This window comes from Pleurodeles waltl, chromosome 3_1 (assembly GCF_031143425.1).
Source record: "Pleurodeles waltl isolate 20211129_DDA chromosome 3_1, aPleWal1.hap1.20221129, whole genome shotgun sequence".
Lineage (NCBI taxonomy): Eukaryota > Metazoa > Chordata > Amphibia > Caudata > Salamandridae > Pleurodeles > Pleurodeles waltl.
The window spans coordinates 604,300,549-604,444,727 of record NC_090440.1 but is presented as its reverse complement, the minus strand read 5'-3'; the positions used below and the strand labels follow the sequence as shown (position 1 = coordinate 604,444,727).

Below are 144,179 nucleotides of genomic sequence, written 5' to 3'. Positions count from 1 at the left end.
CAGCCATCCGAGGCTGTAGGGGATGGGCTGGAGCCTCCCCCACCACCAACACCAGCAGCCTCGCCACCAGCACCACCACCAGCAGCAGCAGCCCCAGTGGGCAGCCATCCGAGGCTGTAGGGGATGGGCTGGAGCCTTCCCCCACCACCACCAGCAGCACCATCACCAGCACCGCCATTGGCAGCAGCAGCCCCAGTGGGAAGCCATCCGAGGCTGCAGGGGATGGGCTGGAGCCTCTCTTCACCACCACCAGCAGCACCGCCACTAGCACCACCACCAGCACCACCACCAGCAGCCCCAGTGGGCAGCCGTCCGAGGCTGCAGGGGATGGGATGGAGCCTCTTCCACCACCAGCAGCAGCACCAGTGGGCAGCCGTCTGAGGCTGCAGGGGATGGGCTGGAGCCTCCCCCCACCAGAAGCACCACCACCAGCACCGCCACCAGCAGCCCCAGTGAGCAGTCGCCTGAGGCTTCAGGAGATGGGCTGGAACCTCCCCTCACCACTGCCAGCTCCACCAGCAGCACCACCACTGCCACCATTGAGCCGCTGTCACCTCTGGGGGACAGTGTGTAGTCATGCGTCTATGGGCTGTTGTGCGGCCTGGCCCATGCAAATCCTGTGGGTATGACACCCAGGTGTGAGACTGTGACCCTGCACTGCCCAAGATCTGCATCACAGGCCACAATGCCCTCTCCAGAACCAGTGGAGAAGCCATCCACTCACCCCATCCTCCCCAGGATAAAGCTCACTGGGCACAATGCCCCCTCCGAAACCAGTGGAGCAGCCATCCACTCACCCCATCCTCCCCAGTATGAAGCTCACAGGGCACAATGCCCCCTCCAGAACCAGTGGAGAAGCCATCCCCTCACCCCATCCTCCCCAGGACGATGCTCATTGGGCAAAATGCCCCCTCCAGAATCAGTGAGCAAGACACCCACTCCAGAGACTGTGGTCTTGCACTCCCCAGGACCAAGCACAGGGCATGTTGCCACCTCAAGAGCCAGTGGGGTATTCACTCACTTGAGAGACTGTGGCCTTGCACTCCCCAGGACCAAGCACACAGCATGTTGCCCCCTCCAGAGCATGTTGGGAAATCACCCACTTGAGAGACTGTGGCTTTGCACTCCCCAGGGCAGAGTGATGGGCATGTTGCCCCCTCTAGGACCAGTGGCGTTGTACCATCTTCTGGCTGAGGTGCCCCCCCATTCCCCATCCCTCTGATGTGCCTGGCTATTTTTGACCTGATGCCCCTGCAGTGTTCTCTCCATGTTGTTGCAGGAGTGAGGTGGGGCCTTGGACTTTGTGCTGTGGCCCACGAACATTGAGGACTGGCCAGTGTCCCTTGATTTGTGAATATGTATATACTTTTTGATTTGGATGCATGTATTCCTACTATATTTATTTTATTACACTCTTTTTACTCTATTTTAGTTGTTCTTGCATTATTCCTGAGGAGTGCGGGGTGAATATGTAATGTTACTGCATCTGATTGTGTGTATGGTGTTGTGGGTGTTGCGTGTTGTGTGTGTGTGTCACTGTCTCATTCCTCCCCCCCCCCCCTTTGTGCTAGGCAGCGGTACTCACCGTGGTCGTCTCCGCTGGTGTTGTGTTCGTAATGAAGCAGAACGTAGAAGAGCACGGGGAAGACATGCAACTCGGGCTCCATGGCAGCATGGTTCTTCCTTGAGTCTCCAGAGGTGAGTTGTTTACCTTCTGTGCAGTGTTTCCGCCAGGCTTTTAATGTCATTGGTACCGCCCAGGAAAAGGTGGCGGATTGGTGTCTCATAATATAGTGGGCGGAACATTGTCTTCTGCCTGGCTGCAGGCGGTCACCGCTGTGGTGCCTGTTGATTTCGCCCTGGCAATCGGTGTGTTAAAGTGGCTGTCTGAGCGGTTACCGCTGTGGTCACAATTTCATATGTATTACCGCCGGCCTGTTGGGGGTATTACCACCACTATATCACCGACCGCCAGGGTTGTAATGAGGGCCTAAATGTCCATTGCTAGTAAGGTTGCACCTAGATGTTTTTCTACCGGCACCACCCCCAGGCCAGTACAAAAATAAGGAAAACCACCTAAAGATGCTATTTTTGGCCCTTATCTGTCTATACTTAAAACAGAAAATACAAATAGCAAGCACTTTTAAATGTTTTCTAGAGCAGCGTTAACGATCCCTGGATAATATTTAAGGTAAAGTCCTATTTAGTATCATATTTTTGCAGCCTCTTAAAACAACAACTGCATTTTTCTTTTGGAAAGATGACAGTCCTAACTTCTAGATTTGATTTGACTTGGACACTACCACTACCTTCTGCAAATTGTAGTATGATCATTTTATGGATCTGGAAATTGTGCTACTGCAAATCGTGTACATATATATATATATATATATATATATATATATATATATATATCATAAATATATATCACGAACCGCGAACTCGACCCAAAGGTATTGGAGAGCTTTACAGGGCCATCAGTTTATTCATTTTTAAAATGATTTGCCCCAACGCTGTGGCTGTTGAGCCAACGCTGAGACTCAAGCTTGCTTCACTAGTTCTAAAGTCGGCACATCTGGTCGTTATGCCATATCCTCACCAGATTTGTTTCTGTAATTACTAAAAAACATGGATTTACGAATCAGCCGTAAGGTCGAGACAGGGTCGGATTGGGATCACAATTTGGTCAAGGCACCCCCAAAAAAAGTAGCCCACATTCCCAGATCATGCTTGTTCATGAAACACCATTTGGCTAGTCTCACTGGGCTAATTTTTAGAGAAATGTTTGATAATTTACATATCTGAAAGTTCATAGAGCCAGAAAAATTGGTGAAAACTGGAAGCACTAAGGCCCATGTTTATACTTTTTGAGCGCTGCATTTGCGTCATTTATTGACACGAGAGTGCCGCATTGTATTTTGTAAGTTTGCGCTGCTTTTGATTAAAAAGCAGCGTAAATGCGGCACTAAAAAAGTATAAATATGGGCCTAAATTTTTGTTGGATGTGCAAGTGAAATAAAATCGCCCAAACACCACAACTCCTGACCTGGCTATTTTTGCCACCTGGCCATTTTTTTAACCACCAATACTGGTATTTTACTGTCCTGGCTGGTACAAAAATAAAGAAAATCACCTAAAGTTGGTATTTTCTCCTCTGAACGATATGTACTTTAAACAGTAAACATAAGGTAAAAGCAGTTTAAAATGTAGTCTAAAGCTGCTGTAATGATCTGTCACAGATAGTTAAACTAAAAAGAGACAGAAAAAACATGTTAAAAAGGAATATAGATGTTTTCTAATTGCATAAAGGATCCTATTCTATTAATATGTTCCAGCCTTTGCAGACTCTTAAAACATGAGCAAACAGAAGGTTATTTGTTTATTGTAGTTTTATATAGTGTGCAGTTGGCCCAAGGGCATTGGAGCGATTATATGAGCGCCAGTTACATTACAGAAGGTCAGATTCATTTTGGTTTTAGGCTTTGGGCAATTAAGTCATTTGCCCAGAATCACAGGATGTTGAGCTGACAGTGGGACTTCAACCTATTTCCATAGTACTAAATTCAGACATTCTGACCCAAACATTACATCCTGACAAATTTCTCCTCTGGGAAAGGTGTCTCACAGCAAGGTGATGAAGGCCCACGGCCACATTACCTGCGCCCAGACAGGCTTGCTGCACTCTCAATATCCCACCTCAATTTAACAGCAGGGCAAGGAAGTGAGACTCTGCATCTGGAAGTCTCCGCCCAAGCTACGCCCTCAGAGCCTCCCCACTCATGATGCTGGTCCCACATTACAATGGCCTAGCGGGAAAGACAGAGAGCCTCTGTCAACCGGCTTCTAACAAAACCGTTCCACAGGTGACATCTAAGCACCAGTCCATCGCCCAATGCATGACTGCCCACCTTCCCAATCCAATGCTCGGTCGAGAGTGTAGTGAGTCCCCTGGCCTCTAAGATACATTGGGGCATATTTAAGATCCCTTAGCACCACCAGAGCGTCACACTGCTCCATATTTGCAAGGAGGTGTAACGCCACTTGTTTGTGGCGTTACGCCTCCTTGTAAATATGGGCCCCTGCGACGCAGTTTTCTACATCAGAGGGGCGCGCAATGGGTATTGCTCTGGGCGTTCCACCTCAACACCCATTGCTTTTGACGCTGCCTCAGATTTACGAGTTGTCATAAACCTGAGACAGCGCCAAAAACTAATGCCACCCCTGGGGTGCATGGCAAAACAAGGAGGAATGCTTTTATTCCTCCTCGGTTTTTGCTTTTTCTATGTGTGTTTCTATGAAGCAAAATGCCATGGGCGATTGTAGCATTTTGCAGCACCCTTAGAAGTGCCAAATCTCCATTATAAATTGTTTATGTTCAGGAAGGGACACCTTCCTGCACATAAACAATCTATCCCCTCAACGCAGAAACACTTGCACTGTGATGCAAGGATGCCTGCGTTGTCACTAGGCAGCTTCATTCAGTGCCAGCGCCGGGGGAAATGCAGGGGTGCACTCTATCCCTCTAAATATGGCGCACCCCTGAGTTCCAAAAGTGGCGCAGAGAGGCACTGCTATTTTTGGCACAGCAATGTGCTTCGCCACTTCAACATAAATCTGGGCCATAGTATTCTGCATTCATCCCAAGGGCCAGGCACAGCCTGAGGGTTTAAAAAAGGTGCACTAGCCGTTTGGGGCTAATAGATGCTTGCACTCATTTCACGGTGCCTGTGCCCTCGTTATTTATCGTATCTAGAGGCCTAGTGACCGTTGCCCCCACAACATTGGCGATGAGGTGGGACCCCCGATGCATGCAAACAGAAGAGGTGCGTCTACCTCTCCTGCTCATGTCCCTGAGGCAGCCGATGAGAAGCAGCATCAGGGTGCGGCTCCTAAGAGGCAGCAGCCGTGCTGGAAGCACAGTGCGGCACCACCCAGTGGCCCCATTGGGAGAGTGTGTTTTCACCCTGTCAGGAACATCACAAGTGCAGGCCTGCAAGGTATGGTGCAACATACAGCATATTTATGAGGCGAGACAAGACGTGTGAACCACAGTGCACAGGAAAATAAGCACAAGAGTAATTACAGGAGCGTGGCTCATTAGAGATGTGCTTCGCCTATCTGAGCCACGTGGCAGCCATGTGCTCAACAGCACAAAGAGAAGAATGAAAGGAGGAGAAACTCTGTTGAGTGGGGGGCCACAAGAGTGCATCTGAGAGGGCGGAGAGGACATAAAATATGCCCTAATCCAACAGAAAGGCTCCAGAAACAAGTACAGTACAGAGAGGAGGGCCAGCCCAACAGAGAAAACAGAGAGAGTGAAGACAGCAAGGACAAGCAAGTGCAACCACAGTGAGGTGACATATCAGGACCAATACAAGGAGCTGCACCTCATGTGCAACGGCAACATTGCACACACACTACAGTTTCAGCTTCACTGCCACTCAGCCAGTTGGCTGACCCAGCAGCGGCCACACCACGATGGCGCCAGTGGGTTGGGCTTCTGCACATTACTTTTGCACCACATACGAAATGGATGGAGTGGTCAAACGATCTATGATGTTACATATGAGAGGTGACAAACTGTATGAGTTGTTCAAAAATTTACCAAACACCTGAGCTGACGATGATTGCGATGCAGCCATAGCCACCCTGAAGTGGCCTTTTGATCACCAACTGAATACAGACTATGAGAGATTTAAGCTTTGACAAGCACGTCAGGTGGACAGTGGATGGCAAGCACATGCACTGGAATAGACAAATAGGACCAGATCTGAGCACAGCTAATTCATGGATGCAGGTCATCCAACTTCTGGAAACTGATCCTGAGGCAGCCTGGCATCATGTTGGACAACATATTGATTCTGGGCAGATCCCATAAGCTGGCAAACATTCCAGCATGAGAAATGGAATCTGCCCTAGCACACAGTCAATAGGTCCAGTGACATCTAGCAAGGTCAAAATCAAAGAAGATTGAATCCAGGTACCCAGTGAGGTCACGTGAAGCTGCTAGTGCCAAGTCGAGCGAAAAGATGTGTGGCAACTGTTGATTAACTCAACACCCTTCTTGAGGATGACCGGCACATGGCAAGCCATGCCTGAAGTGTGGCCGCCCGAGCCACTTTGCGAAGGTCTGTTGGAGTTCCAGCATGATTGTCAACCCAATTCCAAAAGGGAAAAGGAGTGCAAACATCACACAGTTGTTGCTGGAAGAAGGTGGGGATGAAATTAAGTCAGCAAACGAAACAGTAGAAAACCGATTGTAAGATGAAGACGAGGAGGAAGTATTGACCATATCTTTCGCAGGGAGAAGCAATCAGAAGGGAAGACCACCCACCATGTGGCAGGTAAATGTTGACGGAGCAAAGATTACCACCCTCATCAATAGTGGGGCATCGGTAAATGTCATCAACGTGAAGCAATTCCTCAAGCTGTACCCCAAGCCATAGACCATCCCCAGCAAGGCTAAAATTTACACGTATCGGGGTACAGACCCTATTCCAAAAAGGGCAGTCATCAAAGTAGAGGTGGCCAATGGAAACACCAAAACACAAGCCAGGTTTCATGTGACCAAAGAAAACGCTGGATTCCTCCTAGGCTACCACCCGCAGAGGATCTCAGGCTCATTTTATTTTGCAAGGCAGATTCATCGATCCCATGCGGATGACATTCTGAAAGACATTCCAGAGCTGTTTAAGGGGATGGGATGTCTGAAAAGTGTTCAGGTGAAGCTCCACATCTATGACACTGCAAAGCCAGTAGCTCTGTGTCACCGAAGAGTGCCCTTTCATCTTCACCCACTGGTTGAAAAGGAGTTGGAGCAGTTGGAGCAATCTGAGAAGGTGACAGGCCCCACTTTGTGTGTTCTGCCACTGGTCATATCACCGAAGCCCAAACAGCCAGGCGCTATAGCAGTCAATTAATCAATCAATCAATCAATCAATTTGTATAGTGCAGCACTATAACCCTTAAGGGTATCTGGGTGCTCAGGGTGCTGTGTCTCTGTTGAAAAGCCATGTCTTGACTCTCCCTTTGAAACCGACCAGGGAGGAAGCTGCTCGGAGGTCGAGGGGCAGGCTGTTCCAGGACTTGTAGGAGAAGGAGCGGCCACCACTGCGGCTGCGATGGATGCGGGAGGTGTGCAAGGTTGAGTGAGATGGAACGCAGGTGTCTTGCAAGAATGTGGAAGCTCAGTTGATGGTTGATGTAGGACGGTCCTTGGTTGTGTAGAGCTATGTACGTGAGTGTGAGGATCTTGAACTGGCATCTTTTCTGGATGGGGAGCCAGTGGAGGTTCCTGAGGTGGGGGAGATGCTAGTACACTTCGGGAGGTTCAGGATGAGTCTGACTGTGGTGTTCTGTAAAGTCTGAAGTCTCTTGAGTAGCTAGGTGGAAACTCCGGCATAGACAGCGTTGCCGTAGTTGAGGTGGCTGGTGATAAGGGCGTGCATGACGGTCTTTTTGGTGTTGGTTGGGATCCACCTGAAAGTTCTGCAGGGCATGCGGATGATCTAGAAGCAGGAGGAGTCAACTGAAGTTACTTGATGATTCATGGACAGCTGGCTATCGAGGATGATGCCCAAGGTTTTGTGCATGTCTGATGGAGCAGGTGTTGGTCCAAATTCTGCTTGCCACCAGTTATGGTCCCATGCAGATGTGTTCTTCCGTAAGATCAGGACTTCGGTTGTGTAGGTGTTTCGTTTAAGACAGTTGTCTCTCATCCATGTTGCTACATTGGTCGTGGTGTTGCAGAAGTTGGTTTTGGCATTGTGGGGGTCTTCAGTAATGAGAGTGTTGTTAGGGTAGAAAATTATGTTGAGTCCATGGGATCTGATGACGTCTGTGAGGGGGGTCATGTAGATGTTGAAAAGGGTGGGGCTGAGGGATGATCCTTGGGGTACGCCACATGTGATGTTTTTTGGTGCAGCGGTGAAGGGAAGAAGATGGATGCTCTGAGTGTGGCCTGAGAGGAAAGAGGCGATCCACCTGAGGGCATTTTGCTGAATACCGATGCTGAGGAGCCTGTTGAGGAGTATGGTGGGAGACTGTATTGAATGCAGCAGAGATGTCTCTGAGGATTAGGGCTGCCATTTCTCCCCAGTCGAGGAGGGTCTTGATGTCATCAGTGGGGACGACCATGCTGTGGCTGGCCCAGAAACCTGATTGTGAGGTGTAGAGAAGGAGGTTTCGTTCGAAGTATTCAGTGAGCTGTTGGTTGATGACTTTCTGGAGTACTTTGGCAGGGTAAGGGAGCAGAAAGATTGGTCTGTAGTTTTTGAGGTTGCTGTGTTTGTCCGGGGTTCCTTTATGAGGGGTATGACCTCAGCGTGCTTCCAACGTTCCGGGAAGTTTGCTGTGGAGATGGAGGTGTTGAGGATGTTGGTTAGTTTGGTGCTGATAGGGTTGGTTGTGAGGTTGATGAGACAGTGGGGGTGGGGAGGGGGGTGGATGCCCCAGAGTGGATGGACAACATGCTGGCTGAGGTGGTCTGTGTGGTGATCGGGGACTAGGTGTATATTGTGTGGCTGGTGTTCACTGTTTGAGAGAGTTTGTCTAGGCTGAAAGTGGTGGTTTGGGGGTCGAAGTTGTTGTAAATGGTGGTGATCTTGCTGTGAAAGTAATCTGAGAGGGTGTCGCAGAGTTCCTGGGATGGCTGGATGGTGGTCTCTGTGGCTGTCGGGCTGGAGAATTTCTTGATGATTTTGAAGAGTTCTTTTGTGTGGTTCCCTGCAGTGTTAATGCGGTGGTGATTGCTGCTCTTTTGGCTGCTTTGATGTGGTGGTGGTAGATGCTAAGGGCCGTCTTGTAGGCGGCTCTTTCAGAGGGGTCCTTGGTCATGCACCATTGTTACAGTAGGAGGAAGTTGTGCTTGGAGTTTCTGAGCTCAGGAGTGTACCATCTAGCTTGCTTGGAGGTGTTGTTGTTTTTTGCTTGTTTTAGTGGGGAGACTCGGTCAGCCCATTTGGTGATCCAGATGGTGAGGTTCTGGATGGCCTGGTTGAGGTCTGCCATGAGCTCGGGGTGTGAGGTGCTTAGGGCCTGTGTCCATGGGGTCTCGTTGGCCTGTCTCAGCTTCAGTGGGGAGTGCTGTGATGCTTGGTGATGGTGTGCTGGGCGTCAGAAATGGTGAAGTGGATAATGTCGTGGTCGGTCCAGGCGAGTTCTGTGACATGGGTGAGTTTGATTCTATCACTGGAAGTGAAGATGGCGTCAAGCGTATGTCTGGCTTTGTGCACAGGTTTGGTGACCAGTTAGGTGAGGCCGATGTTGCTAAGGTTCTCCAGGAGGCAGGTAGAGTAGGTGTTGTTGGGGGTCGTTAAGGTGGAAATTGAGATCGTCGAGTAGGAAGCAGTGGAGGGAGTCGACGCGAGGGGGGTGATGAGGTTGGCAAGGTCCCGGGGGTGTGTTGATGTGGGTACCTCGCATCGTAGTGTTGGCATTGGTCTGGAGTCAGTAGTTGGGGTGTTCTATGAGGGGCAGTGGGTCATCATTGGTGATGGTGCATTGGATGGCTTCCTTGAAGATGATGGAAATGCTCCAGCAATGTTTGTTGGTGCAGTCTCGATGTATCATCTTGTAGCCGTCAGGGGTTGTCATGGTGGTGTCAGGGTTTGAGGAGTGGTTTAGCCATGTTTCGGTGATGAAGGTGACGTCTGGACCATACGTGGTGATTGTGTTCCAGATTTCCGTGGCGTATTTGCAATAGGGAGTGGGCGTTAAGCAGGATGCATTGGGGAGATTCTGGGTTGTTTGTAGTCTTCTGTGTTGGTGCAGGGTGGGTATCAGTGTTGGCAAGTGAAAGGGAGCGTGGGAGGCCGTGAAGCAGCATTTGTTGCAGTGTCTGACATTCAGGTTCCAGAGCTCCTTGGTGGTGTAGCAGTGGAAGATGGGAGGACCAGGGGTCCTCTTACTGGGTGCGGACCAGGCGAGATGGACGCAGACAGATTTATCTTTGGCACACCGGCAGTGTGCCCACGCTGTGGCTTCTATTATAAGTCCTGGGGGATGGGAGGAGCCAGAGGAGGCAGGAGAATGGGAGGGTGGAGTCGTCAGGGGCAGGAAAAAAGGCATCAGCAGATGCATGAGGAATGCAGAAAGCGAGTGGAGCTGTCAAGAGGCAGGACAGCCGAGGTGTCTCCAGATACCATCAACTGATCCAGGAGTTCAGCAGATATATAATGACCTTCTCTATGCACATGGGACTGAGATGGTTCCGGCCCCTCACTTTTGGAGGGTCGTCAACTGTGGAGGTCTTTAAAGATGCCATAGATGGAGCACTAACTATTTGTTGGCGTAATAAATGTGAGTGATGATATCTTAATTTTCTCAAGTACCCTTGAAGAGCATTGTGCCAGACTAAGCGCTGCGGTGCAACAGCCGATAGACAGTGAGTTAGCCATCCACAATCAGAAATGCTCGTTTTACACCAATGACGTAGAATTCTTTGAATACAGGTTCTCCAAAGAAGGACTCCAAATCGATCCAAGTAAGGTTGAAGCCATCAAGCCACCAACAGTCCAACAGATTCCCTCAGAAACCTGCAGCTTCTTAGGTATGGCCAATTATTACTGCAGTTTTTTTCCCAGTTTGGTCACCCTCTCTGATCTACTGAGGTTCTTAACCAGCAAGGACGTCCCCTGGCAATAGGACAGCAATGCCTCACAAGCATTCAAAAACATCAAAATGGCCCTTTCACAAGACGCCACAATGGCATATTTCAGCCCCACATGACACACAGAACTCATTGTAGATGCTAACCCCTTTGGGCAGGGGGCAGTGCTGTTGCAGATGAAAAGTGCAGAGAGGGTGTTCCCATCACTTATGTGATCAGAGCTCTCATAGAGGCGGAAACACAATATGCACAGATAGAAAGAGAAGCCCTGGTCATCCGGTGGGATTACAAACAATTCCACCTCTTTCTGTGTGGATAGAAATTTCAAGATGGTGACTGATCACAGGCCTCTAGTACTACTATTTGCAGACACTGCTCAGAATGGCCCTCCAAGGATTGAGTGGTGGGCCGTTCAGCTCAAGCAATACTCCTTTGAGGTGGTGTACCCTCCAGGGGTAAACAATCCAGTCGACTATTTGTCATGTCATCTCCTGGCAGCTGATCCGAGTACACAGTGGAAGGATGATCCTAAAGTCAAGGGGTTTGTATGGATGGCAACAGAAATTGCCTGCCACAGGGCGTTATCCTTACCTGAAACTGTGGAAGCAATCAAAGCTGATAACTGTCCAGGACAAGCAGCAGAGGTGTTGCAAGGACATCACTGGATACCCATAACCTTAACATCATGCATCGAAGAATAACTCTCCAATGGCCTTGAGCCAATGGGGAAGTGCAGAGATTTATGCGGACACTCAACAGAGCACTCTGGATTGGAGTGGACAAGGATGAAGATCTTGACTGCTGTCTGAACCAATTTTTAAGAGCAAATTGGCAAACCGCTCGTAGTAATACAGGACGTGCCCCAAGCAATCTCTTGATGTGATAATCAACAAAAGATCTTCTGCCGTCAGGGCCCACTTGGAACCATCCATCATCGATGTGCACGCTGTCCAGCAAAGGAGGAGAGCAACGCTGACAAAGTAAGCTGAAAAAAGGAGAGTGGTAGTAACAAATCTTCACATAGGAGAGTGAGTAGTCATCAAAGATCGCTCTCCATGGTGTAAGCTTTGTACTCCTTTTGTAAAAGAAAAGTGGGAGGTAGTGAAAGTGAAAGGAACTACTGTGATGGTCAGGAGAGAGGGCATGGAACTGATGTAGCAGAAACTTTAGTACTGTTCCTCATATCACAGAGATCATCTATATGTGACAATTTATGCATTATGTTAATCAATATACTAATAATGATTTGACTGTAATGCACAGATTAGCTATTTTAGTGTGCATTTGTTTAAACTAATAATTGAAACATAGGTGGTATTGAGATTAAATTGCATGTTCGAAGGATTAATCTGTCATTATTTTTTATTTTTTTGTCTAATCTAATAGTCTGTGTTGAAACAATATTGAATTTCTAATAATTAGTATTTTAAATAAGTACGCAAAAATAGCGAAATGCAGTTCTGCATCACACTGACTGAAATGTTTTCATAAAGTTATTTTGTTTTAAAGTTACTATAACATGAGCATTAATGAAGATTTATTAATGCTGAATTTATAGTTTGCATATTAAAATGCATTGAATTTGAATGTATTCATGTGTTGTTTCAATTCACACACATTAGCTTAAGTGAGTCCTGCTAGGCCCTGTATTTCTGACTGTGCAGAAAATATAAAGTCAGCTTGTTAGCTTGTTCCTTTCTTTCAGGCTTCATTCCCATGAGAAGTCTAGTTTGGTAATAGATGTCTATTCTTTTACACATAGAGAGTTGTGAGAAACTAACCTTGGATATAGAGCATCCTGGACTGTAGACTGCCAATGTAATCATTTGTTTCAATTGTGTATGGAATCATACAGTTGGACTTTGTTCTCATGACAGACCTGGGAACCCATGTGGATGTTTCAAGTTGGAATTGCATGGTTGATTTCTATTGGATGTTGCCCCTTCAATGTCAATTGAACTGTTGCATTGGCAAATCAGCTTGCCCTATGAACTTTACATATATCACTACCCTGCTGGAATTTGGTCAGAGAATCCTGAAGCAGATCTGAGCTGAAGAATCCTGAATGCTGAACCCCTTAGAGGGGTATCTTCCTCTCTACCTTTGCCCCTTTAAAATGCCTTGCTTATGCTTAAATATTGCTCCCTAGCCCACAGAAGAAGACTTGTAACCGAGCTTCCGATATGCTATGCTTTCCCTTTTTTTATGCCCGAGATTACCTTTTTTCCAGATTCTTTTTGCCCTTTTTGTCCTTTTTGTCTTTTACCTGAATGTGTTCAACCCCACACATGTGTTCCCCTGACTGGCTACTCTATAGGGATTTCCACAAGCCCAACTAAATTGAACTGTGGTGATTTGAACTGCCTTGATGCTTGTTAAAACTGAGCAACACCTGTTTTCAATCCACCACATCATCTTATTGATGTTCTGTATTATTTTTATTGAATGTCTAGTACTCCTAATGTTAGTCCGCCTGAACTTATTTTGTTGCCTTGGTCAGCCCTTGGTGATACTGTATGTTTATAACTTTGTCTTGCAACTTGTGTACACGACTCTGAGCTTAAGTTTGTAGTAAAACCCCTTAACTCTACTCTGGACTGGAGTTTTCCCTTGTATGACTACATTGGTCATACGTGTAATATAATTGGTTTGTATTGGAAATTTGTTGTTTGGTTCTACCACACCCTATGCAGGGTCCAAAGGCCCATTGACCTTGTCGAGCATTGATTCCTGTGAAGGATGAAAATGCTCCAGAAGATCTATTGTGAAATGTATCATGGTTCAAAAGGGTTCCATCCGGAAGGTCAGAGTCTGGGGAGGAGGAGCTAGCCTACAAACAAAAAGCAACTGCTGCTGACAATGCACGAGAGGAAGCCACGGCAAGCACCTCAGGGGAATGTCGTGGAGTGATCAGGGTCCATCGATGACAGCTATGACAGAGGACAAATGAGTCACAAAGCTAGAGTCAGGATATGAATCACCGTGGCCACCCTTATCAATTGAGAACCAATGCACGACCCAGTCAGAGGGTGCAACATTTTGTACGTTAAGGTCTCTGAGATTGTTGAACTGAAGTCCATATATATATGAGTAATGTCATTGGAGTTGTTTTTTTATTGTTTGCATTTTTTTTGTTTTCCTCAGTCTGAATGGGATGCATTGATGCAATGAGGCACCCGGCCACTGCGATGCATTGTACCCTACATTCATCCAGAGGGCCGGGCGCGGCCCTAGGACTTAAATAAAAATACACTAGCTGCTCGGGACTAGTACACACCTCCACTCATTCCACGGTGTCTGCGCCTTCAATATTTAGCATGCCTGGAGGCCTAGGTAAGGCCTGCGTGTGTGACTGTCACGTACATGCCAACATTTTGGAACAGGCAAGCGGGAGATTTAAAAAATATAGTCCAGAGAATGTATTTTCCCCACTGACTTTTATTGAAGCAGAGGCAATTGGTATGTTGAGTAACAGACAATCAGCATTGCGTTTTTGGCAGTTAATAACATCGCGCTCACAAAACAGAGTTCAAAACTCTGTTTTTTTTGCCCTATGTGAAACTGCCAAAACTAAAATGTTGAGGCCTATTATGTGCTCTAATTTACCCCTCCAAGTATTAAGAACAAACGGTAAACCTTTGATGTTAGAGGTAATTCTTGGAGGTAGATATTGGAGCGTGCATGACAGGCATAAACATATTTTGGGCACTTTCATATAACTCTGGGTTTCTCCATGCAGGATCAGTAGGCAGGAAACTAGCCTCAAAATCAGTAGTCTCCTTCCTAAATCGGAAGGGTTGGCGTGTATGTTGTAGTCCCCCACAACAGAGAGCACAAAATGCATTGCACTTGTATAACGGCACCACATCCGCCTTCTGCTAGGGAGAACCCCCTTCGTCCTGCCTCCAAAGGAGAAAAAAAAAAAGAGAAATGTTCAATATAGGTTTCTGAATCCGTGCACTAAAATGTACTTTTGACTAAAATAAACTACTCTTGACATCACAAAACAACACCGATTAGTTGCTTGATGCTATAAATAAAATTGCCCACTTTGACAAGAAGAAATTTAGGTGGTCATTCTGACCTCGGCGGTAAAAGGCGCTTACCGCCGGTCAGATGACCGCCATAACACCGCCGCGGCCGCGGTAAACCGCCACGGTCATTCTGACCCGCAACTGGCAAACCGCCAAAAACCCGACATCAACAAAAGTCCGCCACATCAAAGGTCAGCGAAAATCTGGCGATGACCAAACCTCCACCGTCACGCCAACAGAAACACGCCCATGCCATTCCGACCCACAAATCCACGCGGCGGTCTTTCAACCGCGGTATTCCATTGGCGGTACACACCGCCGCGGTCAAAATACACACACCCTTACAAAACACAACCACATTGGACAATTTGAAATACACACACCTGATACACATACACACACCACTCCCACACACCCAATACAATATAAAACACACACCCACATCACCCACAAACCCCTACGACAAAAAAAACCGACAGAAAGCCAGAGATAGACAGCACTGCTTAGACAACAACATCACACAGAGGCAAACCACACCATCACCCACACAATATCCACGCACAAAACACCACACATCACCACACTCACCACACTCTACAACACACACACCACACCACACCTCATCCACACCACCCTATGGCACCCCAAAGACACCCCCGGTTCTCAGAAGCCGAACTCCGGGTCATGGTGGAGGAAATAGTTCGGGTAGAGCCCCAGCTCTTCGGGACACAGGTGCAACACACCACCATTGCCAGGAAGATGGAGCTATGGCAAAGGATAGTCGACAGGGTCAACGCTGTGGGACAGCATCCACGAAATCGGGACGACGTCAGGAAGCGGTGGAACGACCTACGGGGGAAGGTGCGTTCCATGGTATCAAGGCACAACATCGCAGTGCAGAAGACTGGCGGCAGACCCCCACCTACTCCCCCAGAATTTACAGCATGGGAGGAGGAAGTCTTGCACATCCTGCATCCTGAGGGCCTCGCAGGAGTATCTGGAGGAATGGACTCTGGTAAGTCATATCTTAACTACTTCTTCCCACCCCCACCCCACCTGCATCCCAAATCATACCCCCACCCTCATCCCACCCCCATCACACCTACTCCTTGCAAATGGCTCACCATCACAACCCACCCATCCCAACACCTAGACCTGCATGCGTCCACTAAGCATTGACACCCATTACCAAAGCATGCCCACTGCACATACACATCTCCCCCACAAGTCACCCTCACAAACGCCCACACACAGGAATGCCAGCCCTGGGGTACACGGGCACCCACCCATTGACCGATATGGCACACACTGAAGCAATAACCATACCTCTATACCCCTGCAGGATCCGAACGCCACCACACAGCCCAGGAGGGTCCAGAAACGTCCATCCCTCCCCCAGAAGAGGCCACCAGTGATGACAGCAGCTCTGTCTCCCTGGACCCAGATGACCAGCCCGGACCATCGGGGACCTCTGGACAGTCGGTTCCCCTCACACAGCCACTGGCCACAGCAGACCCAACCCCCTCTGGGAACACCAGCACAGCTCCCACCCAGCGGGCCCATGCCTCTGTCTCCAGGACACGTCAATCAGCAGTGTGTCCACCACTACAGGGCACCCAGGGTAACCCACCACCCCAACAACAACAGGGACCTGGGGGCAGTGGTAGTGGGCACACCGTCCAGGGGACAGAGGCCCAGGGAAACAGGGCAACTGGGAGGGCTGCTGTGTGACAGGGGGGGGACAGGCCTAGGGAACCCACTCTCCACGAGGCCCTCTCCTCCATCATGGGAGCATACCAACACTCCCAGGAGACGATGGCGACGGTACTGGCCAGGTTCCAGGAGATCCAGGTCATGCAGGAGCAACAGTACATGGGGTTCAGGGAAGAACTTCGATCCATCAGTTCCGCAATGGGCACCATCGTAGGGGCACTCAACCAGATTGTAACCACATTGCGGGACCATGTGGCACCACAAAGGGCCCCTGTCACTAGCATGGACCAAGAACAGGCAACCACCTCCGCCGGCGCTAGTGGACAGGAGGCCCCCACACAACAACAGGCCACCAGAACCCCACCTCCTGCAGAAGAAGAACCACCCCGCAAGCGGGGCCTGAGATCTCGTAAGAAGACAGAGTAGGATGTCAAGACCCCCGCCAGCAAAGGATACCCCCTGATGTCATCCCACTGTCCCACATTGTCACCCTGTCCAACCTTTAACTGCCCCTGCTCCACCTTCCACAGGCATATGGACAATGCACCTGTGAGACTGAAAAGCTGGACTCTGCCATGGACATCCCTCCACCATCACCCATCACCGATTACCCACCCTGTCCCTAAATTCAGCTTTTTAATAAAAACACGTATTGCACAAGAGTCTGCCTGTATTGTGAACAAATGTATTAAACATAATGCTGCCAAAATGTCCAGTTACACAGTGATGAAAACATACCACTGTCACACAGCAGTAGTCCATGGTGAAACAAAGCAGAGGTCACGCAGTGGGGGCCACATCTCTGTAATTTGAAGGGAAAGTCACAACTCAGACAGTAGAGAGGCAGGAGACTGTAAGTAATTGTAAAATGCCGGTGTTGATTCTTACCAGTGTGTTACTGAAAATACTGTAGTATCACTCTGTCCCTGTTGTCTGTGTCGTCCTCTTCGTCTTCCTCCTCTTCACTCTCCACAGGTTCCACCGCTGCCACAAAACCACCATCTGGACCATCCTCCTGCAGGAAAGGCACCTGGCGTCGCAAAGCCAGGTTGTGAAGCATACAGCAGGCCACGATGATATGACACACCTTCTTTGGTGAGTACATTAGGGATCCACCTGTCATATGCAGGCACCTAAACCTGGCCTTCAGGAGGCCGAAGGTTCGCTCAATCACCCTCCTAGTACGCCCATGGGCCTCATTGTAGCGTTCCTCTGCCCTGGTCCTGGGATTCCTCACTGGGGTCAGTAGCCAGGACAGGTTGGGGTAACCAGAGTCACCTATTAGCCACATACGGTGTCTCTGTAGCTCTTCCATCACATAAGGGATGCTGCTATTTCGCATGATGTAGGCGTCATGCACTGACCCAGGGAACTTGGCATTTACATGGGAGATGTACTGGTCAGCCAAACAGACCACCTGGACATTCATCAAATGATAACTTTTTCTGTTCCTGTACACCTGTTCACTTCCTCTGGGGGGTACCAAAGCCACATGGGTCCCATCAATGGCACCAATGATGTTGGGAATATGTCCAAGGGTATAGAAATCACCCTTCACTGTAGCCAATTCCTCCACCTCAGGGAAAACAATGTACCTCCGCATGTATTTCATCAGGGCAGACAACACTCTGGACAAAACCTTTGAAAACATAGGCTGAGACATCCCAGATGAAATGGCCACTGTTGTTTGGAATGATCCACTTGCCAAAAAAATGGAGTACTGACAGAACCTGCACTAGAGGGGGAATCCCTGTGGGTTGGCGGATGGGTGATATCAGGTCTTGCTCCAGCTGGGCACACAGTTCCTGTATAGTGGCTCGGTCAAGTCTGTATGTCAGTATGACATGTCGTTCTTCCATTGTCGACAGGTCCACCAGCGGTCTGTACACGGGAACTGCCCTCCATCTCCTCACAAGTCCCTGCGGACGGTGCCTAGGAAGGACAATATGGAGCACAGAGTCAATCAACCCACAGGTACTTTCACACAGCTTGCACTGTACACGATTATCTATGCATTGAATGGCTTGTATGAGTGGCAATGCAAGGCCTAGGCCTGTGTGACGCAGTAGAAATTAAGCCATGTGGGCCTTTGAAATGGCGGCTGCCTGACCTGTGAAGTGTGACAATGGGATGTTAGCTCATTGCGATGGCGTGGCACACCGTGGCGGTAGGCGGTCGAAGACCGCGGCGCAAAGCCGCATTGGTTAACATTGAACCCTATGGGTTTCAGGAGCCAATGAGGATGTGCGCCGGCGGTCGCGGTACGCACCGCCGCGGTACGCACCGCCGCGGGCGTGACCGCCATTTTCTATTTGCTTAATCACTCGAGACCTGATCATCCACAGGAGAGGACCTATACTGCAAGTGCTGCTGTGACCTCGGTCTGGCAGTGACAATGGCTGCTGCGACTGGGGAAAGGGCCCCTGCCTTCACTTCAGAAGAGTTGGAGACACTCGTGGATGGGGTCCTCCCCCAGTATGCGCTACTCTACGGTCCTCCAGACCAACAGGTGAGTACACTGGTACCATGCTTAGTGGGCAATGGCTGGGTTGAGTGGGGTGAATGAACGATGGTAGGGAGGGGAGCGAATGAGGAATGCATCGCACGACAGATGAGAGCATGTGCCACATGGCAAGGGTGGAGAGGGGGGGCCACTCACATCGACCATGCAGAAAAGTGATGATGTTTCTTTTCCCACCCTGTACATGTCACATAGGTCAGCGCCCATCAGAAGATCGACATTTGGCATGCCATCGCCAAGGACGTCCGGGCCCTGGGGGTCCACAACAGACGGGGCACCCACTGCCACAAGAGGTGGGAGGACATCCGCCGCGGGAGCAGAAAGACCGCCGAGGCTCTGCTGGGGATGGCCTCCCAACCTAGGAGGGGTGCGACACAGCAATTGACCCCCCTGATGTCCCGGATCCTGGCGGTGGCCTACCCCGATTTGGATGGGCGCGTGAGGACATCACAGCAGACACAAGGGGGTGAGTATCAGCACATTCTGCTATATTAGTGCACAGTGGAGGTGTCTGGGTGGGGGAGGAGAGCTGTGGCTATCTCTAGGCCAGGGCGGTTTCTGTAGGCTAGGCCCCTCCGTAAGGCATGGCCCTGTGCCCCCGCCCCCCACCTCTGTAGGGTGCGAAGTACAGCTATCCATGGCCCGGGCTCACCTATGTGTGCATTTGTCATCCATAGACTTGTAGGCCAAGTCACAATAATTGAGTAGTGTACCCCGAGTTCGCGGCGTAGTGCAGGGGGCTTCTGTGTCTTTCCTCTCCGCCAACGGTGTCGCCAATGCATGCACTCAACATGTCTTTACTCTCTTCTCCCCACCCCTTTTTTTGGGTTTTCCTGTTCATGTGTGCATTAGCATCATCAGGCGGAGGAGAAGTGGCATCGGCGCACGAGGGAGCTGCATCTCACATGGCCCCGGAGGGCCATGCAACCGACTCCGAGTTCACCAGTGAGACGAAGGGCGAGGGGAGCTCCACAACGGGGACCCGTGGAGACGTCAGCGACACCGACACGTCCTCGGAAGGGAGCTCCCTTGTGGTGGCGGCAACATCCGTGCCCACCACTACAACAGGTACAGCCGCCACCCAGCGCACCAGCTCCACCCTCCCAGCAGCCCCTCAGCGTTCGCCCCGTGCCCGCTCGGCCAGGAAAGCGGGCATCTCCTTCACCCCAGGCACCTCAGGCCCTGCCCCAGTTACCCCTGCTGCCACTGATCGGGAAATATTGGCCAGGTCTGGTTCCCTAGGAACACAAGACAAGCACCGCTGCACAGGCCCCGCCGTGAGAAGCACCGCTGAACAGGCCCCGCCGTGAGAAGCACCGCTGAACAGGCCCGCCGTGACAAGCACCGCTGCACAGGCCCCGCCGTGAGAAGCACCGCTGCACAGGCCCGCCGTGACAAGCACCGCTGAACATGCCCCGCCGTGAGAAGCACCGCTGCACAGGCCCCGCCGTGAGAAGCACCGCTGAACAGGCCCCGCACTGACAAGCACCGCTGAGCAGGGCCCTTCCTGTCAAGCACCGCTCCGCTTGGCACCGCCGTCTCAAGCAGCGCTGAACTGGGCCCTTCATCTCAAGCACCGCTCCGCTGGGCCCTTCATCTCAAGCACCGCTCCGCTGGGCCCTTCATCTCAAGCACCGCTCCGCTGGGCCCTTCCTGTCAAGCACCGCTCCGCTGGGCCCTTCATCTCAAGCACCGCTGAACTGGGCCCTTCATCTCAAGCACCGCTCCGCTGGGCCCTTCATCTCAAGCACCGCTCCGCTGGGCCCTTCATCTCAAGCACCGCTGAACTGGGCCCTTCATCTCAAGCACCGCTCCGCTGGGCCCTTCATCTCAAGCACCGCTCTGCTGGGCCCTTCCTGTCAAGCACCGCTCCGCTGGGCCCTTCCTGTCAAGCACCGCTCCGCTGGGCCCTTCCTGTCAAGCACCGCTCCGCTGGGCCCTTCCTGTCAAGCACCGCTCCGCTGGGCCCTTCCTGTCAAGCACCGCTCCGCTGGGCCCTTCATCTCAAGCACCGCTGAACTGGGCCCTTCATCTCAAGCACCGCTCCGCTGGGACCTTCCTGTCAAGCACCGCTCCGCTGGGCCCTTCATCTCAAGCACCACTGAACTGGGCCCTTCATCTCAAGCACCGCTCCGCTGGGCCCTTCATCTCAAGCACCGCTCCGCTGGGCCCTTCATCTCAAGCACCGCTCCGCTGGGCCCTTCATCTCAAGCACCGCTCCGCTGGGCCCTTCCTGTCAAGCACCGCTCCGCTGGGCACCGCCGTCTCAAGCACCGCTGGCCCATTGGCAGGGCCGGATCTGTGTTGGGCAGGGCTTCACGAAGCACTCTGGCCAACATGCCTCCTCCATAACCAGTGGAGTCTGTAATCCACCTGATGGACAGTGGCTTTGCACTCCCCAGGATGTAACAGTGGTCAACCCACCCACTGTAGAGACTTGAGGGACTGTGGCTTTGCACTCCCCAGGATGTAACAGTGGTCAACCCACCCACTGTAGAGACTTGAGAGACTGTGGCTTTGCACTCCCCAGGATGGAACAGTGGGCAAACCACCCACTGTAGAGACTTGAGAGACTGTGGCTTTGCACTCCCCAGGATGGAACAGTGGGCAACCCACCCACTGTAGAGACTTGAGAGACTGTGGCTTTGCACTCCCCAGGATGGAACAGTGGGCAACCCACCCACTGTAGAGACTTGAGAGACTGTGGCGTTGCACTCCCCAGGATGGAACAGTGGGCATGGAGGCCCCTCGTGGATCTGGCGTCGTGGACTCATGTGGCTGAGGTGCCCCCCCTTCCCTTCCCCCTGTGGTGCCTGTAGTTTTCTTATCTGATGCCCCAGCAGTGTTCTCTCCAATGGAATCGGGTCTCGTGTGTGGGCTTTGCCCATGTGTTTATGCACATTGGCCCACGAACAATGGAAGGTTGCCAAAATGTGCCGGACTTTTGGGCTATGAATATATAGTTCATGTTGTTGTTAATTTTACTTATATATTTATTATTTCACTTAACTTAAAATGTGCTATAATATACTTCAATTTTAATGGTCATTTGATTTTGTCTTTGCATTATTCCGTGGGGTTTGGGGGGTGTCACTCTGACTTGTTGCTCTGCATTGGTGTGTAGGGATTGGGGGGGGGGGTGGGGAGGTGGGTGTGTCGCGTATGTGTGTGCCTGTAACCTTTTATCCTCCCCCCTCCCCTGTGTCTTAGGTGCAGTACTCACCATTGTCGTCTGCGCCGGCGTTCGTGCTCCTGGTAGAGGAGCAGGTAGACAATAGCTGGTAGGATGTTTAATTCAGGTTCCATGCTGTCCAGATTCCTTGTGGAGTGTGTCGAGGTGATTGTTTTCCCGTTCGTAGTCTGTTTCCGCCTTGTTTTTATCGGCGGGGCTCCCGCCCCGGAAAAGGTGGCGGATTGGTGAGTTGTGATAGGGGGGGCGGTACATTGTCTGCCGTCTGTCTGTTGGCGGTGACCGCCGCGCTGTTTGTTTGTCCCGCCGTGGCGGTCGGAGTGTTAAAGTGGCGGGCTGTGTTGGAGGTTCCCGCCAGGGTCAGAATTCAATTTTTTTTACCGCCTGCCTGTTGGCGGGTTGGCCGCCGCTTTAACACCGACCTCCAGGGTTGGAATGACCCCCTTAGTGTTTTGACTCCATCTTTTGGACATAGGAGGTACTACATGCCATCGAGTCCTAGAGTGGAACATATATACCTGCAGTGAGATGAGCAACCGAGCAACGCTCGTCTAGCAGAGAATGTGATTGTGTTTCGGTGTTGTTTATTATCTAAATCAACCGATGAGGAGTCATTCCAATGACCTAGTTAAAAGCAACAATTAAAATGTGCTATACTACTCAAAGGGTTTGAGGAAAGGAGAATAAAACAGAGAACAGTTATCAAACTTTGCTTTGCTGTGTCCTGGGTATGCCCCAACTCCAAAAAACCTTAATGCTAAATTGATTATACTGTGAAGGGTGTTTGTTGCTTGAGTGAGGATGTATTTTCAAATACTTAGGCACAGATTTACAAGAGTCTGGCGCATCAATACTGATGTGCCAGGTTTCTTGCACCCCCCCCCCTCCCCCCCCCATGCCACCTAATGACACCATGGGTAGGCCGTGTTGGAAAGTGGATTACTGGTAAGGAGGGCAGGTAAGTACCTACACTTAGCAATAGACCACTAGCCTCCACTTAGGTCCAGTTAGGTCTCAATAAATTAAACCTAGCTCAACCCTTGGTAGCTTGGCAACGAGCGACAAGGCTTAACTTAAGAGATAAGTTTGTAAAGCCTTTTAAAAATCACAAAAAATCACAAAACAGCAAATAAGTAAAACACAATAAAAATCCAACACCAAAATATAAAAATAGATTATATTTTTATCTTTAAAATGACACCAAAATGAGTAAAATCAGACAAGGGGAACCAGAGATATGAATTTTTAAGGAATTAATGTTTTCTAGTGCATAGACGCAACTAGCGCTCAAAGGGTTAAAAAAAGGTCACACTGGAAAGGGACAAGGTCCAGAGTTCAGGCCACCCACGAGGTAGCATTGTCACACTTACTTTCAGAAGTGCTTCTTGATTAAGAAAAGTGGTCCACAGCACAGCCAAGGGTTCAGAGGCTCTGGTTTGCCTCTTGGAGTCTGGGACTACAAATCTCACAATACACCTCTTCAACCTATGAAGTTGCTCCAAACATCTCCAAACTTCTGGATCTTCTTCCAGCGGTCCTTTTTGGGTCCTTGAAGTGTCCACAACTTGATCCAAGGATCCAGAAGCTCTGAATTGCTCCTTGGGAGTTGGGACAACAATTCCCAGAATACACCAGGTCAGAATCCTCAAATGGCCACTGGATGCGGGTCAGCTGGGTTCTGCTTGCAGGACTTGATGCAGGGGACTCTGGGCAGCTCCCTCCTTGAACCAGCTGAAACCAGGCAAGTCCGTCTTGTGGTGAATGCCAAGTGTGCAGCTGGTGTAGTCCTTCAGAGTGCAGTGTCCAGGTGCAGGTCAGGGACCAGCAGGGCAGTCCTTCTTCTGATGTTCTTCCTTGTAGGGATCTGGTAGGGAACTGAGGTGTGGGTGCGGCTCTGCCATATTTATCCTTGCTCCTGGGTGAAAAACAGGGGGGGAGTCCTGGTTCTCCAATCATATGCAGGGTCCTTCCCCCTGTGATGACCACTTCCTGGGAAGTGTGGCAAAACTCAATCCCAGGGAGTACATTTCTTTAAAAATCCATCATGGCTGAAACTGATTTTTGTAGGTTACATCTGGCGGAGTCCACCCACTGGTGTGGCAAAAAATCTTAAACACACCCCTCTCCAGACCTCTACTAATCTAATCAAGAGGGTACCTAATTATCTGGGGTGGCAGGATGTGAGGGAGGTGCTGGGTTGCTCCAAATGTCCTTCCCTGCCTTTGAAGACCAGTTTGGCAGCCCTTCCCTGTGTTCAGCCCAGGCCACTTCACACCTCATCAAGGTAGTCTGGCCAGGCTTGCAGAGGCTGGCCAATCTGAGAAGGGCACTGCAGAGCTGAAGCTGGCAACTTTTCAGGTAAAGTTTAAAACTCTTTACCGGAACTAGTTATATAAAATCCAACAATTGTAAGTTGTGGGATGTATTATAACAATTAATTTGATACCAAACTTGAGGTATCTGACACTTGAGGGGACTTTGTTAATTTAAAAAAAGCATCCCCATTTTAGCCTATGGAGGCAATTCACTACATTGAGGGAAAGGTGAATTTGGCTATTTTACCTCACCAGGGCTTATAAAACTATTTTATAAGGTCCCTGGTTATACCTACATGGCATCCAACTGTAGGGGCGCATACCGCACACCTTAGGGGTGACTTATATGTAAAAATAAGCTTATTTAAGACTTTGGAAGTACTTTTAATTCCAATGTCGAATTTGCATACACCTTTAATTTAAAAGCAGCCAGCATGCCAGGCCTACCTTTAAAATGACCCTGGGTACCTCAGCAGTGCACCTATGGGTGCACTACCTATGCTGGGGTCCCTAAATCTACATGCCTTACCATATACTAGGGATTTATAGGTAGGTTGGCATAGCCAATTATAATTAGCCAAATTTGCACACTTATTTTATACAGAGAACAGACTGGTTAGCAGTACCCAGGACATCATCAGAGTCAGTAAAACACCAGCAAAAAGTGATAATCGGGGGCAAAAAATAAGGGGGCCTCTGCAATCAGCCCTGTTTTCTCACAGGCCATATTTACAATATGGCGCATCATGGTGCACATTAGGCCAACAGCGTCAACATTTTGACGCTTTGCTCCGCTAGTGTCAAACGTTTTGACGCTAGTGGAGAAAAGTGCAAGGAGGCCCACTGATTTCAATGGGTGCATCCTTTGAACGTCTGCTTTGAGCAGCTGTTAAAAATAAAGCCAAAAGCAGCATTAAAAAATATATAATATGTATCTTTTTTTAAATATATATTTCAGTCTTATAGATGCTTAATATCGTCATCAATTGATTAAATTAGCAGCCAAGAAATGGGAAGTATTTTTGTCTATATTCAGTGTTTATTATTTAATGTGTAATCAAAGCAGCGTACAGCTTGGATTGAGATAGAGTGGGAGGTTCAGCTGAAACAAGTCTCCTGTTATCCTTTGAATGTGTCGCCGAGTGATTTCTTTTGTGCAGTTCTGTGTAATAAAAGTGATTTGGAACGTTTCTCTCATCAAGCGCAGATTTCTTTGGAATGGAGAAAGGTGAAGTTGGATGTTACCGTTTGCGGTAGTGCTATTACCTGCACCACCTGCGATTTGGTAGCAAGCCGGAACCACTAAAGTGGAAGTGTTTATATATATATATATATATATATATATATATATATATATATATATATATATACACCAAATGACACAATGTCATACATGACATTCGCAGGAATCCTACTGCTTGAATTTTATTCTTACACCAGAAACAAGTAACCCAAACACCACCAACGTGTTTCAACCAACAAAGGTCTTGCTCACGGTGATTAAGTGATCCAGCGACACATAATTTATAGTTTTTCCTATTACATGCCATTATGGGGCATTATGGGATCTGTAGTCACATCAAACTCAAATTATAACACAACATCACAAATACAATTTAAACTTATCACAACCCCATAAGTAAACAAACCTAAATATATACAAGACATAAAAACAATAAAACACCAATTTTTTGGACCTCTTCCCATTTGTTGACACCAATTTCGAATTTTAGAAACTTACACAACATTGATTGTGGAAGAGAGGGAGGGGAGGAGAGAAAAGGGGGCACAATTTATAAACCTCTTTAGAGCTGTTTCTCAAATATACAGTTCAGAAAGTCTTCTACCAATTTAGTATTAACATATTTAGTATTTGCAGAATGGATTATCTTTGTAGACTTATCCCTTCTTATACTACCTGAACTATCTTCACATTAGCTGTGGTATTGTCCTTTTCTCTCAACTTAATCATACCTCATGATTCCATATATGCCAAACACTCAATATTGATATTTTAAAAAATCAGGTGTAACTATTAAATGCCCAAAATTACAACTTTTCATTTTTTTTATTTTTTAAGACCCAAACCTTGAGTTTATAGTTCTTCAAACATTTGAGATGATAATACAGTTCTTCATCCCCGTTAATCCCATATGGAGTCTTGGTTTTTAATCTAATAATAAGCCTAGATTCTAGCCGTCTAAATTGTACTCTGTCACCTCCTCTTTCTTGTTTTTTGACCACAGTTATACCAAAGAATCTCATATGCAGCCAATCGGCTCCCTCATGATTTTTTAAATGTTTGGTCATTGCATAGTTACTGTCACCATTTTGTACTGCCCTGATATGTTCTAAAATTTGATTATTTAAAGGACATATAGTACTACCCACATATCTCATACCACAGAGACATTGTATAACATACACCACAAAAGAAGTATCACATGTGATCCTTTCATCAATTATAAAGTCTCTGCCCTGGGAGTCTTCTATTTTCTTTCTGTTGTTACCAATCTTACACGCTTTGCATTTTTTTCAACAGAAGAAACCTTTTTGTGAAGTTGTTAACCAATTAGATACAGATGGTACTTCAAAGTGACTTTTCACTAGCTTATCTTTCAGAGATGGTACTTTCCTATATGTTACATAGGGTCGTTCGCCCACTGTTGGACCAACATCCATATCTTTTTTCCTTGCTATAGTCCAAGAGGTAACTAAGGTTTTTGGCAAGAGGATATAAGAACAGAGATGTAAAACAAGGTAAACAGAAAGCAAGATAAAAACCTAGAAAAGAGACTTTGGTTAAAGCAATCAGAAATTAGTGGGGGAAGATGATCAGATAAGATTGATCATGGACTATAGCAAGAAAAATGCACAAATTCTAAATGTCTTAAATAGACACTGGCATCTGATTAAGAAAGATATGGATGTTGGTCCATTCAATCCTTTGTGATACCCTTTCCAGGCGAGCAGAGGGCCGGGTAGGTTGTCTGTATGTGATGCACCATGAACCTCAATGAACTGAACACCACCCTCTGGCTACAACCTGTGGGGCTTTATCAAGACTTTCTTCAGGGCTGGACATACACACATCGGGAGTTTCTAGATGGTGCTATCAAATTAGTTTATATTTTCTAAGACTGAACATTAATAGAGTTCACTTGTTACACTTGTAGTGGTAACCATTAGCGCACCCCCCCTCTGACATTTGTAGTTCTCAATTAGGGAACTAGGGAAGAAGTGCTTTGGATATGACTCTTCTGGACCAGCAGGCGCGAAACGTGTCAACCTTTACTTACTTTTGACTTCTATAGCTGCATGGGTTCAGAACCTTCCCAAAGTAGCCCTCGATGCCTTTTGTTGGTGGTTATTTTTAATCCAGCTAGGAGTACCGTGTAATTAAATGATTGTTTGGTAACTCCTAGATGGTTTTAGTTATTCACTATCTCCCTTCACTTACATTTAGTTCTGAATATTTGACTTCATATTTTAGGACACTCTCACACTTATAGGCTTCTTAATACGGCATCTCATAAATGGATCTCTGTTATAAGTGACCCTTTGTGGGGCCCGTAGGACATTGCAGTGCCAGTCCTATGAGGAGCAGCCCGATGATGAAGCATGACATCCCTTTTGGGATGTGTGAGGGCACAAAAAATCAAGTTAGCAATTCCCCTACTGTTTGACCTGAATCAGTGTGCAGCCTTCTAGGATCTTCTCTGTTTGGAACAGTATCCCTTTATTTTTGTATTAATTATTGTTCAATTTAGCATTAAGTTCTCCCGGGGCGGTTAGCCGCGAAACAAGTCTTACTCACACCAGCCAGAGGGAAGCAATCAAAGTCCTGGAGTACGCCCCGTCTGCAGGCTTTTGCAGGGACTGCAACCCAAATCAGGTGAGTCAGCTATATGCAGACTTAGAGACTGCACTTTACGGATGCAGGCTCTCTCCTTCATGATTGAAGAGCTGCAGTGATCGGACGTTTCCTACGGCTTCTCCTGTAAGGTAAATGTTTGCAATCTCCCAATGGAGGGGGATGGCAACGATGTACTTGTTCACAAGCTTGGGCGATAGTACTCCTATGGCTCCCACACAGTTCTTACTTATCCAACGGGGTAGAATAAGTCACAGTCCTTGGTGCTTCCGGTGTCCTCCTCCAATACACAGGGTCACCACCGCTCGCTGTTCACAGGCTCAGTCATCACAGCAAAGCTATCCACAGCAGCCCCCTCTGGCATATGAGGTCACCACACAGCTACGTCATTCTTCTACCACAGTGGACCCTCCTGGCTCATGGGGTCACCGCACCCACACAAGGCTTCAGCTCGTACTCTGCGGCAGTCTTTCACATGGCTATCTTCACAGTGGCTCTCTCCTGTCACACGGGGATCCCTGACTCAGTCCTGTACATGGACAACGATCTGTTAGTTGCAGCAGCTGTGTCCTTCTACTTCGCACAGGGAGCCTACTTGACAAAGCTCCCCACTGGACCTTGTTTCTACCAATGCTCGACTCCTCCTCAGAGGGCACACTGGCCTTGGCAAGAAGGAATGCATTGGTGGTCGAGGGTCCTGGGCAGGTGATCTTGAAATCAATAGGTAATGTCCCCTCACCCAGCATGGAGACTAGTAGTCCTTGGACCCAAGTCCTGGTCACGGGCAGAAGTCATGCAGAGCTTTCCTTCCTTACACAGCCTGCTTGGCTGCTTGGCAGATGGCAATTTTTGGAGTCTTTCTATAGTCCATTTCCAGCCACCAAATATGATTTAGGGTCTGAGTCTGCTCCCTCTTCCTCTTCAAAAGCAGTCTGTCACACAGAGATGCCTCCAAAGCAGATCGTTCCACAACACAGTCCATGGGAGTAACTAGAGTTCACACCTGGATGTTAGCCACTACTGAGTTATCAGCCCTACACAACATGATTCTCTTATCAGCTGCATTTCCTTTTTGAGATGTTCTCAGGCCACTTCTTTGTGACCTCTCACTCATCAACGAGCCTGATTTGAAATATACAGGTGATGCCTGGTACTCCTTGCCCCAGTTTGTGTGCCAGCCAGCTTACAGGAATGGAGCAATCCACAAATCTTTTGGGGGGATCTCTACCATGCTTTACCATGCAGGGTGGTGTATCCCAACATTAAACCTGGGCCCTCCATTTATGGTACCATCCACAAGCATACATACACTTAGTGCATGTGCACAGCATACATGACCTGCACAGTACTGTATCTTCCATATACTGTACCATTTACAGTGTACTGACCGGCCACCCTTGGAACCGCAACCTAGGATTCATCCTGGACTCATCGCTCACCATGACCCAGCAAGTCAACGCCGTCTTATCTTCCTGCTTCAACACCCTCTGCATGATCTGCAAGATCTTCAGGTGGATCCCCACCGAAACCAGAAGGACGGTCACCCAGGCCCTCATCAGCAGCAGACTGGACTACGGCAACGCTCTCTACGAAGGAACCATGGCCAAGCTCCAGAAAAAACGGCAACGTATGCAGAACGCCCCTACTCGCCTCATCCTCGACATCCCACGGCGCAACCACATCTCAGCCCACCTGAGAGAGCTGCACTGGCTCCCCATCAACAAGAGGATCACCTTAAAGCTCCTCACCCATGCTCACAAAGCACTCCACAACGCTGGCCCTGCTTACCTCAATGAGCGACTCACCTTCTACACTCCCAACCGTCAACTCCGCTCCGCCAACCTCGCCCTTTCCACCGTTCCTTGCATCCACCGAACTACAGCCGGTGGCAGATCGTTCTCCCACCTCGCCACCAAGACCTGGAACTCCCTCCCCGTCCACTTACGACAGACCCAGGACCTGTTGACCTTCAGGAAACGCCTCAAGACCTGGCTGTTCGAACAGTAGCTCCTCCCCCGCACCCCCCTCAGCGCCTTGAGACCCTAGCGGGTGATTAGCGTGCTCTACAAATGACTGATTGATTGATTGATTTAGATGCACACCGACATGCAGCACTTGAATTCAAGGTGGAATGGAGCAGTATAATGAGACGTTAGGCGTAAGTGAGATAGAGAATTGATCTAGCGAGAATGGGTCTAGATTTATAAAATGTGAATACTGAGTGAGTGAGCTACAGAGAATGGGGTGAAGCAGAAAAGAAAAGATGAAGTAAAGACAGAGACATGTACCTGCCTGAGAGCGTGATGGTTAACGTTTGGCAGGCCTGTATGTTCAGCCGTCAAGTTAAAAAAATAATCTGTTTTTATGCACTCTGTTATTATGGTAGAACATTTGACTGTCCCAATTATTTATACGTCAGGCCCCTTGGAAGGTGAGGCCTTGGACATTTGCTCACTTTCCCCATGCTTTAAAATGTTCTGTGCTTCGGTCCAAGCTATCGATCCTTACCACCTCTGAAAATAGAAACACCTTATCGTTAATGTGAGATCTACTTTTGAGATAAAGACAAGGTCTGACATCCACAAATCACACCATGAGTGTGGTCCCCTATATAAGAGAAATTGTAGCTGTTAAAGGTAGCCTCGGGAACTTTAGGTTTCAGTTGTATACTGTCCATGGATCTACATCAATCAGCCTCTCACCTCACACACGTAATCTTCTAATAAAGTGGATCTAGGTGGGGTCAGCAAGCTGGTGGGGGTGAAGGATGGACTGCCTTCCCTAAGCTAAGAGATTCATTTTTTACCTCTCTTCCAGATTACTAACAAACAGCACTATAGGCAAAGGCTGAGTCTGGAAGACAGCCTGAGGACACATGAAAGAGGAACCACTCCAAACTAGTTCTGAAACTGCACACGTATTCATATAACCTGTCTGCCCTACTTGTAAACACGAAACCGCAATGGCTAAGCAGGGACGTCTAATGCTGGTAATCCAGGATTCGATTCTCTTTTGCTGCAATTTAAGAATGTGGCAAAAGGTGTGCCCTTTTTAAAAATAGTACTATTTTTAATCTAATTGCATCAAATGCTATTTAGCCTGTTGACAGCCACCGCGAACAGACTGTTTTCCCGACGGTAATTGTACTGTGTAAAGAGCAGAGCCTTGATTGCTCTTGCATTGGTATCAGCTGCTTCTAATTGATAATCCCCTTGGCCCCCAAGCGAGCACGGTCACACTGCTGTTGCCCTTTTGACCTATTTCTAGAAGACGAGCAAGGCAGGTCTTTCCTCATTCAGATCGTGAATTCCAGATGGAATGGACTCCCTCAGAGTGCTTAACCACATCACAGGTTGAGCCTTTTAATCTCTAACCCTGCAGTCGTTGGCCGTTACTTGTAGGTACTTTAATGTGCTATACCTTTAAATATTTTTTTCTATATTAACTCTTCTTGTTTACAAATCTGTTTATTTTTTATTTTTATTTTTACTTTTCCATGTAATGCTGCATCACCCAAGGCCTGCCCCGTGAGTACATCCTTATCTTGGCATTAGTTGACTCTCAAGTGGTATTGGGGTAAACTAACTATTTTGATTATTTTTTCTTCGTTATGTATCTAAAAGCTCCCTCAAGTATTGAACTTGCACTAGCCTTAAGTCCTGTCTACATTTTGCGACCTCATTTTGAATGCGGTTATTATTTAAGAATTATTCTTCCATTTCCAAGCCTTCAATTCAGGAAACCAGTACGTAGTTTTCATCTCCTTCCCTCTCACATGTCCACTTGCCTTGGTATTATTTTCCTACGCGCACATTTTTTCACATTATTCCCCAGGTCATCCTGTGTCCTGATGAGACCCTTGTACCTTTGATAGGGTCAAAACGCCAGCGACATTTAACCCCTTAGCTGCCAGGCCTTTTCTCCCTCAGGTGCCAGGCCTGTTTTTGGCTATTTGGGGCAGTTTGTGCTTAGGCCCTCACAACTTTTTGTCCACATAAGACACCCATGCCAAATTTGCATCCTTTTTTCCGAAAAACCTAGGGATTCTAGAGGTGCCCAGAGTTTGTGGGTTCCCCTGAAGGAAACCATGAAACTAAGCAAAATATATCAAAAATGTAGTTTTTTTTTCAAAAAAAGGGCTGCAAAAGAAGGTCTGTGTTTTTTCCCTGAAAATGGCATCAACAAAGGGTTTCCTGTGCTAAAATCATCAGCTTCCCAGCTTTCAGGAACAGGCAGACTTGAATCAGAAAACCACATTTTTCAACAACATTTTGGCATTTTACTGGGACATACCCAATTTTTACTAATTTTTGTGCTTTTAGCCTCTTTCCAATTAGTGACAGAAATGGGTGTGAAACCAATGCTGGATCCCAGAAAGCCAAACATTTCTGAAAAGTAGACAGAATTCTGAATTCATCAAGGGGTCATTTGTGTAGACCGTACAAGGTTTTCCTACAGAAAATGACAGCTGAAATACAAAAATATTGAAATTGAGGTGCCAAAACAGGCCTTTTTCTTCACGTTTTACTCTGTAATTTTTTACTGGGATGTCATATTTTTTAAAGCAATATACTGTTATGTCTGCTGGACTCTTCTGGTTGTGGGGATATATAGGGCTTGTAGGTTCATCAAGAACCCTAGGTACCCAGAGCCAATGAATGAGCTGCACCTTGCAATGGGTTTTCATTCTATACCGGGTATACAGCAATTCATTTGGTGAAATATAAAGAGTGAAAAATAGGTATAAAAAAAACCTTTGTATTTCCAAAATGGGCACAAGATAAGGGGTTGAGATGCAGTGGTTATTTGCACTTCTCTGAATTCTGGGGTCCCCATACTAGCATGTGAATTACAGAGCATTTCTTAAATAGACGTCTTTTTTACACACTGTCTTGCATTTGGAAGGAAAAAATGTAGAGAAACACAAGGGGCAATAACACTGGTTCTACTATTCTGTGTTCCAAAGTCTCCCGATAAAAATGGTACCTCACTTGCGTGGGTAGACCTAATGCCCATGACAGGAAATGCAACATGGACACATCACATTTTCCCAAAGAAAACTGACATGTTTTTTGGAAAGTGTCTAGCTGTGGATTTTGGCCTCTAGCTCAGCCGGCACCTAGGAAAACCTACCAAACCTGTGTATTTTTTAAAACTAGACACCTGGAGGAATCCAAGATGGGATGATTTGTGGGGCTCTCACCAGGTTCTGTTACCCAGAATCCTTTGCAAACCTCAAAGTTTGGCTAACAAAACACTTTTTCCTCACATTTCGGTGACAGAAAGTTCTGGAATCTGAACTACCAGTTTTTTGCAAGGGGTGGGGACCTGCGTTTTTGGTCCTGGGCTCAGCAGACATATAGGGGAACCTACCAAACCCAAAAATTTCTGAAAAACTAGACACCCAAGGGAATCCAGGTAGGAGTGACTTGCATGGATCCCCCAATGTTTCTGGGCCCTTCATCTCAAGCACCGCTGAACTGGGCCCTTCATCTCAAGCACCGCTCAGCTGGGCCCTTCATCTCAAGCACCGCTCCGCTGGGCCCTTCCTGTCAAGCACCGCTCTGCTGGGCCCTTCATCTCAAGCACCGCTGACCTGGGCCCTTCATCTCAAGCACCGCTCCGCTGGGCCCTTCATCTCAAGCACCGCTGGGCCCTTCCTGTCAAGCACCGCTCCGCTGGGCCCTTCATCTCAAGCACCGCTGAACTGGGCCCTTCATCTCAAGCACCGCTCCGCTGGGCCCTTCATCTCAAGCACCGCTCCGCTGGGCCCTTCATCTCAAGCACCGCTCTGCTGGGCCCTTCCTGTCAAGCACCGCTCCGCTGGGCACCGCCGTCTCAAGCACCGCTGGCCCATTGGCAGGGCCGGATCTGTGTCGGGCAGGGCTTCACGAAGCACTCTGGCCAACATGCCTCCTCCATAACCAGTGGAGTCTGTAATCCACCTGATGGACTGTGGCTTTGCACTCCCCAGGATGTAACAGTGGTCAACCCACCCACTGTAGAGACTTGAGGGACTGTGGCTTTGCACTCCCCAGGATGTAACAGTGGTCAACCCACCCACTGTAGAGACTTGAGAGACTGTGGCTTTGCACTCCCCAGGATGGAACAGTGGGCAACCCACCCACTGTCGAGACTTGAGAGACTGTGGCTTTGCACTCCCCAGGATGGAACAGTGGGCAACCCACCCACTGTAGAGACTTGAGAGACTGTGACTTTGCACTCCCCAGGATGGAACAGTGGGCAACCCACCCACTGTAGAGACTTGAGAGACTGTGGCTTTGCACTCCCCAGGATGGAACAGGGGGCATGGAGGCCCCTCGTGGATCTGGCGTTGTGGACTCATGTGGCTGAGGTGCCCCCCCTTCCCTTCCCCCTGTGGTGCCTGTAGTTTTCTTATCTGATGCCCCAGCAGTGTTCTCTCCAATGGAATCGGGTCTCATGTGTGGGCTTTGCCCATGTGTTTATGCACATTGGCCCACGAACAATGGAAGGTTGCCAAAATGTGCCGGACTTTTGGGCTATGTATATATAGTTCATGTTGTTGTTAATTTTATTTATATATTTATTATTTCACTTAACTTAAAATGTGCTATAATATACTTCAATTTTAATGGTCATTTTATTTTGTCTTTGCATTATTCCGTGGGATTTGGGGTGTGTCACTCTGACTTGTTGCTCTGCATTGGTGTGTAGGGATTGGGGGGGTAGTGGGGTGGGTGGGGGGGTTGGTGTGTCGTGTATATGTGTGCCCGTAACCTTTTCTCCTCCCCCCTCCCCTGTGTCTTAGGTGCAGTACTCACCGTTGTCGTCTGCGCCGGCGTTCGTGCTCCTGGTAGAGGAGCAGGTAGACAATAGCTGGTAGGATGTTTAATTCGGGTTCTATGCTGTCCAGATTCCTCGTGGAGTGTGTCGAGGTGATCGTTTTCCCGTTCGTAGTCTGTTTCCGCCGTGTTTTTATCGGCGGGGCTCCCGCCCCGGAAAAGGTGGCGGATTGGTGAGTTGTGATAAGGTGGCCGGTACATTGTCTGCCGCCTGTCTGTTGGTGGTGACCGCCGCGCTGTTTGTTTGTCCCGCCGTGGCGGTCGGAGTGTTAAAGTGGCGAGCTGTGTTGGCGGTTCCCGCCAGGGTCAGAATTCCATTTTTTTTACCGCCTGCCTGTTGGCGGGTTGGCCGCCGCTTTAACACCGACCGCCAGGGTTGGAATGACCCCCTTAGTGTTTTGACTCCATCTTTTGGACATAGGAGGTACTACATGGCATCGAGTCCTAGAGTGGAACAAATATACCTGCAGTGAGATGAGCAACCGAGCAACCGAGCAACGCTCGTCTAGCAGAGAATGTGATTGTGTTTCGGTGTTGTTTATTATCTAAATCAACCGATGAGGAGTCATTCCAATGACCTAGTTAAAAGCAACAATTAAAATGTGCTATACTACTCAAAGGGTTTGAGGAAAGGAGAATAAAACAGAGAACAGTTATCAAACTTTGCTTCGCTGTGTCCTGGGTATGCCCCAACTCCAAAAAACCTTAATGCTAAATTGATTATACTGTGAAGGGTGTTTGTTGCTTGAGTGAGGATGTATTTTCAAATACTTAGGCACAGATTTACAAGAGTCTGGCGCATCAGTACTGATGCGACAGGTTTCTTGCGCCCTCCCCTCCCCCCAACGCCACCTAATGACACCATGGGTAGGCCGTGTTGGAAAGTGGATTACTGGTAAGGAGGGCAGGTAAGTACCTACACTTAGCAATAGACCACTAGCCTCCATTTAGGTCCAGTTAGGTCTCAATAAATTAAACCTAGCTCAACCCTTGGTAGCTTGGCAACGAGCGACAAGGCTTAACTTAAGAGATAAGTTTGTAAAGCCTTTTAAAAATCACAAAAAATCACATAACAGCAAATAAGTAAAACACAATAAAAATCCAACACCAAAGTATAAAAATAGATTATATTTTTATCTTTAAAATGACACCAAAATGAGTAAAATCAGACAAGGGGAACCAGAGATATGAATTTTTAAGGAATTAATGTTTTCTAGTGCATAGACGCAACTAGCGCTCAAAGGGTTAAAAAAAGGTCACACTGGAAAGGGACAAGGTCCAGAGTTCAGGCCACCCACGAGGTAACATTGTCACACTTACTTTCAGAAGTGTTTCTTGATTCAGAAAAGTGGTCCACAGCACCAGCCAAGGGTTCAGAGGCTCTGGTTTGCCTCTTGGAGTCTGGGACTACAAATCTCACAATACACCTCTTCAACCTATGAAGTTGCTCCAAACATCTCCAAACTTCTGGATCTTCTTCCAGCGGTCCTTTTTGGGTCCTTGAAGTGTCCACAACTTGATCCAAGGATCCAGAAGCTCTGAGTTGCTCCTTGGGAGTTGGGACAACAATTCCCAGAATACACCAGGTCAGAATCCTCAAATGGCCACTGGATGCTGGTCAGCTGGGCTCTGCTTGCAGGACTTGATGCAGGGGACTCTGGGCAGCTCCTTCCTTGAACCAGCTGAAGCCAGGCAAGTCCGTCTTGTGGTGAATGCCAAGTGTGCAGCTGGTGTAGTCCTTCAGAGTGCAGTGTCCAGGTGCAGGTCAGGGACCAGCAGGGCAGTCCTTCTTCTGATGTTCTTCCTTGTAGGGATCTGGTAGGGAACTGAGGTGTGGGTGCGGCTCTGCCATATTTATCCTTGCTCCTGGGTGAAAAACAGGGGGGGAGTCCTGGTTCTCCAATCAGATGCAGGGTCCTTCCCCCTGTGATGACCACTTCCTGGGAAGTGTGGCAAAACTCAATCCCAGGGAGTACATTTCTTTAAAAATCCATCATGGCTGAAACTGATTTTTGTAGGTTACATCTGGCGGAGTCCACCCACTGGTGTGGCAAAAAATCTTAAACACACCCCTCTCCAGACCTCTCCTAATCTAATCATGAGGGTACCTAATTATCTGGGGTGGCAGGATGTGAGGGAGGTGCTGGGTTGCTCCAAATGTCCTTCCCTGCCTTTGAAGACCAGTTTGGCAGCCCTTCCCTGTGTTCAGCCCAGGCCACTTCACACCTCATCAAGGTAGTCTGGCCAGGCTTGCAGAGGCTGGCCAATCAGAGAAGGGCACTGCAGAGCTGAAGCTGGCAACTTTTCAGGTAAAGTTTAAAACTCTTTACCGGAACTAGTTATATAAAATCCAACAATTGTAAGTTGTGGGATGTATTATAACAATTCATTTGATACCAAACTTGAGGTATCTGACACTTGAGGGGACTTTGTTAATTTTAAAAAAGCATCCCCATTTTAGCCTATGGAGGCAATTCACTACATTGAGGGAAAAGTGAATTTGGCTATTTTACCTCACCAGGGCTTATAAAACTATTTTATAAGGTCCCTGGTTATACCTACATGGCACCCAACTGTAGGGGCGCATACGGCACACCTTAGGGGTGACTTATATGTAAAAATAAGCTTATTTAAGACTTTGGAAGTACTTTTAATTCCAATGTCGAATTTGCATACACCTTTAATTTAAAAGCAGCCAGCATGCCAGGCCTACCTTTAAAATGGCCCTGGGTACCTCAGCAGTGCACCTATGGGTGCACTACCTATGCTGGGGTCCCTAAATCTACATGCCTTACCATATACTAGGGATTTATAGGTAGGTTGGCATAGCCAATTATAATTAGCCAAATTTGCACACTTATTTTATACAGAGCACAGACTGGTTAGCAGTACCCAGGACATCATCAGAGTCAGTAAAACACCAGCAAAAAGTGATAATCGGGGGCAAAAAATAAGGGGGCCTCTGCAATCAGCCCTGTTTTCTCACAGGCCATATTTACAATATGGCGCACCATGGTGCACATTAGGCCAATAGTGTCAACATTTTGACGCGTTGCTCCGCTAGTGTCAAACTTTTTGACGCTAGTGGAGAAAAGTGCAAGGAGGCCCACTGATTTCAATGGGTGCATCCTTTGAACGTCTGCTTTGAGCAGCTGTTAAAAATAAAGCCAAAAGCAGCATTTAAAAATATATAATATGTTTTTTTTTTTTATATATATTTCAGTCTTATAGATGCTTAATATCGTCATCAATTGATGAAATTAGCAGCCAAGAAATGGGAAGTATTTTTGTCTATATTCAGTGTTTATTATTTAATGTGTAATCAAAGCAGCGTACAGCTTGGATTGAGATAGAGTGGGAGGTTCAGCTGAAACAAGTCTCCTGTTATCCTTTGAATGTGTCGCTGAGTAATTTCTTTTGTGCAGTTCTATGTAATAAAAGTGATTTGGAACGTTTCTCTCATCAAGCGCAGATTTCTTTGGAATGGAGAAAGGTGAAGTTGGATGTTACCGTTTGCGGTAGTGCTATTACCTGCACCACCTGCGATTTGGTAGCAAGCCGGAACCACTAAAGTGGAAGTGTTTATATATATATATATATATACATATATATATATATATACACCAAATGACACAATGTCATATATGACATTCGCAGGAATCCTACTGCTCGAATTTTATTCTTACACCAGAAACAAGTAACCCAAACACCACCAACGTGTTTCAACCAACAAAGGTCTTGCTCACGGTGATTAAGTGATCCAGCCACACATAATTTATAGTTTTTCCTATTACATGCCATTATGGGGCATTATGGGATCTGTAGTCACATCAAACTCAAATTATAACACAACATCACAAATACAATTTAAACTTATCACAACCCCATAAGTAAACAAACCTAAATATATACAAGACATAAAAACAATAAAACACCAATTTTTGGACCTCTTCCCATTTGTTGACACCAATTTCGAATTTTAGAAACTTACACAACATTGATTGTGGAAGAGAGGGAGGGGAGGAGAGAAAAGGGGGCACAACTTATATACCTCTTTAGAGCTGTTTCTCAAATATACAGTTCAGAAAGTCTTCTACCAATTTAGTATTAACATATTTAGTATTTGCAGAATGGATTATCTTTGTAGCCTTATCCCTTCTTATACTACCTGAACTATCTTCACATTAGCTGTGGTATTGTCCTTTTCTCTCAACTTAATCATACCTCATGATTCCATATATGCCAAACACTCAATATTGATATTTTAAAAAATCAGGTGTAACTATTAAATGCCCAAAATTACAACTTTTCAATTTTTAGATTTTTTAAGACCCAAACCTTGAGTTTATAGTTCTTCAAACATCTGAGATGATAATACAGTTCTTCATCCCCGTTAATCCCATATGGAATCTTGGTTTTTAATCTAATAATAAGCCTAGATTCTAGCCGTCTAAATTGTACTCTGTCACCTCCTCGTTCTTGTTTTTTGACCACAGTTATACCAAAGAATCTCATATGCAGCCAGTCGGCTCCCTCATGATTTTTAAATGTTTGGTCATTGCATAGTTACTGTCACCATTTTGTACTGCCCTGATATGTTCTAAAATTTGATTATTTAAAGGACATATAGTACTACCCACATATCTCATACCACAGAGACATTGTATAACATACACCACAAAAGAAGTATCACATGTGATCCTTTCATCAATTATAAAGTCTCTGCCCTGGGAGTCTTCTATTTTCTTTCTGTTGTTACCAATCTTACACGCTTTGCATTTTTTACAACAGAAGAAACCTTTTTGTGAAGTTGTTAACCAATTAGATACAGATGGTACTTCAAAGTGACTTTTCACTAGCTTATCTTTCAGAGATGGTACTTTCCTATATGTTACATAGGGTCGTTCGCCCACTGTTGGACCAACATCCATATCTTTTTTTCCTTGCTATAGTCCAAGAGGTAACTAAGGTTTTTGGCAAGAGGATATAAGAACAGAGATGTAAAACAAGGTAAACAGAAAGCAAGATAAAAACCTAGAAAAGAGACTTTGGTTAAAGCAATCAGAAATTAGTGGGGGAAGATGATCAGATAAGATTGATCATGGACTATAGCAAGAAAAATGCACAAATTCTGAATGTCTTAAATAGACACTGGCATCTGATTAAGAAAGATATGGATGTTGGTCCATTCAATCCTTTGGGATACCCATTCCAGGCGAGCAGAGGGCCGGGTAGGTTGTCTGTATGTGATGCACCATGAACCTCAATGAACTGAACACCACCCTCTGGCTACAACCTGTGGGGCTTTATCAAGACTTTCTTCAGGGCTGGACATTCACACATCGGGAGTTTCTAGATGGTGCTATCAAATTTGTTTATATTTTCTAAGACTGAACATTAATAGAGTTCACTTGTTACACTTGTAGTGGTAACCATTAGCGCACCCCCCCTCCGACATTTGTAGTTCTCAATTAGGGAACTAGGGAAGAAGTGCTTTGGATATAACTCTTCTGGACCAGCAGGCGCGAAACGTGTCAACCTTTACTTACTTTTGACTTCTATAGCTGCATGGGTTCAGAACCTTCCCAAAGTAGCCCTCGATGCCTTTTGTTGGTGGTTATTTTTAATCCAGCTAGGATTACTGTGTAATTAAATGATTGTTTGGTAACTCCTAGATGGTTTTAGTTATTCACTATCTCCCTTCACTTACATTTAGTTCTGAATATGACTTCATATTTTAGGACACTCTCACACTTATAGGCTTCTTAATACGGCATCTCATAAATGGATCTCTGTTATAAGTGACCCTTTGTGGGGCCCGTAGGACATTGCAGTGCCAGTCCTATGAGGAGCAGCCCGATGATGAAGCATGACATCCCTTTTGGGATGTGTGAGGGCACAAAAAATCAAGTTAGCAATTCCCCTACTGTTTGACCTGAATGAGTGTGCAGCCTTCTAGGATCTTCTCTGTTTGGAACAGTATCCCTTTATTTTTGTATTAATTATTGTTCAATTTAGCATTAAGTTCCCCCGGGCGGTTAGCCGCGAAACAAGTCTTACTCACACCAGCCGGAGGGAAGCAATCAAAGTCCTGGAGTACGCCCCGTCTGCAGGCTTTTGCAAGGACTGCAACCCAAATCAGGTGAGTCAGCTATATGCAGACTTAGAGACTGCACTCTACGGATGCAGGCTCTCTCCTTCATGATTGAAGAGCTGCAGTGATCGGAGGTTTCCTACGGCTTCTCCTGTGAGGTAAATGTTTGCAATCTCCCAATGGAGGGGGATGGCAACGATGTACTTGTTCACAAGCTTGGGCGATAGTACTCCTATGGCTCCCACACAGTTCTTACTTATCCAACGGGGTAGAATAAGTCACAGTCCTTGGTGCTTCCGGTGTCCTCCTCCAATACACAGGGTCACCACCGCTCGCTGCCCACAGGCTCAGTCATCACAGCAAAGCTATCCACAGCAGCCCCTTCTGGCATATGAGGTCACCACACAGCTACTGTAGAAGGCTTCAGCCCCTACCGCACGTCAGTCTTCTACCACAGTGGACCCTCCTGGCTCATGGGGTCACCGCACCCACACAAGCTCGTACAGAGCTCGTACTCTGCGGCAGTCTTTCACATGGCTATCTTCACAGTGGCTCTCTCCTGTCACACAGGGATCACTGACTCAGTCCTGTACATGGACAACGATCTGTTAGTTGCAGCAGCTGTGTCCTTCTACTTCGCACAGGGAGCCTACTCGACAAAGCTCCCCACTGGACCTTGTTTCTACCAATGCTCAACTCTTCCTCAGAGGGCACACCGGCCTTGGCAAGAAGGAATGCATTGGTGGTCGAGGGTCCTGGGCAGGTGATCTTGAAATCAATAGGTAATGTCCCCTCACCCAGCATGGAGACTAGTAGTCCTTGGACCCAAGTCCTGGTCACGTGCAGAAGTCATGCAGAGCTTTCCTTCCTCACACAGCCTGCTTGGCTGCTTGGCAGATGGCAATTTTTGGAGTCTTTCTATAGTCCATTTCCAGCCACCAAATATGATTTAGGGTCTGAGTCTGCTCCCTCTTCCTCTTCAAAAGCAGTCTGTCACACAGAGATGCCTCCAAAGCAGATCGTTCCACAACACAGTCCATGGGAGTAACTAGAGTTCACACCTGGATGTTAGCCACTACTGAGTTATCAGCCCTACACAACATGATTCTCTTATCAGCTGCATCTCCTTTTTGAGATGTTCTCAGGCCACTTCTTTGTGACCTCTCACTCATCAACGAGCCTGATTTGAAATATACAGGGGATGCCTAGTACTCCTTGCCCCAGTTTGTGTGCCACCCAGCTTACAGGAATGGAGCAATCCACAAATCTTTCGGGGGGATCTCTACCATGCTTTACCATGCAGGGTGGTGTATCCCAACATTGAACCTGGGCCCTCCATTTATGGTACCATCCACAAGCATACATACACTTAGTGCATGTGCACAGCATACATGACCTGCACAGTACTGTATCTTCCATATACTGTACCATTTACAGTGTACGGACCGGCCACCCTTGGAACCGCAACCTAGGATTCATCCTGGACTCATCGCTCACCATGACCCAGCAAGTCAACGCCGTCTTATCTTCCTGCTTGAACACCCTCTGCATGCTCTGCAAGATCTTCAGGTGGATCCCCACCGAAACCAGAAGGACGGTCACCCAGGCCCTCATCAGCAGCAGACTGGACTACGGCAACGCTCTCTACGAGGGAACCATGGCCAAGCTCCAGAAAAAACGGCAACGTATGCAGAACGCCCCTACTCGCCTCATCCTCGACATCCCACGCCGCAACCACATCTCAGCCCACCTGAGAGAGCTGCACTGGCTCCCCATCAACAAGAGGATCACCTTCAAGCTCCTCACCCATGCTCACAAAGCACTCCACAACGCTGGCCCTGCTTACCTCAATGAGCAACTCACCTTCTACACTCCCAACCGTCAACTCCGCTCCGCCAACCTCACCCTCGCCACCGTTCCTCGCATCCACTGAACTACGGCGGGTGGCAGATCATTCTCCCACCTCGCCGCCAAGACCTGGAACTCCCTCCCCGTCCACCTACGACAGACCCAGGACCTGCTGACCTTCAGGAAACGCCTCAAGACCTGGCTGTTCGAACAGTAGCTCCTCTCCCGCGCCCCCCTCAGCGCCTTGAGACCCTAGCGGGTGAGTAGCGCGCTCTACAAATGACTGATTGATTGATTGATTGATTGATTGATTTAGATGCACACCGACATGCAGCACTTGAATTCAAGGTGGAATGGAGCAGTATAATGAGACGTTAGGCGTAAGTGAGATTGAGAATTGATCTACCGAGAATGGGTCTAGATTTATAAAATGTGAATACTGAGTGAGTGAGCTACAGAGAATGGGGTGAAGCAGAAAAGAAAAGATGAAGTAAAGACAGAGACATGTACCTGCCTGAGAGCGTGATGGTTAACGTTTGGCAGGCCTGCATGTTCAGCTGTCAAGTTAAAAAAATAATCTGTTTTTATGCACTCTGTTATTATGGTAGAACATTTGACTGTCCCAATTATTTATACGCCAGGCCCCTTGGAAGGTGAGGCCTTGGACATTTGCTCACTTTCCCCATGCTTTAAAATGTTCTGTGCTTCGGTCCAATCTATCGATCCTTACCACCTCTGATAATAGAAACACCTTATCGTTAATGTGAGATCTACTTTTGAGATAAAGACAAGGTCTGACATCCACAAATCACACCATGAGTGTGGTCCCCTATATAAGAGAAATTGTAGCTGTTAAAGGTAGCCTCGGGAACTTTAGGTTTCAGTTGTATACTGTCCATGGATCTACATCAATCTGCCTCTCACCTCACACACGTAATCTTCTAATAAAGTGGATCTAGGTGGGGTCAGCAAGCTGGTGGGGGTGAAGGATGGACTGCCTTCCCTAAGCTAAGAGATTCATTTTTTACCTCTCTTCCAGATTACTAACAAACAGCACTATAGGCAAAGGCTGAGTCTGGAAGACAGCCTGAGGACACATGAAAGAGGAACCACTCCAAACTAGTTCTGAAACTGCACACGTATTCATATAACCTGTCTGCCCTACTTGTAAACACGAAACCGCAATGGCTAAGCAGGGACGTCTAATGCTGGTAATCCAGGATTCGATTCTCTTTTGCTGCAATTTAAGAATGTGTCAAAAGGTGTGCCCTTTTTAAAAATAGTACTATTTTTAATCTTATTGCATCAAATGCTATTTAGCCTGTTGACAGCCACCGCGAACAGACTGTTTTCCCGACGGTAATTGTACTGTGTAAAGAGCAGAACTTTGATTGCTCTTGCATTGGTATCAGCTGCTTCTAATTGATAATCCCCTTGGCCCCCAAGCGAGCACGGTCACACTGCTGTTGCCCTTTTGACCTATTTCTAGAAGACGAGCAAGGCAGGTCTTTCCTCATTCAGATCGTGAATTCCAGATGGAATGGACTCACTCAGAGTGCTTAACCACATCACAGGTTGAGCCTTTTAATCTCTAACCCTGCAGTCGTTGGCCGTTACTTGTAGGTACTTTAATGTGCTATACCTTTAAATATTTTTCTATATTAACTCTTCTTGTTTACAAATCTGTTTATTTTTTATTTTTATTTTTACTTTTCCATGTAATGCTGCATCACCCAAGGCCTGCCCCGTGAGTACATCCTTATCTTGGCATTAGTTGACTCTCAAGTGGTATTGGGGTAAACTAACTATTTTTATTATTTTTTCTTCGTTATGTATCTAAAAGCTCCCTCAAGTATTGAACTTGCACTAGCCTTAAGTCCTGTCTACATTTTGCGACCTCATTTTGAATGCGGTTATTATTTAAGAATTATTCTTCCATTTCCAAGCCTTCAATTCAGGAAACCAGTACGTAGTTTTTCATCTCCTTCCCTCTCACATGTCCACTTGCCTTGGTATTATTTTCCTACGCGCACATTTTTTCACATTATTCCCCAGGTCATCCTGTGTCCTGATGAGACCCTTGTACCTTTGATAGGGTCAAAACGCCAGCGACATTTAACCCCTTAGCTGCCAGGCCTTTTCTCCCTCAGGTGCCAGGCCTGTTTTTGGCTATTTGGGGCAGTTTGTGCTTAGGCCCTCACAACTTTTTGTCCACATAAGACACCCATGCCAAATTTGCATCCTTTTTTTCTAACAACCTAGGGATTCTAGAGGTGCCCAGAGTTTGTGGGTTCCCCTGAAGGAAACCATGAAACTAAGCAAAATATATAAAAAATGTAGGTTTTTTTTCAAAAAAGGGGCTGCAAAAGAAGGTCTGTGTTTTTTCCCTGAAAATGGCATCAACAAAGGGTTTCCTGTGCTAAAATCATCAGCTTCCCAGCTTTCAGGAACAGGCAGACTTGAATCAGAAAACCACATTTTTCAACAACATTTTGGCATTTTACTGGGACATACCCAATTTTTACTAATTTTTGTGCTTTTAGCCTCTTTCCAATTAGTGACAGAAATGGGTGTGAAACCAATACTGGATCCCAGAAAGCCAAACATTTCTGAAAAGTAGACAGAATTCTGAATTCATCAAGGGGTCATTTGTGTAGACCGTACAAGGTTTTCCTACAGAAAATGACAGCTGAAATACAAAAATATTGAAATTGAGGTGCCAAAACAGGCATTTTTCTTCACGTTTTACTCTGTAATTTTTTACTGGGATGTCATATTTTTTAAAGCAATATACCGTTATGTCTGCTGGACTCTTCTGGTTGTGGGGATATATAGGGCTTGTAGGTTCATCAAGAACCCTAGGTACCCAGAGCCAATAAATGAGCTGCACCTTGCAATGGGTTTTCATTCTATACCGGGTATACAGCAATTCATTTGGTGAAATATAAAGAGTGAAAAATAGGTATAAAAAAAACCTTTGTATTTTCAAAATGGGCACAAGATAAGGGGTTGAGATGCAGTGGTTATTTGCACTTCTCTGAATTCTGGGGTCCCCATACCAGCATGTGAATTACAGAGCATTTCTTAAATAGACTTCTTTTTTACACACTGTCTTACATTTGGAAGGAAAAAATGTAGAGAAACACAAGGGGCAATAACACTGGTTCTACTATTCTGTGTTCCAAAGTCTCCCGATAAAAATGGTACCTCACTTGCGTGGGTAGACCTAATGCCCATGACAGGAAATGCAACATGGACACATCACATTTTCCCAAAGAAAACTGACATGTTTTTTGGAAAGTGTCTAGCTGTGGATTTTGGCCTCTAGCTCAGCCGGCACCTAGGAAAACCTACCAAACCTGTGCATTTTTTAAAACTAGACACCTAGAGGAATCCAAGATGGGATGATTTGTGGGGCTCTCACCAGGTTCTGTTACCCAGAATCCTTTGCAAACCTCAAAGTTTGGCCAAAAAAACACTTTTTCCTCACATTTCGGTGACAGAAAGTTCTGGAATCTGAACTACCAGTTTTTTGCAAGGGGTGGGGACCTGCGTTTTTGGTCCTGGGCTCAGCAGACATATAGGGGAACCTACCAAACCCAAACATTTCAGAAAAACTAGACACCCAAGGGAATCCAGGTAGGAGAGACTTGCATGGATCCCCCAATGTTTCTTGGCCAGAATCCTCAGCAAACTTCAAATTTAGCTACAAATCATATTTTTCCCACATTTCTGTGTGGGATCACCTCACTTGGACAAATTTCCTACCACCCAACGTTCCCCTCAGTCTCCCGGTAAAAATGATACCCCACTTCTGTAGGTGAGCCAAGTTCCTGTGACAGGGAAGAGCCAAAAACATGTTGAAATTGAGGGGGAACCAAAGCGGGTCCAAAAGGGCAGTTTGAAAAAAAACATTTTTAGGCTGACAAGTACAGTAGAATTTGTATTGGTATAAATGAGACAATGCTGGGTGGTAGGAATTTTGTGGATTCCTGCAGATTCCAAAAGGTTCCATCACAAAAATGTGGGGAAAATGTGTGATTTCCAGCAAAGTTGGAGGTTTGCAGGGCATTGTGGGTAAGAAAATGGTGTGGGGTGCATGTGAAGCACACCACTCTGGAATCATCCAGATGTTTCGTTTTCAGATGTGTCTAGGTCTTGCGGATTTTTTTACATGGCAGCGTCCCAATGTCCAAAAAGTGCAGCCCTCACCATCCCAAGTGGGACGATTTTGAGAGTTAGCCAAGCTCTCATGGCCCAAATATAAAACCAAAACCCAAAATCATCAAATGCCCCCTGGCGTGCCGTGGGATAAGATGTTTTAGAGTGTGGAGGGAGAGCTGAAAGACTGTTACCCCCTTCAGTTGGTGTGGGGGCATAACCAGGCCTATACTGGTTGGTAGCCACCACCCCACTATTTTGGTTTTTTTTTCCTCCCCGGGATGTGGATCAGGGGTAATTTCCCCATCTGCCTACTGGTGGGCAGAACAACTTTGGCCCCATTTATTTGGGGTGGGGGTATGGCCTTACCACCCTCTTATATTGAAATAAAAATATTCCTTGGTCTCTGGTGGGCTTTCTGCCCCCCTTTTGGGGAGATGGGCCTTCCAAAAATAGGTCGATCTGCCCCCAAGGGGGGCAGATATGGCCAACAGTACTGTGCCTCCATGGGGAGCGACCCTTACCCAAGGGGCTGCCCCCCCAAAATAAAATACACACATACACACACACCAATCCCTGGTGCCTAAGTGGCTTCTGCCTCCCTCGTCCCCCCAGGAGCAGATTAGCCTAATAGAAATAGGCCAATCTGCCCCCAAGGAGAGCTGAAATGGCCTAAAATAAATGTGCTGCCCCAGGGGAGTGACCCTTGCCTAAGGGGTTGCTCTCCTTGCGTGAAATTGGCAAAAACAAAATTCCCCAGCGCTTAGTGGTTTCTGCTCCCCTTGGGGACAGATCGGCCTAATAAAAGTAGGCCGATCTGCCCCCAAGGGGGGACAGAAATGGCCTAAAATAAATTTGCCCCCCAGGGAAACGACCCTTGCCTAAGTCATGACGCCACAGGTGGGTCGGGGTGAGGGGGGTGGAAGGGAAAGTGATTCCCCTTCCATCCCTGCCCTGGGGAGGGGGGTGCGAGGAAGTGCTAGCGCTTCCCCCAAGGGCCCCTACTTGGACTTAATGGTTACGTCCTGGGCACCGAGCAGTGCTGCCCAGGACGTAACCGTTACATCTGAGGCACCCGACGGGTTAAAAAGACAGACCTCGCTATTGTTTATCCCACAACGGCAACTACCCTGTGGACGTATCTGTACAACTATCAGCTGTGACTGTCTTTCTTCACTTATCAATACACCAACAACTGTTTCTAAAACAGAAATTCTAATGGTTAAATGTGGTATTTTTTCACTTGGGGTGCACATTTTTTCACTATTTTGGTTATGTCACTAATGTAATTCTGTGTGTCTTGCATTTTGAAAATAAACGTATTGTTTGAATCTATCCGGCAAGCTCAGGTACTGGTCACATTTTACATATGCCAGACAGATTTGAGAACTGTCTTTAGTTTTGAACTTCTGTTGTTGCTTGTTATGATTCATTCAGTAGCAGCACTTCCTGCCTAATCATTTATTTGTGACAAGTAAGTTTCATGTGAATGTTTGTTTCATATTAAACCTTGACCCTGTGGGGCCTGACAAGCTGAACTGATGACTCATCTAGTTGTCCACGTGGAGTCGGCCCTGCAGAGACCCGTGGGACCCAGCCTGCAGACACCATGATCACCTTGCTTTACATGGATGCCATGGCCAGCGTCTATATGGGTAGACTGATATCACCTCCACTGAATATTAGAAGGGGGGCCTGCAAGGGATGGTACCTCTGCTCTTTGCTCTTGTCATGGAACCTCTGGCTCACAACTTAGGCAAGTAGGATATGTGTGGAGCATCCCCCCTCTGACCGGAGACAATCCATATCACTGTATGCCGATGATGGGGATCTGTCAAGTATTGCCCAGACATTCAGAGAGTTTGACATTGTAAACTTGTAAAAAACCTTTATACTCTGACTGTGCCCCAACTCCCCCCAGTACACCTCATTTGGGGTTACAGCCCCAATAAATGTGAGAAGCTCTCCATTCACTACTTATGTATTCGACTACATCACTCTATTCAGGACCTGCTACATAGAAACCTAACGAAGGCAATGAAATCCCTCAGGGTATAGGTGATCTTTAGGAAAACACTTCAGCTATCAGTTATGTGATGTATTGCTCGATCTAACTTGGTAATTCTACCGAGACTATTTTACTATTTCACCATCTCAATTATACCTCCCAAAAATTATTTTGAAATATAGACACATTACTTTGGGAGCTAATTAGTTGTAATGGATAACAAAGGAAGGTGATGGTCAAACTGCTGCTCCCAATAAAGCGAAGTGGACTTTGGCCTCCAGATGCTGGGTATTACTCTGTAGTTCACAGCTTCAGTGGCTAGAAGGTTTGCTAGCAGGCTTCTTGCTCGAGACATGTACCAATGTCACCCGTTATCCCTACAAGAACTACATGGTCTCATACTCCCAGGTGCTAAAATGTGGAGAGATAACCCACTTTAAGTATGTGCTGCATAGTGATACTATACTTGATGCCTATCTGTTGCCAAACACATTATCCTGTACACCCAGTTTTCCCACTATTTGACGTGTTATGGTGGGCGATATTCATAAGGAGACCCCCATCTCTGGGAATTTGCAGACATCATGTAACTAGGGACTCATACAGCAGCAGCCACTTATTTTGCTTTGCTTCCCAAGTAGACCAATTTGACATTCATAAAGGGCAGTTCATGATATATAGAGCCCTGGTCTATACTTTATGAACAAAATTGTCCATAAGTGACATAGAACCCAACACTCACTGTCTCATTCAAACTTTTTGGGGACTGGGGATGGTAGGCAATGCATGAAATGGCCGTATACCTCTCTCCTGAAACAGCACAGGTGGTTCGTGATAAGGAATGTAACATTATAGGTGCTAGCCCACATGCTGTATCACATAATGCAAACTTGAAGACAGTCTAATTTCACATCTTACATAGGGCCAACCTATCCCAGCTCAAGATATAAATCTACCATGATGCTAACACCTCCTGTGTGCCTTGTGTTACATGGCCTTGTCCTCCTTATTAGTAATTCCTTTTCGGTCAGAAGTCTTCTTTAGGCTGACAAGAATTACTGGGTTAGTCAACATGGCTTCCTGGGAAACTTGAGCACTGGTTTATGCAAGAGACTCATTAAAAGAAAGTGACAGCCTGATTGCAAGACATTAAATTATTGGCAGCTAAAAGGGCGACTCTGATGTAATGGAAGGATGAGGGTTGGCCCCAAGCGGCCATGAAATGGGCTGAGTACAAAAGCAGGGTCTTCCATAGAGAAGAAGCCAGAGCTGATGTTCAGGATAGGCTCCCCCTTGAGATTACAAATCCATGTAACTTCCTCAGTGAAGTCCTATGTTTTAAAACCAGTTCCTACGCTAAAGCGTTGATGTGTATGCTAGTTATACAAACGCTTAAAACTCTAAAAAGATGTTTTTTACAAAATGAGCCCAAAAGAAGTCAGCCAACGAAAAACAACTACACTAGTGCAGCCTCCTCCGGACTCAGTCATGGGCTAACACACCTACAGCCAGGACTCATATGTTTGGTGAGCTATAAAGACTGAGTTCACAATACTGAGTAAAAGGAGGGAGCATTGCATTTTTGCCTGATACCCAAACCTCAGTACCCTAATGCTACGAGAGGTGAAGGGGAAGCAGAGGGGGCTATCCTCACCAAAGGGCAGTGGTCTTGCACCAGAGACTCTGAGGGCCAATTTTATCAAAGGATTCTGTTGCCCTTGTGTCACGAATGGTGACGCAAGGGCAACATAATTCCACCTTGTGTGTCCCTGCGTTGCTTGATAATTCTGGAGTAACGAAAGGCAGGTCAAGTTGCTGCCTTGCATTATTCGGCACATGAAATGGCTTTTCATGGGTGGAGATTAACCAAGATATGAATGAGTCAAAATACTACGCCTTCCCAATAAAAGCACAACGAGGAGAAATATCTTTATTTATTCTCGCCACTAAACATTGTTTTTGTGCAGGAAGGTGTCCCTTCCTTCACAAAAAATAATCCTGCCTGCAGAACAGGCACCCTTACACCATGCCACAAGGGTGCCTGTATTGGCCCTAGGCTGCACTGAATGCACAGGGAGGGTGCAGGAATTGTGCCATATCTTTACACATATGGCACATTCCGGCAAAGTTATTTTGCTGCATTGAGCTACATCAAATTTGGTTTGTCTGGGCTTGTGTATCTGAACTTTTGTACACTGTAGAGTTGATACTATATTGAAGTACTCCTCTTTTATAAGGATAAGTGCTGAGCTGGACATTCAAGTTATTACACTGTCAGGTGTCTGAGGAGTGCTGAGATTGTTGTACTCCCACACTAATCTCCCTGCAAACCCTTTCACTTCTCGCATTTGCTATCACTGATAGCCAAGTGCTGAATGGGATGTACTTGGTCTAGTTTAAACAGCCATAGAAGCAAGAACCCGTGGACATCAGAGACAAACTACCCATCCCACACAGCTGTGGCCTAGAAGCTCCTACTTGCTCTATACTTTGCTAAATAGGGTGTTACGTCTGGGAATTTTGCAAGACTTGTGCATCATGTACCACAAGAAAAGAGCATGAACCTAAAAGAAACCCTAGTGATGTTGAGAGAACGTTAATAGAATATGGGGCACTTCCTGACTCCAATGGAATTGAGAGAGCCTAATCTGATATTTAAGAAATTCACTTACTGAGCAGTATATAGTATGATATATCATGTTAGTTAGGTGGCATATGATTAAAAGGCTCAAATTATACAAGTGCCCTAAATGCTCTTATTTATGCAATGAAAATAACCTCATATCTTGGCATTGTCGTCTGAAGAAACTGCAATTCCCACACTGTTTCACAAACCACCAAATTTGCTTTCATCAGTGCTGGGAGCGTTAAAATGTAAATACATCAGAAGTCAGAAATGGTTTACATTTTTTATTGGAAAGTACCTACTAGGACAGCACTTGTCACAACCACAATCATGTTCTTTTTTTATATATCCTGGCTCAAGGTGTTCAAACAAGGAACAATCTCGTGAGAGGGTATGAATAAAAGTGGATTCATGGGTCAAGTGTACATCCATGTTGTCTAAAAACACAATGTTTGTCCTAATAAGAATGTTTAATCCATGATTACGTGAGGGATGCAAGGGTGTTTTGTACAGTGGGTAGGACCTAAAGAAACTATATTTACAAGGGTTTTTTATTAAACTAAAGTGTAAGAATGTGTGTGCAACTTTGAAAATAAGATTAATAATATATAGGTTAAAGAAAGCATAATGTTCAAACTATGTTGCTTTCACTTGAATGTTTAAGAGGCAACGGAGGATAACTCAGATGGAAAGGGCATTCTAATGTTCCAGTCTTCAAATATGTGCAAGGGAATGTACATTCATTGACATTCCTGCTCGCCAAAGACCACCACTGTGCTGCAAATTAGCCTTTGACGTTAGAGGTCTGTAACTGCTAATGCTTTAGACCTACCCCAAGATGGAGGTGAGCTTCTCTGTGAACTCTGATACGTGGCCTCGCTCCTTCCCGAGCGCAAGAGAAGAAGCCCAGGGTCTAGAAAGGTAGCACAGGTTTTAAACTGATAGTTTTTTAGGTTTCTTTTTAAAAAGTTGCATGTGTTTCGGATGTTGCATAGATGCACAGGAGAGGGTAAAGGGAGTTCAATAGGCGGGAGTTAGAAGAGGTTTCTTGCCAGATCCTTATATGACGGCATGGGTACGGTTTTCATTTTGAGTTATCCCAGCTCGATTGAACGAGCTGCAATGGCCGTGTATTGAATGGCTCTAGTTATACCTCTATAAGTATATAAATCGATATGTAAATGTATTATAGGGAAAAATGTGTCTATCTTTAAAAAAAGCTGCGGGTATATGGTACAAACAATTCTAAGTGTCGGCCTAAATGTATGCATCAAACTGCTAAATTACTGGAACATCATGGTCTGCCCTATCAATGTCTTAGAATTACTTAGCATCAGAAAGCCTCCTTTTTGTTGGCGCGTGAGGATCAACATCCTTTTGTTTGCGCTTCCTGCTGCTCCCGCTGCTGCTGCTGATGCCACTGCTACGGCTTTCATGGCAACTTTTGAACCTGCTCTCAGAAAAAGCTCTTTTTATTGGCTGAATACATTCATGGTCTCTTTCCAGCTTTCTCTTCAGCTGGGTGCGTCTCCTCACAGCACTTTCCAGCCTGCTACAAATCATGCGGAGCCTCCCTTGCATCAGTTTCCACTTCTGAAAGAATACAAGGCAGCTGGGATCACCGTATATTCCCTGCAGCACGTGGGAAAAAAGCAACTCCCCTGATGCAAAAGAATGGCAGCACGCGGCACACGTGTACGGAAATGGCGTGTCAGCGTACACCTGCGTAAGAAACGACTCCAAGATGTTCTGTTTAGTAATGCGAATCCCTGGGGGGAAATCACGTATTGGAGGATAGTGTGAGCGTTCACGACCTTCATTCGAAGTAGAGGAGAACTGGGTGTGCTCTGGAAGCCTCTCGCTGTGGTCTTCCTCTGTGCAATCAGGAGAGTCATTAATTGTCGAACTGGAGGACTGAAAACCAGGTTCAGCAGAGTCCTCCTCTTCCTGTAGTGTGGCTTCTGAATCTTCAGGCCCTATTTCAATTACCTGGCCTTCAATTTCATGCCATATGGAGTCCGAGCCTTCTTCAGTGACTTCAGACCCTTCTACAGATACTTTACTGTGTTCATCAGGTGCAGCTTTTTCCAGGATAGCTTCTTCAGCCACTCGGGTGTCAAAGGGGGCTGATGGAGACAGCAGAGCTGGTTCCTCCTGAAGTGTGTTGCCTGAGTAGAAGAAGAGGGTAGTTAGTCTTGCGTTATGCAGAGAGACAAAACAGTGTATTTAAAATACATTCAGTTAGCAGTTGTAGTATTTCATTGGGTTGCAGAAATTTTTATTAAGCAAATGTCTTGAAGCAAAATGTCCATCCCCCATAATGATCAACTGTAGCGTCCTCCGTGCAACATTAAATGGCTTCAATATGGACCATGGTAAAACATAATTAAGTAATCACAGACCATCATCCCAAAATGCCAAATAATTTAAAACGTCCGATATCGACCCCCAATCCATTTTATGATGTTACACCATCCTGGAAAATATCAATATAATACATTGTGGTTTTTCATAAAGGACGTTGTATTTCCCCATTCAGAGTTCTGTGTGTTGGAATGGGGGATGACCTGCAAAATCGGTTTTACTGTGCATGATTTACCTTGCGCTGAGCTGCAAACCTCAGAACCTGGCCCAACACACCTATTAGGTTAACCCTGGTGACATTTGTGTGTGGGCGGGGGGGAACGTAGGTTAGTGCAAAATTACACCACTACTTCAAATCAGAAATTGGGTGCAAACACTGTTGGTAAATTTTAATTCGCTTATTGGTGTTCACGATATAAGCGAAATGAAAAAATGCATGAATTAGAAGTAACTTCCTTCACGTAGATGCTCAACATTTGATTACCCTTTAAGGTATCAGATGATTAGACTGAGAAAAACTCAAAATACCACAGTTGTACCCCAAATCAATCTTGTTGTATCTTTGTCTTTTTTCTTGAGTGATTATTGGAGGTATTGGCCAAGGTATCTTTCTGTGTCAATTGTGGTGGCACATGAAGGCATGGCTGCACATCCATGGCCACTTAAAGAAAGATGTGTGCAAGTGTGGCTGCAAGAGACAGATCAGCACAGTTGTGAAGTGCATTATTAGACTGTTTGGAGGAGAACCAGGGTGGGCAGGCTAAGGAATTCAAACCTAGCTAGAGATGTAACAGGAGTTACTGAACATTTTGAACAAGTTTAAAGTACATGCTCACTAACAATCTTGGCAGTAGGAACAACAATCTGGACAAGATACCATGTGAGAGAACATAATATAGGTAGCCAAAAATATAGATTTCAAAGGCTTTCTAGAGGCAAGGTGAGACAGTATGGGCTTACTGCCCAGAGGAAAAGCATTAGAAAGTTGAGGATCAAGTAAGGAAAGACTATGACTGTCAGACCCGGAATGTTAGGTGCATGGGATTGCGAACAGTTTGAGAATTGAACTATTAACATCCCACTAAATTGTAGAGGGAGAAGCATTGACCAAACGAGCAATATACTCCCAGGAGACATGTAGTCAGTTTGCTCATGGATTGAGGAGCTTGACAGTCAAAGTGTACAATCAGTTGGGTGTTGTGGGTTTAAGAGATGGTACTGGAACCAAAGTATCTAATAAACTAGCTGGAGGATGAACGTAGACATTGAGCAGCACCAAGAAGCAGAGCAGTTGGAGTGCTACTTTCTAATTCTCATATTTCAGTAAGGAAGACAACCATGTGAGAACTGAATCATTATGGTATGTGGACTTTGTGCAGCCTCATTCTGGCTGGCGGGCATTTCACCGACTGCACTGTAAAAATAAAAAATAAAGAAAGTGGCAATCGCCGAGGGGCAAACGCCAGTATTGAGGGTGAGTTGATGTTTGTGCCATAGTGAAATGTCTGCAAATCAACCAATAAGATCTACCTCGGCAAGGTGATGCAAAACAATGTTGTGGACCATGGTATCAAACACTGAGAGCAGCAGAGTCTCCTTGGTTGATGATTACGTTTTATTCATCAAGAGCACGAGCAAGGGCCATCTCTACTGGGAAGAAATTTAACTGCCACGGCTCAAGGCAGTTAGATTCTTCTAAATGATATGCCCACTCATGTGCTTGCTCAGTGATTTTGCCGAGAGCTGGAAGAAGGGTATTTGGCCTAAATGTTTCTACCTCAGATCTATCTAGGTTGCTTTTTCTTAAGCAGCTATCCCCCTTTTTTCAGTCCTCAGGCATAGTTCCCGTCAAAAGAGACAAACTGATGATATTAGTCATGGAGGACTAGCAGGTGCGAGCAGAAGTGTAGAAAAGACACAAGGCATAGGTAAAGTAGGCAGTAAGAATGGGACATGTATGAAATATTGGACATGTAGGTTTACCCAAATTCTGGATAATAGAATAGCATCCTATGCACAAGATAGTATTGTAAATGTGTTCCCTACTCATAGCGGTACATCATGCTATAATAATGTTAGATTGGAAACAACAATATTAATGAAATGATTAAAAAATTCATTGGGAAGCGGGGTCGGACTGACCTATTGGGCAATCAGGCAGAGCCAGAGAGGTTGGTCTGATAGATCAGTGTGTGGGTCAGTTTTCTGGAGGTTTGTGGGTGTTTTTATTGGTCTGTCGATTTTCCTTGTTTTACCACAAATATTGCCTGCAGCAAGCACAAAAGCATGCATACCTTGAAAAAAACATGTACAGTGTTTCTTTATTGGTTAAAAAATCATCTATTTGCACATGTGGGCCTCTGTTTAGGTTGAGCCTAGGCAGCATGCGTGCACTCTCTGCAAGACCTGCTGTATTCAGGAAAAATGACTTTGATCCTGCCTGCTGCTTACTATAGGTTGATTACAGTGTAGCTCTTCTTTCTTGCCTCCTAACTGGTTTGAGCAGTCATTACGTAACCTCCATTCTTGGCTGAAGAGCACCGGCCAAGAACAGTTTCCTTTTTTCCTTATGCTTTGATTGTCTATCTATTGTTTGGGGGAACTCTTTTTTAAATTGTTTCCTGCCTCGACTCGTGATCTGATGTACGTGTTTCTGCCTCAATGTCTTTTCAATACACATATGCGTGTGTAAGCAATTTTTTTTTAAATGAAATAAGTTTAGAGTTCATGTGGCTTTGTTTGATCAGTATGCATGTCTTCTGTTTGACCAGCACAGCGCCCATGCTCCCGGAGACCGAATTTGCACTTTTGTTCCTGGTTCTTGTTTCTGCTGTTCCCCTCATCCCACCTCCCTTCCCTGTCTTTGCTTGTTTTAAGAGCCACAGGCACTTGTTATTATTAGCTAGTTTGTGCTTGTCAATCACATTAGTGCCCCCGCATTGCGGCCCCGCACATGCCTCCCATTTAGAAGTCTGCCCCTGGCTCCGAATCATACAGATTGCTTGGATCGGGGTCCTTGGCTTTCAATAATTACTCAGTGGAGATCCCCGGATTCCAGTAATGATTCAGTGGGAGACCACAGAAGCCAAATAGTTAAGAACCACTGACCTAGAATGCCCTAACATTTTTCATACTGTAAAATAACAAATTACACATAACATGGCTTTAACAATGAAAATCATACAGCTATGAATAGCATTCCACCAGCAGCCATGCACAAAAAAGTGTTGATCACTATCACCTAAGGAGTGCCTTTGTATATTTGGGTGTAAATGGGTAGTCAATGCTATGAGATAACCCACTAACACCCAAAAGTACATTGCAGAGGGTCAGTCCCAACAATTGTGTGCCTTTTCTCTGAAATTGTTCCCATAAATTCTCAATTCATTTATGTACAAGTAAGCACCTCAAAGCTCACCCATCTCACAACAAGTCACTCCTTCAATACCAACACAGGGTGAACTAGATGTATCGGCAATAAGGATGACTTTGCCTGTAACTTTGTTTTTGGTACTAGATCATGTCCCTTCCCACCATCCAGTAGGTTGAGACCCTAAAAGGTGAATGAAAATATGTCCCTATAGACAATAAAAAACCCAAGAGCTGTTCCATTTTAAGTAATCTTCTCTGCAACATTCTGGAGGACAGTTAGTGCCTCTGTATCTTTTTATATAGTTTTCTCTGTGCAGCCAAGAGGGAGATTATTGGCAATTGAGCACGTAATCAAAGCACGATGTAGAGCCTTGGGCATGGCAATAATATAGGGCATGCTGACTTAAGCGAAACAATATTTAAACTTTTACTGTTTTATTCCAGCGGTCTTTTCTTGGCTCATGCAAGATAGAGGCATTTCAGAAGAGGAAGAATTTTTCTCTTCTTTTGGGTTTTCTTTCATTAAAATGCAAGGTTATATAAATTAATGTGGAATTTATGTATGATAAATAAACTAATAGCTAGGGCCACAACAAGATGTTAACGCATCAAAAGGTTTGGATAATGTTCAGAATGTATATTAATTGTAAAATCGCTAGAAGTAGAGTTGACTAACATCTGTCAGATAGGATATGAAAATCTGGCTTACTCCGGGACAAACCGGCCAAACAATGTGTAGTAGGCTCTCTCCAGCCCAGCGAGAGAGCCTCGACAGGCTCCTAGCCTGCCAGGGAGCGCCCTAGCTGGGCACTCCCAGCCAATCCTGACACTGCTCTGATCAGCATCAGGATTGGGTGCAGGCTGGGAGCCTGTGGCTGCTGCCTGCAGAGAGGAGATGGAGGACCGGAGCGGCGCGCGGCAGTAAGGTAAGTGTAAAACTGTAAAACATTTTAAAATAAATTTTACCTGCTCCCACACCCCGCGCTCCGCACCTGCCCCGCCCCGCATGATCCAACCGAGCCGCTATTAGAAATCACACAAAAAATGTAGTCCCATGGGTGTTGATTTTCTATTGTTAATTCCATTTGCGGCAGTCTAGAGGAGTTGATAAATTATGTTTAGGATAAATATTTCCTTCAGACAATATTCTGGAACGATAGACAAGTGATGAGCAACCCTGAGCTGCATGCTTTGCCTGTTGCTGCGTGGCTGGCAGCCTGTTGGTTTGTTTTTCTCATTTATGGATGGTAGGTAGGGTGTGTCATGCATGCAACGGTCAACTGGGTCACCTTTGAGGATTTTACACAGGTGGCATTACCATCGATAGCGCTCACAGCTGTGACCCCTAGACTTACTTCACGAACTGTGGTTGCTGCTATACAGACCTTGAACTGGACTGTGCACCATGCATGCATGGTGCCAGTAGATGCCGGTTGATGGTAGAATAAGCTGCATTGATACGCCACTTGTGTCACCTGTCACAGTGGAAAAAGCAATGAGATAAGGGCAGCTGACCTTGTATTATCTCAGTCAACCATACAAGGTCAACGACCTCCTCATGAATCAATCGCTCATGACTATGTCCTCTTTCTGTCAAAACACTCACAATCCTAATTTTTTTAGTTCCTGGAGTAATTGGTTCCATTTCCAGCACTGGTGGTGGCACTATGGTTAGAATATGTCTTAATGTTCGAGAGGTGGGACAGGGTGGAGATACTGCATGCACACCTCATGGGCTGTTTGTGTATGGATGTGCATGGCCCTAGTCCTTCCCAGTTCAGAGACCAGTGTAAATGAAGAAATGAGGGGCTCTGGGGCTGGCAATTGCAAGAGTGTACTGAGGGAGGCAGTCTATTTTCTGTATTCCCTTCTCCTGCCAGGAGTTTCATTAGGGTACCAGTTACATTTTTTTACTTGGCATCACTAATGTGGAGTGGGATGATTTAGCCTGGCTTAATTACTTTATGGTGGTAAACAAACTGTTGAACTGTCTGCAGCATGAAATATATCCCTGGCAGTCGTTAGTCATGTCACACTCTCCTATATGAAGCATCTACAAGCCACGAAGTGCCAGATTTTCAAAGATTTTGCATCAGATTTGCATCACAATTTTGATGCAGACCTAATGCAAAATCCTTTGTGGTATTTATAGAACAAAACAACTGATAATTTGCATTGCTTTGTAAAAAAAAGAGCCATTGATTTCGACTTAAACCTATAGTTGCAAAGACTTGTAGACATGGGTTTGTGTCAAAATGGTGTGCCTGCGTAAGGCTGGCGTAACAAGGACAAATATCTTTATTTCTCATTATTTCCTTTTGCATGTGTGCTGAATTCTGGAAAGAGGAAATAGCATCAAATGCTAGGTCTCGTGAACAAGGTACCCCTTCCTGCACAAAAACTATCTTTACCTTAACACAGACACCCTTGCACTATGGCGCAAGGGAGCCTACATTGGGGCTAGGCAGCCACAAGTGTGCTAGTGCAAGGAGAGAGCAAACTGAGCTATTGCTTTGGAAATGTGGCACAGGTCAGCTCTCTCCCATTCACACAATGCAGTGCAGCAACTTCACTTGTGCAATGTTGAGTGAATCCTTTAAAAAAATGGACCAAAGTGTTCTGGTCCTGAAAGATAAGTACCAGTGCCACTCACTGTCTAAAAGTACCACAAACTAAGTGCTGGTACTGGGATGTCCAACACAGGTACCAAAAGGGGTAGGTAGATCAATGCTATATTTTCATGATAACCACTGACAATGTAAATCGTTTTCATGTAGTCATTGTATGTAAATTTATTTTAAGGAGATATTATGAAAATCTCGATTGGCTGCACCCCTTCTGGAGCTGTGGTAGACAGCCCAGGTCTACAGGATAATCTTTTTGAAGTAGGAATAGGGTACCTTTGAACTTACTTTGACAGCATTTGTGGAGGGTCATATGTTGAACAATAGCAGATACTGTAAAACAGAACATAGGGTGTATAATCTTGGAAGCCATTTTAAGCTGTGTGAAGTGAGAGGACATGCAAATATTTAAAGGGTCACTTTAGAAGCTCAGCCTTTTGGTAGCTGCTATAAGTGTGCATGTGTATACATGCAGAGTAAAAGCAGCTACACTACTGCCCCTTTACACCAACCTATGTTTACAGAGAACGTAGATTTTTGCATTAATGATGCTGTATAAAACGTCCATGTACTGAGCATTTTATTGCTCGCATAATCAGGCAAGTAAGAGTTCCATTATCTTCTCAATGCACTGTCTACATAAGCAATGACCCAGTAAATTGCATGCAGGTAATATTGAGAACGGTGTTTAGAAAGATTGCACAGACTTTAACTTAAACTTTCTGGTCAGGGTAGCCTTGCATGCATTTTAAATTGGATCATCTGGAGAGGGTGTCCTTGCACACATTTTAAATTAGACTCTCTGGTCATGGTATTCTTGCACACATTTTAAATTAAAGTGGCTGATCAAGGTACACTTGCACACAGATTAGACTGCTTGGTAAGGGTTCCCTTGCACATATTTTAGATTATACTGATTGATCAGGTCAGTGTACTCTTGCACACATTTAGATTATGCTGCCTGGTAAAGATACCCTTCCACCCATTTAGATTAGACTGTCTGATCAGGGTACCCAAGCACACATTTTAGATTAGACTGTCTGTTCAGGTCAGGGTACCCTTGCACACATTTTAGATTACACTGTCTGGTCAGGGTACCCTTGCACACATTTTAAATTCAAATGTCTGCTCAGGATACAATTGACTCGACACAATCATTTGACTGGGTGTCTAATTCACCCCCCCCCCCCCCCCCGGCCCCCCGTTGGTCTTCAGAGGACTCCTCTGTCCGTTTAAGGTGAGGGGGAAAAGTCAGTGGAAAGTAAGGAGGTGAGGCTGCCTGTGCCACATTACAATTGCCTTTCAAAGTAGATGGCATTTTTCAAATGCAAATTGCTAAATGTGGTTTTAATGTACTGTTAAGATCAACATTTGTCGTGAGAAGATATGCCATCATCCTCAGATCCCCATTGTCCCTCACACCTTCTACAAGAGTTTCTTCAAGAATTAGATTTGCTTGCTGGCAATGTTTTTAATTGCATCCTGACTTCATTGTGAGAAAGAATAAACGTTAACACGGTCTTATTTTCTGTGTGGGGTAACACATTTGCCTTCTTCCTATCAAAAACATCACTAACTTTTTGATAATAAAAAAGCACCCCAAACCCTAATGTCAAAATACCTACTTCTACAAGTATCTCAGATTTCTTGGCACTTTTGCGTAATATAGCTAAACCTTGGCATAAGAGGGGGGTCAATGGATTTTATCATTGAGTTGTGCACAAGTCCAGGTTGTATAGTAGTCTTAGTGGATGTTGACCACTTGACTAAGATGGGTTATTTTGTATCTTTGTCTGGGAAATTAGCCCAGATTTTGATTTGCTTGCAGGATATTCAACAGACTCTGATTGCTGATAGGGGGTCTTAGTTCGTTTCAAAATTTTGGTCTGCCTTGGGAAAAGAGCTAACATGAAAGTGCATCTGTCACTCTTCTTTTGTAGAGGTGGGGTAGCCATAAATAAACATGAAGACCCGAGCCAAACCCTAGTTAGGATTTGGCTTGGCTCTAAGAGCCCATGTGCATGATGATATTTGGCATATAATCATACAACAAACAATAGGTATAAATATAATAAACTATCTTTTGAAATTCAAAAAACTGTATTCCTTTTACCGGCAGAAGCATTTTATCTTAGAACATCAGATTATATCACTGCAGTGAAAGGTATTCATTAAAAATTATCATTTTCAAACATGAATTTAGGCACATCTCTCTCCCGTTGCCCTGAAGACAATGCCATTAGTGTACTAAGACGCAGGTCAGTTGTCATACATACCCTACATGTGGCCTAGATTCTTATTATAGATGGAGCAACATTATTGTCAATTAAATACAAGAGTTTTTTGCTCAGCTCACATCCCAAACTCATATGTTTGAAGGTGCTCTCAAATACAATGAGGAAAAAAGAAGGCTTATAAAATAAAATAGTTGCCTAGGATCACATAATTTGGCCAATTGGGAATGCTGGGATTGGTCCCAGGTTTTCTGATGTTCCGTTGTGCAATTCAGCCACTATATGGCCAATATATGGGCATCACCTTCTGTCTCCTTCTTTTACATCAATGGTTAAAGCTTTATCTTTAATTCTTGGCACATGAGGCCGCAGCATAGGTGGCAGGCAAAAGCACATTATAGCTTGGGTCATTTTGTGCTTGAGGATGCAAGAGGACCTTGAGCTAAGCTACTGCACGCTTCTGGCTTGAGCCTGACTGGAATTTTCAGAGGCTCACTCATCTCTATTTTTCTAAATGTATGGTCAGCATCCTTGAATATTTCTTTTGTTTACCTCAGTTCAGTTTCTATAAGAACTCCTAACTGCTACAATGCTACTCATAAAGGGAAGCTCTTCAACACCTCACATAGGGGTAATAAGTGCTTTATAAATGCTGCAATAAAATAGATACAATATTGTGTCCCAATGCTTTACACTATGTTACATATACTCCTGCTACAGTGAAAATATCTATGATGGATATATTTAACATTAAACCTTTACATGTTATGCTTTACAATACAATGCATTCCCCCTTTTCGGGATGCAAGGCCAACTTAGGGGTGCCTTATTAATATTTACAAGGAGAGTCTAGAATGGTCATAATGAGTTATGTTGCTAGGTCTGATTTGCAGATTGAACCTGCACAGCCAGGCGACTGGTAGCAGGTTTGCAGTGCCTTGAGACCCTCACGTGTGAGTAGCCGCGCTTTACAAATCCCTGATTGATTGATTGATTGATTGATATTACATTGCTGTTAGAGTGGATGGCATAATGAGTGCTGCAGTCCACTTGAGACATTTAACTTACAGGCCCTGGGTATACTGTGATACCATATGCTAGGGCTTTGTCGGTAAGAGAAATATGCCAATCAAGGGAATGCCAATTTACAGCACAGACTGTAGTGATATTTGTGTTTTGACCACTGACTTTGTGTCGCGCCACTTTGCGCTTGGCTTAGCTGTCCACCGTCACACTAGTGGTCAACAGATACAGATTCCATTTTGTATTCAGATTAGCTTTAGCTTCACTGCCACACTAAAGGTGCAAGTAGTTTTCTGTACAAAACATGTTATGCAATGTGTTTTCTATTCTGCATGTTCTTTTGTCACCGAAGGGCTAAGACATAACGTGGAGGAGTCAGTCAGCAAGATAAGGATGTACTAAAAAGATGTTTATAGTACAGCATGGAACGGTTTAGGTTTGGGAAAGACACCTTGGTATTTTGGTCAAGTTCTGATGTGTTTCTTTCAAAGCCAGCATTTTTTAATACTTCTTGCGCAGTGGGAGGGTTTTTTCCAGAAAGCTCCTTCCTCGTTTGTTTAAGGTACATAAGAGACCCAGGTCAACAGTGGGAGATTCAAAGACCTCAATCAGGATTTAGACATCAAATGCCTGATATATTTCCTGTGAGGGTAGAGTTCTCTCTTTCTCGTTGCAGTCGAACAGGGGTCAACAACTTGCTGGCAGGAGAAAGATGAAGCACCAGACAGGCCCTATGGTGATGCATTTTTATTAATTATTTGCTTTGCATTGTGTATGAATATATATACATATACCAATATATGTGTTTGTATTTTTGCATATATATATTTGCTGTTTATAGATTGAAGATTCTTTGTACATGGTCTTAATTCATTGTTGCACATTTTAAAAGTACACTTTCGGTTATACTGACCTTCCTTTACGAGCCTTGCCAAATATATAATAAATGTCTTCTTTAGATTAAGAAGTGCAATACCGGAGAATCTTTTTGATTCCTCTTAATGTGTGTATTTTGGCTCAGTCAGCAGTAAAGCAAAACACAGACACTTTACTTCCGGTTAGCAGGGGTAATGTGCACAGAGTTCAACAGCCAGCAAAAACAATCAAGGCAAAAATCTGGAGTGGTATCATGCAAAAGATGGTCATTTCCTGAAATGGTGAGTATTGGAAAGAAATTTCACCTGCCAAGCTGCTGAAAACATTTGAGTGGTACAGGGGAAGCACTCAAGGCAGGCTACTGTGCACATGACTTTTTGCAGGTAGTATATTCAATATTTTGGTACACCCAAGAGGATCCCAATGTTTAGTCACACATTCCCAAATAGTGGACATGTGTTGGAGATGTTCTAAATATTCAAATATATGCCTGAGAGTTCATTAATACCCCCTGTATTAACTATATCAGTGAGGCTGCATGGGAAAGGGAAGCATGCAAAAGTCAACAGATCATAAGGAAATGTTTGTACTGAACACAATCTCTGTAGTTTTGTTAAGATTAAGTTTAAGCTGATGGTCTGTTGGCCAGTGGTAGATATTGAAGATGAGCAGGCATTTATTTACAAGTTAATCAGCATTAAAGAAGGTAACTGGGGTGTCCTGCACAGCTTAACTTTAGGCCCATTTTCATTTTTAAAGACATCTAAGGCACCTGGCAACAAACATGTAAAAATATTTTTAAATGTCTGTTCAAAAATGTATTTCATGAACATGCAGAACCATTTCCCCCTAGTAGGAGTACATCAGACTATATAAGTACAAGTATTTTTTAAGTGAATAGTTTTCAAACATGAATTTAGAAACATTCATGCTTCCACCCACCCCAACAACAATGGCAATAGTGAACTAAGAGGGAAATCAGTTGTAATGTGTACCCTTTGGGAGGCTGGGATTAATATTAGACATGGACAACAATATAGTTCATTAAATCAAACACAGAAGGTTTTGTACAGTGCACATCTTGAAGTCATGCATTTCAAGTTCGTCTTATATGATAATCAAGAAAAAGGGGGGAAGTAAAATAAAACAATTGTCTAGGGTCTCACAGTTTGGTCAACTGGGGAAGGTGTGATTAGTCCGAGGTTTGCTGGTGTCACATTGTGCATTTCAGCCAGTAGATGTTTATGCTTCTCTTCCTGTACACCCACATTTCACGTACCTCCAACCCAACTGCCACCATCAAGTTAGGACAAAATTCAAGATGTAAAATATTATGGCCCAATTTACAAACAGTATTTTGTAGTATGTAAAGTAGTAATGCAGTAGCTCTACTCAGTACAAAATGCAAGTCACAAACCTGTTGGTGAAGATCTCCAACTCCACCTCTCCTATCGTTTCTGTGTGGACAACTCCACCCCAGTAGTGGATATGTTTTCACACACAGATATATACAATTTTGTAGTAAGTGCAGGAGGGTTAGGTGGGGCAGTGTGAAAATGTGGATTAACTACTAAAAATGGATAAGATTAAGGGAAAAGTAAAGGTGAGTTTGGGAGGGCACACTAATACAAACCACACTCCCACTAAAGAGTAGGACCATTCCAATTCACAAAATACAGTTGTAAAATGACTGCCATCCCACTAGGGCAGTGGTTCCCAACCTTTTGACATCTGTGGACTCCCACCTTATAATTACTGGAACCCAGGGACCCCCACTGAATCATTATTGGAATCTGGGGACCTCCTGCTGAAGTCATTACTGAAAGCAGGGGACCTAATCTGTTAATATTATATCATTGTTTAAGCAAGCAGTCGTGGACCCCCTGAGGAGGTTTTGCAGACCCCCAGGAGTTCCAGGTCCACAGGTTGGGAACCACTGCACTAGAGTCTTGAATATACTCCAGTCCAGCAAAGGAGTAAGTCAAGCACCATACATGGCCAACCAATGGTTCTACCTCACATCCATTGAAATCAGTGGATGAAGTGGTTTGATCACCAGTTAGATGTTTTGAACATATGCATCTTCAAACTTACAGAAAAGGAACAAAAACTGCAAGCATGAATGCAGGATAAAATAAAGCAGACATTTGCACTACTATCTCGACCCCCAGCTTGTGTTTGCATACAGCACAAGAGTTCTCAGTAATGTGCCACAACCTATCCCTGACATCCTGCTTTCATAGTCCTTGTTATAGGTCTGGCATCAGACAAGACCTTCTGATTTTACAAACATTCGATGCATAATGTCCCAGGCACCTAGCATTGATCTGTTGTGTGCCATTCACGTTTTATTTCGTCCACTATAATTTTGTGAGCATGATATTATGGTCAAACGACAGTTTGGAGTTGATATTTAAGTACCACACCTGGAAAACAAGGGTACAGTTTACTACATCAGTGGCATGTTTGGGGCAACGAGTCTGCCACTTCAGCCATTGGCTAACTTAAGTGTGCGTGACAACATTTTGTATTTCACAAACATTCACACAAAGTAGTTCTCTTCACTTCCAGAGACTGCAATGGCAAGCTGTACTTTGATGAGACCATAAATTTTTTTTTTACTTTTAGCCAATGTTTATTTTTCACATTGATGAACGCCTGGCAGTGCCTTAAACATAAAGCTTTCCAAAAACCATGAGAAAAGCAAACAAGTACTGGCACAGCTAAAAGACTGGCAGCCAATGCCAGACCTAACAGTTCTGCTACTGCTTGTTTTTCAAAAGGGTACAGAACACGCACTGATCAAAACAAGGGCTCAGGCTGAACTTATGTGCAAGGAACATGATCCAAGGAGATCAATATACTCTCCTCAATAGAAAATAAACAAAAAGGAAAGCTGACGGTGTTTCTCTCTCTTCAAGCTCATACCCCGCTCTGCTCAGGCAGGCACATACTGTCTCATTTAGAGAAGTGTAGTAACCTGGTCCAAAGGACAAAATCTGCAGTTATCCAATTCTTGCACATTTTTCCCATTTCGGCACATACTTATGCCAGAATATTGAAAATTGTATGTCAAAAAAATTATGGCCTGAAAATATTGCTGTCAAATTATCAGCACAAGTATATCAACACACCTACAATGCAAAGTATAAAGATATTGTGGTCCAAAAATAGAATATACCCTGATATTAAAACTATATTATAAAACTTAGCATCAGTGTTTAATTATTCTGATATATATCACTTATATATGAAGTTTTGCAATAGCAATTTCAAATCATGACTTTTGTGTGCAACTTTGATTTAAAAAAAAGTTTCAAATATTCAAAGATTAATTTTAAAAATACATTATTATATATACATATATATAAATATATATATGTATATATGTATATATATTTATATATATATATATATATATATATATATATATATACTCCTTCAGCATCGATTACAACCCTTGTCATGACACAGCAGGCCGCAATGGGGTCGTGACCCCCTTAACATCAAAACACAGTCACTTTGGCAGGATTCACTTCCTCAAGCTTCCCACCCAAAAAAACAGTTGCAGCCACTTTGTCTTGTGGATGTGAAGCAGTTTTATTCCTTCAATAGCAACAAAACACCCATTGCATTTCAGAGACTAGGGGGTTTATCATGAGTTTGGCGGTTGGATGAGCGGACCACCAAACTCAGAGGAATGAGGCATCAGTCAACCCGGCTGCCTCACCCCTCACCGTATTATGATGTTCCCACTGGGCTGACCGACTGGAACATTGTATTATGACGTTCCCATTGGTCACCCTGGTGGGAACAGTGCTATGGAGGTGGTCTTGGTTCCCTTAAGGGAGTCAAAGCCAATATCGTAGCACCCTTGGAATGCACACTGTCTGCAAAGTGCATATTCTGAGGGTGCTGGACGGGGGGGCTCTTGCACTGCTCATACCATGGGCAAGGGCAGTGCAGGGGCCTCCCTGTGGCCCACTGCTCTGTATTTCAGCCATGAAAAGGCTAGCGGAAACTGGACTTGTGATAAAGGCGGCGGCGCTGAACTCAGTCAGCGCCACCGTGTCTGACCACGAGTCCCACCGCCATCAGCCTGTTGTGAACCATGTTCCTAGCGGGCATGGCAGTCCCCTGGTCCCCTGGTTGTAATGTGGCGGTCCGACCACCTGGAGTCTGGTGGTCTGACTGCGCCGCAGCATTGGCGGTTCTAAGCCTCACTTATATTTTTACTGTTTACTTACAGAAGATTACAAGTTTACTTACATAAAACACTTCTGTTACAAGAGCTCTGATCTTCAATTTTTTTATTAATTTTTTATAGTGATTTTTCAACAACTGATCAGACAGAGACTTAATGGGAGACAGCCTTTACGACACTGTGTTTACAACAACATGCCTTTACAATGTATCATTTACCACACAATGCCTTTACCACACATTGCCTTTACCACACGTCTTTACCACGAATTTGCCTTCACAGTGCATGCTTTACAACGAAGGCGAGTATATGTAAAGTAAGTGTGTATGTGTGTGTGTGTATATATATATATATATATATATATATATATATATATATATATATATATATATTGCCTACATGCGGTCTCCAGTAGGTAGTTATAGTTAGGACCATGTTTCCATTGAAAAAGTGATTTTTACTTGCCTATATATTTGGCGTTGTTTGACGAATCTTCACAAAATTTCCCCAAAAAAATTTATCAGAGAATCTTGTGTACATGGGAAGTTTCAGGGTGATCCGTCAAGCGGGGGCCAAGTAAAAGTGAGGGGGTCAAAAAAGTGTGTTTCCTATTATAATTCCCCTAGGGATTTTGAACACAACTCCAGCCCGAACTGGTGGATGGAATTACACCAAATTTGGCAGAAATCTTTTGATCAATCATTCAATCAATCAGTTTTTGTAAAGCACAACTACTCATCCGTGAGGGTCTCCAGGTGCTGGGGGAGGGGCTGAGCCTCATCCAAACAGCCTAGTCTTGAGGTTCTTCCTGAAGATGGTGAGTAAAGGGCTTTGTCTGAGGTGCATGGGCAATTTGATCAGCTCTTAGCTGCGAGGTAGGTGAAAGACCTTCCTCCAGCAGTGGTTTTCCGTATGTGTGGGATGGTGGCTAGTAACTGCTGGGCAGAGCGGAGGGGTCTGGCGGGGTTATGGAAGGAAATGCAATGGTTCAGGTAGGCCAGTCCGATGTAGTGAATGGGCTTGTAGGTGTAGGTGAGTAGTTTGAAGTTGATTTGTTTCTCCACCGGGAGCCAATGGAGGGTCCTCAGGTGCTGGGAGATATGTTCCTGGTAGGGGAGGTTCAGGACAAGCCTAGCAGTGGCATTTTGGGTGAGCTGCAGTTTCCTGATGTTTTTTATTGTGGGTGACTGTCTTGCGGCAGTTGACTGGGATCCATTTGAAGATTTTGTTGGCAGAGGGTGTGCCAGCAGGAGGAGGTGACCGTGTTTACCTGTCTTGTCATTGATAGGGAAGAGTTGAGGATGATTCCTAGGTTGCGGGTGTGGTAAGTCAGAGAAGGCGGGCGCTGAGCAATGTGGGCCACCACGAGTCGTCCCGGGCTGAAGTGGAGATTCCGAAGATGATGAGCTCGGTTTTGTCTGAGTTGAGCTTGAGGCAAATCTCTCTCATCCAGGTGAAGGCTTCCATTCCTGTGTGGAAGTTCCTCCTGGCCTCATACAAGTCTTCCATGAGGGATATTATGAGTTGTGTGTCATCGGCGTATGACATGATGTTCATTCCGTGTCCTCTGACGATGGCTGCAAGCAGGGCCATGTATATGTTGAAGAGAGTTGGGCTCGGAGAGGATCCCTGAGAAACTCCGCAGCTTACTTCTGTTGGTTTGGATGTGTTAGGTGGGAGCCTGACACTCTGTGTTCTTCCAAAGAGGAAGGAGTGTATCCATTGCAAGGTTTTTCTGTGGATTCCTGCATCGTGGAGTCTGATGCATAAGGTGTTGTGGGAGACCTTGTCGAAGGCTGCAGAGAGGTCGAGGAATATGAGTGCTGCGGTGTGGCCGCAGTCGAGGAGTTTGCAGAAGTCAGCGGTGGCTGCAAGAAGGGCTGTCTCCATGCTGTGGTTGCTGCAGACTGGGAGATGTCCAGTGAGTTGTTGTCTTCGATGAATTGTCGCAGGTGTGAGTTGATAGCCTTTTCAAGTACTTTGGCCGGGTAGGGTAACAGTGAGATGGGCTGAAAATTCTTTAGCTCTGATGGGTCAGCCGAGGGTTTCTTCAGGAAGGGCGTACCTCGGCATGTTTCCAGTCTTCGGGGAAGGTGGCTGTGTTGATAAGAGCAGTTCATCATCTTGCAGAGCTCGGGGCAATGGATGCGCTGGCTCTTTTATAGATGTAGAGGGGGGAAGGGGTCCTTAGAAGCTCCTCCGGAGTGAGTGCTGTTCATGATGCTTTCCGTTTCTTCAGTGGTGAGAGTGGACCAACTCTGGATGGTTTGGGTGGGTTCTGGGGGGCTGGGGCTGTCGTAGGTTCTGATGCTGGGTGGGTTCTCTGGGAGGAAGCTGTCATAAATGCCCGTGATCTTCCAGTGGAAGAAGGTAGATAGTGTGTTGCAGAGGTCTTGCGACGGGAGGATGTTGGTGGCGTCGGAGGGGGATTGATGAATTCGTAGATCACTGTGAAGAGTTCTTTCATGTTGTGCGTGGAGGAGTTGATGCGTTCATGGAGTGTGTTTTTTTCGTTCTTGATGTGTCGGTGGTGGGTGGCAGTGGCAGCTCTGAAGAAGGTGAGGTCTTCACTAGTTTTGCTGTTTCTCCATTTGTTCTCTAGGCGTCTGCACGTGTGCTTGGATTCTTGGTGTTCGGTGGTGAAAAAGCTGGCTTTTCTTGGGATGCTCTTGACTGAAGTTGATCAGAGGGGGACTGGGGCGTTGGTGCATTCAGTGATCCAGGAGTTGAGATTGCATGCTGCGTTGTTGGCATCGTCAGATGGAGGCGGGGTGATTTGGTAAGTGTTGTGGTGAGTTGTTCATAAGTGATTTTGTTCCATTTCATGTGGGGGGGCACTGGGGGCGTGGATGTGGCTGTTGGGGGTGCTGATAGCAAAGTGTAGGCAGTGGTGGTCTGTCCAGTCCAGGGTGGAGATGTTCTTGATGATAATCTGATTGCTTGAGGGAAAAGTGGGGTCCAGTGTGTGTCCTGCGGTGTGCGTGGGCACAGTGATCAGTCATCTGAGGCTGAGGGTGGCGAGGCTGTCAAGTAGGAAGGTGGGGTTTTGGTCGTTGTGGTCCTCGCGTTCCTCGAGGTGGGAATTCAGGTCACAGAGCAGGAGGTAGTCGGAAGACGCCAGGGCGTGGGGGGTGGCGATGTCTACAATGGCATCGATGAATGCTGGGTGGGGGCAGGGTGGTCTGTAGACCAGGGTGCCGTGGAGGGAGGAGTTGTGGTTGGCGTGGTTCAGGAAGTGAAGGTGTTCCATTGTGGTGCAGTGTTCCTCCGTGTTCATCGTGATATGTAGCGACGGCCAGTCCTCCGCCCAGCCGAGAGGAATGGTCCTTCCCGAGGATGTTGTATCCATCCAGGATAGCAATGGCGGTGTCTGGCCCAGAGGTAGGGTTGGTCCAGGTCTCGGTAAGGAATGCGATGCCTGGTCGGGCAGAGTCGATCAGGTCCCAGATTTTGGTGGCGTGCTTATGAAAGGAGCATATATTCAGAAGGAAGCAGTTGATGAGGTTGTGGTGGGTGTCGGTGGTTTCGGGTGTGGGGTGTTCCGGCTGTTTTTTGTGGCTGAAGCTGAGGTTGCAGGTCCAGCAGGAAAAGGTCCGAAGGATTCCTTAGGAGATGCAGTTCAGCAGGCCTTGAGATGTCTGGTGTTGAGGCAATTGAGGGTCTTGGCATCGTAGTGGAGGGTGGCCAGGAAACAGCTTACCGGAGATCCAGGGTTCTTAGCACTGGGCGCGGTCCATGCACGGACGGGTGCGATGGGCTTGCCTTTGGGGTGGGAGCTTTGACAAACAGCTCTCACTTAATAGGAGCAGATATTTCCTCTGTTTCCCTGCCCCCAGACACGTGGGCAAGGAAACAGAGGAAATGATTGGTCTCAAGACAGATGAATGTTTAGCACCTCCCTGTCTGTGACAGCAATGCTGGCTCCCACTGGAAGCGGAGAGCTGGCTGGTCCTGGGGGGCCTCCAGGCTCCCCTCTGCAGTCCCATTGCACACTGGGAGCCCTGTGGGGCACAGAGGGCAGATGCCAGGCCCCAGGGGATGGGGTCTCCAGGCCAACATTGGCACAGGGAGTGGGCTGCGTGGCCCCCCTCCCATTGAATAGAAGTGGGCCCCAGGGGATGGGGTTCATGGGCCAAAATAGGCCAGGGGAGGGGGTCTGGGTGGTCCACCTTCCCCCACTGAATAGAGGTGGGCATTGGGGATGGGGTCCCCAGGGGCCCCCGGCACCCCAGGATAGGAAAAGAACCCACTCATCACAGTTACATACAGATTGCACTACAATAAATCAAAATGCATTCACTTCCACAAAAGATTTCAGATAGTTTTTCAACATGTAATTGCAGAGTAAAGACTTTTGCCTTTGCCAAGCCCAGTTAGGATAATTTTTCCTTTCCAGAAGTGGAGCTTCAGCTAGGGCATGTGCCATGTTTATATTTGTAAGTGCTTCCTGTTGAGGTTTGAATTTTTGTGAAATGAGCATTATGGCTAGAACAGAAGTTTACCTTCTTATTTATTCAACAACAGTCCACAGTTTTGCACAAAATGTCTACTCAACTGGAGTAATTTCTACTGGTTAGTTAGTAAGTGCTACCTCGTTGGGTAAATGTCAAATGTGTATTCTAAACTACAGCTGCATAATGAGTCACAAGGAAATGTCTCCAGCGACCTTTTGTGCGTTTGGCAATGGGATTGTTCCTCATGCGTTTTTGTCCAGAATTCTATGATAACATGAATCATCTTATAGAGAGGCGAATGAGACAACAAAGACTCCCCAGAGGCTCCCCAGTTTTTACCGCTGAATGTGATTGGATTCTTGATGGCGAGGAATATGGGGACATCTCCATAAAACAAAGAAGCACTTCATATAGATAAGAGTAAGGACTCTGGTTTGGTGGAGATTTGCGTGTTTGTAGTCTTGGTGGCCTCTACAGGAGGATTCATGTTATCACAGAATTCTAGAGAAACAGACAATAGAAACAATCATGCTGCCAAAACGCACACAAGATCACTGGTGACATTTCCTTGTGCTTCATTTCACAGCTGTATTGTAGAATTCTTACTGCACATTTACCCAGGGCGGCAGAAAGAACTCCACTTGGGTAGATATTTGATGTAAAGCTGTTGAATATTGTTGGATAAAAAGGCAGTTGAGGTTCCTTGTGGCAGAGTCACTTACACAGCTACTGACACACCCACACAGAGGCACTCAGACATACTCAGACTCACGCACTCACACTTAGACACTCATGCATCCACATACAGGCCCACTCAGACATTCACACACCTACTCAGACTCTCATACTTACACTCATAGACTCCCACACACACGCACTCAAAGAGACACTCTCACATGCACTGTCACACCTAGAGACACCCTCTTATACCTACTCTCACACCCAGACAGATACTCTCACACCCAGAGGCACCCTTTCACACCTGTTCTCATACCCAGAAAGGTAGGCCCTACAGCCAACTCCTGATGCACATGGCCAAAGGCCATACGCATGTGGGGGTTTGGTGGATCGGAGGGTTGGCTCAGGGACTGGCTGCATGCCAGGCCTTTTGGGAGATACCTGCCACGTACGACCAAAGCCTGTGCGCAGCTTGGGCTTGGGTGTTTATAGGGGGGTGGGAACAGGGCCTGGCCACAGGCCAAGCCCTGCGGCCAACCCCCACCACACACTGCCAAAGGCCATGGGCAGCGGTGGTAGGATTAACGAATAGTAATGAAAATTACTTTACGTTAAAAAAAACAGAGAAATTTACAGAGAAAACCAAAGGTTACAGGGACGTTGTAGTTAGGAAATAGAATTTTTTTTAAACATAGAAATTCACTTAAAAAATCTAAGGTTATAGGGACATAATAGTTAGGTTCTGAATTTACTCATACAAAAACGTAGAAATTCACCAGTTATAGTTATAGTTATCTCAAGTAACTATAACTTGTGCCCTAAGGTAATAGGTGAGCGGCAACCACAACAAGGAACTTTTCAGCATCGACAGAGAATTCTCCTGCCCCTCTGCCACAGAGATCACTATCCACCCCTCTCAAGCCCTCTGCGAGACTCTAGCAGACTACTTTCACCACAAGATCTCTGACATCTACAGCAACTTTGACCCCCAACCCACCAACTTCAACCACCTCCGCACCCTAACCTACACCTCCCACCCCGACCGGATCATCGACTGGAAGCAACTCTCTACCGAAGACACCATCTCCATCATGAACTCTGTCTACTCTGGATCCCCCACCGACCCCTGCCCACAACACCTCTGCAACCTAGGAAGTAGAGTAATCAGATACTCCCTTGCAGGAATCCTCAACACCTCCATCCCTACAGCCACCATCTCTGACGCTTGGAAGCACCATCTACCACCCTTCACCTCTGCACCCAAAGGCATCATCTCTGGCATTCTCCAGGGCTCCTCCCTCAGCACCACCCTCTTCAACACCTACATGACACCACTGACAGACGTCGCTTACACCCATGGTCTCAACATCATCTCCTACGCCAACCGCACCCTACACGTCCTATCCCTCACAGATGATGCTGTCACCACAAGAGCCAACTTCCAAAACACCATGACCGACATCACCACCTGGATGAAGACCAATTGCCCTAAGCTCAACTCAGACAAAACAGAGGTTCTCATCTTCAGGAACAAGCCCTCCCCTTGGGATGACACTTGGTGTCTCTCTGCACTAGGCCCTCACTCCCACCCACTCCCCCCGGCCATACGCGCAACCGCAGAATTATCCTGGACACCGAACTGACCAAGAAGCAACAGATCAATGCTATTTCCTCTGCCTGCCTCCACACCCTCTGCATGTTCCACAAGATCTTCCGATGGATCTCCATCCCAACCAGTCACCCAGGTCCTCACCTCCAGCCAACTCGACTACGGCACTCTACACCAGAACCACCAAACAGCCCCTGAACCACCCCCAGACCATCCAGAACTAGGCGGCAAGACTCATCCTCGACCTCCCGAGAAGAACCAGCATTGCTCCTCACCTCAGGGCTCTCCACTGGCTCCCTGTCCAGCAAAGATGCAACTTCAAGCTTCTCACACACACCTACAAAGCCCTCCACAATTCCGGGCCCACCTACATCAACAATCGCCTAACATTCCACCAACCAACCAGTGAACTCAGCTACTCCACCCTCGCCCTGGCCTAAGTCCCCTGCATTCGTCCCAACCACTGCAGAGGTCGCTCCTTCTCCCACCTCGCTGCCAAGTCCTGGAACGACACCCCCCTCCACCTGCGCACCTCCCCATTGCTGCTGGACTTCTGAAACAGCTCAAAACATGGCTCTTCCACTGACATCACCTTCCGACTGAGGCTCGCAGAACCCACCAGTGCCTGGAGACCCCCCAGGGTGACAAGTCATGCTTTACAAGACCCACTTGATTGATTGATTGATTGATAACTCACCCCCTTGCCATGCCCTGCTAATTACCCGACAAATTTTGGCACTGTAATATTGCTGAGCAGATTTAGATGTCACTGGTGTGTCGGCGGTCTGGAGGTGGCAGTTTGCTGATGGACGGGGGAATTACAATAGGTATATGTGTTGTTATAGGTGTGTTCATGTAGAAAATGGAACAACTCGTACCAACACATATCCCCAACACCAATCCCACCAACAAAAACACTTACCTGGGAAAAAACTGCAGGTGTCCCGAGCACATGTGAAGTGGGCATCTTATCTATATGGCTACCATGAATCGGACCCCCTTCGAGTTTGGTGATGCCTGTTGCAGTCCTGTGCCAGCAGCATCAGCAGGACACTTCCAGGCATGCTCCTGTGGAAAATTGAAGTGGGCGGGGTTGGGATGTGGGTTTACACTCCCTTTTCTATCCAATCCGCTGACTCTGGCCTGGAGGTAATCCCACAACAGTCAGGGTGGCTTGGAAGGCACATCGAAATCTACAAAGCGGAAATGCATCTTATCTACATGGCTACCATGAATTGGACCCCCTTCGAGTTTGGCGATGCCTATTTTAGTCCTGTGCCAGCAGCATCAGCAGGACACTTCCAGGCATGCTCCTGTGGAAAATTGAAGTGGGCGGGGTTGGGATGTGGGTTTACACTCCCTTTTCTATCCAATCCGCTGACTCTGGCCTGGAGGTAATCCCACGACAGTCAGGGTGGCTTGGAAGGCACATCGAAATCTACAAAGCAGAAACTGTGGCTGCAGCCCTGCTGCCAGCCACTGTTTCCCATTACTCTGCTGACATGAGATCCCAGCCTGGCGTAGTCGCCAGAGTGTGGTGGTCTTTCACATCTAAATAGGGTGAGCCGACTGCAAAGCCTGCGGGCGGGAAATCTTTTTAAAAAGCGAAGGCGGGACGGTTACCACCAACATGTAAATCAGGCCCAAAGATATTAGGGGTCATTCCGACTCCCGCCGGCGGCGGTAACCGCGGCGGTCATTCTGAGTTTCCCGCTGGGCTGGAGGGCGACCGCCAGAAGGCCGCCCGCCCGCCCAGCGGGAAACCCCCTTCCACGAGGATGCCGGCTCCGAATGGAGCCGGCGGAGTGGAAGGGGTGCGACGGGTGCAGTTGTACCCGTCGCGATTTTCAGTGTCTGCCACACAGACACTGAAAATCCTAATGGGGCCCTGTTAGGGGGCCCCTGCAGTGCCCATGCCAGTGGCATGGGCACTGTAGGGGCCCCCAGGGGCCCCACGACACCTGTTCCCGCCAGCCAGGTTCTGGCAGTTAAAACCGCCAGAACCAGGCTGGCGGGAAGGGGGTCGGAATCCCCATGGCGGCGCTGCCTGCAGCGCCGCCATGTAGGATTCCTCAGGCCAGGGGAAAACTGGCGGGAAACCGCCGGTTTCCCTTTTCTGACCGCGGCTTTACCGCCGCGGTCAGAATTGGCCTGGATGCACCGCCAGCCTGTTGGCGGTGCATCCGCGGTCCCCGGCCCTGGCGGTCTATGACCGCCAGGGTCGGAATGACCCCCTCTGTGTTCTTCCTGACTCCAAGTTCATTTTTAAAATTAATGGTAGTCTTTCGATTTTGTGTAATTTCACCGAATAATGAACATTTGTGTAATTTTATAATCATTATATGTTACATCACATTTGAAGTAGCATCATATCTTGAGTCTTGTGGCAGACTACTATGGTCTATTTTTCACAGTGCCTCTTTCCTATCTCTGTTTGAGCAACCCTGGACTCATAGAACCGTGGCATATTTTAGGGTGTTGATGTAGCACTGTCAAAAGTCTGTACCTATGACATACTGCATTGTCCTTCTTACCTAATGGTAACCATACACTCGCCACATCAACATTGGTATTTTGCCTCTTCTATCTAATAATGTCAATGGTTAGTATGTCTTACTGGTATGTCCTTGTTTCAACCTGTGCATATTGCCCTCTATTTTTGTCTTTCTCCCTTACTATCACATTGCTTGTGATTTATTTGTAATACTAACCTGAATAAAAAGATCTTTAAATTTATTGTATATTCCGCTATAAAATAATGCCCCCTCTTTTTCTTCAGGCATTCCTCATTTCAAGATTAATCTTATCAGTATGGGTAAAATAGACTAATAATTCTTTCATTCTTTGCTTTAATTGTAACAATTCTGTATATACTGTTTAAGACTTCTATAGTTGAATATTCAATACATCTCCTTTCTACTTGCACTAACTGTTTATTAATACTGCTCGAATATTCCTATTTGATTCCAATTTTAGATTGTTTGGGTCAGTTCACAAAGGTATGTCAGAGTACATAAAGGAGCACTACATGGGTACTCTTTTACATACTTTTATATATCTATGTAAATACAAAGTTTATAACATGCCTCTCTTTTAAAGGTTCTACAAAATCTGAAAGTAATACTGTACAGCAGTAAGTATGTTACAGCTTGGTATAACATCCAGAATTAGAACATTGCAGGAAAAATATGGACTAAAGTGTGCTAACATTGTTACTATGGGTTTTTTCACATCTCCGTCTAACACAAATACCACCTGGAATGTGCTGCTACTAATGGCAAACACGTCACTAATGTAATAAACTGCAGCCCATAACAGTATTACCATCATTAGTGTCTTCCAGGTGTGGTACTTGAATATCAACTCCAAAATATCATTTGACCATAATCAGTGGCGTAACTAGAGCCCCCGCAGCCCCTGTGGTGCTGGGGCCCCCGATCTCCAAGGGGCTCCCTCAGCAAAACTGGTAGGTGATGGGCCGGGGAGGAGAGGGCCCCCTCCATGGACTTTGTAGGGGGCTCTCTCAAGTTTTGTTACGCCACTGCCCATATTATCATGATCACAATATTATAATTAACAAAATATTGCCAGACAGAATATCAGTGGTAAGTATACAGATTTTTACATCAATATTTAAAATATACTGCATTAACATATCTTTTTATGTAACGCTGTTTTATGCATCATGTTATCTGTTTATATAATGTTTTTTTTTTAATAGCTGTAAAATTGTGTTAAATGTGTTTACATGTTCGTTATTTGTGGGTAGTGGGTTTTATTGGGGAATAGGGTGGGTAGTTTTTTTTTTACTACAAATACATTTTACAGATTTTCTTTAAATAAATAGTATTTTAATTATTCATTAAACTGTTTGAAACCTATTAAACACTGGTTTGTTTAATTAAATATACGTCTGTGGGATGTTATTGATATTCATTATCTCCAATTTATTTAGTATTCACAATTTAAAGATGTTCAATTGTAATAAGATATTGCATTTTAAGTGCATTCATTTATTTTGTGAGATAATAGTAGAATTTACATTTTTTAAATTATTTTTTATTTCAATATCAGTAACATATTTAACCAATGTTTAAATAGATGTATATTTTATATAACATTTAACAAGTGGAGCTGGAGTTCAAATACAAATTTTGCCCCCTTACCTCTATATAAGCACTTTACCCCAATATAAGTAGAACTGGGGTTAAAATAGTAAAACTGTCCTACCCCCACGCCCAAACAAATAGTACTGTTCCCAATTTGTGTGGGCCTGGAATCAGACTAGTAAATCTGAAGCGGCCTTAAGTTATGCTTTTTCCCTAATATAAGGAATTTGAGTTAAAATAGTAAGTTTGTCTCCGACCTCAGTATAAGCACCCGAAGTTTATTGTCCTGGAGTTAGAAGAGTCACTCTTTCCCTCCACTAATTTCTATGCACTTTGGTTTAGAGTTACAGTAGTAAATCTAAACCCCCCACTCCCAGCGTATGCAATCTCACCAATGTATGTGAAACTAGAGTTAGAAATATAATTCTTAAGCCCCCCAAAATATGCACTTCCTCAATATATGTTGGTCTAGAGTTGGAATAATAAATCAGACCTCCATCAATATAATAATTCCAGTTAGAAATCTGGAACCCGTCTAATTTATGCACTTTTGCCTATTTACACTGGAGTGATGCTAGAATAATAAACCTGAATCCTCAAAAATAGGCACTTTCAGCAATGTATGTGGGGCTGACGTTTGTATTGTACATCATCCTAAACTGGACGTATTGAACATAGCAGATGATGAGCGCTTCATACATGCAGAAAGGACCCTGAAATGGCTGGCTCTGATGATTGAGAACAGAGAGATTGCTTGAATGTGGAGTCAGTCCAGCCCAACCCACACGGTTGTGGGATGGATGGCAAATATAGACACATGTTGTACACTGGAGAAGACTGTGTATAAGGTTATGAATGTCCCCAGAAACATGGAAGGGTGTGGGAGAGTTCGATTAGTATAGTGTTGAGAATTGATCGATAACAATGTCCATCACTGACTAGAGGGTTTTGATTTCAGTCAGGTAATTCTTATTAAATGGGTGACAATTGCCATTGGCATAAAATTTTGAACTAATTGTAAAAACATTTTGCAATGGATACATAAGTGGGGAATGTCAAAATGTTCAATTTGGATGTATGAAGGAACAACATATGCCTGTACCATGCATACCTTTACTACGAATCCTTTACTACGCAATGCCTTCACCATGCATTGCCTTTACCATGAAAGCCTTTTTCACACATATACCTTTACCACGCATGACTTTACAAAGTATATATAATATAAGTGAAACCCCTATTTTTATTTACATAAATGTGTGTGTGTCTCTACATATATATTCCAACACCAAAATCCCAGGGTGCAACAATAGTGAAAATCCACTTAAGGAGATCCATCAGAGGGTAAAACTAATAAATGGCATGTGGATTAGTGAGCTGGAATAGTTTTGATGGTCTGTTGAACAAGCCCCCGTGATCTAGAACTGTAAAAGTCTGAAACGCATAAGGCAAGAAATAATGTTATTACAACTCTCCAGATTTGTATTGGCCATATCAAAAAAACAGTCTGAGCAAGGGGTGTGTCTTCGTTTTGAGGACAATTGAATTGCAGCATATTACGGCCATCCTGCCGTGAAGACAGCACCACCACTGGAATTGACAAGTGGGTCCATTGTGGTTTGGAATGGCTTTAGCCACAATAAAGGAGTGTTCAATTGGCCAAGAAAATTTGCATTGCAACAAATCTGGTATGTTTGGCAAGATCAGCCCACTGAAGGGAAAGATTGGACTTTCCAGCACTACAAATCCCAGGGTGCAACAATAGTGAGAATCAACTTAAGGATAGCTATTGGAGGGTAAAACTAATAAATGGCAGTAGGTAGTTTTATTTAGGCCATGTTCCCATCAAAAAAAGTGTTTTTGACTTGCCAATATCTTTGGCACCATTAGAGGAATCTTCACAGAATTTTACAAATAAATGTTCTGGTGATTCCTGTTGCGCACGGAAGGTTTCAGGGTGATCTGTCAAAGGGGGGTTCAAGAAAAGGGGGGGCAAAAAACATGCGTTTCCCATGTTAACTCGCATTGTAGTTTTAAATAAGACTACAGGCCAAGCTGCTGCATGGAATTACATCGAAAGGTAGCTTTTGATATGCAGATTACGCTTTAAGTAGTTTTCCAGATAATACATGGAAAATAAATTTGTATATCTAGGGCCACAGATCCTCCTCGATGAATTCCCGAATAATAAGAGCTCAAACACAAAGCTTCAAACTAGGAAATGTTGACAGCCATCTTGGGACTCGGCTTCAGCTGAGTCCCACAAACAAAACAAAACAATAAGAAATTGGTCAGGATAGAGTTACCGTGACCCCTTAGCTCTGGTGCTGGGGTCTCAAAGGACAAAAAAAATATCACATAAAAAAAAAAACTTATGCCACGATTACACAACGATGTCACAAGTTGGCAGGAATTTTTTTTTACAAGAAGTGCGGGCTCCTGTGCTTGTTTCACATATTACATTGATAATATAATAATATTTGCAGTAAAAAAAATTGACGACAAAACTGTGCATGGCGGGGGAGCGAGTTACAGTTACCTTAGGGCACAACTTATAGTTACTTGAGATAACTAGAACTGGTGAATTTCATTTGTGATGAAGTAACCCCCTCCACCAAACTAAATCACGCCGTAGGTCTTTTTTTTGGTTGGACCAACTTTTTTTATGTTTTTTTAAAAAGTATTTCTGAACCAGTGTCATTACAACAGTAACACAAAGGCTATGTCTCAATATATCTTAGGATCAATTTGGAGGAATTGATCAACTGTTAAAAAAACAGACTAACAAGATTTCAGAAAACCATCATACCGTTGGTCACACATTGGCATGCAAATTTAAAAAATAAAGCACAGGAAAAACATACAGTAGTGCACATGCCAAATAGAAATTCATGTAAATCAAGAGAATTAAAAATACATTAGAGACAAGAAAGGGTGAAAAGCCAATTAGAGGGGAGAAGCAATAAACAGTAATGGGGGGAGATGGGCAATAATTATAGTGTGTAGGGTCACAGGGCTGAGAAAACGGTTTGTGTTATGAGACAACTTTGCACTGAACTACAAATATTTGTGGGTTGACTAGAAGAGGGCAGCATGGAGTAATATTTGTCAAATTAATTTTGACATCAGACCAAATCCACTAACCAGACATGAGGAGAGGTCGCCAACCTGCCTCCCCACTCGCAGGCTAGTCTGCGCTTTATGAGGAGCAGCGCTAATGCAATAAGCTTCTTATTATCGTCCAACATTTCCTCTGAGAGGCATAAGAGCCCCAGCCCGGGAGAGAAGTACCGTTTGTATCTGTAGCATGTCTGAGAGTGTGAAGAACACAGCAGGCCAATAAGCTGCAATGGGAGGGCATAGCCAGGCTAACTTTATCAAGTCTGCCCCATCCCATGACATTTGACGCATTCATTGTGGGCTCGAATTTCATATTTGTAAAGCTTGGAAGGAGTGTAGTATGCCTGGTGTATGTAATGGAAGTGTATACCCATAGTTTGCCCTCAGGGAAGAGGGTTTGGTTCATAACACATATACCTGCCCATTCTTAGTTTGTGATGGGTTTGCTCAGGTCCCCATTTAGCAAGCTGGGAGCCCGTCTGCATCTCTGCTTGCGCAGAAGCATGGAGGCGAGAGAGGAAGTGATGCAGGGAAGACGCTGTAAGAAGCAGCGGTGGTTCCTCCATAGGAGCGGAGGAGCGTCGCCCCCCCACACTGCTGCACAAAGCGTGAAAAATAAAATGGCAATACAATGCTTTTATTACCATGTTCTTTTTTTACTCTTTGTCGAACGGAGTGTGGGGGTGGGGCCAGTGCGTCACTGCTGCTGACTGGCCGCAATAAACAGTGGCACCTTCAGTTTGAAGTGCGCATATACGTTTGGCCGGCTATCTTTCCAGGGCCATTCTGACATGCATCATTCAAACCATCCATCCCAGCTGTCCTAGACAGCAGGGTTGGAGAACAGGCACAGGCCTCCAGTGCCTTTCGGCGTGCTGAGTATGCCTGCTCTAGCCACTCCAGGCTCTTCACTCATGCTGATTACTATTGTAAGCAGCATGATTGAAGCTCCTGGATTGGTTAGTCTGGAAATAGGGTTCTGCTCAGAAACCCACACACAGAGACACGGTCTGATGTTCTCATACTTAATTGCTTGTTTTCCCTTATGGCCCTGTAAGGCAGTGTGGTTTATACAGCATTAACAGCACTTGCTGTACCCTGTTGGAGATTGTGGTCATCGGCCTAGGCAGCAGTTCTACTTCATCTTCTGCTACACGCGAAAACAGTTGCCAGGCAACTACAACAAGGCGAAATGCATAACCTTCAGCCTCTTGGTCTACTTCGTTGTTTGGAGCCCCTTCCTCACAATCTGCATAATCTTCAAGGCACGTCCATAACGGCTGCCAACGTCCTCGCCATCCTGTGCAGTCTGTTTGGCAATTGTGAGTGGTTAAGTAAATTAAAACTAATAGTGCAGCAGCACTAATGAGAAATAGCGTGCGATATCTGCACTATAATTAATGAAATATTTGGCCGCATAAAGCAATTTCAGTTCATTTGTCTCATTTCTACAGTGAATGGAATGTCAATTATGAACCAGTAATGCCGAATGTTTTTTCTCCACAATGAGGGTTGAGTTTCTTTCTCCTCGTCACGCACTGAGACTCGTTACGGAACCATTTCTCTTTTTTTAAGTCTAAGAAATTATTGTTTTCATGAGAGAAAATGGAGCATCAAGAACTCAGGCAGGATGTGCAGTAATTTCATGGCATAGGAAAAGAGACTGACTTCTCTGGTCATTCATTTTTACTGTCAATCGGAAAATATTTAAAGTGGCAATACTTGTATAGGACAGATTAAAGAAATAAGTGAAATGCTAAAACAAACATCAAAGAATTCAGCTGCCAAAATCTGATCGTAAGAAATAGTGCTGAGGAAAAACAACCCAATAAAAAGTGATTGGAAACTACCAGATCACATTTTCTAAATGTGAGCAGATACCACATACTTTCTCGTTAGTATTAGTAACTGAGCTGCACCACTTAAGAGCTCTGGGGCTGAAGCTGAGGGTACTGCGAGTTTCTTATAGTGCCTGTGAGTGAGTGAAAAAGGTGATCAGAAATCTCGATGAACATCCAATCCTGGGCCTCTCTGCACAGAGCAGTGGTCACGTTTGACAGATGTACTTGTGATTCTGTGCATATGAGCTTGATGGGGGTACACTTTTTTCAAAATAAAGACATGGGAAAAGTAAAAGAAAAATTAGAGCTCGCTCGCTGCTTATAAGTCATCCCTAACTTTTACGCCCCACCACTTTCTTAGTCACCACGCGCCACTGGTAAGTAGGAGGGTAAAGGTCAAACACTCCAGTGGCGCCACAGGGAAGTCTGGCTAGTGTTCCCGAAGCAGCGCCCTAATACGGGAAAAGATAAAAAGATCCAGTGAATCCAGTGGGACGCTGGTGCCCGTAGTGAGATGCTAACAGAATTGTCCTTTGGGAAAAAATAATCATCTCAGGCATACCTCCCCCCCCAAACAAAGGTGTAGCTTGGTCAGTAATATTGGGAGGGTGTGAGCTTCGGATTTTCACCATGTACTATAATTTTAAAATACATTATAGGACAAACAGGGCACCTGAGAGTGGCTAAGGGGGTTGTTGAAAAGGAGACAAATGCGGATTTGTAGGGGTGCTAGGTGAAGGAAAACACAATGTTTTGTCAAATTTTCCAAAAAATTTTAAGACTTTCACAGCAGAGAGAGTCTGTGTGTGTGTGTGATTTTTGCTCTGTGTTTATGTAAAAATTCCTCAGGGAATCCGACAGACACCTCACCATACCCGGCTGAAAGCACCTGTATCCAACTTTTTATTAGAAAAAGACATTCATTAGGAGGGTGTTACACCCCAAACACACACCCCCTAAAGCTGCGCCCCTGAAACGCCCCTCCCCCCCCCCCCATTATTGTGGGCTGCCGGTCTCCCGTAGTATATAGGAGAGTCGAAACTGAGTGGCTTTCTGCACAGGCGCATAAAGCTCTGAAACCGAGTTTTACCTGCCGTCGGACCCAAGCCTATTGAGTGTACACATTTGTATAAATTTTGCAGCGCGACTGACGCGGAGCTTTGTCAGTGAGGTTTGGGAGAGGGGTGGGATATACCTGATCATGTTCTGGAGCATAGCATGCGAGATAGGGGTGAGGCTACAGTCAATAATAGGCAAAGGAATTTTGAGCACAGAAGTAGTAAAGTTTAAAATCAGGGGCCGCATGGCCACCCCGATCATATGGCAGGGTTAAGGTTTCCCCGCAAAGTCTAGGTTGAGTTCGGTCCCAAGAAAGTTGCACCATAAAGGTTTGCAGGGTATGAAAAACGTTGCAAGGGGAAGGATGATCTTTTCATTTTAGCGATGCGCCTGACCAGCGAGAGGGTAGCCCAATGCACCCACAAATCTATTCCTCAAATTTATGAATCGCTTTGCCATAATTTTCGGTTGTCACCACTGATTTGTTACTGACTCAGATTCCCAGATATTTAAGGGCGTCAGTCACCCAGCCCAAGTGCAACAGTAGCATACGTGCTATACTGGCAGGGGTAAGTGTTATACTGTAAGAGTTATTGCAATTGATGGCTACACTGGCCACCACCCAGAACAAGCAGAATTCTCACAAAATGGGGTAAAGGTTTTCCTCTGGGTTAGCGAAATAGAAGGTGATATCATCAGCATATCAAGAGCTAGCTATATTACACTGTGAGAAAGCCAGACCCCTAGGTCGAAACCAGGGTTTCAGTAGCCAGAGCATAGAGCAAGAGTGATAGAGGGCATTCCTGTCGGGTACCTCTGCCAACCGGGATGGGATCCGACAACAGACCATTCAACTAGATCCAAGTCAGGGGTTCAGTATAGAGTAGTCAGATCAGACCCACAAAAGGATCCAGTATCTCTGGTCTACGCAGAACCTCAAATAGGAAGGACCACTCAAAGGAGTTAAATGCCTTTGTGGCATCAAGGCAGTGCTTAATTTGTGCTTGTTGTTTCCGGTGCTGAGCACCAGCACTTATTTTTGGGGGCCGGCGCTTAGTCTTCTGCCTCAAGCATTTGCTGCGAGCAAAGACACGTTTGGGAAAGACTGAGGAAGAGAAAAACTAAAAAGCGCCATAAAGGGAGAAAGTAGAAAGTTGCAGGATGAGCTGAAGGGGCAAGGGTGGCCGTAAATGGATTGAAGAGGCCCTCGATGGCTTCAGGATTACGCTGCCTCAGTATTCAGTGCTGGCAGATTTAATTACAGCAGCCTCGTGTTTAAGAGAAGGGCTTTGAGCACCGGCACCTCTTAATTTACAAATTAAGCATTGGCTAATATTGGTGACGATTAGGAATTCTGGTCTTTGTCAGATGAAAAGGATGCCTCTAATAAGGGTCCTGGAGGTAAATGTCTAAGAAAGAAAAAATATTTGTCAGTAGAGGAAGTGTCTGACTCTTCAAGGAAGGGAGACCCAGGCAGCTTGTTGGAGAAAGGGGCCCAAATCGGCACGAATAAAGAGTAGGTTAGCCCTGCACAATAAAGGATGTGTATTTGACAGTATTACAGAAGTTGAAAGTAAGGACCTGGATAAATATATATTTGACTTGGATAATGAAGATTGTTTAGATAATGAGTTTGGAGATAGTGAGGACAGTAAAGTGGCAGCAGGCAGGCCAGTAAAGGACCCTTTGGGTCACATATTATTTGATCCAAAAGATGTGAGACACCCTAGATGTTCTGACTGGTGGTCTTTGGGTCACACTGCATATTATATAAAGCATATTATAAAGAAAGCCCTTAGAGGATGAAAGAAATGTCATAAGAGCAGAGGGTTCTCAAGGACACTCATTTGGATCTGCAGCTTCTAACATATTTGTTTCAAGCTTGGAAGAGAGACAAGGAAGGTACTTGACCATTCTTTAAACAATATGAGGACAAATTGCAGGATGGTTTGAGTCCATTAGCCAGGCTTTTTGATTTGATGGAGGCTGCTTATGTTAAGGGAGGAGACACTGACACTGGTCTCTTAAGTGGATGGACCCAGTGGTTGATTTTTGTCTTGGTAACACAAATGTTAGCCTGATAGCTGAGAAGAAAAAGCAGTTTTGTTCCACAGAAGTCCAAAATTATGAGATTTAGCAAAAAAGGTGTCCACAAAAAAGACCAAGGGCCTGCTTTTTGGAGAAGGAATGTGTAGGAAGTTGGCTCTGTATGTGCTATTTCAAAGTAAGGAATAGCATGCACAGAGTCCAAGGGTTCCCCTTAGAGGTAAAATAGTGGTAAAAATAGATAATACTAATGCTCTATTTTGTGGTAGTGTGGTCGAGCAGTAGGCTTATCCAAGGAGTAGTGTTAAGCATTTGTTGTACATACACATAGACAATAAATGAGGTACACACACTCAGAGACAAATCCAGCCAATAGGTTTTTATATAGAAAAATATCTTTTCTTAGTTTATTTTAAGAACCACAGGTTCAAATTCTACATGTAATATCTCATTCGAAAGGTATTGCAGGTAAGTACTTTAGGAACTTCAAATCATCAAAATTGCATGTATACTTTTCAAGTTATTCACAAATAGCTGTTTTAAAAGTGGACACAGTGCAATTTTCACAGTTCCTAGGGGAGGTAAGTTTTTGTTAGGTTAACCAGGTAAGTAAGACACTTACAGGGCTTAGTTCTTGGTCCAAGGTAGTCCACCGTTGGGGGTTCAGAGCAACCCCAAAGTCACCACACCAGCAGCTCAGGGCCGGTCAGGTGCAGAGTTCAAAGTGGTGCCCAAAACACATAGGCTAGAATGGAGAGAAGGGGGTGCCCCGGTTCCGGTCTGCTTGCAGGTAAGTACCCGCGTCTTCGGAGGGCAGACCAGGGGGGTTTTGTAGGGCACCGGGGGGGACACAAGTCCACACAGAAATTTCACCCTCAGCAGCGCGGGGGCGGCCGGGTGCAGTGTAGAAACAGGCGTTGGGTTCGCAATGTTAGTCTATGAGAGATCTCGGGATCTCTTCAGCGCTGCAGGCAGGCAAGGGGGGGATTCCTCGGGGAAACCTCCACTTGGGCAAGGGAGAGGGACTCCTGGGGGTCACTTCTCCAGTGAAAGTCCGGTCCTTCAGGTCCTGGGGGCTGCGGGTGCAGGGTCTCTCCCAGGCGTCGGGACTTTGGATTTAAAGAGTCGCGGTCAGGGGAAGCCTCGGGATTCCCTCTGCAGGCGGCGCTGTGGGGGCTCAGGGGGGACAGGTTTTGGTACTCACAGTATCAGAGTAGTCCTGGGGTCCCTCCTGAGGTGTTGGATCTCCACCAGCCGAGTCGGGGTCGCCGGGTGCAGGGTTGCAAGTCTCACGCTTCTTGCGGGGAGCTTGCAGGGTTCTTTAAAGCTGCTGGAAACAAAGTTGCAGCTTTTCTTGGAGCAGGTCCGCTGTCCTCGGGAGTTTCTTGTCTTTTCGAAGCAGGGGCAGTCCTCAGAGGATGTCGAGGTCGCTGGTCCCTTTGGAAGGCGTCGCTGGAGCAGGATCTTTGGAAGGCAGGAGACAGGCCGGTGAGTTTCTGGAGCCAAGGCAGTTGTCGTCTTCTGGTCTTCCTCTGCAGGGGTTTTTCAGCTAGGCAGTCCTTCTTCTTGTAGTTGCAGGAATCTAATTTTCTAGGGTTCAGGGTAGCCCTTAAATACTAAATTTAAGGGCGTGTTTAGGTCTGGGGGGTTAGTAGCCAATGGCTACTAGCCCTGAGGGTGGGTACACCCTCTTTGTGCCTCCTCCCAAGGGGAGGGGGTCACAATCCTAACCCTATTGGGGGAATCCTCCATCTGCAAGATGGAGGATTTCTAAAAGTCAGAGTCACCTCAGCTCAGGACACCTTAGGGGCTGTCCTGACTGGCCAGTGACTCCTCCTTGTTGCTTTCTTTGTTCCCTCCAGCCTTGCCGCCAAAAGTGGGGGCCGTGGCCGGAGGGGGCGGGCAACTCCACTAAGCTGGAGTGCCCTGCTGGGCTGTGACAACGGGGTGAGCCTTTGAGGCTCACCGCCAGGTGTCACAGCTCCTGCCTGGGGGAGGTGTTAGCATCTCCACCCAGTGCAGGCTTTGTTACTGGCCTCAGAGTGACAAAGGCACTCTCCCCATGGGGCCAGCAACATGTCTCTAGTGTGGCAGGCTGCTGGAACCAGTCAGCCTACACAGATAGTTGGTTAAGTTTCAGGGGGCACCTCTAAGGTGCCCTCTGTGGTGTATTTTACAACAGAATGTACACTGGCATCAGTGTGCATTTATTGTGCTGAGAAGTTTGATACCAAACTTCCCAGTTTTCAGTGTAGCCATTATGGTGCTGTGGAGTTCGTGTTTGACAGACTCCCAGACCATATACTCTTATGGCTACCCTGCACTTACAATGTCTAAGGTTTTGTTTAGACACTGTAGGGGTACCATGCTCATGCACTGGTACCCTCACCTATGGTATAGTGCACCCTGCCGTAGGGCTGTAAGGCCTGCTAGAGGGGTGTCTTACCTATACTGCATAGGCAGTGAGAGGCTGGCATGGCACCCTGAGGGGAGTGCCATGTCGACTTACTCATTTTGTTCTCACCAGCACACACAGGCTTGTAAGCAGTGTGTCTGTGCTGAGTGAGGGGTCTCTAGGGTGGCATAAGACATGCTGCAGCCCTTAGAGACCTTCCTTGGCATCAGGGCCCTTGGTACTAGAAGTACCAGTTACAAGGGACTTATCTGAATGCCAGGGTGTGCCAATTGTGGATACAATGGTACATTTTAGGTGAAGGAACACTGGTGCTGGGGCCTGGTTAGCAGGGTCCCAGCACTCTTCTCAGTCAAGTCAGCATCAGTATCAGGCAAAAAGTGGGGGGTAACTGCAACAGGGAGCCATTTCTTTACACAAGCCCCCCCCAGCCCACAGGCCAGGAGACTCAGCCCAAGCTGGGAGAGTCTTCCTAGTCTGTCAGGCGAGGAAGAGTAGGAGAAATAGGCTGGTTAGTTGCAGGGCCTACTCTGCCTTACATCCTTCTGTTCAGGTCATTCCCTTTGGGGAACTGACCTACTTCCACAGTGATAGGACCTAGTCTGAATTGCCTCTTGTCTGCCTCTTCAATGTCTCCACCCATTCTTTCTATTTTGGTCTTAGAGGTATCCACCTCTGCTAACTTTATCTTGGCCAGGGTTACCCCTAGCTTACCCAGAGAGGTTACCCAGAGCTGGAGTAACCCCACCATGACCAATAGGGTCAGGGGGCCTAACTTGCTATTTGGCATGGGGTCAGACCACCATGCTAAGGATAGTGCAGCCATAAAGGCTAACACCCAGCAGAGGCCACTGACAGCTGTCAGTGCCCAGAACCACACCTTTAGCTCTTCACCTAAAAGGGAAGGGGCTAAGTTACAGGCTTCTTTGGGTTCAGGTTGCCTGTCTGCTGTATTGGAGTGGGGGGTTACCACATCTTGTAGTAAACACCCTTCTTCCACTCTTTCTTCTGTTAGCTGAGGAGCCACCCACTCAGGTTTAACAGTTGCCTGACTAGCCAGGACTTCTTGTGGGTCAGGTTGGACTTTATCAGGGCCATTTTTGGAGTTCTCCCCTACTGGAGCAGAATCTCCTTGGCTTGCTGTAACCTTGGCTAAAGGTTGTCCACCCTTCCTACTCTGTTTTCTTTTCTTCTTCTTCTGGGGCCTGCTTGCATTTACTGCAGAGGCAGGACTTCCAGAATCCTTGGGAGAGGACTGGCACTGTACCAGTTTCTCTCTTGGGCTCTGACTAACCTCTGGGTAGTCATTTCCAAGGAGACAATCAAGGGGGAGGTCTGTACTGACTACTACCCTTCTCCAGCTAAGAGTGCCACCCACTTCTATGGGCACTAAAGCCACAGGCCTCTTAGTGACCCTATCTAGGCTAACTCTTACCCTGGCAGTCTCACCTGGGATGTACTGGTTTGAGAGCACCAGCCTGTCATGCACAATAGTGTGACTGGCACAAGTGTCTCTCAGGGCAGTGGTTGGGATTCCATTCACCAGTAGGTGGTGGAAGTGTCTACTTCCCTCTGGAATCTCCAACTCACCTGTTGGGCCCTGTTTCCAGTTGAAGGCTAGGAAGACCTCCTCATCTGAGGAGTCATCTCCCATGGCTACACTGGTTACCCCAGGAATTTTGTTCTGGGGTTTGTTTTTGGGACAAGAAGTGTCCTTGGTGTGGTGCCCAGACTGTTTACAGTTGTGGCACCAGGCCTTAGTGGCATCCCAGTTCTTACCCTGGTACCCACCTTTGTTTTGAGTTGTGTCTTGGGGCCCACCCACCTGTTCTGGTTTTTGGGGGCCTACAGAGGACTCTTTTTCTTTGTTTCTAGTGTTACCCACTTTCTCCTGGGGAGTTTTTGTAACCCCTTTCTTTTGGTCACCCCCAGTGGAAGTTTTGGTTACTCTAGTCTTGACCCAGTGGTCTGCCTTCTTTCCCAATTCTTGGGGAGAAATTGGACCTAGGTCTACCAGATACTGATGCAACTTTTCATTGAAGCAGTTACTTAAAATGTGTTCTTTCATAAACAAATTATAAAGCCCAACATAGTCACACACTTCATTTCCAGTTAACCAACCATGTAGTGTTTTTACTGAGTAGTCTACAAAATCAACCCAGGTCTGGCTCGAGGATTTTTGAGCCCCCCTGAATCTAATTCTATACTCCTCAGTGGAGAATCCAAAGCCCTCAATCAGGGTACCCTTCATGAGGTCATAAGATTCTGCATCTTTTCCAGAGAGTGTGAGGAGTCTATCCCTACACTTCCCAGTGAACATTTCCCAAAGGAGGGCACCCCAGTGAGATCTGTTCACTTTTCTGGTTACACAAGCCCTCTCAAAAGCTGTGAACCATTTGGTGATGTCATCACCATCTTCATATTTTGTTACAATCCCTTTGGGGATTTTTAGGGTGTCAGGAGAATCTCTGACTCTATTTAAGTTGCTGCCACCATTGATGGGACCTAGGCCCATCTCTTTTCTTTCCCTTTCTATGGCTAGGATCTGTCTTTCCAAAGCCAATCTTTTGGCCATCCTGGCTAACTGGATGTCCTCTTCACTGGGGCTATCCTCAGTGATTTCAGAGGTGTTGGTCTCTCCTGTGAGGGAACCAGCATCTCTGACTATTATTTTAGGAGTCAGGGTTTGAGGGACCCTGTCCTGCCTAGATAGGACTGGTAGGGGGGAATTTTCCTCCAAGTCACTATCCTCTTCCTCTGAGTTGCCACCCTCAGAGGGGTTGGCCTTTTCAAACTCTGCCAAAAGCTCCTGGAGCTGTATTTTGGTAGGTTTGGGGCCCATTGTTATTTTCTTTATTTTACAGAGTGACCTTAGCTCCCTCATCTTAAGATGGAGGTAAGGTGTGGTGTCGAGTTCCACCACAGTCACATCTGTGCTAGACATTTTGCTTCTAAAAGTTGGAATACTTTTTAAGAATCTACAACTGGTTCTAGAATCTAATTCAAACTTTTACAAACTTTTAAACTCTAAAAGAAATGCTAAACAGGATCTAACACAAGGCCCTAGCAGGTCTTTTAAGAATTTAGAAAACTTTTCAAATTGCAAAAATCAATTTCTAATGACAATTTTGGAATTTGTCGTGTGGTCAGGTATTGGCTGAGTAGTCCAGCAAATGCAAAGTCTTGTACCCCACCGCTGATCCACCAATGTAGGAAGTTGGCTCTGTATGTGCTATTTCAAAGTAAGGAATAGCATGCACAGAGTCCAAGGGTTCCCCTTAGAGGTAAAATAGTGGTAAAAATAGATAATACTAATGCTCTATTTTGTGGTAGTGTGGTCGAGCAGTAGGCTTATCCAAGGAGTAGTGTTAAGCATTTGTTGTACATACACATAGACAATAAATGAGGTACACACACTCAGAGACAAATCCAGCCAATAGGTTTTTATATAGAAAAATATCTTTTCTTAGTTTATTTTAAGAACCACAGGTTCAAATTCTACATGTAATATCTCATTCGAAAGGTATTGCAGGTAAGTACTTTAGGAACTTCAAATCATCAAAATTGCATGTATACTTTTCAAGTTATTCACAAATAGCTGTTTTAAAAGTGGACACTTAGTGCAATTTTCACAGTTCCTAGGGGAGGTAAGTTTTTGTTAGGTTAACCAGGTAAGTAAGACACTTACAGGGCTTAGTTCTTGGTCCAAGGTAGCCCACCGTTGGGGGTTCAGAGCAACCCCAAAGTCACCACACCAGCAGCTCAGGGCCGGTCAGGTGCAGAGTTCAAAGTGGTGCCCAAAACACATAGGCTAGAATGGAGAGAAGGGGGTGCCCCGGTTCCGGTCTGCTTGCAGGTAAGTACCCGCGTCTTCGGAGGGCAGACCAGGGGGGTTTTGTAGGGCACCGGGGGGGACACAAGTCCACACAGAAATTTCACCCTCAGCAGCGCGGGGGCGGCCGGGTGCAGTGTAGAAACAGGCGTCGGGTTCGCAATGTTAGTCTATGAGAGATCTCGGGATCTCTTCAGCGCTGCAGGCAGGCAAGGGGGGGATTCCTCGGGGAAACCTCCACTTGGGCAAGGGAGAGGGACTCCTGGGGGTCACTTCTCCAGTGAAAGTCCGGTCCTTCAGGTCCTGGGGGCTGCGGGTGCAGGGTCTCTCCCAGGCGTCGGGACTTTGGATTCAAAGAGTCGCGGTCAGGGGAAGCCTCGGGATTCCCTCTGCAGGCGGCGCTGTGGGGGCTCAGGGGGGACAGGTTTTGGTACTCACAGTATCAGAGTAGTCCTGGGGTCCCTCCTGAGGTGTTGGATCTCCACCAGCCGAGTCGGGGTCGCCGGGTGCAGGGTTGCAAGTCTCACGCTTCTTGCGGGGAGCTTGCAGGGTTCTTTAAAGCTGCTGGAAACAAAGTTGCAGCTTTTCTTGGAGCAGGTCCGCTGTCCTCGGGAGTTTCTTGTCTTTTCGAAGCAGGGGCAGTCCTCAGAGGATGTCGAGGTCGCTGGTCCCTTTGGAAGGCGTCGCTGGAGCAGGATCTTTGGAAGGCAGGAGACAGGCCGGTGAGTTTCTGGAGCCAAGGCAGTTGTCGTCTTCTGGTCTTCCTCTGCAGGGGTTTTTCAGCTAGGCAGTCCTTCTTCTTGTAGTTGCAGGAATCTAATTTTCTAGGGTTCAGGGTAGCCCTTAAATACTAAATTTAAGGGCGTGTTTAGGTCTGGGGGGTTAGTAGCCAATGGCTACTAGCCCTGAGGGTGGGTACACCCTCTTTGTGCCTCCTCCCAAGGGGAGGGGGTCACAATCCTAACCCTATTGGGGGAATCCTCCATCTGCAAGATGGAGGATTTCTAAAAGTCAGAGTCACCTCAGCTCAGGACACCTTAGGGGCTGTCCTGACTGGCCAGTGACTCCTCCTTGTTGCTTTCTTTGTTCCCTCCAGCCTTGCCGCCAAAAGTGGGGGCCGTGGCCGGAGGGGGCGGGCAACTCCACTAAGCTGGAGTGCCCTGCTGGGCTGTGACAACGGGGTGAGCCTTTGAGGCTCACCGCCAGGTGTCACAGCTCCTGCCTGGGGGAGGTGTTAGCATCTCCACCCAGTGCAGGCTTTGTTACTGGCCTCAGAGTGACAAAGGCACTCTCCCCATGGGGCCAGCAACATGTCTCTAGTGTGGCAGGCTGCTGGAACCAGTCAGCCTACACAGATAGTTGGTTAAGTTTCAGGGGGCACCTCTAAGGTGCCCTCTGTGGTGTATTTTACAACAGAATGTACACTGGCATCAGTGTGCATTTATTGTGCTGAGAAGTTTGATACCAAACTTCCCAGTTTTCAGTGTAGCCATTATGGTGCTGTGGAGTTCGTGTTTGACAGACTCCCAGACCATATACTCTTATGGCTACCCTGCACTTACAATGTCTAAGGTTTTGTTTAGACACTGTAGGGGTACCATGCTCATGCACTGGTACCCTCACCTATGGTATAGTGCACCCTGCCTTAGGGCTGTAAGGCCTGCTAGAGGGGTGTCTTACCTATACTGCATAGGCAGTGAGAGGCTGGCATGGCACCCTGAGGGGAGTGCCATGTCGACTTACTCATTTTGTTCTCACCAGCACACACAGGCTTGTAAGCAGTGTGTCTGTGCTGAGTGAGGGGTCTCTAGGGTGGCATAAGACATGCTGCAGCCCTTAGAGACCTTCCTTGGCATCAGGGCCCTTGGTACTAGAAGTACCAGTTACAAGGGACTTATCTGAATGCCAGGGTGTGCCAATTGTGGATACAATGGTACATTTTAGGTGAAGGAACACTGGTGCTGGGGCCTGGTTAGCAGGGTCCCAGCACTCTTCTCAGTCAAGTCAGCATCAGTATCAGGCAAAAAGTGGGGGGTAACTGCAACAGGGAGCCATTTCTTTACAGAATGGCATTCACGATGGTTGTCTATCCTACAGAGATGGTTCTCGGGAGGTCTATAGCCTGCTCCATGACTGCAGCAGGGCTGACTGGGGCAGGGGATGAGGTGCCTGGGGCAAAGAAGACACCCACCCTCCTGGGTGAGCGGGCACAGGCAACTCGGTGGAGAGTAACTGGGAGGGTGGGGATGGTATGGGGGGTGGCGGAAGATGACAAAGAATTGGTGGGCCCAGTAGGGTCCACTATCACCAGTGAGCTGCCATTGGAGGAGGAGTCAGAGTCACTACCTCCAGTGGTAGTTGCCTCCCCCGTGGTACTCCCCTCACCCTCCAACCCACTGGTTCCCTTGGCGTCGGTCGACTCTGCCTCCTGGGAACCGTGGGCTGCAGCATCCCCACTCGCCAGTGCCTCAGCTCCCTCGCCAGATGATGCTAATGTACGCAGGGACACAAGAGCAAAGGTGGGCAAACAAAACAAGAAAGAAGTATGTCAATTCCAGGAAATATGGACATGTTGGGACACATACACTCCGACCCAGCTCAGGCACAAACCCTCAGCAGACACAACACATGTTATGAATGTGCCCCTAACTGGTAGGTATAACCCCTCAATACACTACATTCACATTCCGACCCACTACTTTGATACACTTTGTGAAGTGAACCAATGAGAGACAATGGCAAGCCAACACATCTACAAGGTCATGAAGCTACATTGAATACAATGGTCCGAACAGGGGATCCCTCACAGGCCTACAGACCCTGCCAAAACTAGCTATGACACTATCCCACAGACGTGGAGGGGGGCAGGACTGCAGGGACACAACTGTCTATGTGCCTGGCACTGCTATGTATGCTTCCCTTAGCATCTAACTACACTCATCATAGTAGCATCACAACAGTGTTGGCACCCACCCCCTTGTGGCTGCTGTGCTGCCTTCAAGCGCCCATCCAAATCCGGAGAGGCCACCGCCAGAATGCGGGGAATTAGGGGGGGGTCAGGGTCCGATGGGCACCCCTCCCTCATTGGGAGGCCTTCCCCAGCTGGGCCTCTCCGGTCTTCCTGCCCCAGTGTCTCAGGTCCTTCCACCGCTTCCTGCAGTGGGTGCTCCACCGGTTGTAGACCCCAAGGGTCCGCACTTCCTTGGCGATGGGTGGCCATAGTCCCTTCTTCTGACGGGCACTGACCTGCATGGGACACACAGAGTAAAGAAACAGGCGTCAGTGTGGGTGCCTGGTACACAAATGCAATGCCCGTTCATAATGACATGGCCCACGGAGACATGCATGTGAACAAATTACAAGTCGAAACTGCCAGACACACTACGGGTGAGCAGTAATACAGCAAACAAAAACACGTCAGGCATCTGCCACATTCACACACATCTAAGGAGGACAGAGAGCAACTCACCTGCTCCTCTGGTTGCCCATACAACTTTGCATACAGGGGTAGGACCCCATCCACTAGCTTCTCAAGCTCCTCCGCGGTGAAGGCCGGGGCCCGTTCCCCTGTCACATGCGCCATCTCAGGGATTAGAGTCAGGACACAGCAGCACACGCAGTGGAGCTCTTCCTTTCTCGTAATGCAGGAGTTAAGTGTCAAGGGTCTGTCAAAATGGCGGAAGATACCGTGGTGGTGTGCATCATTACCGCCAGCGGCGATCATGATTGGCCCAGGTTCCCCATTGACAACCATGTAAACCAATGATCAGGTGCACAGCGGCGAACACCCCCTACCGCCATGACGACTAACGCCAGCGGAATGAAGTCACTTCCACACTACAATACCTGGATGGCAGGAGGCTGCCATTTTGCTTCCACCATGTCTCCATAGCCTGGTGGGGGGCCTCACCCATGGACCCATCCACTCTCCCCTTCGTCAAGTACTGACATGGGTACTGGTCCCCCACATGTAATCATGGTTTGAAGTGGGTCTACACTGTGATGCCATTATGACTGAGACACCTCACCACACATTAGCCTGACGGACTACTTCCTTCTTTGTGTGTGTGTGCATTACATATGTGTTGCATTGTAAAAATGAATTGTGTCACTAGGTGATGCAGGTATATGTCCAAACTCAATATGTGTTCCTTCATCACCCATAGGTACAGGCCCATGTGGCGAGGGAGAGCCCAATCTGTTTACAGACACCCAGTAGATCTGGCCACCATACTGGACGTCCAATCATCATAACGTACTGACTTAATCGAGCTACAATCCTTGCAGTAATGGATCCTGTTCTGAAGCCGGGCAATAGGAATCACCATGCCATACCTACAACTGTGCAGGCACTATCTGTGCTCCATTTATTGGCCACAGGCCACAGGCTCATTTCAAGTGACAGTGGGCATGGCTGCAGGGGTATCTCAGCCAATGCTCAGCTGCTGCACTCATGGAGGAGGCTATTGACCTCCTGAGAACTATCTCTGTAGGGCAGACAACCATTGTGAATGCCATCCAGGGGGTAGCATCCCAGTTGCAGTAATGCAATGCATTCTGGGAACACATTCACAGTGCCATGTCTGGCCTACAGAGATCTTTTCAGGCTCTGGCGTCCTCTTTGATGGCAGCCAGTGTCCCTGGTCTTTCTGCCCCACCACCTCTACCCCTTCCAGCACCCCACTCCCTTCACCCACCCCAAGCACACATACAGACAGCCAAGCACACAGATCAACACGCAAGAAGCACACTGAGAAACAAAAGAACCACACTTCCCACCACAGGCAGGCACACAACCAACATACCAAAGCACACACAACAACATCCACCTTCCCCACTGTGTCCACCTCCCCCTCCTCCCTGTCTGTCACCTCACCATGCACACCCACATGCACTGCACCCTCAGTCACTGCTGCTGCCCCCATTCTTGCAGTCACCACAACAGCTGACATCCAGGCATGCACCCCAGACACCACACCTGCACTCACCACGACTACATTCACAGACACTTTGAGCACACTCACCAGACCTGCAGACACCCACATAACATCCATCTACACTGGCAGCCTGTCTTCTCCCGCTGTGTCCTCCCCCCTCCTCCAAAACAAATGCTTACACTCATCCACACCACATACATCCACCATACATAAGCATGCTAAACAGGCACCTGCATCCATGTCCAGCACACCTACTCCTCGTACCACCACTCCCTCAACCTCCACTCCCAGACCTGGCTCCAAATCCCCTCCAACTGCACCTAAGAAGCTTTTCCTCTCCCGTGTTGACTTGTTTGAACCAACCCTGTCTTGTCCCTAAACGTTCCCATGCCCTAGCCCAGTCCACTCCTTCCTTGTCTAAGTGCGCCCCAGTCCGCCCTTCACATGCCCATGCCCCTTCCCCAGGGAGGAAGAAGCCCCTTGTTGCCCAGGTCCCGCTGCCATCCCCCAGTCCAGGCCAACTCCCCCCTCCTTCCAAGGGCAAGCCCAAACCCTCTCCACCTCCTAAACCTAAACCTAAGCCCAAGACCACACCTTCAAGACCTGACTCACCACCCTTGCCTCCCCCTGCCCTGTTCCCTGAGGTGCCTGGCTGCCCCATTGATGCCCCTTCTTAGTGGAGTTTTCTTTACCATCGTAGGGATCAAGTGTTGGCTTTATTTGCCCTTACGGGACTTTGAAATGGACTGGCCAATGGCCTTGTTTGAAAATGTATATTTTTTTATTAACAATAAATTTGAGTGCCCAGCAGAGCTGCTGGCACAATATTGAGCCATCGTGCAGCGTTTCACTGTGGGGGTGTGGTGTGCACAGATGTGTGCATTGGTGCAGGTATTTGTTGGCTTGTGTCTGGTAAGTACATCTTGTTATAGTATGTATGGCATAGAATGGTGGAAGGGGTTGGGAGTGCGCTGGGGTGGGGGTGGGGTGGTTGGGTGTGTAACTGTGCCCTTTCTTCCAATGTGTACTAGGCTGTGGTACTTACCGTCGTCGTCTTCGACGTCGGTCCGGGTCCTGGAGAAATATGCCAAGGAGAAGCAGTGGGATTATTTCCAACTCTCGATCCATGTCTGCGTCAGCGTGTTCTATGTGCCTCTGGTGAGTGTTTCCCTTTATATGGCTTGTTTCCGCCATGCTTTGCCTGGCAGTGGTTCCTGCCCCAGAACTGATGGCAGTCTGGTGTTTCATAATATGGTGGACGGGTAGGTCCTTTCCGCCGGCCTGAGGGCGGCCTCCCCCGTCATCGGTGGGACTACCAAAATGGCAGTGGGTGGATAGCCTGCTGCTTGTTTCTCATTGGCTTCATTATTTGGCAGACCGGACCGCCAGCCTGTTGGCGTTAGTTACCGCCACCGCCGGCGGTGCGGTGTTTCCTGCCATGTTCATAATGATCACCTAAGGCTTCAGGGAAATATGCATCAACTTTTACTGCCTTGGACGAGGCTCAGACTTTAATGTGCAAAGTGATTAGAGGGATCACTACATATAGTAGGGCTAAAAGGAGAGGGCATCCTTCTTGCTCGGGATACTATAAATTCCAAATTGGACAAGAAAGAGATGTATATAGAGGAGGACAAGGATCAGCAGGGCTCTTTTCCCAGGGGGGAAGAATCAGACAAAATAGGTAAATAAGAAGAAGTCAGCAACCCTCCTGTAGTCCAGGTGAGTACAAAGACTATTTCTGTTATTTTTCCAAGAAAAGGTTGGAGGCTGGCTGAGACTTTTGCAGCAGGAGTGGGAAAATATAATTCAGCATCCTTGGGTTATTGCAACTTTGGGAGGTTACACAATAGAATTTGAGTAGGTTCCTGTTCAGGGGAAGAAACCAAAGGAGTTAGTTTTCCAAAAAAGATCAAAGAGACATTGTAAAGAATGAAACACAACAGAAGTTGGAATGAAAGGGGCAGAAGGTTTGTGAGTGCATTGTTGCTAGTTAAGAAAAAAAAAAAGGCGTGGAGACCAGTAATACATTTCCATTCTTTGAATCTATGTCACATACCGTCATTTCAACATGGAATGCATTCATATGCGGAGGGATATTTTGCAAGAGATGGATTGGATGGTAAAATTAGATTTGAAGGATGCTTATTTTACTATTTCAGTGGAAGTGGAGTGTCAACGGCATCTTCAGTTCAGATTGGATGGTCCACTTTATCAATTCTGTTAGGCCTGGCAGCTCTTGGCGTGGTTTCCCTGTACTTTTTGCTTCTGACCCCCTGTTTTTAGGCCCTGTGCTGTCATTTGTTTTTGCTATTTTTGATACTTGGCACTTTAGGACTGCTTACCTGTGCTAAAGTTCAAGTGCTCTCTTTCTAAACGAAATGGGTTATTGGTTTTCCATGATTGGCACATTTGATTTACTGGTAGGTCCCTAGTAAAGTGCACTATGGGTGCCCAGGGCCTGTAAATCAAATGCTACTAGTGGGCCTGCATCACTGATTGTGCCACCCACCTGAGTAGCCCTGTAAACATGTCTCAGACCTGCCACTGTAGTGTCTGTGTGTGCAGGGTTGCACTGCTGCCAATTCAACATGGCAAATGTACCCACTTGCCAGGCCCAAACCTTCCGTTTTACTACATGTAAGACACCCCTAAGGTAGGCCCTAGGCGGCCCCATGCAGTGTATTTAAAAAGTAGGACATGTACTGGTGTGTTTTACATGTCCTTGTAGTGAAATGCTGCCAATTTTGTTTTTCACTATTGCAAGGCCTATCTCTTGCATGGGTTAAAATGGGGGCTGCCTTTAAATATCTTTTAAGTGCAGTTTCACATTGGGAGCTGATAGAGATTTGGAGTGTGAGGTCTCTGAAATCACAATTTAAAAATACATCTTTTGGTAGAGTTGGTTTTTAGATTGTCTGTTGGTAAATGCCACTTTTAGAAAGTGGGCATTTTCTTGCTAAGCCATTTTGCGCCTCTGCCTGCCCGTGGAATCCACGTCTGGGTCAGATTGACAGTTGGGCTGTTTGTGAATTCCCTCAAGACAGTGACACAAAGGGAGATGAGGGGTGTCCTGCATAATCTGATGAGTCTCCTGGGCTAGAGTTGGGAGGGAGAAGCTGACACACCTGAAAGGACTGTCCTCACACAGTGCAAACTCCAACCCCTTGGAGTGTGACTGGGTCCAGGCCTGTGTAAGGCAGGATCTTGTGAACAAAAGAGACTTTCCTTTGAAGCTTACCAACTTCAAAGGCAGAAATGAGAACAAGTTGTGGACCCAAAAACCTCAGACTTTCAGAATACCTCTGGAACAAAAGGAACCTCTGCAAAGGAGAAGAGCTTGAGGAGGACTGGCCACTCTGCCTGTTGCTTTGCTGTTCTGGTCTGCTGCTGCTACTTTTGCCTAAGGGGAAAGGACTGGACTTTGCTTTCTGAAATCCTGCATGTGAAGTTTCTCCAAGGGCGTAGACTGAGATTGCCTCCTCTTAAGAAGTCTCAGGGACATCAAAGACTTCACCTGCCAGCACCAAGGTATTCCTGCTGAGGACCCTGACTTGCCAAGTGGTGCTAATCCAGTTTCCTGGGCCCTTGCAAGTGAGTTCTGGTGAGAAACAAGAAGATCCAGGAACATCGACCCCAGAACCGGCGTTGCTGCCTGCAACCCAAAGCCGTTGTCCTCGAAGAGTGCAACGACCATGACCAATGCCATAGGCCCGACACCGCCACAGCCTCGCTGAAGTTCTGAGGTTGTTTTTGGATAAGGTATAATAATTCAGTGTGTTCAGTATGGAATTTTTATACAGTTTGAATATTTATTTTTATTTGGCAGATAATTGAATGTCACCTCAATGGTGGTTTGTTAAGTATTGTTTTGTTTTGTGTTTGTATCATATTCTAAACTTTCACTACATTTCCCACAATGCTGCATTATGGCAAAGAGTGGGAGAATATATATAGGCAAAATAGATAATGCACTCACTTACTGTGATCAAGACTGTGAGAGTCGAAACGCGCTGGTGATGGAATGCTCTCGTGACCATTACAGAGAAAAATAAAGTCTTTTGGAGTGCTGCACATTTATTTGAAGTATATATATATATATATATATATATATATATATATAATCTAGTCCCAGTCACCAGTAGATAGGTATAGTGAGGACCATGTTTCCACAGAAAAAACGTTTTTTGACTTGCCTATATCTTTAGCAGCGTTTGAGCAATCTTCACAAAAATTTCCAAAAAGAGTGTGCCAGTGATTCTTGTTGCACATGGAAAGTTTTGGGGTGATACGTCAAGTGGGGAGGGAGGTGAGAAAAATTGAGAGGTCAAAAAAGTTGAGTTTCCCATGTTAAATCCCATAGGACCTTTAGACACATCTAAAGCTCAAACCGCTGGACGGAATTACACCAAATTTGGCAGCTAGCTTTTGGTATGCAGATAGTGCTTTCACTTATTTGGTGTAAATCCATCCAGTAGTTTTGGAGATAATAAAGGGAAAATACATTTGAACAAATTGCGAATATTTGTGAATTTTCACGAATGCGCGCATGAATAGAATCGCTGTAATTGGCTGGCCACAACCTGACTAGAAAGATGCACCCACCATTTTATGTTATCAGAGAGGGACCCTGGGGCTGAAAATAGAAATGATAAGTGGTATAAGGGGTTAGGGTGGAGGTGCCCTAACCCCAGGGGTGTGACATAGGGGTGTTTTGGGGCCAAATGATGGGTTTCAAATGATTTTTCTTTGTCATGTGCGATAGCCTCGATATATGCTCAAATATCCTCGAATATTCAAGGATATTAAACGACATGCAAAATAAAATTTAAAAAAACATTCACAGACTCATTCATACACTAATTAATTCACTCATACACTCAGAGACTCATGCGCGCCTTCGCCATGCACAGTTAATTACTCCACATATTATATCATCGATGACATCTTCTATGGCATCTTTGATATTACCACTGCAACATTTGCAATAATGTTATTGATAAGAAAACTATGCATGGCAGGGGTGCCTTACGCGCGAGTTATAGTTACTTGAAATAACTATAACTGCTGAATTTCTATGGTTTTGTATGAGTAAATTCAGAACCTACCTATAATATCCCTGTAACCTTTGGTTTTTCCAGTAAATATATATATATATATATATATATATATATATATATATATATATATATATATATATAACCGGCTGGTGAGGACCTAATTCCCAAAGATTAAGAGTTTTTTTGTTTTGCTAATAAAAATTGACGAACTCTTACAAAATTTTCTAAAGTATTGGCCTGGTCACTTCAGCTGCTGTTTGGGAAGTTTTGGGGTGATCCGTGAAGCTGGGGCCAAGAAAAAGGGGGAGTTACCAAAGCACATTTTCCTCATGCAATTTCCTTTAGGGATTTTGAATACAACTACAGACAAGCCGCTGAACAGATATACACTAAGGCCCTCATTCTGAGTTCGGAACCGCCACTTGGCCGCCCCGCGGTCAAAAGACCGCGGAGGCCATTCTGGCTTTCCCGCTGGGCCGGCGGGCGCCCGCCAAAGGAGCGCCCGCCGGCCCAGCGGGAAAGGCCCTGCAACTGTGAAGCCGGCTCCGAATGGAGCCGGCGGAGTTGCAGGGGTGCGACGGGTGCAGTTGCACCCGTCGCGATTTTCACTGTCTGCTAAGCAGACAGTGAAAATCATGGTGGGGCCCTGTTAGGGGGCCCCTGCACTGCCCATGCCCGGCTGGCGGGAAGGGGGTCGGAATCCCCATGGCGGCACTGCAAGCAGCGCCGCCATGGAGGATTCTCCCAGCCGGGGGAAATCCGGCGGGAAACCGCCGGACCCGGCTGGGCGACCGCGGCTGTCGGAATACTTGAGGAAGCACCGCCAGCCTGTTGGCGGTGCTTCCGTGGTCGTCGACGCGGTCAGAATGACCCCCCTAAATTTGGCAGAAAACTAGCTCTTGGTCCAGAAGAGCTCTGTTTGTGATTTGGTGTAAATCTGTTCAGTAGTTTTGGAGATATTAAAGGAAATATAGCTATCTAGGGATGTGGATTCTTCGCAGATCCACTTGTTGGGGATCCAAGGAAAAGCAAGGCACTGATTAGTTGGCCGCAACCTGACAGGAAAGTTGCGGCCTCTGTTTTCTTAGTCACTTGGCCCTTGGGAAGGCAGAAATACTCTGTAAAAATACATAGGCAGTCAGGATAGAAGTATCCTGACCCCATAGGACACATGGAGGGACCCCTCATGGGCAAGAAATTGCCCATTCTGTTTTTTCAGCCATACCACAGACCCATGGATCCACTGCTGTGCTCAGAGCGGCCCCCAGTTTAAAACCGCAATAGATCAGCAGATCTGAAACCCAAGGAAAAAAAATAAACATACTGACACAGTAAACCCCAGCTGTGCATGGCCGAAGGCCTTGCGTGATGTGGGTTTGGGTGTATGCGGGGGTGTTGGCCAGGGGGGCTGTCTGTGCACGACAGTGGTAGTATTAACGTACAGTAATTATATATTACCTTACATTTTAAAAAAACATGGAACTTCACTGAAAACAAACAACGGTTATAGGTACTTTATAGTTAGGTTGATGTTTATCCACAAAAAAGCATAGAAATTTAGCAGTTATAGATATCCCTATAGTTATACTTATCTGAGAAACTATAACTAGTGTTGTTAGGTACCTTTAGGCCTCGAGTTATAGTTTCTTAACATAAGTATAAGTAACCTAGCCATATCTAAGGCAACAGCAAGTTAATATGGTATTTCTACAGGAGACATCTCATCAAAGAGGACAAATTTAGGAAGAATCACACGCTGTACCCAGCCCAATCCCAGGCAAAGGCAAAAATGTGGAAGTCGCCATCTTAAATAAGAAACATTGCCTGATTCAAACTATAAATATTAAATGAGACCCAAAAGGAAAAAGCCTAGAATTACTGACCTCGATCTCTAACACCCTTCTTAATTTTATTAGCATGTACTCTTCTAACACACAACAAGAGCACTTTTGCTCAAATGTACTCACCACACTATAAGACCTAGAAAAGGGTGGAGTGATAGAGGTTGATTTCAATATGATCTGGTACCCTGATCGAAATCGAAACCCACACAACTTATATGCAATTGAAATGGCATCGAAAAGGTCAAAATCATTCTTCACAGAGGTGGAGTTAGTGGATTTCTGGAGACATCCTCACCCAGAGAACAAAGATTACTCCTTTTTTCACAAATGCAATAAATCATATGGACAAATTGAGATCACTTACACCTATAGAGATATGCTCAGCGGTGGCTCCTCCATTAGGGCACAGGAGCTTCATGCCCCCCCCACCCTGCCAGCTGTAGAAGCTGCAAACCTTTTAACAAATGAAACGATAAATGAGTTGAACCATTTATGTTTTTAAAATATACTGTGTGTGTCCCAAATGTAAAAAATTACCTCCAGTGCTAGGGCCAGCATTTTGCTATGGGCACTCCTTTTGCCACAGCATACTACTGTCCATGTACTATGGAGCCCTTATGTAAAAAGTTATGTCTAGTATGTTGAGGATCACATTTTGTCCTGGATGGCCCCCTGACATATGCCACATTGTCCTCCCATATGCCAAGAATTTCCTCCAGTGAGCCAGCAGCAGCAATTTGCAACAGATGTCAACTATGACAAGAATTTCAATATGCCAGCGCTGACATTTTTCTGTGGGTGCCCTATGCCAAAATTGACCTTTACAATGGCCAGCGCTAGCATTTTGCAATGGGAATCCCATTTGCAAGTACTGACTCCAGTTTGCCAGTGATAGCATTTTAATAATGTTGTTTCTATAAGCCAAGAAGCATGGCAGATCCAACATCAGACCTCCAAACATAACACCTTCTCACTAATGCTTACTTACATTCACTTACACTCATTCACTCACACTCAGTCTTGCTCACTGCTCCCTTGCACTCCTTCATTTTCACTCTGTCTCTTGCACTCACTCTTACCCTGACTCAATCATTTACATTCTCTCACACACTCTTACTCACTTATATTTGCTCACTCACACACATGATCGCACATACAAACATAAATGCTCATACATATACACACTCTCTTAGACAAATTTACTCTCACCCACATGCACGCACACAAGATACATTTATGGCCATTTTTCCAACCTTAAATGCCATTGAAGGTCTGTTCCAGATCCTGCTGCTGCACTTTTTACTACAGTAATAGTGAAGAAGAGATTATTATTCACTACTGCTGTAATAAAAATCATCAGAAAAGTTTGGAGTCAGACGTTGGAAATGCAAGATACTCCTGTACTCATGGCACTGATTTTGCCACCTCTGAGGCAAGGGGTCGCAAATACAGTGCCAGGGGTCACAACGGGTAAGCTAGGGGTCGCAGATGCGACCCCTGGCAGCCCCTAAATGATGTCTATGGGGACCAGTGGTTTTTTACCTCAATTCTAGTCACAAACCAATTGGACAGCTAGCAACATCTCAAAGGAGGTGGTAACTGATTCGCAAAGGTGCAGGGTGTGCTTGGGGACTCTTCATCTTTAGAAGTTGTGTTGGCAGCCTCGGGGGAAGTAGGAGTGGTCAAGGAGATTCCTACCTGCTCCCTGATTACTTTTTAAGTAAAGCAGGACACAATGTTTTAATTAAAAAATGATTTCCATTTGGAAATGCTAACACGGGGATGGTGGTCTGCTGTCCCTCACAGGCCACCATCCCTCTGACTGCAGCAATTCACAGGAAGTCGCAAATTGCAAGCTGCCTAATGAACATTCATAGGCATGTCGTTCTGAAAGAACCTGCGAATTATGCTTTTGCAACGCAAGCTATTAGTGCATTGACTTATTTGCAATTTCCGTTCATAAAAAGACGGCACGTAATTTCCGACAACGTTTTTTGAATGTCTCTTAATACATCTGACCCCAAAACTAGTCTGCAGGTTGAAAACAGGGTCAGTGATAACCCTTGTGGGATGGGTCGGGGGTAGGGTAAAATGTGTTTTCTTCAGATGAATGGATGCCTCTTGTAGCTATACTTTTCCTACGAGGGGCAGCTGGGGGGTCGAACTCAGTGCGTGTTGGAGAGCAGACAGCCAAGAAGTCTCAGCCAGGTTCCTATTAACAGTTGATTTTGTTTAGTTGTATGTTGTCACATGTCTCGTTAGTTTCGTTTAACACACAAAAAAAAGCGATCCTGCTTGGCCCACCTAAGCCCATAAACTAGTATTTTCATTATATACTTGATATTCCGCCCAAAGCCAAAGTTTGGGACTGTGGTAAAAGCGCTCTTGGCCGAGCGTCCACCTCAACTAATCCAGGCCTATTATTGAATCTCGCTTCAGATGTTTCTGCCAACATCTAGAGCGCCTTAAAATGTTAGCATTAAGGGCTGTTCATAAAGACCTTTTATTCTGCTGTCAAGTGGGATCTTACTGGGGCTCCTGAATAATGGGGGGATAGCTTTAAAATTAGCGCACCACCGAATTGGAAGAAAGCCCATGAACACATCTTTTTACTTATTTTAGAGTAATGCGGTCAGCGCTTGCTCACATATCATGCTAGCAATCCTCCACGCCACGCTCAGTCCATAAATTCTTCATATCACTGGTTCAAGTGCTTTTTCCGTCACTGCTGTTCAAAGCAAATGCATCTTACTTTAAACTGACTCTAGGTAGATAATTTGTGCTATTGTTTTCAACAGGAATGATTCAGATTTGGTCGACTTCAGAATGATGAAAGACTGAGGGATCACCACCAGTACTCAAACTTACTATGTAGGTTGGTACATGCACCAAGAGCGTGAAGCCACTGAGCTATTTTGCAAGCACTGATCCACAATGTAGCTATTAGTGAAGAGAGTGTTAGCATGTAGCTGGTCCAGCCCAATTTATGGGCCTAAGCTTTCAATGAAAAACCTATACCTTTACATATTATTTATCAAAGATGTACTGCAAGCCAGTGCTCAACCCGCTTGAATTCTGGGCTGTTTTATTTTGTTTATAAAGCTCCCAAACTGCTCAAAATGTCCCTGGTTGCGCTCCGAACCATGTTAAGGATAGAAATTTAATCTTGGTGACTGCATTTGGGAACCTGCATCTTTGCAAGTAAGGGCTCCGGGCGAAATTGAATTTGGTGCCTGTCCTAATCATCCGTCTCCATTCCTTCCCCATCAGACTCCTCCCATTGGTGATTCTAGTGGGGGTCCCTTTTGAGCTCACAGGTCATATCCTGGCTGAATACCTCAGAGCAGTGACTGGCCTGTGAACACACATTTGCACCTTGTCACCTCACCTCAATCACCTATCAGTTTCTAAACTAGAGGTGAGGGCCTGTAGGAGGGGGTGCGATGGAAGAGGAAGTAGAGAGAGGTGATGGAGGGAGGATAAGAAAATTAAACAATACATGATTTTGCATCCAACTTAAAGGCACCTAACTGACCTGACGGCATGTGAAATAAGTTTTATTAAAGGCAACTTAGGAGGTCAGCTGCCTGTGCACCTCTCCAACTTCAGGCTCCCGGGGCTTGGGCCCAGCTCGTCCATGCCAAAAGCCAGTCCTATTTGCAAGCCTTTTATATAAAAAGGAATAACATGTTTTCAGGATCTGAGAATGATCCATAGAGGGGTGCGTGTGTGTAAGAGAGGCAGGCATGAATTATAAAGTACATCAGAGAGTGTGTTTAAGAGAGAGGCGAGAGTGGGGGTGTGTGTGTAATTACTTATCTTGATTACATGTAGAGGTGGGCAAGCCACTGAAAGTTTGAGTCAGGCTTGAGCCTGAAGTCTGACTCTGGCTCAGCACAAGGTTCTTTTGGTTTTTGCCCTCGATTACTCTTAATTACTCAAGTTGGCATATTTGCATAATTTCAATAATTTTATATCACAAGAGTAATGCGTGATTACTGAAATTACTCATTACTCCAGTGTAATAAAAATTTCACCTAGGCCTAATAATGAGCTGCGCTTTAATGTGTCTTCTGCCTGCCACCATCCTGCTACCCAAGATGTGTGGCGTTATGGCCAGAACTAACAACTGTGGAAAAGGGGAACCAGGTTCAAATCTTGCTTGAGCTCAACGTTAAGTGATTCTGGAGACAATCACTTCATTTCAGCATGCCTCTAAAGAATTAATGTGGCCTTGTGTAAATGCGGCTTCCTCACTTAAATTGTGCGATCTTCACACTACAACTCCTTTTTCTTCATTATCGAGTACAGAGCACTTTCAAATATATGAGTTCAGATTATCAGTGCTCGAAAAAACCTAATGTTTGCTTTCACAGACTATAGTGTTGCTGGACCAAGTATAGGGTTTAAATGACAACTGTCTTGCCTCTTAATTCACTAATGGTTCATGTTTAGAAACTCACTTTTAATAAATACTTCTCAGTGTAGTGCTATATTGTGATGCCAAAGCTTCCACATGTTAAAGAACCTCACATTTTTAATTTTGAAGAGACTAAAATATTTTACATTTGCTATATGATTTAAATAGTAAATATTTTCAGGGATCACTCTTTTTGTGGCATGACCTCTAATAGCTCAGCCAAACCCTTGGCTTGGCTCCCCCTGTTAATCTGTTGGCCCGCCCACCTCTACTCACATATCTATGTATGTTGAGTAATTATATATGTGTATGTGCATGGGAAAGGTCATGTTTATATAAAAGAGAAAATGAGACAGTGTATCCACACTGGGTTGGATTAAACAACACAAACAGTAAGTGTACTCTTTTTATCTAGAGTACATATAAAATGTGTGTATGTGAGAAAGAGTTCATCTCAAGAAATCTGCCAAGTGAGACATTATTGTCCGTGTAATTTCATTGCTACCCACAATGTTCGCGCTCCATAGGTGGAAAAGTTAATACTATTTTCTTCAGGAAAGGATTTTTTTCGAGGAGATTGTGGCAACGAGTAACTTGCAAGTATCTCTTTGGAAAATGTATGAGCGTCTCCTTTAAAACTAGCATCTCACCTGTTGACTTATCGGCTTTACCAACATTGTGCAGCATCAGTACAAAGCATATACTGCACAAAAAAAGAAAAGCTGCTATTGGTTGCCGCATCCTGTATATGTGAGCATGCATAATGACATGCAAGTACATGATGCCACTTGGATCATTATTATTTTTTTTTAATGTGCAAAATATCTTTCGGCAATGCATAGCATTCCAGCACCAAATGGCAGCTGATGAACCCTCCTAAAAAAGCTTTAAAAAATGAAAATAATTTTAAAGTACTGTAAGTCAGGTGCAGAGGGGGTAGGTGGGGAAGAAAAGGCGGCACTAAAAATCGTTTTTTGTGGGGTGGCCACGCAGAAAATGGGAGGGTGGGTGTTTAAGTAACGGGGAAGCAGGACAAGAGAGCAGGAAAACAGATGTGAACTCATCAACTGCTTAGTGAAAAAGAAAAAAAGTAGTGCAAATGTCAGCAGGTTGGAAGACAGTCAATCAAAAGGATGGCGAAGAGGAAATGCTCCAAAGGGAGGACAAACACATGAAGAGGAATACAATCCATTGAATAAAAAGCAAGCGAATGAGTTTAACAATAAAATTGAAATCAACCTATGTTCAGATGGATAGGCTTCGGACCCATTGTAAGGTGTTGGTATGGATCATAACAGGCCTCTAGGTGTCCAAAAGTATGAGGGTGAGAAAGTAAAGAGAATAGATTGCTTTTACCCAACAGAGCATCTACCATGGGTTCTGATTAAATGTAACATATGAAATTAATGCAGCCTTAATCTCTCTACAGAAAGTAGGCTTTCCTTTTATATACTTCCCCCCACTCCTTAGAATTCAAAAGGAATGCAGAGATTGGCATCCAGCGCTCCCATTCTAATGCATTTGTGAGAGTCAGCAGCCCAGCATTATGGATGTAGACAGTGCTGACACGAGAAAGAGAGCCGACTAAGGGCAGTCCAGAGACAGACAATCTACAAGTCCGTGTGTTTGAGGCATTAATGATAGGACATAACAAAGTCGGAGTTATAAATTGCATGTTGGATAATGAAGAGTGCCTGGTGGGAAAGGGCTAAGGGTGGTCAATATTATACAAAGTATTTAAAAAAGTTTATTTAAAAAAAAAAAAGAAACATAGTAACCGACATTATTTCCCACAGCAGCAGCCATATGCGGATTGCAGTGGGCTGTTCCGAACATGTAACAGACAGCCATCCAACCAATGCCTTATGGAGGGGCTTGGCTAATCAATCAATCAATCAATCAAAAAATGTATTAAGCGCGCTACTCACCCACAAGGGTCTCAAGGCGCTGAGGGGACGGGGGGAACAAAACAGGTGAAGGATGTCATTTTACTATTCAAAAAGCCATGTCTTGAGGTGTTTTCTGAAGGTCAGGAGGTCCGGGGTCTTGCGTAGGTTGGTGGGGAGGGAGTTCCAGGTCTTGGGGGCGAGGTAGGAGAAGGATCTGCCTCCGGAGGTGGTGCGTTGGATGCAGGGGACTGTGGCGAGGGAGAGGTCAGCAGATTGAGGAGACGAGTGGGAGTGTGGAAGTTCACTCTTTCATTGAGGTAGGCTGGTCCAGTGTTGTGGAGGGATTTGTGAGCGTGGATGAGGACTTTGAAGATGATCCTTTTGCAGATGGGTAGCCAGTGAAGGGATTTGAGTTGGGCAGAGATGTGTTCATGGTGTGGGAGGTTCAGGATAAGATGTACAGCTGCGTTCTGGATCCGCTGGAGTTTCTGCTGAAACTTGACTGTGGTGCCAGCGTAGAGGGCGTTTCCGTAGTCTAGTCTGCTGCTAATGAGTGCATGGGTGACAGTCTTCCTGGTTTCTATGGGGATCCATTTGAAGGTTTTTCGCAGCATGCGGAGGGTGTTGAAACAGGAGACAGTGATAGAGTTGATTTGCTGGGCCATGGAGAGAGATGAGTCTGAGATGATGCCGAGATTGTGTGCGTGGGTGGAGGGTGTTGGGGGTGGTCCTAGGCCAGTGGGCCACCAATAGTCATCCCATACAGTCTTGTTGGGGCCGAAGCTGATGATTTCGTTTTTTTGGGAGTTGAGTTTGAGGTGGCTTGCTGTCATCCATTTGGCGGTGTCGAGGAGTCTGGCGTGGAGGTTAGTCTTGGCGGTGGTGGGGTTCCTGGTGAGGGAGATGACGAGCTGGGTGTCGTCTGCGTAGGATATGATGGTGATTCCTTGAGGGCAGAGGATGTTGGCAAGCGAGCCATGTAAATGTTGAAAAAGGTAGGGCTGAAGGAGGACCCTTGGGGGACCCCACAGATGATCTTGGTTGCTGGGGACTGGAAGGGAGGGAGGCGAACTTTCTGGGTTCTTTCGGCGAGGAAGGAGGCGAGCCAGTCCAGGGCCTTGTGTCAGATTCCTGTGTCATAGAGGCGTGTACGGAGTATTTGGTGGCAAACAGTGTCAGAGGCTGCGGAGAGGTCTAGGAGGATGAGTGCGATGGTCTTGCCCTTGTCGACTCTGGTTCTGATGTCGTCAGTGCAGGCGATGAGGGCGGTCTCAGTGCTGGGGTTCTTGCGGAATCCAGACTGGGAGGTATCAAGTGCGTTGTTTTCCTCTAGGAAGTGAGACAGGCGGGCGTTCACTAGCTTCTCAGTGACCTTGGCGGGGAAGGGGAGAAGAGAAATGGGGTGGTAGTTCGTGAGGTCATCTGGGTCTGCTTTGTTTTTTTTTAGGAATGCGGTTACTTGGGTGTGCTTCCAGGAGTATGGGAAGGTGTTGTCGTCGAAGGAACGGTTGATTACGGTGCAAAGCTGGGGAGCGATGGTTGGGCTGGCCTTGTTGAAGATGTGGTGGGGGCAGGGGTCTGTGGGGGAGCCTAAGTGGATGGAGTTCATGTTTTTTCGGTTTCTTCGTCGTTGGTAGAGGCCCAAGTGTGCAGTTGGTTGGAGTGGGGGGGGTGTTGTTGTTGGTCGTGTCGATGGTGGTGATGGTGGGTGCAGGTGGTGTGAAGCTGTTGTGTATGTCTAAAATTTTGAGGTGAAAGTGGTTGGAGAGGGAGTTGCAAAGGTTTTGTGTGTGAGTGGGGTCGATGTTGCAGGATTTAGGTTTGATGAGCTCTTTGATGATGGTAAAGAGTTCCTTGCTGTTATGTGAGTTGCTATCTATGCGTTCGTTGCAGTAATCCCTTTTGGTGGTTCAGATGAGTTGGTGATGTTTGCGTATGGTGGTTTTGAGGGTGGAGAAGTTGGTCATGGAGGGTTCTTGGCACCAAACTTTCTCGGTTTTGCGGCATTCACACTTGGAGTTCAGTGGTGAACCAGGGGGCGGTCTTGGTGTTGCGGGTGGTGTCGTTTCTTCTCAGAGGGGTGAGTGAGCCTGCACAAGTTGTAATCCATTGTGTGAGGTTATGGGCAGCAATGCTGCCAGTGCCAGTGAGTGAGAGGTGCTAACCCAAAGGCCCTTCCTGTTGTTGTATGCTCTCTCACAGTTGCCCGTGTGATGTTTTGTGTGTGTGGTGACACAAAGTCATAACAGAAAATACCTAAAAGTGTACAGAATCACAGAGTGCACCTGGAAGCACCACCGTGGTTTAAGAGCAGACTGTAAAAAGAGCGAATATAACATATTTATGGCAAAGAGCAACTGGGGTGTAAGGCTGTACTGTCAGGACAAAGCTATACATGAAAACCAAAACACAAACAAATAACATTTAAAAGCATTATTTGATCAACTATAGCAAAAAAATAAGATTTCTGCAGCACATAAGTACAGCAATCACAAACAAGCATCATCTTACCGTCTAAGAAACCAGGTAACTTGTCCTCAGAGCACACCTGGAGTTCATAGACATGAAGGATTTGCTGCTCTTCTGCTAAAAAAACAAAAACAAAAAAACGATTAAGTAAATGGAAGAAATGGCAAGTAACTCAGCATGCTTCAGGAATACCGAAGACACCTCGGGGCTCACAGTTAAAACCATGTTAATGCATGCCAGGTGATCCTGGCGTGAAGACCAGCCACGGGGTTTCAGAGTAAGCCTTAATGTATTTGTCTGTTTGAAAGCTGGCTTTTTCTGGGGATGGTGGAACCTACACACGAATTGCAAGTATTGTTTTGCTCCCCGGTGGTGGTGGGGTATGAAGATTCCCCAGTCTCAGTTGATCCTCATTAACCAGATTAGTAATCCCTGTCGGATCCATTACTAATATCATTGCTCCTTGTTAGCGTGGTGATGGATTAGTCCTCACATCTCCATTGCATCAAGATCTGTCTACAGATGGGCCTCTATGTAATGTACATCCATCCTCGGTGTGGGGGAGACAATGATTTTCTACTTTCTCACTGGAAAGGTCATTTACCCATGTAACTTCCCCCCGAGCAGAGATTTCATCGCCCGGGTCCCTTACTACACGGAAGAACAGCATTAGTCACAGACATGGCCGCAGTATGTGGAATAATATTACTCTTAGCTTGAAAAGGTGCTAGAGGATTTGTAAAAGACGAGCTTCCTGAATCTGACGCTGCTTGGGAACGTACAAACCATTAAAAGGGCATTTTGCTAGTTTATATCAGTTCTTCATAATCTCTCCTCTCTTACTGGGCAGTTCTGGTAATGGTATTTAAAGGTCCTTGAAGACTTTTTTTATGGGCAACAAACACGAAAGTAGGAATCCCACGGTCAATTCTTTTTGGGAAAACAAACCAAAGGAAGAGGTTTCTGGCTGCCCATTTTTAAGAAATGTGGTTTCTGGTGGAAGGAAAAACATACAAGTAATCAATGTTGGTATAGTGTGGAGCAAATACCTAGGGATTGCTTCTTTGGGGCTTGCTGCCTTCGATTTACAAGCAATTTCAATACAGTGTGAACCCTGGCGAGGCCAGCTACATTGGGAACATAGAGGATCTGTGCATAAAAAGGTATTAGAGTCCAGTCTCAATGTGCTAGAATCCAGCAGTGAAAATCGATACTAGAAAACTATTTTGGAGAAGTTGAGCTGGTATTTTTACTGTTGACCGATTCAATCGAGTATTTCAATGGATGAATTTCCATTTTTGAAACAGATTGTAATGGTAACGAAAGAGAGCAGTATGAATAATGTGCTTTAGCAGTATTATATTGTTCATCTATGTGGATAAAATGGACGGATTGCCATATTTTGTAAGTAAAATTAATAATCGGTTAAGAAGCAATCAGCACTGTGGCATTTTTAGGATTTATTTGGGACCAGTTTGAAAGCTTAAACTAAACTTGTATGATTAACCTTAGTGCTCTCTGTACCAGTTGCTACCTGAGACTTTGAAGTTTGTTTTTGTGACTCCCAGAAAGCAGTGAGTTTCTGCGAGGGAGTGTTTGAACTGATGGATTATCCATGGGAATTAACCTAAATAGCTCCCCTCTACAAGTGATATGAAACTAAGTAGCTAGGTAGAATGTTGTTTTAGTGTGTTCTTCAATTTTAGTAAACGTAAACGAGAAGTTACTTAAAATTAGGAACTCATAACATGAGCCCTTTTTTAAGAACTGACCACTTACCTGGTACTATAGTCTAGACTGAGTGTATAAATGTTGGAAAGATGTAACTCTGAATGTGTGTGACAGTTTTGTAATCCACTTTCAATGACTGCGTTGTTTAATGTTTAAAGGATGGTGGCTGTGTTTGTTCTGTACATTGTTTTCTTTTTGTTTTGCACTCTGGTATAATCACCAACTTTGGGCCTGATTTAGACTAAGGCGAACAGAGTAAAAGCAGTCAGGGTGGAGAAGAATTTGACATCCATCACTGTGCCTTTACTTCACCCACCAATTTTAGAGTTCACCTCTAGCCTTGTGGTGGACTCTCTAGGTCTGTATGAACCTCATCATTGCGGTTCATACAAAGACGCATAAACGTGTGATGTGCATCCATCATGAATGACGGACGCTTGCACCAAACGTCGAAAAAAATGTACTTCTCCAAAAACAAACTCCCAAAAAAGAGATTTGTTACTGGAAAAGAAAATAATAATGCCACTAACAGCATGGGAGTTTCTTCCCATGGTGTGGGAGTTATTTTTCTTTCTTTCTACTGTTCCTCACCACCAGGATATTTCAGGTGGTGATGGACAGCAATTAAAAGGTGATGCAACCACCCACTCTAAATAGGGCAGGTGGTCAGATGGCTTAGCTCTGACAGCCTGTATCCCCTGGGGCTGTGGGGCGAAGGGCTACGCAGACGGAGTAAAATACGCAGACTAGCTTAAGCCTGGCAGTCCGCCCGACTCTAAATCAGGCGCGCAGACCGAGAGTTTAACAGGCAGGGTGCTCCATTGCTGTTGTGATGGGGTAAGTACCCTGTCCATCAAACTCCAAACAGGGCCTTGTGTGTTTCAAGCTGGGAGTTATCACTGATTTTCATCTCTCTTGGAATAGTTGCAGATTAACTGTTTCATTTTGAAAAATAGTTATGTGATTAGTGAGCATGGTTTATACAGAAGGTATTCGGACTTTTACAAGTAGTCTTTTTTGTATTCTAAAGCAACCTTTCCTTTGCTTTTGAGCTGTGTGTTATGTGACATTTATTCCTCAATAAAACATTTTATTTCATAAAAAAGTAAAGAAAACTCTGTGTGTGACGGTGAATCCTGAGGACGTCCACAGTATAGTTTGGCCAGGGCAGTATAAAGTGGACGGAAAGTGTTGTATTTAGTATGGCTGGATAAAAAACTCTAATGCCTTAAAGAACATGATTTGAAATGCACATTTCCTGCATACTCGTTGAGTGCATGTAGACTTACATGACCTACGTGTAACACTTGCAGCGCCCCATTTAAACACCCTTAAAATATATGAAGAGTTTTCTAAGGAGTGTCCACTATGTACACAATATAAGTCTCAAATGCCACAAACACATTTTACAGCAACTCTCTAGATTGAATATAGGAAGGTAGAGGCCTCAAATGTGGAAGGTGAGGCAAATGTGTAGAAAAAAGTCAGTGTGGAGTTGTAGGTGAGATGGATTTGTAGACAGTGTTTTTGGGACCCTGTAAGCATGTGGGTGTGTTACGCATAGGCAGGATGTTTGTGTGAGCGAATGGAGGTAGGTTGTTGTAGGGGGATGCGATGTTGCGAGTATTTAGTCATGCCAGGCTGATAAACCTAAAATCACTAAATTGATGGATTTGTAAAATAGTGAACATCGATCTACAGAACAGTTGGACGGCTCTATCAAATGTGTGTTTGGGAAGCCAGCGAGATAGTGCTCGTGTCTGAGACGTCAGGAGACTGCGAGACCAGTTAATGCTGGGCCTGAGGAGTATGGTGACAGTCAGGCAAGGTAGTGCTTAGGTCTGAGAAGTCAGGGGCCAGCAGTACAATGTAGCGCTCGGTTTGAGAAATCAGGAGCCGGCAAAGCGAGGTAATGCTCAGGTCTGAAAAGTCAGGAGCCAGAAGGACGTTGTAGTGCTCGGGTCTGAGTCAGGAGTCGGCGAGGGAAGGAATTGCTTTGGGGTCAGAGGGAAGGAGCCAGTGAGGCAGTATAGTGCTTAGGTCTGAGAAGTCAGGGGCAGTGAGGTATGGTAGTGTTCAGATCTGAGAAGTCGGGAACCAGTCAGGCAAGTGATCGGGTCTGAGAGGTCAGCAGTCGGCGAGGCAACGTAGTGCTCATGCCTGAGAAGTCGGGAACCGGTCAGGCAAGGCAGTACTCTGGTGTGAGAAGTCAGAAGCCAGCAGCACAATGTAGTGCTCAGGCCTGAGAAACCAGTAGTCAGAGAGGCAATAAAGTTGCAGAGCACATGTTCAGCAGAATTAACCAAGAAAGTAAACACAGGTTAGATTCTTAGGTCATTCCTGGCCTGGACTTGCACAGTCGTTGGTTTCTGAATGGATGCGTCAGAATGGGCTGTTTTGGCATACAGCTCCTACGCTGTGTGTTTTTAAGGTTGTAAACTGCCACTGCCCAGCTATAGGGGATCGGTAGAGGTGAGCAATCAGAAATTCTGCTTTCGGGGAGCTGAACCATGCAACAATGATGTGTGGTACTCAGGACTTGGACTGATTTTTAGATTTAAAATAAGGCTCTACAGGTAAAATACTTCAGTTGATCCGAAGAGCTCTGACATACTCTGCACAACCGCTTCATTAACTATAGATAAATGTTGCTAGGCTGCATTGACCGATGTCAGCTTTTCTGTGGTAGTTTCCTAACAGCAACAGCAGAAAGTCTCACAGATAGTGATAATTTATAAAACATTGTGTAGAGTTGGGCATGGTTGCAGTAGCCTGGGACATGATGCATGCAGAGTAGTGGCTGATTGTTGTGTGGTGTTGCACATAATGTTCAATGCTTCATTCTGTATGTGAGTGTTTTTGTTGTGCTATCAAATCAGACCTGGCAGCAACTATCAGAACTGGTTTGAGGACTTCATGGAACAGAGGGATTACCGGGCCTCGGTCATGGTGGCTGAGACTTCTACATCTGGTAGCCTGGGACAGTCTATTATGAGCGTGCAAACTGAGTACATCGCTTTAGCGCTTGATTTACAGGTTAGTGGGCTGAGCAGCTCAAGGCTTATTCAGGGAGGTGGGTGTGAGGTTAGAGACATGGCTTGATTAAGAGTTGAGGTGTTGTTTATCGCCGCGATAAATCATGATAGAACTGGGACCCATATTTATACTTTTTTAGCGCCGCGTTTGCGATGCTTTTTGACGCAAAAGCGTCACAAACTTACAAAATACAATTGTATTTTGTAACTTTGCGCCGCTTTTGCGTCAAAAAGCGGCGCAAATGCAGCGCTAAAAAGGTATAAATACGGGCCTGGGTATGCTATGTATCCGGTGCGACAAATAGCACCTAGTACGAATGTATGGGGATAACATGCACATTTTGTTGTTTAACGCACCAAATCCGCATAATACGGTACATACCATGCGTTTTCCCCTGTTACATTTCGGCAGGGTTGACCTTTCGAAATGTAAAAAAGGGTGAGTCATTTAACGCATCCGATAAGTATTAAATTTGTTAAATAACACTCAACTCGTAATTCCGACTCATGCATAAACAGTGGTTACCGCATGAGTCGTAATATTACAAACAACTCGTAATCAGGCCCAGAGTAATCAATTACACATAACATGGTACTTAATAATGGGATTGTTCAGCGAGTTTATTATTTTAGATTAGGAAAAGTATGTATAGATACACAATACTACATACGTTTGGGCACAGCGAAACAGCAATAACTACGGGAATAGGCAGTGCTCGTACTGGCTGAGTGGTTCGGCTTCTCTCTGGAACGAGTGCTCTAACGGCAAAAGTAGAAGCTGCTCCCTTGTGTACTCGGTGTCTCTGTGAGCTCCAACGGGCAATGTTAGGGGGAAATGCTGTCCCAACAGCAACACATTCAATTTGGTTCTACGTGCAGGTTCCGAAGCTTAAAACTCAGCGCTTTTAGAACAGGCTGGGTTGTAGTTGGTCTGTTGTTACATACGATTGTGAGGTTTTGAAACATCAAATATGGTTATTATTTCCAACGTCCCACTAGAGGGCACTATTGCCAAAGGGTAGACATGCCTGCTGAGCTCAAGACCAATTTTAACTCAGTTGAAAATCATTCGCAACGAAATTTGGTTAAAAAAAAAAACATTCCAGACTGATTGACCTCATTTTATAGTAAAGGCAATATTTATTTTTTAGATTTCACGACATCTCTGTAGGCAGTTTTGTCAGAGTCATAGAAGGGCAGTGGCCAGATTAAGCGGGTAGGGGAATGGAAAAATTATATGGAGGCGCCCCGACCTTCTACTCTTTCCCGATCACTCCTCAAATGAGCGAATCTGTCATTATCAACCCTTCACGCTGTCACCATCTTTCCATTGCGTGTGTGGATAGCACGGGGCAACACAGCGTATGACGTACTAAAATGGGTTAGACTGAGGTACATGAGAATGCATTTAAAACAGAGCAGGCGGGAAGAGCAATCGTGCCCACACCATGTGCATTAGGATTGGAAGCTGGGTGCACCAAACCTCACAATGCAAAGGCACAACTCCACCGGGTAGAAGTAATCTGCTAGAGGCATTGCTAGTGAATGGGGTGAGGGGGGTAGTATGGGCCGAAGAGTAAAACTGCGTTGAAAAGCGACCGTCGATACACGAGCATTCACTCTGGTCTACAAAGAAAAATTTCACGTTAATGGGTTTTCAGAGATCACAGGTGTCTGGAATTACTTGCTCTACAAACAAGCATTTGCAATGTAATGAGTCCCGCGTTTGCTCGAGTTAGAGCTATTGGCGTTGTAATTTCCCAAATGGACTTTTCTTGCCACTTACATTGAAAATGAAAAGTAAAGCAGTTGACGTAAGCAAGTCAATTCAAAACGCCATGAGCGCGAAGGAGAGACACAAAAGTAAAAAGAAGTTCATCCCACTCAAACATATCGGCAAAAGTGCAATTATCCATGTAACAGGGTCGATGGCCAAGGCGATAACAAAACTGACCCAAGGAGGGACAATTGTAAAGTATTTACCAATGTCATCAAAGGATTTTTGAAGGACAAAGGAGTCAAAGTGATGGGTGTGAGGTGGGCGTAGTTAAAAGCCCACATGGATACAACTGGTCGGAGAAAGCAGCGCTTGCCCGCTCGACCTGACCTAAAAGGACCAGAAAATGCTTCTCTAAAAGAAATGGTCACCTGTTGAAGTCCTTCGCGTCTCCACCTCCATGACAACAACCCCACGCGTGCACCACCCATGGCCACCCCAGTTCCTACAAGTTTTCTGCCATGGAGGATTGTATTACTCCACATGTTCAGTAGGAGTACGCTGGGTGGGTATTGTATGGCAGAGGGAACAACAACTAAGAGTGCTCGAGTCCTCCTTGAGACAATTTCTCCTTATGCCATTGCCCTGCTCATCCTCTCAAACGTTTCAGGATCTGATTTCACAAGTTTTAATGCGAGGAGGTGGAAACACTGTGAAGTAAACGCATTGGTAGAACTTTCAGCTCCAAATCTGCTTCTTTCCTGTAAAACGCACCCGGAGAGTGATGGTTGAAAATACATAGAGTGGCCCAAGTAGATGCCATTCAGGTCTGCAATGCTAAGACTCCTTTGGAGTCCCACTATTGCTGCCTTTGCTCCTGTACAACGAGCATCAAGTCTCCAATCGGGCAGCACTCCTCTCGTGCTCTAGGTCGGTAACACAATGGCATAACAAAGACCCTCCGCTGTTATTGAGCTCCTGGAAGCCCCCTCAGCACAGCATCTGGCTTCAGTGAGTCCAGAAGGGGGGCCCTCTCCATTTTCCTTGCAGCTCCCCCTCCCCCCTGTTTCGGTATACCACTATTATAAAAGACAACTGTTTATTAAGCTGGGTTTAGAAGGGACCACCATGTATCCTAAATAGATCCAGAATTATATTGTTTCATTATTAGGTGGAGCTCCGGAAACATCTAGATAGTGCTTTGCTTCCAAAGTCGAAGGAGCATCGATCCTAGGATGAAAGATGGGAAGAAGATGTACGCTAACTTCCTTATTTAAATTATTTAGTGAACATGTGCTACAAATACGAACTTCAGAGCATACAGACAGACTTGCAATACATTTAAATAAATAAGTATAGTTGGAATCGCACTAAATGTCTCCACAACTGATACAAAGCAAATATTACATGTGTCAACGATTTTAAGATGGGAGTTTGCCCCATTGTTGAATGAAACTCCACCAGGACATCCAAAATAAGAGTAGGAAGAGTCTGGAGGACAACCATGTCACGTACAAGACAATGTAGAAGCACTTAAAAGCATCCATATGGCGAAAGTAATTCCCACCAAGATCCCCATCTTCTAAGTCAACAAATGTATGCCACATAGCACCTAGGCCCTGATTTATACTTTTTTGCACCGCAGTTGCGTAACTTTTTTTACGCAAAGCGGCGTAACTTACAAAATACAATTGTATTTTGTAAGTTTACGCCGCGTTTGCGTTAACAAAATGACGTAAATGCGGCGCAAAAAAGTATAAATCAGTGCCCAAGTGCTAAAACAGGTAATATGCAATACAAGATATAAATTGTACCGAGGAGCGTTAATTGCGGTAAGAAAATGCAGAAGACCTAATTTGCCAAAGAAAAAACATCAGCCCAAATATTGAGATGAGCTGGTCTGCCAGTAATGGTTGAAGAAATCAAGTTCAATCCTTTTACAAGCTAAATAGTAAATGAAAGTTAAAACATTATTCAGAGAAGCCATTAGTATTTACACGCTTCTCTCAGGCTCAGTAGCAGTACATTGGCCATTTATTTGTGTATTGTTTGCAGGCTGCATTTTCCATAGCCACAAGCACGGTGACCTTGTTTTCTTCAGAGATGTTCGAATGCACATAATCAAACTTTTCAGAAATCACCACTTTCTGCTGAAGGGTCTGGAACCTAAAGAAGCATTACAACGTTTTTTCTGTGAAATATATTGGAGTTTCTCAAATCACATTTGGCTTTCAAAACATGGCTATTAGACTCAGCCAGGAGCTGAAGGACTTCATGAGCATCAAACCAGTTAAATGAATGTAGAAATAACTGAAAATTAGTAAATACATTTCCCTGACCCAGCAGAAGCAAACACTCATTTTTAAATTTCTTTTCTTAAGGCACCTATCATGCATCTTATATTTTTGGTGCTTTTCAATAGAAAATTAAGAACCCTTGAAAGCAGTTCCTAGTACCACTACCGAAAACTGAGACCCTGCTCTCCAAACCAAGCAGGTGCAGCTTTAGAGTACTGGGGATAGGCTCTACTGTTTTCCATGTTGTTGTTGCACAAGCTCTGGTATTAAAGGGGAAAGAGATGGATTTGATCAAATTTCTCACAGTGTCTTTCCGATATTTGGACCTGAGTTCTTGGTCTACTTCGCAATGCATTAATGCTCGTTAGTGGAGCTCTTAGGCAGTAGCTCAACTCAGTGGTACACACCAAACTAGATCCAGGTTGAAATGGTCATCCTTTCCCTCAAAACCCCAAATATTTCAAGTGTGTGCTTTCCCTCTAAGTGGTATTCACTAGATCAGGGGGTCGCCAACCTTTTCTGTATTAGGACCTACCTATTTTCATTGAAAACCATCCAGATCTATTAATGCTATTAGTGCTGCAGTAGTGATTAGTAATTAGTGGTAGCCATATGCAAGATTAGTTACTGTGTACATCAAGGCCCAGCACTCCCTTTCTGTTAAACAAATACCCATAATCCGGGGGGTGAGGCGGTAGTCCACTTCTTGCAGTTTGGACTTACTCAGCCTCTGTATTGACAAACGTTTAGAAGACGATTGAGTGTATCTTCCCTTACAATTATAAAGAAACTCAAAGTCGTTGTCGTTTCTTTGTAATGTTTTGTTTTATTTTGGGGTTAGATCACTTTGTCTCCATCACATAGTTTTTCATCAGGTAAGTTATACATATACATTGTTGGTACACTGTGGGCAGCCAACATGTGTTTCGTCCCCTAAGCATCTCGATAGCCTGGGGCTTTTTCAAGGCGTTTTAGATATATATTTTGTTTCTACACATACCTTTTCTCCACACTTAGAGATTCAAATGATTCTTAAAGTTCACAATGCGGTTCTGCTACAGGTATTCTCATTTTGATGCTGTAACACGACCGCGTTCAGGAACCACCAGCCTTGAAGCAGGCAATAAAGGTAAACTTCATAGGGGCAAAATACATGTCAGGTGCCCACAGCGTACCAACAATATAGAGTGCTCTAAGCATAATACAGAGGGATATAAAATGGATCAATTGCTTAGTCGGCAACTAATGTATCTGAAGGAGAAGAGTGCTAGCAAAAGTGAAACAAGGTGGACCAGAAAGTAATCACGCTGCTATGTTCACCATGGCTTGTAGTTTCTGAAGCAAATGTTATGGACGTCCAAGATAAAGAGAATTGGCATAGTCCAAGTGAGAGCCAGTAAGCGCGGAAACTACTATATATTTCCCAGCTGTGGACAAAAATGGCAAAATCTTTCTCAGTAGTCCAAGATCATATGCACAAGTGGAGACAACTGAGGACACCAGCCAGCCAAGGAGAGTTGGATGTTACTGTTTGCTCCCACGCTTTTCAATGAGTTGGAGGGGGAGGGCAGTAGGCACATTTCAAGCCATAGATCACTCCAGCCTTTAACAATCAACATCTCAGTGTTATCTTCATTAAGTTTGAATTTTTTACTGCCCAGCCACTGTCAAATAAATCTAATTATCTGCTAAACCTCCAAATGGAGGATGAATTGCTATCTAAATGTAGCAAATAAATGAGTATCCTTGGTCTATATATACACTTGACCTGAGACCCATTTTAAAGAGAGTTCTCACAAGTGGGCTAACATACATGTTAAATAGATGAGTGGAAAGCGATGAGCCCAGAGGAATTTCACAGCTGACTGGGAGCTTTTGTATAAAGTAGAAAGCAAGCTTCACGGCTTGTGTCAACCCAGAAAGAAAATATCTCACCCAAAGCAATGCCATGCCACCAATTCCCTCTGCCCTAACATGCTCCAGAGGAATGGAATGGCTGACTGTGTCAAAGGTTGCTGACAAATCCAATAGGATCAAGGCTCTGATGTGACCCAAGTCCATTTCCAATCTCAGGTCTTCAGTGCTGGAAATGAAGACCGAGTCTATGCTTTGGGCTAGGCAGAAGTTGCAAGTTATCCAAAGAATTAGTAATATATGAGTACCGATTTGCCTAGCTACATGTCCTTCAAAGATTTTAGCAACAAATGGTAATAACAAGACAGGACTGAAGTTATTCAGGTTGGTGGGGTCTGCATTAGGCTTTTTTATTAGAGGGATAAAAGAAGCAGTTTTAAATAAAGATGGAACAGAGCCTTGTTGCTAGGAGGAATTCGAAAGAGTAGCCACTGAGAGGGCAATTGTCTTACAGATTTGTATAAAATAATAGGGCAAGGCCAGGTAGGGCAGGACTGTAACAGATCCATAAGAGAAGGGCCTAGCGTAGATGCAGATTTAGCAGAAAGAACAGAAGCAGTTTTCAGAGAGGGGGGGCTATGGCAGGAATGGGAGAGGAACATGTTATTAATGCTGTTGCGGTTGAAGGAAAAATACCTATATATCTTGTCTAGTTGCTTTACGTTCCCCTTGCTGAAAGCCACCCTGAACGCTTTCCATATTGTCACGACTCCTTCATTCTCTGGCAGGCCTCCTCTGATAGCGAATGCCTTCCCCTACTGGTTTGCCTTTCTTACTTACCCCTCCTTCCTACCCCGCAAGTGTTTCTTTCAGGCAGCAATCGGCTCTCTAGGGCGCTTACGTTGTAATTGACCTGATGATGACCTGTTGACCTTTGGAAGGCCAAAACGCTGTCAACAAATTTCCGGCTGAAAAAGATGCTTACTAAATACACCTGTGCAACACAATATTTTAATGCACTAATGATTTACACTTTATGCATGCACACTAGTTAACTACCATTCTTCTTTGCTGTGGTCTATCCTTTGTATGTGCAATACCTTGAGGCGTCCATGACAATGATACAAATACTTTGTGTTCACTTTGCACATTGAGCACTTATTCTTCAAACCACATTGATGCTGTTAATTGTCCAAAAATAAATAATAAGTATATAAACATTTATCTATGACTACAGTTCGCCACATCTCTTGTAATTAATTACATACAGAATACAGTTGTCAAGTATTGAATGATTGATAAAAATATTTTTGAATGATAGCAGGTACACACATCACCCTGTCCCTTCCTGGCTTGTGGGTGACACCTGTTCTACTTACAAGGGTTGAAGGCTAAGTATCACCACACCGGGCTGTCCAGAGACAACGGGACACTCATCTAGCCCCAACCAGTCACTTCAGAGTTATGCACAGATGCAGCCATTAGTGTACGGTTCGGGCAATATGTCAAAACAGGTGGTGTATGGGACGCTGGCCACTGCCTCGGTACAAAAGGGGCCTGACAAAGAATGTAACATTATTGGAGTTGTTCCCATTACTAACAGCCATAAGGATTTGATGGAAGGAATTTCAGGTCTAATTAATACTGGAAAATCTAGCTCGCCCTCTTCTTTGGCAACGAACATTATTTTTCAACTACTGTTGTCCTTTTTACCATTTCCGATGTATTTGTCTCTCTCAGTAAAATTCAGAGACGTGAGATGTGTCAAGAAAGAATTGCAGCAGTTAAAGGGTATGGGGAAGGTTGTTTGTTTTAGGGCTTCCCTGTTCCATGTGCGTGTCTGTGTATGTTAGCTAATTATTTGTTTTAAAGTTCGCTGAGGATGGCAAAGTACAAGTTCTCTTGGTGTCTGGGAAGTGAGTTTGTGGTTGTTTGAAAGATCTTAGATGGACAATGATCTGCTGCAGGCACCTCTAAAGTCCCATCCATAAAGCTCTCCGAGTTGCCCTATTGTCTTTTTCTGATTGACAGATGGCTGCAGGTAGGTCTGTAAGAATCAGTGGATGAGATGACTGCACAGCGAGCCCGGGGTAGATGTCTGGCGCGTGAGGTACCTCAAAAGGAGAATGAGGAAATATGATCATAACAGGGGAATAACACTGATTGCATTAATAGTGTATTCAAAAAGACCAAATAATTCGCGAGTTTCCTGTGAGGAGGTGTTTTACTTTAGACTTTGTTTCAGACAAAAACATAACTTGTTATTATTTGGTGCCAACATTCATTTGGTAATGAATGATAAGACCACAATGACATGTGCGTATGTGTGCAATATGCGTGCTGTGCCAGTTTGTCCCAAGCCATGTGTGACACAATTGTCTCTCTGATATATGCATTTCACAATGATTAAAAAAATTACTGTGGCATGTATATGCTTGCAGTGGTCCCAACCTCCCGTGCAGTGCCAAACCACTGTACCCTGGCGATGCGGAGTGCGGCGTCCCTACTTTCATGTTCGGTGATGGGTGCGTCGTGTTTTCTCCATGGGACGTTGGCAGCAGTGATGGCAGGTGTTGTTTAGTCATGTCCAGTCGAAGACGGAGGTGGAATGGGGGAAAAAAGTGAGTTTTAAACCCTTTTCCCACCCAATCCGCCAACTCAGAAGTGGGGGTCGGACCGACACTTTTTGCTTAGCAATAAGGCCAATCCAAATCTGCACGGCGGGAAGGTCCGCAAGCAGCTACTTTTCCCTATTCCGCCATTGACTGGGAAGGAGTTTGGTGGCGGAGATGACGGTTTGAATGTGGGCTCTTGGGTATTAGACCACCAACATCTAAATACAGCGGGCAAACTGTCACGGCGGTCGTTGGGTTTTCAGTGGAAAACTCGACGCTGGGACTGCCAACATATAAATAAGGCCCTAAGTCTTTAGTTTTAAATATTCTTTAAAAATAGCATATAGAACCTGTTCAAGCCTTAGATGGCACTCAACTTTCCTAAAACCTAATTGCTTATCAAATTATCAAACAGAACCTATCACCATGTATGATAAAGGTCAGGTGCAAATACTTATTTTCAATGTAAGTGATGCTTCCTTATTTGGCGTTATGCTGAGTAGCTCTTGGTCGTTTGCACATAGTGCAAAAAACGATTGGTGCTTGAGGAAGGTGGCAATTGACTGTATTCATTGTTACCAAAATGGTTATAAGGAGCCTCCATAGTCAGTTATTCTGTTGTCTTCTGTAGTGGTGGAAACCCCTCTGAAGGGCTGTCCACCTCTTCAATGTACTGACTTCCAAGATGTGGTCATAAAAAAAAAAGCTAGTATCCTGCTCCCACGCCACAGTTTTGAGTGCTAGATAGACCTGAAACCATGCAGTAAAATATAATTATTAACAGAGAAGGCAAATGAACATCTGAGGGAAACTTAATGAGCTCCTGGTGAATGGGTTTATCCAATACTAAGCATGACCACAAAAACTTTCCATGCATCTGTGTAAATATATGACTTCTCCTAGTACTGTCTTCAGAGACCTCAGGTTACTGATAGCTTGGGAGAGTTAATTATCACTTGATTGACTTGTTGGACTCATGTTGGTCCCCTGTTCTGTGCCCTGTTCCTACATACTTACATACTTGGATGCTGTCAGAGTCTCAAGTGTCTCTTAGTCCTCCACAGTGTTATATGTAGATACTGTGTGAACCTTTGTTTCTGATTGGTGTCTCAAGTTGCAAAGCATTAACACTTGCTACAGGTCATAAGGACAAGACCAGTCTCATGATGAGTATCTCCGCTATAACAAGATAAAGGGAATGTGCTTTTGAAATGATGAACTTTTACCATGGTGCATCAGATAATAAAGTATATCTTTTGTATGTTTAATATCCTATAGAATTTTGCCATTCATGTGAAATCCATGTAAATTAAACACCTGCATTGGTAAAAGGCTATCAGTCATGATAGACTGTGGACAATCGAAGAGAACTTCCAGTTGACAACATGTGGTGTGTGACTACAAAGCAACAACACCACTTGTATGTTTTCTTTTATCACCATTGCCCTCCCCCTTTTCAATATCAGTGCTGAGTGCAGTCTTGTGCATATTCTGCACAGGGAAAGGAGACTGGTAGGTTCCTCATGATTCCTGCAGCAACATTCTGATCTATAAAATAGTGGTTACTTGAGTCTGACACTCGAAACAAAAAGAGCCTCATACAATGAATAGGGAACTAAGGCCCTCATTCGGACCTTGGCGGGCGGCCGCCGAAAGGCTGCCCGCACGCCCAGGGGAAAACGACCTTCCCACCATGAAGCCGGCTCGTAATCGAGCCGGCGGAGTGGGAAGGTGCGACGGGTGCTACTGCACCCGTCGCGTATTTCACTGTCTGCTATGCAGACAGTGAAATACTAGCGGGCCCTCTTACGGGGGCCCCTGCAGTGCCCATGCCATTGGCATGGGCACTGCAGGGGCCCCCAGGGGCCCCGCGACACCCCCTACCGCCATCCTGTTCCTGGCGGGCGAACCGCCAGGAACAGGATGGCGGTAGGGGGTGTCAGAATCCCCCATGGCAGCGCAGCGAGCTGCGCCGCCATGGGGGATTCAAATGGGCAACGGAAAACCGGCGGGAGACCGCCGGTTTTCCATTTCTGACCGCGGCCAAAGCGCCGCGGTCAGAATGCCCAAGGGAGCACCGCCGGCCTGTCGGCTGTGCTCCCGCCCCCGTTGGCCCTGGCGGTGCAACACCGCCAGGGTCATAATGAGGGCCTAAATCTTAATTACAATAACAGCTATAAGAGAAATGGTCCTTGCCCATATGGCATGTAAATAACTCCCATGTGAACATCAAGAGATAAGGAAGAATTGAAAGGGCTCCATGTCAACTGACTTCAAATTGAAAAACTGAATGCTCAGATCAGCTGGGCAAAAGAAGATACCAAACTATAAATGCTTTGTACAACTGCTCTACTATCCTGGACAGACTATCAAATATGCTGAACATTCTTTGTTAGTAATGGGGTCTTTGGTTGGCAGTCAGGTTACCCCCTGTCCAAGCAAGGACCCTCACTCTAGTCAGGGTAAGTCACACACAAACCAAGTTATCCTGTGCCCATGTGAGAAAGTAGCCTCTTTCTAGCCTTGTTACCCCCACTTTTGGCCTGTTTGTGAGTATATGTCAGGGTATTTTCACTGTCTCACTGGGATCCTGCTAGCCAGGGCCCAGTGCTCATAGTGAAAACCCCATGTTTTCAGTATGTTTGTTATGTGTCACTGGGACCCTGCTAGTCAGGACCCCAGTGCTCATAAGTTTGTGGCCTATATGTATGTGTTCCCTGTGTGGTGCCTAACTGTCTCACTGAGGCTCTGCTAATCAGAACCTCAGTGGTTATGCTCTCTCATTTCTTTCCAAATTGTCACTGACAGGCTAGTGACCATTTTTACCAATTTACATTGGCTTACTGGAACACCCTTATAATTCCCTAGTATATGGTACTGAGGTACCCAGGGTATTGGGGTTCCAGGAGATCCCTATGGGCTGCAGCATTTCTTTTGCCACCCATAGGGAGCTCTGACAATTCTTACACAGGCCTGCCACTGCAGCCTGAGTGAAATAACGTCCATGTTATTTCACAGCCATTTTACACTGCACTTAAGTAACTTATAAGTCACCTATATGTCTAACCTTTACCTGGTAAAGGTTAGGTGCAAAGTTACTTAGTGTGAGGGCACCCTGGCACTAGCCAAGGTGCCCCCACATTGTTCAGAGCCAATTCCCTGAACTTTGTGAGTGCGGGTACACCATTACACGCGTGCACTACATATAGGTTACTACCCATATGTAGCTTCACAATGGTAACTCCGAATATGGCCATGTAACATGTCTAAGATCATGGAATTGCCCCCTCTATGCCATCCTGGCATTGTTGGCACAATTCCATGATCCCAGTGGTCTGTAGCACAGACCCTGGTACTGCCAAACTGCCCTTCCTGGGGTTTCACTGCAGCTGCTGCTGCTGCCAACCCCTCAGACAGGCATCTGCCCTCCTGGGGTCCAGCCAGGCCTGGCCCAGGATGGCAGAACAAAGAACTTCCTCTGAGAGAGGGTGTGACACCCTCTCCCTTTGGAAAATGGTGTGAAGGCATGGGAGGAGTAGCCTCCCCCAGCCTCTGGAAATGCTTTGTGGGGCACAGATGTGCCCAATTCTGCATAAGCCAGTCTACACCGGTTCAGGGGACCCCTTAGCCCTGCTCTGGCGCGAAACTGGACAAAGGAAAGGGGAGTGACCACTCCCCTGACCTGCACCTCCCCTGGGAGGTGTCCAGAGCTCCTCCAGTGTGCTCCAGACCTCTGCCATCTTGGAAACAGAGGTGCTGCTGGCACACTGGACTGCTCTGAGTGGCCAGTGCCACCAGGTGACGTCAGAGACTCCTTCTGATAGGCTCCTTCAGGTGTTAGTAGCCTATCCTCTCTCCTAGGTAGCCAAACCCTCTTTTCTGGCTATTTAGGGTCTCTGTCTCTGGGGAAACTTTAGATAACGAATGCAAGAGCTCATCCGAGTTCCTCTGCATCTCTCTCTTCACCTTCTGCCAAGGAATCGACTGCTGACCGCGCTGGAAGCCTGCAAACCTGCAACATAGTAGCAAAGACGACTGCTGCAACTCTGTAACGCTGATCCTGCCGCCTTCTCGACTGTTTTCCTGCTTGTGCATGCTGTGCGGGTAGTCTGCCTCCTCTCTGCACCAGAAGCTCCGAAGAAATCTCCCGTGGGTCGACGGAATCTTCCCCCTGCAACCGCAGGCACCAAAAAGCTGCATTACCGGTCCCTTTGGTCTCCTCTCAGCACGACGAGCGAGGTCCCTCGAATCCAGCAACTCTGTCCAAGTGGCCCCCACAGTCCAGTGACTCTTCAGTCCAAGTTTGGTGGAGGTAAGTCCTTGCCTCACCTCGCTAGACTGCATTGCTGGGAACCGCGACTTTTGCAGCTACTCCGGCCTCCGTGCACTTCCGGCGGAAATCCTTTGTGCACAGCCAAGCCTGGGTCCACGGCACTCTAACCTGCATTGCACGACTTTCTAAGTTGGTCTCCGGCGACGTGGGACTCCTTTGTGTAACTTCGGGTGAGCATCGTTTCACGCATCCTCGTAGTGCCTGTTTCTGGCACTTCTCTGGGGGCTACCTGCTGCTGAGAGGGCTCCTTGTCTTGCTCGACGTCCCCTCTCTCTCCTGGTCCAATTTGCGACCTCCTGGTCCCTCCAGGGTCACAGCAGCGTCCAAAAACGCTAACCGCATGATTTGCAGCTAGCAAGGCTTGTTGGCGTTCTTTCGGTGGGAAAACACTTCTGCACGACTCTCCACGGCGAGAGGGATCCGTCCACCAAAGGGGAAGTCTCTAGCCCCTGCAGAAACCACAGCTTCTTCTGTCCAGTAGAAGCTTCTTTGCACCCACAGCTGGCATTTCCTGGGCATCTGCCCATCTCCGACTTGCTTGTGACTTTTGGACTTGGTCCCCTTGTTCCACAGGTACCCTAGATTGGAAATCCACAGTTGTTGCATTGTTGGTTTGTGTGTTTCCTGCATTATTCCTCTAACACGACTTCTTTGTCCTTAGGGGAACTTTAGTGCACTTTGCACTCACTTTTCAGGGTCTTGGGGAGGGTTATTTTTCTAACTCTCACTATTTTCTAATAGTCCCAGCGACCCTCTACAAGGTCACATAGGTTTGGGGTCCATTCGTGGTTCGCATTCCACTTTTGGAGTATATGGTTTGTGTTGCCCCTATCCCTATGTTTCCCCATTGCATCCTATTGTAACTATACATTGTTTGCACTGTTTTCTAAGACTATACTGCATATTTTTGCTATTGTGTATATATATCTTGTGTATATTTCCTATCCTCTCACTGAGGGTACACTCTAAGATACTTTGGCATATTGTCATAAAAATAAAGTACCTTTATTTTTAGTATAACTGTGTATTGTGTTTTCTTATGATATTGTGCATATGACACTAAGTGGTACTGTAGTAGCTTCACACGTCTCCTAGTTCAGCCTAAGCTGCTCTGCTAAGCTACCATTATCTATCAGCCTAAGCTGCTAGACACCCTATACACTAATAAGGGATAACTGGGCCTGGTGCAAGGTGCAAGTACCCCTTGGTATTCACTACAAGCCAGTCCAGCCTCCTACAGCCCACCCTCTGGTAGCTTGGCACTGAGCAGTCAGGCTTAACTTAGAAGGCAATGTGGAAAGTATTTGTGCAATAAATCATGCAATAACACAGCAGAACACCACAAAAATACACCACACAATGTTTAGAAAAATATATAATATTTGTCTGGTAAGATGCAGGTCAAAACGATCAAGATTCAATAAGTATACGTTGAAATATCACTGTAAAAATGATATAAAGTGTCCTTAGTCTTTAAAAAGCAACAAGTGTCTCTTACAAGCACAAAGTACCTAGTTTGCGTTCAAATTCCCCGCAAGGGACCGCAGAGGAGGAGTTGCGTGGAAAACGGGGAGGTGTGAGTCGATTTTTCTGGTGCACACAGGCGATGCGTTGTTGAGTTTTCATGCAGGGCAGGCTTTGCGTCGATTTCCGACGTGTAGACTTGGATCCTCTTCAGGATGCAGGGTTTTCAGACGCCCCGGGGACGATGTGTTGAAATCCTGGGCGTGCAGAACAAAGTCACAGGGGCTGTGAAGATCCAGTGGGTGATGCATGGAACATTCTGCCGCACAGCAGGCGCTGCATCGATTCCTCTCAGGTAGTCGGGCTGCGTCGTTCCGGGTCGGCTTTGCATCGATCCAGTGGGCTGTGCGTTGAATTTCTGCACTTTCACTGGTGCTGTGTCGTTCTCCTCTTCGGGAAGTCGGGCTGCTTTGATCCGGTTCGGCGTGCGGTGATTTTCTCACCGCAATGCAGGCTGTGCGTCGTTTCTTGCAGGCTGTGTGTCGATTTTGTTGCACAAGGAGTTCTTTTGTAGAAATGAAGTCTTTTTGGTCCTGAGACTTCAGGGAACAGGAAGCAAGCTCTATCCAAGCCCTTGGAGAGCACTTCTCAGAAGAGCCAGAGGACAGCAAGGCAGCAGGGCAGCAGTCCTTTGCAGAAAAGCAGTCAGGTGAGTCCTTTGGGCAGCCAGGCAGTTCCTCTTGGCAGGTTGCAGGTTCTGGTTTAGGGTTTCTTCTCCAGTGGTATGTTGTCCAGAAGTGTCTGAGTTGGTAGGGTCAGCGATCCTACTTGAATACCCAAATGTACCTTTGTTGTGGGGGAGACTTCAAAGAGTGGCTTAGACGTGCACAAGCTCCCCTTTTAGTTCCATCCTGTCTGCCAGGGTCCCAGTAGGGGGTGGGGCAGTCTTTTGTGTGAGGGCAGGCTACTGTCCTTTGACATGTAAGTGTCAGGCCCTCCACCCTCCCAGCCCAAGAAGACCCATTCAATATGCAGATGTGTGCAAGTGTGACTGGGCATCCTGTGTTTGGGGTTTGTCTGAGTGGAATAAACAAGGGAGCTGTCAACTAACCCAGCCAGATGTGGATTGTGAGGCACAGAAGGATTTAAGTGCAGAGAAATGCTCACTTTATAAAAGTGGCATTTCTAAAATAGTAATATTAAATCCAACTTCACCAGTCAGCAGGATTTTGTATTATCATTCTGGCCATACTAAATATGACCTTGTTACTCCTTTCAGATCAGAATCTACCACTCAAACAGTATGTAGGGATAGCCCTAATGTTAGCCTATGAAAGCAAATTTAGGAGGTTTACACTACCAGGACATATAAACTGACCAGGTACATGTTTTGTCTTATCTACATAGCACCCTGCACTATGGGGTATGTAGGGCCTACCTTAGGGGTGACATATGTAGAAAACGGGGAGTTTAAGGCTTGGCAAGTATTTTTAAATGCCAAGTCGAAGTGGCAGTGAAACTTCACATACAGGCCTTGCAATGGCAGGCCTGAGGCATGGTTTAGAGGCTACGCATGTGGGTGGCATACTCAGTGCTGCAGGCTCATGAGTAGAATTTAATCTACAGGCCCTGGGCACATGTAGTGCACTTTACTGGGGTCTCAAAAATAGATTAAATAAGCCAATTGGGTATAAACCAATGTCAACATGTTTTAAGGAAGAGAGCATATGCACTTTAGAACTGGTTAGCAGTGGTAAAGTGCACAGAATCCTAAAACCAGCAAAAACAGTGTCAAAAAATTGGAAGGAGGCAGGCAAAAGGTTAGGGGTGAACACCCTAAGAGTGTCAGGTCTAACATTCTTCAAACAATAGTGAAACACCTCAGAAAAATAGTGATGCCCATATTCATAACCCTAGGTCCCTATACTGATCAACACTTTCATGTTGGGCCGCAATTCTCTAGCACATCTTTTAGAGAAAGGCCATTTGTGTAAATTGAACTGTACTGCATAATGCACTGGCGAATGTGTTTATCTAAATCTAACAAAAAGCAATGAAAAGGAGGTCTTAGCTTGCTTGTGTGAAACTACTGATTGTGATACTGATACTGAATGTAAAAGTGGCATGCTGAAATCTATCTCTGATATCTCTGATATCAACACTTTTCCTTGTAGTCTGAACATTTTAATGATATTGGTTGCATTCTAACTGTGGAGCCTGTAAATATTTTGCCTTATTTCAATAAAAAACCTTTATATTCTTCAATACAACTCTGCTTAGCTTCCCAATGACAAGTTACTTAAGACATCATTTTACCCTGTAGAAATACACTCTAACCTGCATACCCCTTTAACCCTAGAAGCAACAAAGTAGAATGTAGAGTCTTGATTCTCTGTTTCCTCCCCCTGCTTCTACCAATGGTCTCATATCTTAGTGAATGTGCTCATTGGTGAAAATGATGAGAATCTGAAAATATTTCTGTTTCATCCTGCGCTCAAGGTTAGTGCAAAGCGGACTCATACTTAGTACAAAGCGGACTCATACTTACCGTTTTCACCAGTTGCCTCATTTTCAGTGGGTATGAGCACCTGGATTTCATAGACAGCCAAGTCTTTCAGCATTTCTACAAAAAAAGGAAATCAAAAAAGGATTAAATCAGCTTTAATGAAGAGGTGCTCAATTTGCAGAATGTTTTCTACATATAAGATAGCCTTGCACATAGAAAAAGTGCATAACTCAGCATGCAGTAGCTGGCCCTCATTCACGGAGACGCAATTTGTGTACTTTTGTGCTCAAAGACATCAATTACACTTAATATAGTTGCTATTTATGCAGATTTATCCACCGTTCTAGGTCACACCTTGGAAATAAGCACTGTATGTTTCTAGAGAAGTGTCCCATGAAACTGAGGACAGCATTGTTGTAATTCTTTGGTTATTCACTAACATTTGTGTAGGAAGCTGGCCTGGTGTGTGGTTAGTACCTAAGATATTATCATTTAATACCAGGTCCCGGTATCCCCTTTTAGTGAGGTGTAGTCAGCGGCTAGGAAGCCAGGCTCTCTAGAGGTAGCTGTGGATGAGCAGGCAAGGCTTATCCAGGTGATATGCACAACTTATGCAACACCACTGTAGTCACACAGCACTTACACCCATGAAAGAACCACAAAGTGTTACAAAAATAAAGGTACTTTATTTTAGTGACACAAATACTAAAATACTAGATAGGCAATACTCCAATAGGAGGTAAGTAAACACACTATTATATGTACAGTAGCAATCAGAAAGTGGCATACAAAGTAATAGAAAACAGTGAAAAGCAGTAGGCAATACTGGGGGCCTGGGGGAGACCAAACCATGTACTAAGAATGTGGAATGCGAAGGTCGGGTCCCCACCCAAGGAAGTGGAAGTGGTAGGGGAGAGCTGGAGGTAGTAGGAAACCCCAAAGGTAAGTACTAGTGTGCCCCCCCAGCGACCAGGAGAAAAGAGGTAACTTAGTGGTACTCCCCAAACCCACCCAAATTACTTCAGAAAAAGGTTATTCCAAGACCCAGGCAAGACTGCAAGAAACCAAAGGTGGATCCTAGAAAAGGAAGACCTGGAAAAGAAGGTGACCAAGTCCAGTTCATGTTGGAGTGTCCGGTGGTGGCAGGAGCCACTACCCACCCGTCTGTGGATGCAGGAGGTGGTCGATGGTGAGACCAAGACAGTCAGCAATGCAGCACTGGAGCAGGCAAAGAGCTCCTGGGTGATGCAGTCAATGTCCCACGCTGGATGAAGGATTGCAGTCAGTCTGTGTTGTGGAAAAACCATCAACAAGCCTTGGCAAAGGCAAATGTTGGGATTGGTGGAAAAGTGGAGCTACTGGGGATCAGCAAGGTCCAGAGGGACTCAACCCACGGGGGGAGTCCCAGGTGACCCTCAGCAGTGTAGAGAGTCTGAAGAAGAACAGGCAGCCCCCACAGAAGACCAACAGGCAAGGAGCCCAGTAGTTTCAGAGAGGCCCATGTGTCAGGAGAAGCACGCAGAGGGCAAGGTGGTACTGTCCTGCCTGGGACTTCACCAAAGTTAAACAGCTGGTGGAGAGAACCAAGGGGAACACTCGAAGATACAACACATCATGCAGGGTCCACACAGCTCAGGATGGTCGTCATTGCAGTTGGTGTCTGCGTATGCAGGGAAGTGACTCCTTCACTCCAAGGGAGATTCCTTCTTGCTTCTTGTGCAGACTGAAGACTTGCCGCCCTCAGAGGATGCACAGCCGGAGAAATGTTGCAGTTGCTAGAAGGAGCCAGAGAAACAATGTTGCAGGGCGAAGTTGTCACTGGAGCCGCAAGTTTTAGGTTCCTGTGAAGTTCAGATGCTGTTCCAGTGGCCAGAAGTCAAAGTAAACGTTGCAGAGAAGTGCTGCTGGAATCTTGCACATCAAATCTGAGGATCCTCCCAAGAGGGATACCCTAAATAGCCCTGGAAGGGGAATTGGTCACCTAGCCAGGTGACCAGCTATCAGGAGGGTCTGTAATGTCATCTGCCTGACCTTACCACTCAGATGCTCCTAGAGGCCTCTGGCCACCTTGGATTCAAGATGGCAGAATCGAGGAGCTATCTGGAAGAGCTCTGGGCACCACCCCTGGGGTGGTGATAGATAGGGGAGTGGTTACTCCCCTTTCCATTGTCCAGTTTCGCACCAGAGCAGGGACTGGAGTTCCCTGAACCAGTGCAGACTGGTTTATGCAAGGAGGGTACCAAATGTGCTCTTCAAAGCATACCAGTGGCTTGGGGAGGCTACCCCTCCCAAGCCATGTAACACCTATTTCCAAAGGGAGAGGGTGTTAGCCCCCTCTCCTAAAGGAAAACCTTTATTCTGCCTTTCTGGGCTTGTGCTTGTCAGGCAGCAGGAGGGCAGAAACTTGTCTGAGGACAAGCAGCGCGGGCAGCCCAGAAAACCCCGGAAAGCTGGTAGGAGCAATGCTGGGGGTCCTCCAAGGAGCCCCCAGAGTGCATGGAATCATACAACCAATACTAGCAACAGTATTGGGGTATGATACCAAACATGCCCAGGTTCTGAGTTACCATTATGTAGCTGGACGTAGGTAGTGATCTATGTCTAGTACATGCGTAAAATGGCATCCCCGCACTCACAACATCCAGGAAAATTAAGCTGGAGTTCATGGGGTCACCTCTGCTCATGCAGCAGTGCCCTCACACACAGTTACCTGCACCCTGCCCTCTGGGCTAGGAGGGCCTACCATAGGGGTGATTTACAGTGACCTGGTGCAGTGACCTGAAGTGAAAGGGTGAATGCACCTTTTCACACAGGCTGAAATGACAGGCCTGCAGACATATTTTACATGGGCTCCCACGGATGGCGTAATACATGCTGCAGCCCATCGGGAAACCCTGGTGCCCCCAATGTACTGGGTACCTGGGTACCATATACTAGAGACTTACAAGGGGGCACCAGTATGCCAAATGTGTAATGTTTGTGGTCCAAGCAACCAAATTTAGAGGGAGAGAGTACGGTCACTGGGGTCCTCGTTAGCAGGATCCCAGTACACACAGACAAAACATGCTGGCAACAGGCAAAAAGTGGGGGTACTCATGCCAAAAAAAGGGTACTTCCCTACAATTTGCTTTGCCATTCTCACACCTTACCTGTACTATTAAATACAATCACAAAAAACACAAGTGTTGTGTATCAGTTTGAGTAGGCAAGTGTAAAAAATGCCATTTTTCAATAGAAGAGGGGAGGAGACGTTTTCACATGGAAAATGAAAAGCAGAGGATGTTTGCAAAATTCACAAGTATCATAACCCTACAAATGTGGACAGATTGCAATTCAGAGAATATACATAGAGTTATGGAACACAGGCTTATACCAAAATAGTCACGAAAATCATAAACTACCTTTGATTAGGCCTTTCGTTTTAATAACGCATGCAAAAGTTGTAAATCTCTTTAATGCATATGCTCAGGGCAGTGAATAGGAAACCTCTACGCATGGAGTGGAATTTCCACCCACACCAAACACCATATGATAGTGAATGTGTGCCCTACACACGACAGTCAACCGGAAAATAATATACAACTAAAGGCAATCATGCACCTGATACACATTCACTTACAACCACATCTATACTCCCCACATCCCAGAATCTTTACATCCCTTAAGTGCATCTGCAATGTAGGCAGACTACATTGCAGACACATTGAAGGGATGAAATAACACAAAATAATTATCTTATTAGGTCATCCAACCCACGGACTAAATCACCCTGGCTGGCTCCCATGAGCATTTCCCTTTAGGTTCTGATCTTGACTTCTGGACATTTTAAGTGCGGTGAAAAAAATGTGTACAATTGAAATACTCACCAACCACGAGCCTCAGTGAATTATTGGACTGATACCTATACTGTTTATGTGTACAGACAAGAATCAATTGTTCAAGACTGAATTGCTTTTTATTTATTTTTTAAACTCACACTGAGCATTTATATGGTTGTGGACACTATGGGGGTCATTACGACCCTGGCGGCCAGCGGTATGTTGGTGGTAACACCGCCAACAGGCTGGCGGTGTTCCGCCAGCAATTATGACCGTGGCGGAATTGCCACGGCCATACCGCCGGCCCCTCCATTTTCCCGCCAGGATTCCGCCTGGCGGTCATAATCCCCAGGGCAGCGGTGCAAGCACCGCTGCCCTGGGGATTATGAGTCCCCGACCGCCGGCCTGTCCATGGCGGTACACACCGCCATGGAAAGGCCGGCGGTAAGGGGACTGGGGGTGCCCCTGGGGGCTCCTGCATTGCCCATGCACTTGGCATGGGCAGTGCAGGGGCCCCGAAGGCATAGCCCCGTCGCGCATTTCAGTGCCCGAATTTGGGGCAGTGAAATGCGCGACGGGTGCTACTGCACCCGCTGCACATCAGCATTGCCGCCGGCTCTATTACGAGCCAGCTGCAAAGTTGATGTGACATTTCCGCTGGGCCAGCGGACGGTAACACTGTTACCGTCCGCTGGCCCAGCGGAAATGTCATAATAGGGAGACAGAAATACCGCCGGCAATGGCGGTATTCTGTCTCCCACGGCCTCAGCGGTCTTTTGAAAAGACCGCTGAGGTCGACCCTGGCGGCCGGCAGTATGTTGGCGGTAACACCGCCAACAGGCTGGCGGTGTTCCGCCAGTAATTATGACCGTGGCGGAATTGCCACGCCATACCGCCGGCCCCTCCAATTTCCCGCCAGGATTCCGCCTGGCGGTCATAATTCCCAGGGCAGCGGTGCAAGCACTTATGGGGATTATGAGTCCCCGAACGCCGGCCTGTCCATGGTGGTAAACACCGCCACGGAAAGGCCGGCGGTAAGGGGACTGGGGGTGCCCCTGTGGGCCCCTGCACTGCCCATGCACTTGGCATGGGCAGTGCAGGGGCCCCCAGGCATAGCCCCGTCGCGCATTTCCCTGCCCGAATTTCGGGCAGTGAAATGCGCGACGGGTGCTACTGCACCCGCTGCACATCAGCATTGCCTCCGGCTCTATTACGAGCTGGCTGCAATGTTGATGTGACATTTCCGCTGGGCCAGCGGACGGTAACACTGTTACCGTCCGCTGGCCCAGCGGAAATGTCATAATAGGGAGACAGAAATACCGCCGGCAATGGCAGTATGTCTCCCGCGGCCTCGGCGGTCTTTTAAAAAGACCGCCGAGGTCGTAATGACCCCCTATTGCTCTTTTTGCAGAATTATTGTTCATCTTTATGTGAATATGTTTCCTGAGAATTATTGTAATTGAACTGAAGAGCTAACATTGTAGAGATATTATAATCTCATTCACGGACGATCACTTTATGCCATATGTTGACTTAGATTAACACAGTAATAACTTTAATCTTGATTTGCAGAAAAGTTTTATTAAATTATTGTGTTGTGAAATTGCATCAAAACTGGATGTGATGTATTTTATATGTTGCAGCCTTCTTCCAGGTACTTGAGACATTATGCCGGACAATCATGCTGAACCACCTACAAGCAAAGGGCGGCAGGCAATCCCAGAAGAGAATCTAATCCTCCTACAACCAACAGTATCTGCAGCCAGCACTGATCAAGAAAAAGAGGAGGAGGGGGGGGAGGAAGAGGAGAAGCAGGAGATGAATGCAGAGAAGATACTGGACGAAAATGAAGACATTGTTGCCTCCACATTGGAAATCTGAAGGGGAACACTTCACAGCTGGGCAGCAGTGTTGCTCCTAATTCCCTTCTGAGGACTGCCAGCCCCCAGATATTAGTCATGCAGCCATGGAGGCTATGTCCGCCTGCGTAGCACACATCTCCACACAGCCCTTACTTACATCATATGTATTTCGCTACAATGTCCTACACACTCCTTGCTCCATGAAGGTGCATTTGTCAATCATCCGAAGGAGGTCACACCCCTGGTATGGAGCAGATACTCACCATTTATGAATCCCCCACCCACAACCTCCCAAGCACCACTCCTCTCTGTGCTGGTCAGCCTACTGGCCAATTGAAACGGCCACACATGCACAGGCGGGAATTGGTATGAGCTCATGCCAGTCGCTGGGAATATCACTTTTTCAAGCAACAAAGCAATGTGCAGCAGGCTATTCCTGCAATGGAGGATACTCTGTGTGAAATGGCAGACTCATTTTCAAGGACTTCCTCAGATGATTTACAGGCAAACTTCTGCCTTGGATAATGTTGTGAAGCGTTACCAAGCTATGGCAAAGATGCACCAAGAACAGATAACAATATTTAGGGAAGAAATCATGCCTAGTCTATGAGGATGATTGCGGCAATCAGCAAAAATGCCAATGTCAATCTTCACAGCCATTGCATGCAGGAGATTATGCGCAGACACCTGCACCACCTGCACACCCACCTGCACCACCTGCAGCACCACAAACAGTACCTGCACCAACGGAAGAACCAACTGAACAACCACCTGCACCACCTACAGCACCACCTACAGCACCACATACAGTACCTGCCCCTCTTGCAGAACCACATGCAGCACCATCTGCACAACTAACTGCAGCACCCCCTGCACAACCACCCAGAACACATTCACAGTCTTAAAAACTCTCATTACAAGGAGGAGTAGTAGGAGAAATGCCCACAATAGGTGTGCTCACTTAATATCATCAAATTTTTTAAAAATAAAAATATGAACCGTTTTTACTCCACAAAACGATGTCAAGCTTTCATCTGTGTTGAATGTTTTCTCTTTCATTGCCACATAGGTCAGTGGTATGCATGTTTTCTTCTCTGTACATTTTCAAAGTACATGCCATTTAAAAACATTGAACAGCGATGTAGAAAGCATTTTCAAAACAACTATACATTTTCTTGCCATAGCCAGCCAATTTACATCTGCCTGAGAGGAGGTTCAAAATATAATTGTCAAAACAGTGAAGAAGGACCAGTGGCATTTGTCCATAAGCCAGCAACCTAAGTTGGACCCACCTTCTGGCATGAGGGTCTGACTCCTTTCATAATTTGAAAGCGGTCTCTTGTTTTGTGACCAAGACCGACATCATTCTTTGGGGCACTACTCCTAATTGTCTTCTTCCTGAATTAAGAGAATGCGTAAATCCCAACCCAAAAAGATACTTGGGGATTTATTTTTCGGCCAATATAAGTGATCTCTATGAGCTGAATTTCGCTCCTTTACTTCAGAAAACTCAGGCTTTACTAACTCGTTGGAGGCTTTTCCCTCTCTCTATATTAGGCCGCATTGCATTAATTAAAATGTCAATTTTACCACTTTTCTATTTCTTGTTTGCGGCTATTCCGTGTGTTTTAACGCAACCTTTTAAAAAAAAACTGGAATCCCTATTTCGCTCCTTTATCTGGCAGAACCGAAAGGCTCAAGCCGCTTTGAGTATACTGTACGCCGATAAGGAGAAGGGGGGACTGGCCTTACCCAATTTCAAAGATTATTATTATGCATTTTTTGCACACTATTATGCTAGCTTTAAATTAGAATACTCAGTGGGCTCCAAGTTTTTTATTGATTTTCGGGTACTATGTAGAGAGCATAAAATTCGGAACCCAGCCCTCTTGACCAAATCGCATAAAAAAGTTAGTTATAAAATTCTTAAATGGTTTCTCAAGAGAAGAGTGGATTTTTTTTAGAAAATATTCAATCCCTTCTGTACGTTTTGAAACTCCACTCTCACAGATTTCTCTAGGTTCAGGGACTCAGCTTAACGAAGTCATGGTAAAAAGGTGGGAGAGCGCTGGATTTAGTAAAATTGGAGATTTTCGTGTTGAGGGTAACTGGGAAGCCCCAAGGAAAATCATGATCACAGTCAACAATGATCTTTTGCTGGTTAGATCCTATAATATTTTGCTGCAGGTTTTTAAAGACTAAGGGCCAGATGTAGAAAGATTCCAAATTGCGATTTGCAATTTGCGGGTCCCTGCGACTCGCAAATTGCAAGTCGCAATTTGGAATGCAGAAAGGTGTCTCAGACACCTTCTGCAACTCGCTATGGGGTCGCAAAGACCCACCTCATAAATATTTATGAGGTGGGTCGCAGTTTGCGACCCCATAGCGAGTCTAGGCACTCACGGGGATGGTGGCCTGCTGGAGACAGCAGACCACCATCTCCGTGACTGCTTTTTTTTTCTCTTTGCAGCCCGTTTTCCTTAAAGGAAAACGAGCTGCAAATAGAAAAAAATACCGAAACCTTTTGTTTCGGTTTTTTTCAGAGTAGGCAGTGGTCCATAGGACCACTGCCTGCTCTGAAAAAATAATTTTGTGAGCATTCACAAAGGGGAAGGGGTCCCCTGGGGACCCCTTCCCCTTTGCGAATGAGTTA

The 144,179-nt window shown here is 45.9% G+C and overlaps 1 long non-coding RNA gene across 1 annotated transcript; it reads right to left on the bottom strand.

Moving 5' to 3' along the window:
* Positions 1 to 53,867: 53,867 nt before the first annotated feature.
* LOC138283238 (uncharacterized) lies at positions 53,868 to 119,799 on the bottom strand. The gene is made up of 3 exons (XR_011201144.1): positions 119,783 to 119,799; positions 114,337 to 114,411; positions 53,868 to 53,985 (listed from the first exon to the last, which is right to left on the bottom strand). It is a non-coding gene; the product is annotated as an uncharacterized lncRNA (long non-coding RNA).
* Between the last annotated feature and the right edge of the window lie 24,380 nt (positions 119,800 to 144,179).